Genomic DNA, 144,179 nt, shown 5'->3' with positions numbered 1-144,179 from the left:
GAAAGGTACTACAGGCTCTGATGACTTTTCGGGTAATGCATTTTGCAGGCACCTGGAAACACTTTCAAAGTGTACATTTTACTAGTTCAGCAGTTAAAGGGTGATACCTCACCTGGGTCACATCACCCACCTCACAGATCCATTCATCCAGACTAAAGTTCTGGACTCTGTCTTTCTCTGCAACCTGATTGTTAGAGCAGATAAGACACCATTCACTTGAGGACATCTGTTTACAACACTGAAAAGATTAAATCAAGCTAAAGGTTGTCCAGGCTCTGAGTAGGCACATTCTATGCACTCTCTGAGGACATGCATGCTGTGGACTCTAGTCTGATTTTCCCTCATTTGTATATGGAGAAATGGTTGACCACATGATTGTCTAAATAATGATCCATAAGGACTACCTCACCGGGTGTATGGCCAAGCTTTGCAGGCTTCGATAGCCTAGCCCCTGACAACCAGTGGAGCCTCAAATCTCAACCATACCTTTCCCACCTCTTCTGCTCAGCCATAGAGAGGCTAAAACAACTAGCACATATGGAGTCTTATTATGTACAGGACATTGTTCTAATTATCCCAGAAAACCTATGACATAGGTTTACTCTAATACTTTTTTCCCCATTTTACAAACAAAGAAGCTGAAGCACAGAGAAGTTAAGCGATCTCAACATTCATAGTTACCATCAGTCACGACTAATAAGCGTTATGGTACAAACCCAGGAAGTCTGGCTTCTGCTCTAAACTGTTATACCACCACCCAGATATACAGCTCGCCAAGTAAGACATTCATTTTAATAAATCCCTCCCTTAGCCCTGGGTCTTCCCTCTGTATAGAAAGCCCTTCCACTTAGTCAAATGCTGACTCTCCTTAAAAATCAAACTGGATTTATCTTCTCTGGCCTATTCTGGAAAAGATACTTGATGCCCAGCCCAGTTCTAAAGACATCAGAAGCTCTAAAGCCAAGAGCCCAGCTTCCTTCTGCAGCTGTCTAGTTTGTTCCATTCCTGCTTTTGAGGACAGTTGCGTTATGGGTAACAGCTCTGGGGGAAAAAATTCGTCGTCTCCCACCCTACCTCTGACTTTGGATGTTTAATTTCCATAGTGTTTTTGGATTTATTGTCTGATTTCCTCCCTCACATGATATCCCATATCTTTATAATGCCTATATACCCATAGCTTTATATATAAGCTTGCAACAAAGAAAATAAGAAAAATTTCTGTAAAAAGAAAAAAAAATTCTGACTCTCTTTTCAAAACACAGATGTACTATATCTCCTCTGAAAAGTCATCCTCAACTATTTTAGGCAGGCTTGAGGATTTTCCTCTATGCTGCCATAAGTACCTCAGTTATGGTGCTTAACACACTCTGTCAGGCATGTTTATTTACCTGCTTTTATCATTAATTTGTGAGTGCTTCAAAGCCAGGGTTCAAATTTCTGTTAATCTGTATACCTCCAGTGCCCCCACACAGTATCCAACATGTAAGAGGCTCTTAGTAATTGATGTACATATGAATGACTATGAGGAGTACCATATAGTTCTGCTTGCCCAAAAACATGGTCTTCACTGTCCCACTGTGACAGCCACCATGCCTCCATTAGAGTAGGTGCTGTGTAGATGAACACGTGACTAGTAGCCAGAAGACTACTGAGACGCCAGCTTTGCTCCTAATGTGCGATCTCTGCCTTGCTGGGCTCGTAAATGTTAAATGTGGACCTGTCCTTAGGGAGAGAAGGGAGAATGTTAAGAGGGCATATTAAGATATTATCAGGTATTAATTCTGACAATTTGCTAGCTATTCTGTTGGGAAAGAAGGCCCCTTTTGGGGTGGGACAGAGGATGGTTAAGTCAGAGGGCTAAGGGCTCAGCATGTGGTCAGTATGTGTAGACCTCGAAGAGGCTCTGTACTCGGCAGCGTGGAAATATCACCAGATCTGTCCATTTGGTGCAGTTCACACTTCCCTACCTCACAAGTTTCACCAGGACAGGAGGGAAGTAAGGCAGGTCTAGCTGTGTCAATGTTCTTTAATATCAAAAGATTATTCTGGTTTGTCAGACCACTAGTGGTACTGCTTGAAGCAGGGGAAGGTACTAATATTTACCCATTAAAGTTGATACATAATGAATATTTAACATAAAGGCATGTTTCTGTTGCATCTATCTTAGTATTTGCATCATCTTGCAGCTGTGCCTGAACCTTTACTAAGTAAGCTATCTCAGATCTCTTGGGGAAAAAACCTGGGAATAAATACATACATAGGATGAAAATAAACATACCTTTGATTCACTTTGAGGACCTGGTTTGAACTTTGCTTTAGGCTTTTAGGTTTATTTGGGCTTTTAGGCTATTATATTTCTCAAGCAAGGTAGGATATCCTCACAGATATCAAAACAAACACTTTGAAAAAAAGGGTTAAAATCCCAGGAGTCTCTTGTCCACTCATTTGGAGGGAAATAATACCAATTTCACCCCCGAATATATCCAACATTCTAATTACACATATTGAGGTTTGGTCATTTAGATGTTCATTTGACTATCATGAAAATTTGGTTCATGTTATAGTACTGTTGCATTTTTAACTAAGGGTTCTTTTTTGAAGTTTTGCAAAGTTCTCGTAGCTATCTAGTGACTCCTTGTGGAGTATTCTCTCTACATGTAACAGTTCACTAAGAAGTTAAGAAATCATAGAATCTTAGACTTGAAGGAGCTGTAGAAGTATTTAATGCTCACTTCTACCCAATTAGCAATAACCATGAAAGAGGGTTGACAGTCTCAGGTGAGAAGAAGGCATCTTTTGAATTACTGCCTCCTCTCTTCTACTCTAATGGTGAAATAGATTTATAAGTCATGTTGCAGCTTTCCTGGGATTTTGCCACAGAGGTAATTATTTCAACAGGGCTCAAAATGAAAGCAAAAAAGGAAGAGAATTTCACATTGGCCAAGGTTGAGGATTTCCAACGTGATTCTATTGGGGGAACTAGATCCTCAAGATAATTGGTGGCCAGGTAATCAATGTCCCAAGTACAATGAGGTATCTCTTAAAATAATAATAATAATATTAATAATAATAAATCTCTCTTACACCATTACTTTGTCTTTGATTAATATTCAACAATCTTTATAGTAGGCATTTGTCATTTAGGTCTTAATACCTAGTCTCTTGCCCTCAGAGTACTCTACTTGTGTTTTGTGGAACTTTCTTCCACACTGTGTGTAGTCTGTGTGGGATGGTTAAACTAGTTGCCTACTTCCCACTCTTGAAGCTTCAGTACAATCAAGTGGTCATCAAAGATAACTAGATGTTTCTCCTGGACACTGTATCTTAGGTAAGTAAGCAGAAACCCAAGAAGCCCATTTAAGACTTCATTGCACAGTGGTGCCCCACCAGACTCTTCCAGCCATGAGATCATCTCCTCACACTACAGTGCTGTCTTGGATCTTGGCCAGTTCCAAGCCTGGTCTCATCATTTCTTGGCATCACTAATATGCTTCTAATATAGTCTCCTTTAAAAAAAAAAAGTATCCAGATTGTAAGACTGATTGTGGTGATGGTTGTACAACTCCGTGAATATGCTAAAAACCACTGAATCATGCATTTCAGTGGGTAAATTATTTGGCACATGAATTATATTCCAATAAAGCTCTTGCCCCCTCCCCGCCCCCTCAAAAAATGAGTCAGTCACAGTTGGTTTCCATTGCTTGAAATATAACAAGATCTAAATGATAAAATCCTCCTGTCAAAATGCAAATATCAAAGCTATAAAGGATTACACACTCTTGTCTCTTTAACATTGAGTTTACCAAGAAAAAGTAATGAGAACTACTTCTGATGGGGGTTAAACAAGTGTAGCAAATATATACTATTCAAAGAGGGCGGGCAACAAGGAGGCACCACAAAGCAGAGATTTTAAATGTTCACACTGGCACAAGGGCATTGAATAGTGGTGATGGTGGAGGCAGAAGTGTGAAAAGGTGTTGTCGTAGTCCACAAAGGGAATTAAATCATTTTGTCACTTGTTATAAATCCATATTTATCTGAAATCATAAACTGAGTGTCACATTTATTACTCCCTTCTCGTAAATTATTTATTATCCAATAAATGAATAAATCATTCAATAGTTTGGAAAACTAAAATGGTTTTTTCCTCCAAAGTCTAAGTTCAGTTTAGCGTATGATAGAATGTGCTGGTTAAACAAATGATCTGTATCATAAATGTATAAAAAAAAACAACCATCAAATTGTAAAATATATGAAAACCTCACTAAATATAACTTAATTTCTCCATGATGAAATAATTTTTGATACTATGCTAGTTGGGGACATCATAGGCCCTCATTGGTTGTCATTGGCAGGCATGCTTCAACATCATTTAATAAAGAGATCTAGTGAGCAGGGTGTCAAATGCCAGGGAACTTATTATATAGTGATGCCACTGTTGTTATTCCAAATATTGATCCGACAGTATTTCTAAATCTAGAGAGAGAAAAAAGCTTATTTTGCAAGAAACTGTAGAAATCATGTTCAGTAATTTTTCTGGATATCTTAATCTTCTGATACTGTCACCCTGATTCACTGACCTTGACAAGTGTGTCACCAATATTAATGTTGTCCTAGGCAAAAGCTCATCCCATGCTTGGCAGCTAAGCCAAAGGCCTCCTGCCTATGCATTCCCAATTTACTAGTTCTATTTTTATCACCTATGTCCTAATTCTTAGTTTGATATCTTGACTTGATATTATATTTTGCCCCCTCACATTTTACCACCTTTCAGATTCTGTCCCTGGCATTTAGGAGTTCAATAATCAGAAAGGGTTTTGTCTGTAGTACTCCTTAACTTTTAACATTCCCTATTGACCATGGTGGGGACTCTACTTCAGCTCCCAGTGGACTTTCCTTTTCCTGGGCCACTCACTAGCTTCCTCCAGGGAAAGGTAGAGGTATTAAACAGGCAAAGGTTGGACAAGATTGTTATTCCTCTTTAATAGAAACCCAGTTGATTCTTGGTTAAATTTCAATGACAGGCAATTAACAGTGAGTTTTGCATGGGGAAAAAGTGTATCCTCAGCATTTCTTGAATTTGAATCCTTACTTTGAATATTTCTGTGTGTTTTCAGACAAGACAGTTATCTTTCGTGTCTTGATGTCACTGTCTCTAAAACTGATCATAAGAACAGTTATCTCCTAAAAATGTAGATACCTAGATTAACTCTTGTTTGTGACAAGTTATGCTAGAACTAAAAAGGCCTCTGTATTCTAAAATGATGGTTCTCTCCTGTTCCATTCAGGGGAACACCAGGAGATCTTGATGGGATTTTAATGTATAGTGTGCATATGTATGTAATGCACATATGTGTGTAACACTATGAAATATTTACATGGCACATTATGTCATATGAACTAGACATAATTTTTAGCAGATAATATGGCTCTATTATATGTCTGCCATGAAGTCATAATCATGGGTGTCCTAAGGTTGGGAGTGGGGAAAATCAAGCAGTCAAAACAAGCATGATTTTCCATTTCTCAGTTTTCCACATGCTTGTTCCTCAATTATTCCTTTTTTCTTTTTTAAGACAAGCTATAGAAAGTATCAAATATCAAGAAATATATATGGAAGAAGTTTTAAAATTTGAGCCAATGCTTGTCTCAAAAAATCATTGCTCACTTTTGGGAGCAGAATGTTCCAGCTTAATTCAAGGAGCTCTTAATTTCCATACCAGAATAGTTTTAAAACCATTGTACTCACAGCCCAAGATCAGCCTCTAAAAGCAACTATTCCCTCTACATTTTTTCCTAAAATGAACTGCAAGTTACAATAAGATGGTTTTACTCAGATGGATATTAAGATGCTAACATTTCCAAAGAGAATGGATCTACAGTTTAGTATAAACACATAACATGTACATTTCTCATTTTTAATAGCCTTTTAAGTGTTGACATAGAACATTCACACTGCACTCATTCATGGTAATGATGCCTAATTTAAAACATATTTTCCATTAGAGAGATGATTGTATATGGAAAAGGAAATAACTCCCTGAGTCCCTCTGTGTATATCGAAAGAGAAACCTGGAACCATTATATAGTTTATGCTTAAGTTTTGATTAAAAGATATCATAAAAATCCTATGAGAGCTGGGCCCAAGGTAGATTTGCTTTGAGCATATTGAAAAAAGATTGGTGCCCAAATACCAACTTTAAGTGTCTTTTCTTACTGAAGTATATAATAAACAATCCACATGAATGTAAAAACCAGCAACTTCCTGAGTAATGGTCACATCTGTTTTCCAGTCAAATTTAAATCCCCTATCTCTAAATTTAGTGAATAATTCATTTTAGAGCTGGAAGAGATTTTGGTCCAATTCCCTCATATTATACTCGAGGAAACTGAGGCACAGAAAGACTTCTCCCTAATAACTCTACTAATCCTTCCAGCCTCAGCCCAAGATTAACTCCTTGGGAAAGTTTTCACTGATTCCTGCCACCACCAAAAAATGAGTCCCCCCGCCTTTTCTATACTCACAAATTTTTCTGTAGTTTTCCTTCATAGTACATAACATTACTTCTAATTATACAATTGTTATGACTTAGAGTTGGCTTAGAGTCTGTTGTCACAAGTGAAAGCTCCAGAGGCTCTGTGAGCTGGATACTCACTGGTTAACACATGCCAAGCACACAGAGCGTGCCCAGTAAATATTTAACAAATCAGTGTTTAAGCAACATGTAATGACACAAATATATGTATTACTTCATTTATAAAGTGAGAGATTAGACTAGATGATCTGTAAAATTTATACCAACTCAAAAAAATTTACAAATGCTTACTTAAATCTAATGTTCTTTCCACTATGCCACAAACGTCAGGCACAACATGTTTTGTAGTTATTCATAGTTTCTCCATACACTTTTTGGACAAATTTATTCTCTATTGAAGCTCAATTTCTTTGACGGAAATATAATAATAAAAATCTCTCTTCTGACCCATTTATTTTTAATTAATTTTTATAACTGTGGTAAAATATATGTAATTTACCATCTTAACCATTTTCAAGTGTTCAGCTCAGTGTCATTAAGTACATTCTCATTGTTGTGTAACCATCACCACCATCTAACGCCAGAAATTTTTTCAAGTTCCCAGGGTTTTATATTTATATTTCCACTCAACCGTCCTTCCTTCTCCCTCAAATTTCCATTTACTCTTCCTCGCCATCTATCACTGACCCTGTATCAATTATCAATTGCTAGATAACAGGCCATTTAATAAGCTCTCAGTTCTTCTGGGGGTTCTTCTGGTTTAGCCTGGGCTCAGATGACCTTTACTAGGCTTGCTCATGAGTTTGCAGTCAATTTGTCAGTTCATTGGGGCCTGGCTGGTCTTGGACAGACTCACTCACATATCGACCCATAGCTTTGCTGTTGGCAGGTGTGACAAGAGTGACTGCGTCATGTTCTCCCAGTAGGCTTATCAAAGCTTACTCATATAGTGGTGATAGAAGAATCTCAGGAGCACCAAGAGGTTCAGTGCTCAAATCCTTTCCAAGCCTCTGTTTGTACCACACTTGCTCATGTTCGATTAATCAAAGCAAGTCAAATGGTCATAATCTGTGTGGCAGAAACTACTACAGGACATATATCAGGGAGGCGAAGACAAATTGTGTGACATGGCTGCAAAAATGTATCACACCCTCATTAAACAAACTATACTTCATACTCTTATCATTATAATCCTTATTTCTAAACATTATCAGCTCTTTTTTCTAATTTCCCATCCAAAGCACTCAACTAGAAAAACATCCAAACTCTGCTCAAACCCAACAATCTGCCTATTTTGCCCTATATTGGAGCAAATGTAAGTCACTGAAGAAAACCACGCAAATGTCCTGGCTGCTCTCGTTTGTAATTTATGACTACAGGCCTCATCTGGGCACTGACTATTCCTTATCACTCCCGCTTGTTTTTCTGATTAACTCACTTTGCTATTGTCCTAGGTGATAATCTTACTTTGTGATACAAATCACACACACACACGTTGGGAGAGAGAATGGATCAAAGAATCATCTTCCCAACAACTCTACCACCCTGCATCTGTGGGCGTGTTCACTGCCCCCTTCCGGGCGTGCTTAACTTGACCTCCCAGGCTTACCCTCCTTCAGGCTCCCCTCTCACTTAGATGTCCTCTAGGCCGATCAGACACAACGCCCAGGAAGAACGCTTGCTTCTGTTGGCTCCTTCACCACCCCTTCCAACGCATCAACCTTCTCTCTCTCCCAGTTTTTCTTTATTTTTAATGGCCCTTACTGTTGCTCAAATCAGTAATTGGAATTCATTCTTGTTTCTCACTACCCTTCACAAATCCAATACCAAGTACTGTTTGATACAGAAATATATATCAAATCCACATGGCTTTTTTATATCTCTGCTTCCACTATTCCTCCCAGGCTCTCGTCATCCCACATCACCTGTAATGTCTTAACTGCTTTCCCTGCTTCTGCTCCTGAACGCTTCAGTCTAGTCTCTGTACAGCTGCTAGAATCTCTTAAGAACATAAATGATCCTATTAGTTCTCTGCTTAAAACCCTCTAATGGCTTGCCGTGACACACAGAATAAATCCAAAATTTTTATGGGTGTCTGCAAGGCTCTGATATGGCCCCTGCCTACCTCCCGCCAACCTCGCCTCCCATTGCTCTGCTCCTTTTGCCTCAGCATCTCTGACCTGAATCCTACTGCTTGATCACACCAGGCCAGTTTCTGCCTCGCTGCTTCAGCCCTCACCCCAGATGTCATCTGGCTGTCCTCTCTGATGTTGCTTCTCCTCCTACACCCACACGTAGTCTAGATGTACCTCTGCTCACTCTCTACCACACAATCCTGTTTTTTCTTCATAGCATTTGTATTACTTGATTTTTTTTATGTGTCTGTTCCACTGGAATATAAAATCCTCAAATGTTAAGAACTCATCTTGTCCACTATTTTATTCCCAGCTAATATGACAAAGCTTTAAAAATAGTAAGTATTTGATAAATACTTGCCTAATGAAGATAATAACTAAGTCTTTTATAGTGCATGGTTTCTGTGAGAAATTTTTTTAAATGCATCTGAAACTCTGGTATATAATAGTCACTTTATAAATGTTGTTCATAAAAATGCAAATGTGTTTTTCCATCTTGTATTCCTGGTACCTAGCAGTTTCTAGAAATAGTATGCACATGATAATTATTTTTTTGAATCAGATCAATGATTCCATCATAAATAGCACTAACTTTGGTTAGTACAGATTCCATAGAATGCTTTAATCAAGGCTCTTTTTGGTGACAAGTAACAGAAGTCTATTTACACTGACATATCCAAAGAACAATCCTTCAAAGGACGAAAATGTCATCTTACAGATGCACAGGAAGTACAGCCATGACCTGTCCGGTGCTTAGAACCAGGAACTAAAAAACCAAACCCTTCTGTGGCTACTTCCCCTCAGGTAACATGACAACTGTGCCTGCATCACTTTCTATCTGCAGATCGGCTCTCTCTAGTTTTCCAAGTAACAGCAGTCCCAGCTCTGGCTTTATCTCAGTTCATAGTCCTCATGACCAAAAGAGAGTAAACTAGTGCCTGAGAATTGAACTTCCAAATCCCTGTGGAGAAAATCTGATTGACCCACACTGGGTCAAGTACTTACCTCTACTCAAACATGTGTAACCAGGAGCTGCGGTCACATATTATCAGATGACTTTGAAGGTCCACACCTTTGTGTGCACATGTGTGTGGAGGGGGAGGGAGAACAGAGTTCTAAGAAAAAGCAGAGAAATAAAGCAATGAACAGATACCTTACAATGCATCTAAACCTCAAGTCCCATAAGTTCAGCCTACAGAGAAGCAGAAAATCTCTCTCCAATGGCAGCTTTAGTCTTTCGGTCTACATTGAGAGGGACAATATGTAGAGACTTCACCTTAGTTTCAATCACTAGTGGGAATTCACACTCCAAAGGCCTTGGGGTGAGCCAGTGTCTGATCTGTGTAACTTGTAAGTCAGATACACAAAGCACTCACAAGCCGGGGGCAAGAAGTCTTGTCTGATAATGCTGAAGTGACAAATGTAATTGGAATTTCGATACGGATACACATGTTCCCAGGAAGAACCATTCTGGAGCAAGCTACTGAGTAGAGATTGAGACTGAGATGCAAATAAACACCACTTTCACCTCTGACCTCCAGAGACACTTGATTTATCAAGAGCACAGGAAAGCAGAATGATTTGACTCCTGGTGTTAGCACAGGCACAGCAGTAGTCATGCAAGGAAAGGAGAGTGGATTTGTTTCAGTCCATTTTGCATTAGCCCTCTACAGGCAAGCCTACAGGTTTCTCACAAGAGAGACGTGTTCATTGAATTTTAGGATATAATTCTTCTGCCTACCAGCTTCCACTCTGAGGCTCTCTCACGAGGAATGAACACCATTTGAATTAAGAGATAGACAAGAGAGAAAGGTGATCACTGAACTGACTTCTTTGACCATGGGAAAAAGTCAGAAAGGAAGAGATAATGAGGTATGACTGAATGCTGCCTTGCATTGTGTGGACAGTCCGGATTAAAAGGAAAGTATTTGTTGTGGCCCTTAAGCTAAGCCCAGCTTCATTTTAACAACAATCAGAGAAAAGTACAGTAGTCCCCCCCCCTTTATCTTCTGGGATACATTTCAAGACCCCCAGTGGATGCCTGAAACCACGGATAGTACCAAACCCTATATATATATATACACTATGTTTTTTCCTATACATGCACACCTATGATAGTTAAATTTATAAATCAGCACAGTAAGACATTTAACAATAATAACTAATAATAAAATAAAACAATTACAGCAATATCCCGGAATAAAAGTTACGGGAATGCTCGCTCTCTTTCTCTCTAAAAATATCTTATTGTCCTGTACCCACCTTTTTTCTGTTGGGAGGATGCGGCCGGTAGAGCGCCCCCTTCCGGCTGACGGCGGGCCGCCCCTCCCGCGCGGGGGGCTTCCTGGGCGGTCCCCGCTGGTCCAGCAGGCCGGGCGCTCGGGCGCTCAGGACACATTCCCCTAGTCTCCCCCCACGTTTCATGCCCGCCCTAGCTCGAGGCGCTCACCGCGTACTTTGGCCAGAACTTTCGCGGTTTGAAGCGAGCCGGCGGCGTGAAGGCAGCTGCGTTCCCTCCTCCGCAATTCCAAGGCGAGGTTTGCTCCGCCGGGTCTCGGCACCCGCGGCCCGCTGGTTTCCGTGGGGGGGGGGGGGTCTTTCCTTCATTAAGTCAAGGACGTCCCCCTTTCCCCTTGACGGGCCGCCTCCGGGCTCTGCTCTGGTATATTCCCATCGCCAGCACCCGCTCCTGAACTCGGGGGCCATTATTAAGTAAAACAATGGCGACTCGCACCCACGCACGGCGCCTCAGCCGCCCGCGGGACTGAGTGACTGACCGGCCGAGATTCGCGTCCCAGAGGAGACCACGCGAGATTTCCTCGCGCGACTCCCGGCGCCCCTCCGTTTAAAACTGACGAGTCGTTTCTTTCCGGAACTTTCCGTGAGCCGTATTCAGGCCGGGGGTGAGCGCGGGCGGCCGAAGCTGTGGAGGCCGGTCCCGGAGAGGGGCCCGGCTGCCGTGGAGAAGGAGTAAATGGTGGGAGCGCTCAGGCCTTTCCTGCGCTGGGCAAGTAACATCGTTATTCAGAGACTGTAGAAGTTACCACTTATTCCTCGGGTCTCAAACACTCCTTCATGACCACGAGCCTGTAGACCGGGACAGAAACACCAGATACACACCCGGCTCTACTTGTCGTCATCTGTTGTGCATTTTTTTACATACTCATTTTATTAAAAGATGTTTTTTAGGACCTTTCGAATTCTAGGTTCTATTCTAGAAGTTTAGGCTATACTAAAGCAAAAAGTAAATTAAGAAGGATAATAATAATAATAATAATAATTAATTAGGAACTTGCAGAATGCTTTGCTTCATGGAGCACCTACTCTGTGTGGCACTTGCTTTCATGGTTCACCATGGCGAGGCTATGACATCCAGTTGTTTGCTCAAACACTGGCCTGGATGTTGCTGGGAAGGTATTCTGTGGCTATGATTTCGTATTTACAATGAGTTGACTTCAAGTAAAGGAGATTACCCGTGATAATGTGGGTGGGACTCATCCAATCAGTTGAAGACCTTAGAGCAAAAACTGAGGTTCTCTGCCCAAAAAGAAATCCTGCCTGAAGCCTGTAACATGGAAGTCCTTCCGGAACGTCCAGTCCTCGGCCTGACCCACGGTCTTCAGACTGAAGATTGCAGCCTCAACTAACCCTCCTTGAGTTTCCAGTCTGCCCCGCAGAGGGTGAATTTGCCCGGCTTCAAAATCATGTAAGCCAATTCCTTAAAATTTCTCTGCCCGCTGCCTTCCATGTAAGTCACTTTCTTACAGCTTTATCTTTACTTACCATCTCACTTAATCTTTGTTACCATAGACAGATCCAGATATTATGAGGCCTGATGGTAGTCAGTAGTCAATTATAGTCCATTATGAGGCCCTTCTTAAGAAAAACAATACAAAATTACAAATACAAAATTAGATACTAAATCTGGAGACAATCTGTACAAATGATGCCTTGACTCTTACCCTTTATTAGTGGTATAGTAAATGCAACTCTTTCTATAACAACCTATGAGTTAAGTACTATTATTTTACATTTTTCCGACTGATATATCAGGGAAACAAGACTTAGAAGAGTGACTTGTCTGATGTGTTTGAGCTCAAAATAGAGCAATGTAAAATTCTAGGATAAATTATAAATCATGCTTGAGGTTTAAATTTCTTTATGGTAAGTATATGAGGTAACATTTCAAACAGGAAGTTTCTATTTTTTTGTTGTTGTTGAAAAGATGAAAATCTGAGAGGTCTGTGCCTTCCAATATGATATGCCTTTTTAATTTCTAACTCCAAAATGTACCACCGCAATCCCTGACCAGACACAGAGCATGGAGAAAGAATGCCCATGTTCTCTTGAAACCCACATGGCGTTGGCGCATTAGGATTATGGGCACAAAATGATAGTAGTGCATTAAAAAGTTAGGATTTATGGGCACAAAGTGATAATAGTGCATTAAAAAGACTTAAGCAAAATGGAGTGGTTTCAGTACTTATGGGAATGAAAATACATTTCCTTTTCCCTTGTTCTTCATCCCCAATGAAATGTTATATGTTATGTTCAAGATACTTTGCTTTAAAGCAACTGCTATTGTACCTACAATAAGCTTTAAACAAATCTTAATATTTTGCCATCTTTGCTTTGAAATTTTAAATAATACATTTCAGATAGAAGTTAAGCTACTATTGTATCCCCTCCTAATCACATCTTTCTTCTTCTCAATAACTATTTGTTGGATAAATGAATAAGTGAACTAATGAACAAATACACTTGCAATATATCTCCCCCCTCTCCTTCTCAACAAAGCCGTAAGTGCTCTCACCCTCCGCTCTACTAAAACACCAGCAGATGAACACACCCTGCAGGTCAGCATGAAGAAACTTGAGGCAGATGTTCTGATTCACGCAGTACGTCAAAGAACATTATTGGGAAATCCATTCATTTATTATAGAGCCCTATTGAAAACCCTCGAATCAACGCAGACTTTGCTCCATTCCTTAATCAATCTACGATCAATTTGCAGGCACTGAATGCATCTGTCTTTTAAAAATTGCTATCAGATTCTCCCCACATCCATTTTTAGAATCATAGAATCACTTCTCTTTAACTTCTAGTTTGATCTATAGGTTGACATGAGGACTGACACCACTAAAGTTTATGAAAAGCCAGCATCCATATGTGGAAGTCACTTTTAGCATGAAAGGTATGATATTTAAGCTCTGTTGGAAAGAGGAAGATGACATAGACATAGGTAACAGAATCACATCAAAGTTTTGTGACCTACAACATCTGAAGAGCTCCTGTCTTTGAGTTATGCTCTGGCTTTAATGTTCATGGAAGAATTGCTTGCAATCACTGTCTGGCCCTGAACACTGGAGAGAGAGAGGAAATAGCTGTTCCCCACCTCTCCAGGGTTCAGAATTCTCCTGTTTAGTGAAGAGAAGTAGAAGTCTGATTTATAGCTGAAATGAGACATTTGTTAAATTAAATGTCAATAATAGCCGACAGCTCAAACTCCAAGCCAGGCAAGCTTGGTTTAATATCCTGGCTTTTCACCTGACTGGCCTTATGAAGTCTGAGCAAGTGGCCCCTTCTCGATGACTTAGTGTCCTCATCTGTGACATGGAGATAATGATAGTGACTACCTCATTAAGCTGACATTTAACAATACATTGCATCTAAAGTTCTTTGCATTGCTCTTGACATGTAGTAGATGTGCACCAAAGGTACATAACTTTAATTAGTATTTTTAAGAACCAGAAACTGAGCTGTTTCCCCAATTCCCTTCCCCTCCTAGCAACTCTACCTTCACAGTCAAATTCACTTTAGAAGCCGCCAGGTGAATACATTATGACCTCACCTGCTGGCTACAGTTGATGGTATAGGGGTGGGCATCTGATCAGTCCTTTCCTGAGAATTTTGGAACGAGGACTGGGAGAAGCCAAAGATAGAAAACTTGGGAACTGACTTCTTGGGAGGCCATGATGATCATGATGAACAAAATGCTGGTGTTCAGTGGGAGGGAAGTAAAACTTCCACATGCAAATGAAAATAGATATGAGAAGCAATAGTGTCCTAATACCTTTTGAATTTCAGTTGGTTTTGAGATACAGCCACATCCCTGCATTCTGTAAGGTCTTCATGTTTTAGCATATCTCAATAACCCTCCAATACTTTGCCCTTTATGGTTAAGCTGGTTGAAGTTGAGTTTTTATCTTTTCCTAGTGATGGCAGCACTTTACATATATTATCTCAATTTTCAATAATGCTGAGATAAATATTATTATCATACTTTGCAGATAAGGAAACTGAGGTTCAAAAAAGATAAGTGGTGGTCCAAGGCCTAACCACTAATAAACTGTAGAACTAGGACAGGACAGGAGCCTTCTGCCTTCAAGCATTTATTCCTGACTCTCCCTTCCATCCATCATGTTCTTTCCTTTTCTTGCTGTTCTCTTTCCTTTCACCTAACTTTTGTTGGTCCTTCAGGTGCCAGCCTATCATTCCTTCAGGAAGCTTCCCCTTGACTCCAAGGACAGGGTGAATGTTTCCATTCCATGCTCCATGGCTTCTAGGCTTCCCCTTATCATAACATGTATTACTTTGTACCCAAAATGTCTTCTCTTCCTTTCTGTGTGCTCCACTACACTATAAACTAAAGACAGGAGGGGTCTCTTTACCATCTTCTACCTCAGATCAGGCTCAGCCCCAGGCATAAAGTAGGCCCTTTATACTTGTGTTTTGAATTGAATGAGTAAGGGATACGTTTAGAGGAGGAAGAAGGGGAGTTCTCTGGGTCTCCAAATTCACACTAAAGGAGTCACTCATTTTCTTATACAGAAGATCAGCCCATCAGTCAGATTGTCTTTTTCTGGGCTTGGTGCTCCTCTTATAAAATAATATAAATCATCGTTTAGCATAGCTGTCCCCTCTTCTGCTCCCCTGCACCACCACCCCAATTCCTTGCAGCTTTGCAGCTCTGCTCTAATTGGAAGGTGAGAGTGAAATAACAAATAAAGACAATTAAAACAATCTGAGCCATCTCATGACAGTTCTACAGCATGGAAAAAATATGTCTTGGGCTAATAATGTTCATAAAACTTCTGGATGAAATTCAGTCGTGCTGTCCTTGTAATCTCCAAGAATAGAAGCTATTGTTTTTCATTAAGCTTTACTTCAGAATATAAAAAATCATCTGGTTTTTATTTTTTTTTTCTTGACAGGCAAGGAAATATATGTATAAACATAGTGAGCACACATTGAGAGAATGTATACTTTGAATAAAATAAATAAAATCTAAAATTTCATCCATCATGTTCTTTCCTTTTCTTGCTGTTCTCTTTCCCTTCACCTAACTTGTGTTCTGAAAGATTCTTCAAAATTAAATCAATCATAATAAAGAATGTTGAAAGAATAATATTTAAGAAGATAAATTTTTAATGAGCATAGTCTGCACCTAATTAAAGTTTCCTCCCCAGAGATGTTCTCATGCAAAGGAAGAGCTATTGGAATGGATGCTAAAATGAGCTGTGTGTGTGTGTGTGTGTGTTTGACTTGATGAGCCTCACTTCTCAGCTCGAAGGAGAAGACAGAGTGTCCTTTTTGTAGAGACCTTACCGAAATGTTTTTGAATTACTAAGACTTCTGGTAAAGTGTGTCTATTTTGGACAGGTGAACTGTTCTGAAGCTGTGAGTCTGTCACCATCCTCATTAAATAAAATAGTGGAAGATCAAATCCTCATGCAGGTTGGGACCAGAAGACTTCCAACAGCTGCTAAGCAGTGAGGGGCCTACTTTGTGGCCAACAGTCATCCAAGTTGTCCTTTGAAATCATTGTCTCCTCAACAAATGGAAGGAAAGGAACAAGAGTTCCTCAGCTCTAAAGAGGAGGGAGCAAACAAAAAGGTACATCGTGTGAGTGCTCTCAGAACAGTGCAGCTTAGCTTGGAATGCATGAGATGTTGCCCTCCTTCCTGCAAGCTGGGGGACGGCAGCATGGGAGTCACAGAAGCACGGAGGTTAACATGTAAACCAAAGCTCTCCTAGCATAAGAAATGGAGTTTAGGGAAGGGGCATATTCCTCAATCACTGTCAAAACTGTTTCCCACAGAAAGCTTTTTGGTTCTCATGCCTGGAAGACTTACTGTATTTAAAACCTTCCAGGCCTGGCCGGGTGGGCATGTAGGAGGCTGCCAGTCATTGACTCTCACATCATTGATGCTTCTCTCTCTCTTTCTTTCTCTCTCTTTCTCTCTCTCTCTGTCTCTGTCTCTCTCTCCCTCCTCTCTCTGAAATCGATAAAGATATATATTTTTAAAAATAAAAATAAGTAAAACCTTCCAGAAGCTGTGTTCCCCTTCCATGAATCTTTTTTTACTGAAAGCTGCTATTTCTAAATTTTGGTGAGATGAAAGAATCTGTTCAGCTATAACTCTTCATTTGCTGATTATAACAAGGAGAGGGTTAGTTGTCTCACAAATACAATTTATCACAAAAGGTGCTAACTCAAGGAGATAAATGAGATTGATGTTTGTATTTATTACCATGAAGATGAAAAGAGTTACTTGGAAATAAGCTGCAAACCTGCTCCAATCAGAATGCAAGTGAAAATCAATAATTCATTCTCATACATCTTCCTGCACGTTGCTTGCAATTTCAGACAAAATTAACAACAACCCTGACAGCCAAAAAGAATGACTCTGCCATGTTTCCCAGGAGGCTTACACCATTTCAGGCCCAGTGACATAGTCTCTACAACTTTCACACCTTTGCTCTGGGTACTTATGAGTCAGCTATTTCCTGTGATTTAGCTTTCTCTATAGTCTGGGCAATGATAATTTTCACATAGCCAAAAATAATAAGTTTTTGTTTGCAAGGAAGAGCCATTTCTTGAGTATACTGAAGCAAGGCTCAAGAAAATGAAATCAGTTAATAACATTTGAGCTGTAGGAAGAGCATCAGTATTTTTACAAAGTCTGTGGGCTACAGTAAATGAGGGGCCATCAGGGGTCATAAGCAGAGATCACTTGATTTCCAAGAACAGAGAGCCATTAAAGTTAATCTAGATAAAGTAGAGTTGAGCATAAGGTTAAAGGAAGCAATTTCACAAGCACCTAAGGATAAAAAATGGAGCAAATACGTGCCCTACGGTGACTAACACGTCAGGAACTACTGTCTCCTTTTCTGTTGTGGTCGTCTCACAGAAAGAGAATAGACAAAAGTTAGTTCAGATGTTGAAAATGATAATATCACACACACCAAGAGACTATGAAAAGATGTATTATTGACATAATAAGGCTTTCCTGGGAGAGTAGGACAGGGTCTCAAGCAGTTCCAAAAATGGCTTGAGAGAGCAGGGACAGGCAAATGGCTTTGAGGCTTATCGCAGTTAGGGGCTGGGGCTAGAGTGAGGGGGTCTCAGATTAGGTCTTGCATATTTTAGGCTTTCCACTGGTTCAAAGAGAGGGGCACCTGGGCTCTCTTACCAGCTTGCCTAGATATGGGGCAGAAGAGAAAAGAAGGGGATACTTGGAAACTGTCAGCAGTCCAACATTAAAAATGAGGTCAGACTCTTTATTACACTCTCCCTCTCCCATTGGGCCCAAATGTTCTGTGATCTCAGATTCTCTCTGCACAGCTGTTTCTTTATCTTCTTTGAGAAACTGCTCCCTCTGTAAGTCCCTTGTTTTCTGGGCGTCTCTCAGGGCTCTGTTAGGGATGGCAAAAGCTATAGCCATAACTCTCAGGGACCTGTAGATATTAGTGCTTATCACCCTGTAAATGACTGAACCTCTATATCTCAATTCAGGAGAGACAGAAAGAAAGGGAGACAGGGAAATAACATGACAAAGGTAGAGAAAATGAATCCTATGCTTGATTTTCCCCCTGGGCGAGGTATCTGCTCTGGCCCATTCTGTTCTGTCCGGTGAGGTAAAGTCATGTGCTCCAAGTGTGGCCACTTAAGTGCCCTCTCTCCGAAGGTCCTGTGGTTGGGGCGAATTTTAATTAAAAGAATGCTAACTCAGGAGTGCTTCAAAATACCCTGGTGGTTTCCTTTAACCAAGTCCATACTTTGTAAATAGACCCTGTAATAAACCCTTTTCATTTATTTTGTTTGTGCTGCTTGCTGATGCAAACCTGGCTCTGTATATACACATATAAATATACATTTTAAATATACTCGTATATTTAAAGCAATGACTAGAAACATCTGGAAATTACTGCTTAAATAAAAGCAAATGTTAATTTGCTTTTCCACATTATGTGGGATAAGCTCAAAGATTTAAACTGGCTATTTGATGATCAGGAAATACTTTCCATCTATAATAAAGCCAAATAGTAAACCTCTCCATGGTTATCCCTGACATCGTAAGAGATTAAAACCTAGTATATAATGTAGGCATCATTGTGTTCATCAGGAATAGTTTTCTGAACATCAAAAATGCTCAGGTGCTTAAATGTTTATTTTACCGCACTATATCACTGTGTGCAGGATATCTGATTTATAGAATTCCTATTTTTTATTAAATACTTTCTCTGTAAATTCAAAGAATAGACATATTGTTGAATTTTATTATCACTGACACTGTCAGCAGACCTGAAGTCTTACAGAAAGGAAAAGACATGAAATCAAAGAAAACTATTGTCATATTCAGGCTCAGGGTGGTCCTCAGGAACACTGCAAATTTGACAAGGTCTTCTGAGCTCAGACTTTGCCACCTTCCCACCGTATGCCTAACATCCTGTTTCCTTCTCTCTCTCTTTTCTCAAAACTTACTCTTAAAGCTTACATTCTCATTCAGATTGTATTAACTGAAATTCCATCGTAAGCAGTTTATTCTAATATTATCCCCTATGTTCACAGATCTTTTATATAGGCCCATCAAAGACCCCCAAGAATCTTGTCATTTATCACTAAATTTCCAAGTCATAGCACCATTTTAGACTAATAACCCTTGTTTATTGAGTACTTAACGGTATACCAGTCTCTGCCCTCAATCCTTAATGCAATCTCTCGCATGTAATCTTTACAACCACTGTCATATGGACACCCCAATTACCCCTGCTTCATGGATGCTTCTGAGGCACTGAAGAGATGTTTTGCTCAAGTTGCATAGCTTTTAAGTGGCTGAGCTCATTAAAGGAGCATGAGTCTGCTTAATACGAGAGATGGTGCACTTACTTTCTGGGTTGTCTCATGGTCCTTAGAAGGCGTTCAGTTCATGTATGTTTAATACATAGATTTTAATATCCATTACGAGTTCATCCTGATAAAAAAAAAATTGCAGAAAGTCTTAGAAAATATTCTCTGTGCCAGCGAGACCTGCATTTCTCTTCTTTAATCCAGTTGTTTTTGCAAAGAAGAGCAAAAGTGCCTTGAGAGCCAAAGGACTGATTGTGAAAGTTCTCTGGATCATGATTTCATAGACAATACCACTCACATCAAGTGAGTTTGAAAATTGGCTGAAGTTTAAACTGTCTTAATCAAGCCTTATTTTTAAATAGACACTCTTTTCTAGTATTTAAAGAGCACACATTGCTGCGGTTCTTAAGCTTACCAAAAGGTCAGACCAAGATAAATTGTAAGTGGAACAGGGAAGAAATGGCAAGGGAAAGGAGTAGGGATTTGGAACAGAGGGAAATAGCAGAGCCAGCGGGAAGACATTTGGATCAGTGGGGGATAGACAGGGTTGATGAATGTAAGGAGGAAAGCAATCTAATTTCTATAAATGACCATATTGGTAGGACTGAAAAGGGCAGGTCCAAAGCACAGTTCCTCCAAAGACGGCTTTCTTAGAGTCTAGGAAAAGACCCTGCCTGAAAAGAGACTGAGTACTCCCCATAAGCCCTCACTGTCACTTATCGGACAAAGTCTTGCCTGTGGGGACTTCATCTTAGCAGGATAAAGCCTTTGTATCAAGACCACAGGGCCTGGGAAGCAGCAGTCTTGGCATCAGAATACCCTTTGGCGGCTTCCAGATATCCCTTCTGCTCCCCATTTTCCAAAAGCACATCAGCTTTGGGAGCTAATTAGATTTCTACAGGCTCAGGCGTAGAGAACATTCCTCACCAATACTGTCGTGAGACATTTAAGCAAGATTCCTCTTTCTCCCTCACCTCATCATCCAACCCATAGGGAGATCTGTCAGCATTTCCTTCAGAATATTCTGAAGCTCTAACAGCTTCTCATCTTTATCATGGCTACTGTCCTAGTCCAAGCCCCATTATCAGTCCCCTGGACACTGCAGTAACCTAACTGGTTTCTTGCCTCCATTCATCCTTCCTCCCAATTTATCGTCCAAGAGGGAGCCTCATCTCTTATTCTAAAATTTAAGTCAGATCATATCACTCCCCACTTCAACCTTAGGACGAGTTTCCTGTAGCTCTTACCTAAATCCACATGCACGCCCTGGTCCCCACCTGCTCCTCCGGCTGCATTTCATCCCACACCCCACATTTCCACTGAGCCCCAGAAGCTCTGGCCAAGCTCATCCCCATGACGGAGAGGGACACTTGCCTTTCCTTATGCTTGAAGTATGCTTCCAGATATTTGCATGACAGGCTGTTTCATACTTTCAGGGTCAAGATCAAATATCACCCCCAGTCGCTATGCTGATGCACCCACTCCCAGCTGTTGGGTGTATTGGTTGTTAAGAGCTCACAGCTGCCACCCTTTTTACTAAGAGTTGCCCTCTAGCCTATGAGGCTGTGCTCTCCCCACCAGCGGATGGGCTGAAGCCACTGTCTGACTGACTGATGGGGGGGACAAAGGGCCAGGCCTCTTGCTATTAGATGATACCAATTGTGTGGTGTAATTAACGTTCTAGAGCTCTTGGTGGGGCCAGGCTTAAGAAACTCAGAGAGGTCGCATCCCTGTTTCACTTTCTTTCCCTGTCCTCTTTTTGCCCCTATTTCCCCTTCACATGAGAGCATACTTTCAATAAATCACTCAGGAATCCCCATCTCAGGCTCTGCTTCTAAGAAACCCTACCTAAGATTCCTCCTCAGAGAGGCTTTCTTGATAACCCGACCTAAGGGAGAACCCCACCCTCCACCGTTCTTCTCTGTCTCATTACCCTCTTTTATTTCTGCCCTAACACATATCATTCTGAAATTTTCTTTCTTTTTGTATACTTTTCTTCATTTTATTAATTTTTATTAAAAATTATATGTTGTTTTTTATTTTATTTTTTATTACATTTATTGGTGTGACATTGGTTAATAAGATTATATAGGTTTCAAGTGTACAGTTCTATAATAAATGATCTGTATATTGCATTGTGTGCCCACCATCCAAAGTCAAATCATCTCCTGTCACCATATATTTGGCCCCCTTTACCCTTTACTACCCCACCTTCCCACTGGTAACCACACTACTGTTGTCCGTATCTATGAGTTTCAGTTTTACCTTTTTTATCTATTTACTTTTTAAAATATGTCTCCTGGACATGTAATAAACTCCATGATGTGTATACATATTCTTTGGAAAGTACCCGCTTGTGTGTGGTCACACTGTCAGTATTTGTTGAATGAACAGAACACAGGCTTTAAACTTGGATGAAGAGGGAAGTGTTCTTTCTCTGAACTTCTCTGTCAGGCCGGGCCTCTGAGGTAGGTAGGTGTTTTTGAGCATAGCTGCAGGTTAAGGGGGAAAGGGGATCTCTGCAAGGCAGGAAGTTATCCCTAGATCTTGCCAGGAAATCAGACCTGTAGAGAATGTGGGACATCCTATGAGAGATGCCTGAGGAATTCTCAAGTCAAATAGTCCCTAGAACTGCCAGCCCACAGACAGATTGCCAAGTGTGAGCCTGAGGGTCAAATTGGCCTAGAGATACCTTGTTTAGCTCACATGGTTAAGTTGCCATTATATTTGCTGACAAGAAAAAAACACACACACAGTTGTGAGATGTCACAGAAATACCTGGATTCTCAACTTCCCTTGAAGAAAAGTGGCATTATTTCCACATAGCTAGTCAACTGGAGCTGAGGGGCTGCTGCCCCTTTTAGACTGGGTGTGTTTTCCTTGTCACCACATCCCCACTAGCCTTCCTCCGTCGTTTGCATAATATGCATGCTCTTAATAAGCCTTTGAGTTTCTAATCCCAATAGTGACCAGTTTAAAAACCCCATGTTGAACCCTTCTATAGTCTTGGATCCTTTCTTTGATAAACCTTTGCAGAATCTTCAGTTTGTCTTGAGCTGTGCTGTGAGTTAGTAAAGGAAAGATTAGAGTGGTAACTGGAAAAAAGGGACAAGCTGAGGGAGCCATTAGGGCTGACACCCAGGCAGAACTTTGCATGCCAAACAGTGTACCCTGACACCAGGCAACCAAATGAAAGGTGTCCCTTTCAAATCTCATCTGTCTCATTGAGATTCATTGGCCAAGAGCAGGCCATATGCAGAAGCTAAGGCCATGGGGGAGCAATACCCACTCAGGCCAACATGGTGAGAGCAGGAAGAGTTCGTGTTGGAACTTCTAGCAGCATTGGGTAGATCAGCTCTCTGGCACCAAATACAGCAGAAGCCCAGTCAGTGACTCAGATGGATATGAGAGCCCAAGGGAAGCTCCCCTAAATAAAGGTTGGGCGTCGAGTCAGGAGCAGACTTTAGAAGCAGAATGGCTTAGAGGGGTTCTGTGTTATTGACTTTCAGGTAACTTTTCAGCTTCATATACCTTGAAGATCTCACATGGAGATATACACCACTGTCCATTCTTAAATAAATACTCTAAATAATAGCTCTATTTCCTGCAGTGACTGAGTTACCATTATATTGAATTGCTTCACTGATTTTTCTGAGTGATGTTAAGCATAGACTAAGACACGAACCGCCAAGTGGAAGCAATCAGACTCGTGAATGATTTGGGATACCAGTCACACAGCCAAGTACACTTGCCTTAAGCCCTTGTCTCCAGTGCTCATTTTATTTCTTGCCCTTTGATTTAGGACTTCTGCCATCTGATTCTTGAGGAGATCAACAGTGTATCTTGTCAGACCGACTCCTTGTCAGCAGGATGGCCCCGCAGCATTTCTGTGATGTCTTCCCTGCTGTCCAGAATGTTTATTCATTCTCCCATTTATGGCTGTGTTAGTGGTGGGCTGGAAAACCAATGTCCACAGTAAGCTTAGTGTGACATTTTGCAAGAGTCTTATTACCCATAGTGAAGGGAAGAAATTGAGAGATTATGAATAGTTGCTTTCTAGTCACTAATCGCACAAGCTCTTAAATGCTGACAGCCTGGTAGGTTATCTTAAGACCTGGGGGAGGTTGTTATGGGTTGAATTTTGTGCCCCCCCCCCAAAAAAAATTTATATATTGAAGTTCTAACCCCCAGTTCTTCAGAATGTGGCCTTATTTGGAAATAGGTTCCCTGCAGATGTAATTAGTTAAGATGAGGTCATACTTGCATAGTCCCTAACCCAATATGACTGGTATCTTTATAGAAAGAACGCCATATACAGAGACAGACATGCACACAGAGAAGAATGCCATGTGGAGACTGAAGTTGTGCCTCCAGAAGCCAAGGAACTACCCAAGCCTGGGAGACAGGCCTGTAACAGATCATTCCTGAGAGCCTTCAGCAAGAACATGACCCAGTCCACACCCTGATTTCAGACTTCTGACCTCCACAGCGGTGAGACAACACACTTCTGTTCTAAGCCACCCAGTTTATAATACTTGATTACAACAGTCCTAGGAAACTAATACAGAGGTGTTCTGAATTTCCCTCCACTTGGTTTTGTATTTATTACATGAGAAGCATTGTTTGTGTTCTGTGGGAACATATGAAGATAAATAGGGCTTGGTTCCTGCCTTCAGTGAGTTTGCTGGGGAGCACAAAGAAAAATACAGTAATAAATAAGGGATGCATGGAAATAAAAGTAACTTGCTGACAGTGAGCAGAGAAAAGTGACAGCCCAGCCCTCCAGACCCACCCCCTTCCTTCTCAGTGCTCCCTTTCTCTTCACCCCAACCAGGGCTTCCATGAAGTCATGTGGCTGCTCCTGTCCACATCCACCCAAGGGGTGCCCCGCTGAACCCACCCTTCCTGAAGAGCAGCTCTTTCCATTGACTGCCCATCTTGGGATTAATTTCCCTTGGGTCTGTTCCATCCAAAAGCAGTGTATCTGAATTAGCACCAGTCCTGGGTTCTAGCCCCAAACTGTACAAATCAAAGACCATCACTACGTCTCAATTTTCTTTTTTTTATTAAAAAAAATGGGAATAAGGGCCCTTCTCCATTCTATGTCACAGAACTAGAGTGAGGATCAAATAAGGGAAGATGTATGGGGGCATGTAGCAAACCTGTCATAGATCACAGTTACTGATAGTCTAATATGTTTATAGTGAAATACTTCCCTTGCACTGGGAACCTCTTGTAGAGAGCTACTACCTTCACCCAAATGGGTGAACTGAAAATCTCTTCACTTGTTTGGCATCATATAAAGATTTACAGGGCTTGCAAATCAAGTCATCCCCTTGATGTTTGCCACAATTCGCGGAACTATGCACTGTTATGCCTGTTTTGCAGATGAGGATACTTAGCCCAAGAAATGAAGTGGTTTGCTCATAAGTGGTTAGAAGTGGGAAGTAAAGCCAAATCCAATGCTGATCTCATTGCACTTGGCAAACCCTAGTGAGGGAGATGTTTTTGATCACTCAGTCCTCACTATGTTTTTAAAAATAAACCCTTACTACAGGCAACTTTAGTGTCCACCATTTCCGACGAAGAAGTGAGATTTTCACAGCGACAGCCCTCCAGTGATAGCTCAAGTTTTTATTTATGTTTCCAGACACTTCATAAAGAATCATGTCTGTCAAGAAAGGAGAAAGAAATACAATGAAAAAAAGCACAAGACACGGTAGGGATATGGTAAAAGCTTAAGCTGAATGTACCATTAAGACGAGTCTATTGTTCCCTGGGTTGAGTGCATTGATTTCCTTGAGGAAAGAGTCTAACTTTGTTGGGGATACCTCTGGAATAAATATGTCCCTAGATAGGAGAAAGAACAAAATAAAAAACTGAGACACTTTGTCTCCTCCTTGTGTCTAACCTTGAATTTCAGACAGGATTTTGAAAAAGAAGAGAAAGTGTTATCTCATAAATATTGTGTGTGGGTCTTTCTCTATAGTTTTGGAAGCCAGAGACAAATGGATCATTCTGCCTTGGAATGATTATGCAAGGGGCAGAAAGCATGAATCATGTATCTGAGAATGTATTTTGATTATCCACATCTGCCCTTGGGTTTGAGTTGGGAGTAGGTAGATATGGAAGGAAGGAATATGCCAAGCTCCTGTCTTGACATCTAGAAAGCACCAGGGTCCCCAGGGCAACCACCTACCCCTGCCACCCAAGTCATCCATGGCACTCTTGTACAAAACCTGTTTCCAGTCTCTTCCCACCCCTTGCAACATTTTGCAAGACAGATCAGATCATCTCAGGCACCACTAAAAATTTCTTCGATTATAAGATAGCATCTGAACACTTTAGTCTGGCATTTAAGGCACTGCACAATGAGTTTAATTGTCCCATCCAGCCTCATATACACTCCTAAGCACACTTGATAGTCCACCATACCACCTGCTCATGCCTCCAAACGCACCATGATAACTACAACTCCATAATCTGCTAATGATGTAGCCTCTGCCTCTATTCCTTTCTTCTACTTATAAGGTGGACAAACATCTATTTCACTTTCAAAGTCTAGTTCAGTGTCTTCTCTATTTCTCTGACTTTTCTTCTGAAAAGAAAAATTCATTTAACAAGAATAATAATATCATTTTGCTTGCATATCAAATATGGGCATGCATTCTTCCAGTCATTATTTGTTGAGTTTTAATCTATGGTTAGCTGTGGATATAGTATGAAAAACAAAAGACATGCCCATTGTACTTATGGATTAATTGAAGGAAAAATATTTTAAAGGCAAAAACAAATAAATGCTTAATTGCAAATTGTTATAAATCACATGTAAAAGTGTTCTGAAAACTCTAACATGGTGTACTTACAAAAGGAATGAGTATGACGATATGTTGAGGTACGGAATTTGCTGCTCAAATGAGAGAATTTCTCTTTTATTTGCTCTGATGACATTCTTTACCTATTTTTATTCATAGCCATATTTCTTCAAAGCCATAAGTTTCTTAAGAGCAAAGACAGTGCCTAATTTATTTTCGTATCTCCATAGTACAGTTAACAGGCCAGCACATAGTTTAATCGGTGTTGAATGATGTAATGATGGGCTAACATTGTAGCTCTTGGAAAGATGTAATAGTATGGTAGATTTAAACTTAGCTAATTAGCATTTCCACATAATAAATAAATCCCACTTTTTCTATATGTACACCCACTAACATTTGGGTAATGTTAATGCTAAAATACTTACCAAGTTCTTTCTACCTTGGACTCTTGGCAAATACCATTTTCTCTTTCTGAAACTTTCCCTTGTCATGCTCTGCCAGGTTAGCTCACACTCACCTTTGAGGTCTCACATTATATGTCACATTCCTGAGGAATTTCCTCAACCCAGAGACTAGGTCAGGTTCTGCATTTGAAATTCTCAAAGCACCTATACTTCTCTTTCAAAGCATCTATCACAACTGTAATTGATTTTTCTGTTCATTTTTTTACTGTCACTCCCGCTGTACTCAGAGTTCTATGAAGGTAGGATCCATTTAGTCTTTTTCCCCATGGCATTCCTAGTACCTACCGCATAAAACATTCTTAATAAATACTTATGGCTTGACAAACTCTCTCGCTTAATGAAGGAGTGGTTCTTAATTATCTCAAAAGCATTGTTGTGAATCCCAAGAAGTAATTTCACACTATCCCTCTGCTACTAACTAGTTGGGTAGACTTTAACCAGCTACTTCACTTTCCTAGCTGCAGCTTCCCCATCTATAAAATGAAGGGTTTTGAGCATGTCCTTCCAGCCTTTTTAATGCCAGGACTCTATAATATATCCCATTAAACCAGTTAAAGTTGAGTGTACCCTGTTATTAAAACTTAGACTTGTGTTTTTCACACACAAGGACTTCAGCTCATTGCAGGAAGTTTAGTTAATGAAGGATTCCATGTCCTCAAATCCCAAGTTCTGTAAGAACGTGCAAGGTGTTCCCTATGAGTCAGGAGGAAAGGAGCATCACAGAAAGGAGGCCGCTAGGTTGAAAGGAGCCTCCAACTTTACCCATACTGCTGGCTATTGAGATGGGTGGCTGATTTTTTTAAAAAAAGCCAATAGGAATGTAGGCAGAAAGTAAACATTTAGTCTTATATTTAGTGGAATTCTGAGAACAATTAGAATACTTCTTCGAGTTGACTTGAAGAATTCAGCTATTTGTCAGCAAGAATGAAGTCAGAAAATTTCAGAGCTTCAGAATTGGGAGGATCTTTAGAAACGATCAAGGCTAACCAATCCCTTTATTTTCCAGCTGGGGAAGCTGAAGCCCAGAGACCTAATGTGACTTGCCTTGGATTATATAAAGAGCACTGGCTGATTTAGGGCTTGAACCTAAACAATTCTGCTTTTTCTGCTATCCCAGTGCACCTGGAGTTGAGAGAGTTAATATTCCTTTAGATGACATATTAATTCCCACCCTGCATTCACAGACAGAGACAAGTCCCCTAGTACCCCCTCTTTTAAATCTTTGAGAAACAGTCCAATAGACTCCGACAAGATCTGTCAGAAAGATGGCTTTCAGCTGTGACATTTATTCTTATGCAGACTTTTGTTGGCTTTGTGCAGAAGAACTTCATTTGGATTCATAAACCCCTTCATAAATGCGAAAATGTCTACCTTTGCCTTGACTTTATAAAATAAAAACATTCTCCCAAAGCGGTTGCAATAAATTATATAGCTTCTGAAAACTGTCAAATACGCTTGCAGATCATGACAATATCTTCATTGGCAGCCCAAATATTAAAAAAAAAAAAAAAGACTGGAGAGAAATAAGACTTGTGTTCTCTGGGGAAAATATTTTATCTGGTTTGCTTGCTTTTGCACTTTACAATAGAGAGAAGTACCATGAAAAATATAATAAAAAGCCATGTATGAATTCTTAGAATAAATCAATATTGACGTTTTCTCATATTTGCTTCATATCTTTTCAAAATTAAATAAATAATAATTTTGAAATGTCTTTAATGCTTTTCCCAAGTTCATTGTCTTTCTTCCTCTCCAGATGCGATCACTATGAACACTTGTATGTGTCCTTCCAATCCCTGCCTTTATCTTCTTACTACACAGTATATATAGTATCTTATATTTTTAGAATTACATATATTATATTTTACATACAACATCCTATGGTGTCTATTGTTCTGTGACACATAAAATTTATACAATACAATTGGGAAAATAATTGAAGTAACCAACCTGAGTAATTTTTTATAAGAATATAAATATCTCAAGAAAGTTTCCAAAATGGCCCATTGTGATGAGTTTGACATTGAAGTTATAATTGAAGGGCTAATGCCTTTATTTACTTAGCATTATGGGAAAGGGGAAGGGGAAGTCACATTGGTTAAACTCTTATTAACGGGCAGGGTGCTGAGCTAACTACTTGATACGTTACTTTCATTGCAAAACCAGCTACCAATTTGGTATTAGAGTGCCACATTGCAGATGAAAAAATCTGAGCCTCAGGGAAATTGACTTACCAAAGTCACACAGCTATTTAGAGGCAGTAATGAAAAGTACAAGGTCTGGGGACAGAGGCTTGTACAACATTCTAAATTTACTCCATTAGCTGTGTGATCTTGAATAAGGTACTTAACTTTCCAGCGGGTGAGTGCCCTCATTTATACAATGGAGTTAATAATAGTACCTAACACAAAGGGTTATTTTGAAGATTAAATAAAAATATAAATATAAAAAATAAAAAATAAATAAATAAATATATAAATATATAAATATCCCTGGGAACGGTGCCTGGTATTTCATATACCCTATATGAATAGCTCCTATTATTATTGTTGGATCCCTCATTCACTTCCTCTTTTAAAATAAAATCAAAGGTAAATAGCAACTAAACAAAGAAATAATGAAAAACAGAAACTAAATAAAACCAAGAAAGGGAAAGAAAAACAGCAATTGAGCCAAAAAGTGCATCTCTAAGCTTCTAGCAGAGACCAAGGAGACTGGTGGCCGCGGGTCCTTTCAATCCTCTTTATTGGCAGCGCTGTGACGCATCAGGGCAGAGGCTGCAAACTCACTCAGGTGCGGGGACCTTCCTCTACTGCGTAAGGAGCAAAGCAACAAAACAGGCCCTCAAACGTGACTTAACAAAACTAGACATTCTGCTTGCTCTTGCTGAAAGCCGGGGAGGGTTTCATTCGATAAGAGCTGCTGGATTTGGATAAGAGACAGGGGAATATATCCAGATTATGCAATTTTTAGGTGCCTGGTTGTATGGGGGGCGGGGGTGGAGTTGGGGAGCATAAATAAGTTTGAGCATTCTAAGGAACTGAATAGTGTAGATCAACCTACATCAGTAACTGGTTTGACAGCCCCAGAGCAACAATTCAGGTTTGAGGTTTTTCATGAGAATGGAGAGAAAAGAAAAAACCAAAAGCTCACCCTGGTAATTGTATCACTATAGTAAGGATGGCATCTCAGTAGCCACTATTTGTTGTTAAAGCTGAGGGAGGCAGCATGTACATGAAGGGGGGGAAGTGGAAAGAGAAAGTGTATAGGTCTTTAGAAACCCAGGGGGGGAACAGAAAGCAATCTGCAGATCCGGATGGAAAATGTGCTTAAAGGGTTCAGCCCATCCATCTCCCCTCCTGCAGATTCAGATCCTGGAGAAAGTTGATTCTGACCTTCCCCCAAGGCCTAGGCTCTGCAGCATGGGGATGTCTGAGGCTGAGAAAAGCTTCATCATCTAAAACTATTTTTAAAAATGACATGGGGAGCACCTTGATAGCAGCCCAGCTTTGGGAGCTTGGGGGATTAAGGAAAATCCTTTCTCAGGAGGGTTAGCAAGGGTGTCATGTCCAAGAGCCTCTTCTCTTGGTCACATGTGTGGCCTGACTTGGGCAGCTGGGTGTGCTGCAAACACCTCAGGGCAGAGAATGGACTTCAAGGTCCAGGACTGTGGAGACTAGATTTATCTTCTTACCAGTGTATGCCCAGGGACTGCCACAGTAAACCCTTATTGAGTAAATAAGTGAGTTTAGTAAATGAACCCCAGGCAAGCCAATAGCCAGTAGTACTTTCTATAGACAAACACAGGAAAAGTAAACTACAGATAGTAACTTAAATATCCGTCATGATTATAAATGTTAAATGTATATATGTGTGACTTTATATTTTCCCATATGATCCACCCATGCAGAGAGAAAGAGAGAAAAGGGTGCCAAGAAGAAATGTCATAAGTAAGGCATAGGATAAGTAAATACCTTAAATACAGCTCATGGTACGCAATAGAGTATTAGACTACAGGACACTATTACTCAAATAGGAGTATACACATGCTAAAATGTCAAATGGAAAAAGTAGTTTGCAATAATAGACCAAGTATGATTTCAAATTTGCAAATTACAAAGTATATGTGAGCTTTCCGTATATGTGGTTTTTATAGAAAACATTCTAGAAATCTTTTAACAGTGGTTATGTCTGGATATCAAGATTATTGATTACCTTTATTTTTTGTTGTTTTTAATACTCTTCTTTACCTAATAAAGGGCTCCTCTTACCTTATACTACATTTATAATCAGAAGAGTAACCAAGTGATTTAATAGTGAAATTACTCTCTTGCTGTGACCAGATAGCTTGTATTATTGTTCCAGCCCTGCATGGGCAATCTTTAAGAAGTTAATCACACCCTTAGTCCCTTATTTGTAAAATAGAAATACTAATATTAATATGTGTGTGGCCTTTCAATTTTACAAGGCAGATGTGTGAACAAAATGGGGTAATGCATGGAAAAAAGCATTTTGCAAACTGCAAAATACCAGATACATATAATGAGCAGATGGGGATGGGCATCAGGTCCAGGAGGAAAATGTCGAAAAGGGCAGAAAGGAGAAGGGGATGGTGACTTTCCATGATGGAGAAAAGAGAAAATGAGCATGGCTAGTGGAAATATTAGGAGACATCATTAGAGCAGTTTTCTTACAGGAGCTGTAAATGTTTGTCTTATGGAACTAGGGAAATTATATAGTGTTAGATTCAAGACAGTCTTATTCCTGCCATCAAGTTATGCAAAGATGGCATATGAGCCTCCTCAAGAATTAGGCTTGGTCTCTGGCCACTGTTTCTTTCATCAGTTTTTTAAAATTATGTTTTTATTGATTTTTTTAGAGAGAGAGGAAGGAAGAGAGAGAGAGAGAGAGAGAGAGAGAGAGAGAGAGAGAGAGAGAGAGAGAGAGAACATTGATTGGTTGCCACTGCAGGCACTCTGACCAGCAACCTGGGCATGTGCCCTGACCATGAATCAAACCGGTGGGCTTTCGGTGCTCAGGACAGTGCTCAACCAACTGAGCCACACTGGCCAGGGCTGGCCATTGTTTCTTTAAGCAGAGAAATGCAGGAAGAAGACATATACTCCCTCACCTCACCCCATACCTGCCTACCCACACACACCAGGTTATGTGAGTGCTGGATATGGCATAGTGATTAGAGCAATAAATAGTTTTAAACTAATTCCTTAAGTAAAAACCTGGCTTAAAAAGAAAATAAAAACAAAAATATATCTAATCATAACAACTTCTTTCTAAATCCATAACATCTTCTATGTCCTCTTGGTCAAGTCAGTTTCTCTTATTGACTGTCAGTGTCCTCACTTGTTTAATAAGGGGTGTCAACTGAGTCATCCATAAATCCCTTTGAGTAGTAAAGTTCTCATAGATCTCTCCTTTCTGCACATCCTTAAAGTAGGGCATCTGAGCCAAACGATTGCCTCTTCAGCTTCAGTTTCTTCATTTGTAATCTGGAATAAAATGAGTTCCTACTTTGGAGGGTCCCTGTGGGGTTACATAAGATACTCTACATGAATTGTTTAGGGCAGTGCCCAGCACAAAGTATGTGTGTGATCGAAATTAGGCAGTATCATTGACCGACAAGCTTTGAGTTCTTTCCCTAAATTTTTCTTTAAGCTTAGCAGAAGTTGTGGAAGACTGCCATAGGGAGATAGAGTTTGACTCCCAGACCTATTTCTTGATGTGAAACTCTCTCTATGGACCCACATCCCACACAATCTAAAGAATGCCATGTTTTTCCATTAAATCTCAAGTGACTAAAAAGAAGTTCTTCTTGAGCCTAGATTTGGATTATTTGAATCATACACAAGCTAACTTCACATCAAAGCTATAATCTAAATAAAATAAACCCAAAATAATGCATTGTTGTTGTTTTTTTACAAAAGGATAAATAGAGCATTTTATTAACACTTTTTTTTGCAGCAACAAAATGATAGTCTGCATCTTTTCATTCAACACAACAAAAGCTATGATCACATTGCATCACTTTGAGACACAAAGCAAAAGATATTTTTATTTTCTTAAGGTCAAGGATGGTTTGCATTTTTAAAACAAACTTTATGTTTTATATTTGCAGTAGCAGGGCCTCCAGTCACTAGCACAATACAATGGACAGATCAAATACCCAGAATAGACAGTTAAATACGCCAAGAATGGTTTGAGTTGAATTGGGAAATGCATTATTATCATTTTTGAACATGAAAAAGAGGTCTGATGGTAACTTTTTTAAAAGAAAAAAATCATTCCAACCACCCAAAAAGCTACCACAAGCAAAATAAAGATAATATACAGACAGGAAATTCTATGCATTACACTTATTGCTTGGTACACAAATGTTGCAATTACTGTTGAGTTATATTAAGAAGTGACAAGCAAAATGCCTCTGCCCCATCTAAAATTCTATGACTCTAGGAAAGTAGAAATTGCAGTCCCCTAACCCAACATTAGGTGTATGCTATTTTTGTGTGTGTGAAGATTGTTTATTATGTTTTTGTGTATGGATATGTATAAGATATACAGATATATATATAGATGTAATTTTAATATAATTTGTTGTCCTATATAAGACAAATATATTTTAAATGGGACTTTAAATAATAAAATTATCTACTTACAGTCTCTCTATTAAATTTATCTCTTTATATTATATATAGCTCTGTGGCACAAGTTTTATATAGTATTTGATTATTAAGGAAAAAGAATATCTAAACCGTTTTCTATTTCTTTTGTTGTTAATATTGCATGTTCAGGGCTCTATTTCCATAGCAAATTTCTTATTAGATTCTTTACAGTGTGTGCATCTGTTTTTTTCCTAATGCAAGTTACAACCTGTACAAAGTTGTAATAAAAAATACATTGAAGTCTTTTTTTAATTTTTTTTTTGCAAAAAAGTTATGTGATATGCTACATGAGAAAAGTCAGATTTATTAAAATGTGAAGTGTTTTATACTGTCAGGTAAATGAATGGAAGAACATGAAGCATACCCCACACTTTACAAATTCTCTTTCACAGATATGTGTTTGTGCCCAAGCATTTCATATAAACCACTGCAAGACATTTCTTTTGATAACCAACAAAATAGCCCACATTATGTAATAATTATAATTATTTTATATGCCTTGCTAGTTGCTAGCCCACAATATTCTTCTCTAATTGATACCCCAACTTCATGATTTATAGCCAATAAACATTGTCAACATCCAATGTAGCCAACAATGACATTACTTTTTTTTTTTTAAACAGGACTTCTGCATGAGATTTTGCAATGCCGTGTAACAAATATATAAGTGCATTTGACATGATCAAGTAGCTTTGGCTTCCTAACCTTTGTAGGATGAAATGTGCCAACTGTTTTAGTTGTGCTTTACTAAATGGTGATGATGAGTTTTAGCTCACATGAATCCAATGAGTAACTACTGGCTTCTACAGTTTTTGGTCAGTCAACTTTTAAAGCACAAACGCAAGAATAGATGACCTGAATGGAAATGATGGGATTTCACAACTTCTACAGATTGCACTTGATGGTAATTCATGAGAGTTTGTTTTCATTTCATTTTTACAGCAAGACTTGCCTGGTTGATATGTTTACATGTTCACAGCACAGATTTTTAAAATTTGTGTGCAATCACAATTAAGTTAATCACAAACACTAAGAATAAATCCAGCGATTAGCTGTGTTGTGAGTACTCATCCCGGTCCTCATAGGTGCGCGAGTCTTGCCCTTCCTCTTGTACAAATTCTTCTTTCTTTTCCCACCCACTGGGCCACCCGCCGTTGGCCTGCGTCGTGGCACCATAAGACTTGGTGGTACCATAATTTATATAATTTTGAGTAATGTCCCCCGTTTCTTCATCAAGTTCATCTTCGTGGATAAATCCACATTTCTCTTCACTTGTTTCCTCAGGATCTGCCCAGGGTTGCTTCTCTCCTGAGGCAAATATTGCGTAAAATATAACTCCGCCGTAGTGGACAAGGGCAGCGATCAGGAAGACGTACTGCCACTCCTCGCGTGACTGCGGGGACAAACGCGTCAGTGTGAGAGCCAGCTCCCTATGTCTGAGACATCTTCTTAAATGCTCCGCCGTCAGACTTTTCACAAAAAGCTGGCTTCAGGGGCAACCTCTTTCTGATTATTTGAAGCAGATCCCGTGACCGAAACCTTCTATAACACTGTAACGTTCATCATTTTTAAAAAAATTAAACCTAATGCCCTGAAAGAATTCCAAATATATCTATGGTCTGCTCATTTTAAACATATATATCATTGGTTTACTTAATATTTTTCTCTTCTTTTGTTTATTTCCTTCTAGGAAACCATAATTTGGAAGCTCTACATATAAGGACAAGTAGCTGATAATTATATTCTTCAGCTGCTCAGTGCAGAGGGGCCTGAGTTAAGGTTTGTAAATAAAGCTCAGAAGGTTCCTGCTTGCCCATCCTCATGAGCTAGGAGTAAGGTTTCGTGTGTGTGTGTTTTAACTACATCAGGGATATCAGGAATATTAAAAGGCGTTGAGAAGCAGTTGCTTATTGGTTTGGATAGAGGGCTCACTCAGAGCTTTTAGGTATTTTCTTCTGAGTCTCAGTCATCTCCCCTACTCAGGAGTGTGGTGAGTGGGCCGGGAAAGAAATGCCAAAGAGACTCTCTGAGCCCTTTCCCCAACCACGAGGGAGACTCTTCTCCAACTGAACATTCTGCTTTGGTCCAGCTTACCTTATTTTTTGTCATCGCACCCACGATGATAGGGCAGACCATTCCCGACAAGGTGCCAACTCCATTCGAAATGCCCATTAAGATACTGGCGTATCTTGGAGCAATATCCAGGTGGTTAACATTGAAACCTGGAATACACACAGAACCTGTGATTCAGAGAACCCAAGCCTCTTAGAAGTGCCTGTAGAACATTCTCCACCACATTCACCACCCTCCTTAAAAGATACTAGGTACAGAGCAGGTGCTTAATGACTGCTTTCTTATAATTTAGCTCAGGGATATCATGAGAATAAAATGTGGTATAATTTCTTATATAATGTTTAATATGTGATGCTCACTCCACAGAGGGAAGGAGATGTGTTCTCTTAACCAAAAAAGAAATGAATTAAATAAAAAGAGTAAGAAGGGAGAAAGAAAGTAGAAGCAAATCTAAAGAATGATTTCTAAATGTTTTATTATTTTTAATTTAATTTTTAGTGGAAATAGGTTGAATAAACTTATTTGAGTCAAAATATTTAAAGAGGAAGGTAGAATATATGGAGATAGATTGATAGGTAGATAGATCATCTTATTATTGTCAGCCAATATCAGATGTCACAAGTACAAATTTTAAAAATGTATATTACCTGATATAGCGAATCCACTAAATCCCACGGCAAGTACCAAGAAGGAGATGGCTACCCCCCTAGTGTGAGAGTAGCCGACGACCAGAAGCAGAGTCGCTTCCATGCCAAAACCTTCAGAAACAAACACATGAAAACACTTCAGAAATTTGTGTAAATTTTTCCAATGAGCCCAAACTGCCAAAAATGCCCTAGCAAACCCCTTCTGGCAGTCTATCTTAAAAATAATAATGACAGTAATGATTTATACACAAAGATTCCTGAAACCTTCCTTGTGTTTGAATAAAAACAACCTCAAGTTTCAATGGTGAGTGGGAAAGGTCAAGTTAGTTACACAGTTACTTCAAACTAAGAGTTATGAAAATCTAAAGTAAGATGAAAAAATGATTATACATGAACAATGAAGATGTAAATGTAACTGCACATTTGATATGCATAGGAGAAGTTACTTATGCAAACCAGAACTCCTCGAACTAAAAACATGTTCTTAATCCTCACATCACTTACATACTTACCACCACAGTTCATGATCTTTCTTACTGTAGTGGTTGAGAGGATTTGCCTGCTTCTTAGAAAGTCTGCGATCTGCCCTCCAATAGGCACAATAATTGTCATTACTAAGTGCGGCACCGCAGACAGCATGCCAACCTGGTGAAGAAGCAGAGGGAGAGACATACGTGACCCTAAGTAATGTGGGCAGTTGAATGGTCTTGGTTTTCTGAACCCATCATAAGCTCTCCATGGACAAAGGCAGGAAGAATCCTGTCTCCAAATGACCACTTACCTGTTTCTAGAATGAGTAATTACGCAGAATAAACGAGCAAAGCTTTTTATGTTCTAGAAGTATGCCATGAGTCAGTACATTGTGAGTGTATGAATACGCTACCTTGAATCTTATCAGAGTGATTCATATTTATGTGCCCATTTTATATTCTTAAGTATAATTTATCGTTTTTGCAAAAATGTATCATTAGCCAGACGGAGGAGTAGAAGAGAGACAGAGACAGAGTCAGAGGGAAGAGAAACACATTCGACAAAACCTTGAAGGGGCTGGATTATAAATCCATTTTTTAATTCATAATAAGGTTAACAACCTTTATTGCATTTTAAATGTATAGCTCTTATGGGTTTTATATTCCATTTCTGTAAATGAAGAGCCTCGAAAATGTAAATAAATTCTTCAATTTTAGGCATTTTTTTAATGTCAAATATCAGTATTTGGTCACATTGCCACAAAATGAAATATAGTTTCTATGCAATCTAAAACCTGACCCACCAGCATCAGTTCAACTCATATTTTTTAATCAATAATTATGTGCAAGGCACTATTCTCTAGAAATTATGGAGGCAGGAAGTATAAATAAAATGCATTTTAATAATGGATTACCACATACAGGGACTTAGTAAATTTCAACTATAAAAATATAAGGAAGTTTTTTTACTAAGTATAATTTAAAGCACAGTTCCTGGCACATTATAAGTGCTGGGTAAGTTTATTAGTTGATGTAAATATGTATTTCAAATTAGATTATTGAAGTCTTGAGACAAAGATTATGTTTTATTTTACAGTGGTGTATAATGTGGTATCACAACTGTGGACTTGGGTTTCCTTAATGATTAATTGAGATAGTGAGTGACGCTAAAATAAGTTAAACGTCCAAGCTATTTAATTCTCGCTTTCACTTTAGATAGAAGTGTTTTATATTATTATTATTATTATTATTACTATAGTTTACTGTAGAGTTTAGTTTCTGAACCATGTCAGCCGAGATCCAAGGCCCATGATCTATTTCCTCCATCTCCTCCTTTACATGTTTTTCAGGTAAGTCAAGAGACTTTTTTTTTTAACCAGTATAATCAAAATTTTCAAGCCAATCTCTGTGTGTAGAACTTATTCACAATTTTAGTTAAAAATATAATAAATTAATCAAATTAGCCCATCTGGTTATTATAGTTAGTTTTTGTAAAATATCATTGCTTTTACTCAAGCATTTTCAATTAGTTGGAGCTACAGGGCCAGAATGACCACACAGTTTCATTAACATCAGTCGGTCCCTTCACTCTCCCCCATGAGACCTGACTTTATTAATAGGCTCTCAGTGTCGTATTTGTCCTAGATTGTGAAAATGGACTCACACCTCCAGCAGCCTTTGTTGAGAAGTATAACACCTCTCAGAGCTCCCAAAGGCTACCCTGCAACGTTTGATCAGCTCCAGAGAGAAGAGCCCCATCTGAAGCAGCCATTCTTCTCAGTAATGGAGGAAACAGTTTCCTTAGAAACAGGGATTACAAAAGAGCTCTTAAAATAGCTACTCCTAAGCTCAGGTCTCCTTCAGTCGCAGGCCTCAGAGTCTTTCAAGTAGAGACATAATACGAAGAGTGAGCCCAGCTGGACTTACGTAATGAATGACATGAAGAGAAATGGCGAGTCCATCGCCAGCAGACAAGCACATTCAGGACTCAGCAAAGGGCTTGGCCCAGAGATGACATCCAACAAATACTTGCTAAATGCTTAAATTAATAAACGGTTTGCCTGAATTTAAATGGCATAGTAGAGGGAACTGAAATAAATCAAAGGACCTGGGTTTAAACTTGATTCTGTCCTTTATTACCAGCTTGGCTCCAGACAATTTAAACACCATCCCTAGTTTCTCTTTCGACATCAGTTCAAGGGAAATGGTGAGAGTTACCCGCTGTTCAGCCACACAAGGTTGTGCATGAATGTGAAAGGACCTTGGAAGTTTCAAACCCTTATTTTGATATAAAGTAGTATTGTGTTCATTTTATCCCTATAGAAAAATCTCAAAATGGTTATATTCTCATGGCCATGAATACCTGTCTGTAGCATTTAGCATCTTGTCATTGGTAACTTTTTTTTTTTGGTCTACACCACCGAGCTTTGAACTCTTAGGGCAGAAACCACGTTCTTATTTCTGAATCTAACACAAACTTTGCATATCATGTTCAACAAGTACTTGTCAAATGAATAAACTAGATAAACAACATACAAGCATGTCTTCAGATGTTTTTTGTTATCCTCAAATCTTTCAGCCAGACAGATTTCTGAGAGTGTTGAAGAAGTAGATTGGTACTTGCAATTCAACCTTAATAAAACACTTTTTCAATCACTGTTACAGTATATCTGACCTGACATGTAAAAGATGTTATGTTTGCCCTGACCAGTGTGGCTCAGTTGGTTGGGTGTCGTCCTGTGCACTGAAAGGTTGGGGTTCAATTCCAAGTCAGGGCACATGCCCTGGTTTCGGGCTTGATCCCCTGTGGGGAGCATGCAGGAGGCAGCCGATCAATGCTTTGCTCTCATCTCTCTCCCTCCCTCCCTCTCCCTCCCTCCCTCCCTCCCTCTCTCTCTCTAAGCATGTCCCAGGGTGAAGATTAAAATAAAATAAAGTTATGTTTAATTGCAGAGAGAAGGTAACAGTGCTGCCCACCCCAACTGAGATGTAAGCTCCATGGGGGCAGAGACTAGGTCTGTTTTGCCTGTATTCACCAAAAAACCAGCAGTTTCTAGCAGACATTTGAAGGCAGTAGACAAACACCTTACTCAGGCTTTGTTTCTCCGAAGTTATTTGTTGACTGAATGAATAAATTACTTATGAAATTTAGAAGATAAAATCTTGGCAAAGCAACTTAATACCCACTTAAATACAAAAAAAATTATGCACTAGTTAAATAAAGATAATTTTTACATACCTTGCTGATTTCAAATCCAAAGACTTCCTCAAAATATGCTGGCTGACTAATAAGCAATAAATAAAAAGTCCAGCTTCTGCAGAAGTTTGCAACAATGATTGCATAGACTGGCATAGATGTAAAAAATTTCCTCCATGGAGTCTTGAATTTCTGAAATCGCAAAAAGAGAGCCATCCCGACCATTTAAAACATATTCTAACTTACAGAGGAATGAGAGGTGCTTTGCATTTTCAGGATGTATATGTTGGGGCGTGAGTAGGAGGTAAGCGAGAAGTAGTGAATCATTAATTGCAATAGTCCGGCTAACCTTAGCTGTGTGAATAATCATTGGAGGAGAAAAGAAATATATCCGCCCCTTATTTGGATTAAGTTGACTAAGTGTTGGGAATATATAAGATTCCATATTTATATAAAACAAATTAGATCTCAGTTTTCAAGATTTCTTTTGGCAGTGATAGATCATGCCTCAGCTAAAACTCACTGCCAAACCAGTGACCGTGTTGGTATCCAAAATATTTTATCGAAAATACTGAAAATTCAATGTACTTAGAAAAATAAAAATTAAAAAAAATTAACAGTGCAATAATCTAGACCCTATCTAAGGATAATGGTATCATTATAAATGCTCTTGATAGCCAATGGATATCAATATTAATATTATGACACTGGAGTGCAAGGATCTATACAACTCACATGGTGTACATCTGGTTAAAGCATTTGGCCACCCAGCACACCATGGGCACATCATAGCTACAGTCACGCACTGTATAACATTTAGGTCAATGATGTACCGCATACAGTGTGGTGGTCTTAGAAGATTATAATGGAGCTAAAAAATTCCTATTGCCTAGCGACACCGTAGCTCAACGCATGCCTCGCCTGTTTGACCCTAGTACACTGCCAGTCACACAGAGGCACAGCACACACAATCCCAGGGGCAGGCGACACCGTCTAGGTCCGTGCTGTTCACGCAGCGACTAAATGGCCTAATGCTGCATTTCTCAAAACATCCAGTCGTCCCCTGGCACGTGACGGCAGTTATTTATGATAGTCAAGACATTCAAAATCAACAACCTAAATATAATTGCCTTTGCTTATAACACCCATTAAAAAATTATATCCAGTATACTTAAAGATCCTGTATTTGCCAAATATAAAATAAGTATCCTCCTCTGAGACTACTTTTTACACCTTAAAATGGCTCTCATGTTTCCAGACACTTTTCAATTACTTTATTTTAAACACCAAGAGACTGTTTGGTGAAGAATCAATAGACTAAAATGACTTTGTTTAAGGACAGCTTGGGATCCCTGACCTGAGCAAATGAGTAAAAGGGGGGGCACTCATAAGGGGCATCTAAAACTGAAAGCAGCAAATGAACAAACAGGGCCAACCAACCAACACACACTCACAGACAGATCGTGCCGGTGGTTACCGGGGGGGGGGGGGGGGGGGGGGGCAGTGAAGGGTGGAGGGAGCAGGTTTGCCCTTGGGTGGTCAACGGGGCGGTACACAGGTGATGTGTAATAGAATGTCCACTTGAAGCCTATCTAATTTTATTAGCCAATGTCACCCCAATAAATTTAAGAAAAAATTTAAGAAGAGGGGGCAAACATTTTTTGCACAGATTTAGTGATTATCTCTAATAATAAAACCCCATCATTGATTGTGATTCTAATAAATCCTTTTAAAGATCACTTTAAAAGCAATAGAGTAGAAAGGTACTGTGGTGATCACAAATATATATAATATAAAAAAGAATCAAAACAATGCAAAAGCCTGTCCTAAGAGTATATAATGAGTTCAAAGGCTTTGGATAAAAATTTCGAGTGACAGCATCATAGATGGGTTCAAAAAGCGCAGGGCTTTTTGTTTGTTTGTTTGTTTTTGTTTTCTTAAATTCAATATGCTCTGGGACCATGGTGCCAGATGAATATACTTATTTGCTGATCATAAAAATGGATAAATAAGGAATATCTGCATTATAGATATTTGTATAAGAAACAAGTTTAGAATATTATAAGTAAATAACTCTTTCTTGCTTGGCTGGTATTTCTTTTATTTACACCAGGATCCTCTCCACTAAGGACTTTATTCTTCAGGTTGCAAAACACTTCATCAAATGTAACAGAAAAGTATCTAATTTTATACCCTAAAAAATTGTTGGGGCCTGAAGGAGGGTTTAGGGTATTTTGATAGCATTTTACTTCTTCACAGGTGTATTTAGTTTATAAAACTTCAGCAAGCTATTTGCTTATGATTTTGTGCATTTTTCTGTATGCATGTTATATTTAATTCAATTTTTTAAGAGAGAGACTTAGAGACATTATAGTCAGGTGCAATGTGTGGGATCTTTAATTGGATCCAGACTCAAAACAAATAGCTACAAAATATATATGAATATAGACTAGGTAATAGGATTTGGACTGGCTATTAGAAATCTAGGTATTCAATAGTGTTAGGTAATTCTTTTTCATTGTGTTAGGTATGATAATAGCACTTAGATTGTAAAGGAGAATATTCTAATCTAATTTTTCTAGAAATACACACGAGGTATTCGTGAATAAAGTTTTACGATATCTCATTTACTTTGAAATTATACAGAAGAAAAAAAGTGAAATACGTAAGGCAAGATGTGAACACTGTTGCATCTATGCAGTGGGTATGTAGCTGTTCCTGTTACTGTTCTTGCATATTAAATTTGTTCACAATAAAATGTTGAAAAATATATAAGATCTATTCCCACCTGATCTCATTTTGAAAAATTTACTTTGAAGCTAAAGTATAAAATATCAATAAGACATAAAATATTATGTTTAGAAAAACAGTAAGATATAGAAAATGGGGATTTTGAGATTATTTATGCTGTTTTATCACCCTACTGGCTGTTCTTTTTGGGTTCATTTCAGAAAACTTATGCATGACCTAGACACGCAGTAACTCAAGAAGGGTAAATTAAAAAAGCACAATTAACTAATGAAGATACAGGCAGATCAGGTTGTTTTTGGCTACAAATTGAAGCTAAATTCTGAACTCATCTCGGGTGAGCCTATTTTTAGCTTCTGCTCCCAGCAACTAGGACTGGTGGGCACCAGAGCCCACTGCCAACACCCTCCCGCCCCCACATCACCACCTGTCTCTTGAGTAGCCACCATTAGAAAGAAATTATCAAACCATTTACAGAAGGAAACAGGAAGGGGAAAGGTCTGGTGCCAGTCTATTCTGCTCATGGAACAACCATCGTGTGAGGATTATTTTTTAAGTACTGAAGTTTAACTTCTGAATAATATTCAACGTGGAATTTTTCTTACTCATTAAAGGTCAAGATACATGTCCTCAGCAACAAGGGGTGACAGACCTTTTACCTAGAGTGAGATGTCGAAGACGGGCTTTCTCTAACAAATGAGGCAGAGCTGGGATAAAATGCAATTAGGATGTGGGGGGAACCTTTAAAACAAGGAGGATAGCACAATGGATGAGGGACACTGGTTCCTCAGCCAGTGCGTGCTGCCTTCTGAGTCTATCTACTGCTTACTACTCAGGATATATTAATGTCACCTGGGCTAAAATACTTGCATTATTGACACAGAACTGCATCTCACTCTCTATGGGCAGATCCTGGCCAAGAAGCCAAACCATAATCAGAAAAAAGGTTTTACAACATTATCTGTATAATACTCGATCTTAATAATAATCCTTAAAATGGTAACATTTGATCAATAAAAGGATTCTATTATATTAAGAATATTTTTCACGTCAGCTAGCTTTAGTGTTTATTAAACCACACATAAGTACACATGTATAAAACCTACATTTACACTACTCAGTGAACAAAAAAATAGCTTTTTCCGTGATTGTGTTAGGTGATTTGGCATTTCCTACAACCTAAAATTCACTATTGGTCGAATTTGTTTAAATTATGGACCATATTGAACCGTTTTGAAAAACTCACTTAGGTTTACAGTCATGGCTATAACGCAGGGCAAATCTGAAGATGCTTAAGAAGGGTAAAGGCAAAAATTACAGATGGAAGAAGTAGCAATAATTCTTAAGTCAGTCAGGGGATGCGAATGGAGTAAAGAAAAACAATCATGACTGATATCAAATTCATTTTGTTGAAAGGGGTCTCATAAAACAATTTGGGTGGTTGAAGGGAGATGAGATGGAGACTAAGAATAGAAATATACACCATAATAAAATTCTTACTTCCATTGCACCTAAAAGATTTGCACTCTCTCCAATGCTTTCTTCTATGTACCTACGTTCTTCATCTGTAATGGTAGGATGCTTTGCAGGACTCTCATAAGACACCAAAAGCCAAAACATGTACCAGACCATCCCAAAGCTTCCTGCAAGCAAGAGTTGAACAGGAGGAAGTCAAAGAAAATGTTATAAATACTTCTAGTTAACAGTCATTTGCTGGAATCAGAATACAGAAATCTCATGACAAACACGTTCTATAGAATGTAAATTCAAGTGTATGTTTCTACGACTGGCTTGAGCCACCTCTTGTCTTTTGCCAACAGGCGTCAGTCTTCCTGAAGGCTGGTCCTATATTTATCCTGTTGTCTTTTTAAATGGTGCTGATACCCAAGGAACTCACAATAAATAACTATCGAGTGGCGTGGTTTGGACACATCCGTGCATCCAACAGGTATTTACTGAGGGTTCCTTTCCCAGGGATTCCGCTGAGAGCAAGCTGATGAGCGAGACAAAGTTCCTGTCCTCGCAGAATTGCACGAGGTCAATCCTTTTGTGATTGGCCTGTCCCGAATATTTGGGAGTGGTCAGCGTCCCAGAGAAAAGAGATGCTTGATTACCTCTCCTGACGGCATGTCCAGATCTAGCAAACAGACTGCTAAATAAAATCTAGAAAACTATTTTAGCCTGAGTGCCTACTGAACATTAAAAAACGGGCTTCTGTAATTAGTGTAGCCACATTTCCCACTTTTTGTGACCGTTACCATATTCTTTTCAGTACATGCCATTGCCTATTGATCATTTGGGGGGCAGATGAAAGTTGTAAAATTCAGTACAATAAACTGTTTATAAGCTCTTTTCATTCCCTTCTTTGTTTAGTACTCTCACCATTAGAACATGCCCTTATTGTGCGCTATAAATCTGGAAGCATTAATAATACAAAGAATTTCAAGTGATTTAGTTTTGTTTCCCAGCAGCTGGCCATTTCCCTTTTGCCTCACACTGTTCTTTCTCCCTTGGGTAACAATCTGAATGTCCCTGATCTCCACAATACTTTCTCTTTTCTGCTTGCTGAGGTGCTCCTTCATGCCATAGCTGCAGATGTGCCATGTTGTTTTTTTAATTACTCAACATGACAGCACACACGATTCTGTGTCAGACAGTGAAAATTCGGCCTAGGGTAGTGGTTACGGAACAGGGCTCTTCCCAGATTCAAATCCTGGCTGTGTCGTTCATTAGCCACATAATTTGATCAGGAACTGAATCTCTCTAAACCTCCACTATAAAATGAGGTAATGATTCATTTTTTATGAGATTGTGGCAAAGAAGAGTTAAGGGAGATAATGCACAAAGCAACTAGCACAGTGGAGGGCTCAAAATAAGAACTCAGTAAATGGGAGCCCTTGTGATTTAGAAACAATTACCATTACCACACCCTGAATGCATCTAAAGTGGCAGATAACCAGCAAATTGCTTTTTACAGGGTGGAGGTTTACAGTTGTGAGTACACGAAATACATAGTTTATTCTCGTATTATTATTTATTAATTATTGCATTTTTTTCCACATGAACAACTGTAAACCTACCATTGCCCCACCCTGTATGCATCATTTTTTTTAAACTTTAGTCACTGTGCAGGTCTTATCTTACTACACTTTAAAATACCAATATTAAATGTGTGGCTCAAACACCCAATTTTTGCTACACACAGCAAGTAAGCAAGTCCTATGATGTGATATCTTCATATTATCTCATATTTAAACTTTGTGCCATTCGGTGATAGACATAAAATACATTACAACTCGAAATAATGAGACTAGTTTTCATAAATGCTTTGTGGAAATTAGTCTCGGTACTTTAAAGCCACATCATGTCTTCAATTAAGTAATGGACTAAGGCACAAGTCAGAGGAGTTAATGGATGGCCATCCCAACTTGTGCTACATGCCCTATAAATAAATGCATGATACCTCCTTGAATTATGAACTCTTGAAAATCTAAGGAAAGATATGGATTAAAATCTGATAAAAAGATCGCCCCAGAAAAAAAATATGTACAAATGCATGTATGGCTTACAATTTAGAGCACTCACAAATCTGAAAGCCATAAAGGGCTTTAGAGCCAGGATAAGAGCCTCTCCTATAAACTATATTGAATAAAATTTTACAAACATAAGGATTTGCTCTGATGAGGACATTTCAAAATGGAAATGGATCACGGCAAATTTGGAAGCAGCCAGATAACTGTTCTGCTCGACCGCATGACTTCATTAATCTTTCAGGTTCTCATGCCCATGTTCAAGATGGTATTAATCAGTGACAGCATCAGTTGGAACCCAGCTCTCTTATAGGTTTCCTCTCCTCGTTATTAAAAAAGTGTCTCTAAGAGAGAGACTTTGGGGGTACTTTCCAGGGGTAAGCTTTCAGCTTCTAATTAGAAAGTAAGCAGAAAGGGAGTTTGAACTTTGGGTTTCTTGTCATTTTTTGTTTCCATTTGGGGGCTTCATGTCCTTTAATTCAGAGGAAATGAAGACTAAAATGCGCTGCTGCTGCTGCAAGTGACAGTGGATAATTCATTACAAAATTGAATTGTTTCATTAGCATGACTATCGCCACCCAGCTCTCTAACCCTACTCAGTCCTGAGGAGGCACGATCAGGGAAATGACCAAGAAAACAGTAGCAAAGAAGAGAAGTGGGGGCTGCCTAGCTCCTTCCTCTTAATCAGCTTTGAATCAAGATCTAAATTAATTTTTTTTAATTCATAGTCAAGGGCGATATATGTCATACATGACAAAGTTTCCATCAGCAACATGGGTGTTTTTTAAACGATAAATAACAATGTAGGAAAAATCATAGAGATAGAGCATTTCCTTGGTTTTCTCAGATATAAGAAAAGAATTCTTAAAAGGAAAAAAAAGTAAATAAACACAGAAGCATATGTAGTGATCTGTTTGTTCTTCCAGCTTCTGCACGTTTCTTTAAACTCTACTGTACAGAAACGCAGCCTACCGTAGACGTAGAACACGGAAGACCAGCCCGTGTACTGCACCAGGATGCCCGCCAGCGGCATCGCGATCACAGCTCCGGCGTAGGACCCTAGGAGGCAGAGGGGCAAGGTAAGTGGAACTGGTGGCAGTTCTTGACTTTACCTCATGCTCCTTGGTTTGCTCGCACAAGCACACGCACCCTTGGGAGCATGCACGCTCGCACCCATACACCTCCAAACGCACACACAGGCCTACATTTTTAGGCGGGAATACAGGAATACACAAGTAGATATAACTTGCCCAAGACACAGCAAAGATTCAAAAATAATAAGACTATAATAAAAATGAAATTTAAAAGACTAGGATAAAAAATCATTCATAAACAGATTTGAAAACCTCGATAATACGGATGAACTAAAACAATACAAAGCTCAAGAAGAAACGGGATCTAAGGAAGCCAATAAGAATTAAAGAAATTGAAACGGGGGCCCCAAACCTTTCCTCATGCACACACACACACACACACACACACACACACACGCACGCACGCTCCCCACCCAAATGGTTTTACAGGTGAGCTTTACCAATTTTCAATTCTCATTCAGATCATTCCTACACTTTCACGCACTGTAACTACATCAGCACACAGTACTCACCACAAAAGGAGGTGGTGGCCAATCTACTCCTCTCGAGAGGGGGGGCCCATTTGCTCCATATGCCATGACAGGCTGGGTAGGTGACACCCTGGCATGGGGGAAGATATGTAGATATCGCCATTTAGCATCCAGGGGCACTAGAAAATTAGCTCATTCCCTTCTCCGATGCTCATTCCTTAGAATGGGCACACGGGAAGGTTGCTACTCTTGGGGCTTTGCTGACTCCCTGAAATTCCATTTTAAAACTCAGCCCAGACCGGGTAAGACATGGCCTATTTTTAGTGACCTGTTCAAATTGTCCCCTTCCTTCATGTCTTATTTCTACCTCAATTTTCTTCTGATCAATTCAAAATAAAGATCCTATATTTCTCAGTTCATCTGCAATTCTGAAAAGTTTGAAAAATTTGAAGACTTTTTTGTGAGGCACTAAACTCAGTGATTCCCCAATGTAAGGAATCCATACAAAGGAAGGTCAAGCTTAGATTCTTGAAGCTCACACTTCCTGAAGGTAGTGTCAAGAACTTAAGACAGTTAATACACAGTCTGCCCTCTGTAGCCACAAGCTCTGCATCTGAGATACAAGGAACATCAGATGGAAAATATTACGGGGGGGGGGGGGGATGTTACATATGTTGCTGGCATGTACTGTGAAGTGGGGCCTACCATAGTTGTGTCTGTACTGAAAATGTACAGACTTGCTCTCTTGTTATTATTCCTAAACAATAGAGTGTACCAACCATATGAACAGCATTTACATTGTAACAGGTATTACAATTAATCTAGAGACTGTACAAAGTACACAGGAGGTGCGTATTGGTTATATGCAAACACTACACCATTTTAGGTAAGGGACTTGAGCATCCATGGATTTTTGTATCCAAGGAGTGACTATAATTATTTCTTTCCTGTTATTTTGATCCTATCGATTTTTCCTTCTTTTTGGAGAGAGGAGATTGTTTTCAGTGCCTTAATACTTCATCTAATTTATCTATTTCCACCATACTCCTTGGAAAGAGAGGAGGCAACGGGTAGGCCCATCTCAAGTTTTTAAATACTATTCTTTCAAAGGCAACGGGCTGATGGAGTAAAAGTCAGTCACTAGAGTAAGATGCTCAAAGAATATGTTCAATGAAACACATTAGTGAAAACTCGAATCATGACTTAAAGCTAACAGGGACTTGGTATAAAACCCCCAAAAGATATTAATTCAGCGTCCTTGCCAGCAAAGAACAAACTCAAAATCTTTTATCACATTAACAAAAGTGCCTGTTCTTTCTTCTTCTTCTCTTTTAAGTCGAATAGTCACTAAATATTTCCTTAATACCACTCAGGTCTAGAGAAGGGGAGGTAAGCCGTCACAATTGTAATTTAGCATCATTTAAACACAAAATATCTGATCGCCTAACTTTTCCAATTTTTTCCACGATGTAGACACAACCAAATAAGACATATTTATTTGTAGATCGAGACAAAGATCGTCAGCCGGTTCTCAATACCATGGCAACGTTAAGATGCCGTCGTCCTGCAGTTCCGTACCTCAACGAGCCCCTGCAGTATCCTAACAAAGATGACACACCCATAGTGCACTCTGGCTGCTGACGGGATTAGCATATTCAGGGTAGAGGTAAGAAGTATGGCAGCTCCAAAAACCCTGAAAAACAAAAGGAATTCGTAGATCTAAATTTCTCAGGTCAAGTTCATCACAAGCCATTTTAAAGTAGAATGTTTTTCCTAAACGAGTAAAGTATGTTCTGGACTTGACTGGCTAGAGCCATCGCAAACAGATGCGCGGACTGTCTAAAAATGCTAGAAATACAAGAAATAAAAGAAGAATCCAAAAAATCTGGTTATACTTACTTGTATTTATGTTCTTCATAGATGTACTTACAAATCGCAAATATTTAATGAATCACTGCATATGTTTTTGATCTGTATCTCAGTCTACAACGTAAGCTGCTTAAGGGGTAGAGCCTGTTTTCAGATACACTGTTATATCCCCAAAGCTATGTGTTGGGCACATAGCAGATACTCGCTGAAGAGCTGTTGGAAAAATAATAAATGCCTGAATGGAGTTGTGCCTCACATTATACAACTATTTTTAAGGTCCTTAAATGAGTACATCCATGAAAATTTTATGAATGATATCATATTTGAAATGCCCCAAGAAATCTCATAATCAAATCCCATAGCACATGTTTTTGCAATCAAAATAACTATTACTTAATATATATGTCTCAGTTTCTTTTTTCATGTGGATAGATGGGACAATGGTGTTTGAGGCACACCTCTGTGCATACACATACATAACAATTTAAGAAAAAAAATGCTGGCATTTTTATCCATCTGCAAGTAAAAAGTCCATTTCATCATTTAAAAAATATTTTATAATATTCATACTAAGCAAGTAAAACATCCTCATAACTGGGTAAGTAGAGATTATCTTGCATGGAAGTTTTGGGACATACCATCTCTGATGAGCTTAGCTAGGTGTCCTGTGCAAGTTTTCTCAAGCCAAACATTGAGCCTTTTACTCAGTCAAAATTGGTTGCCTCCTAGAAGCTCTAATTCTTCCAGGGGGCACATTTCAATGTAACTGTGAAAGACCTGGGTTTCTGAAAGGAGCCTTTGTCATTATTCATCTGCCACTGAAATTTGAGAAATGACTTCGGGAGGGTTGAAGAGGATCAGCTCTTTTTCTATGAACCACAGACCAGGTCACATACTTTTATTTGCTTGATGCCGTCCGATATCCCATCCTCGGAGGGTTCCCTCCACTGAGGGAAACAGTGACTCGGAAGGTGCATGTTCTGTTCCATTTTCTTCCGTGCTGTTTGCTGAATCGGTATCTTTATGTTTGCGTCAAAACATAATTTATTTCCTCACTGACACAAAATAGAAACTTTCTATTTCTAGAAATAACCATTCCCATAAAATGCCACACACCCAGTGACATTAAACTTCTGCCGAGTATGGATTTATTTTTCAGAAAACAAATGCAGAAATCCCATAACCCGTCTTTGTGAAATAAGAGCCCAACATTATTATAAAAATTGTTTTTAAATGTATTCTAATTATTGATTATGCCTTCTAAATTGGAAGGATTTCCGCCTCTCTTAGGTCTACAATCTAAATGCTCTGGTGTGCAATCCCCAGAACACTTTGGAGGCGTCCTTCAGGGCCGAGAGGAAATAGGAGGAGTGTATGGGGCATGTCTCCTGGGCCTGGTGTTAAGTGGCGCGTGTGCCCAAGGCCAGCGAGGCAAATGTCTCCCACTGTGCCGGGAGCTCGAATGCAGTACCTGCGCGACAGAAGGGAGGGTGGAAAGGGGCAAAGGGCACTGGCGTTCTGGGCCTGTGAGTGGGCTGTCTGGGCACCGGCAAACTTGGGCTGTCTTTCTGCAGATCCATTTGCCTCTGTCTATTATCGCTGATAATAGTGAGACGGATTGCTTAAGGCTTTAAGGATAAAGAGAACCAGAGCTGCATAATGCTACAGGATTTTTGAAAGTGTTTGTATGAGTTATGCATCCACTCTATCCAGCCCTTTGGAAGACTCTTTCAAGTTGTCATCTATAAACCAGCTGCATCAGAATTTGCCGAGTGCTTATTAAAAATGCAGATTTCTCACTCCAGACTTTTCAAATCAGAATGTGCTGGGAGTGAAGCCTGGAAATCAGTGTTTTAATAAGCAGCCAGGTTATCATTTCATGTGCAAAAAAAAAACAAACCACCGCAAGGTTTTTACCCAGGTTTATCTAGCTGGTGTGTTTTCTTTTCTAATAATTATTTTGAAGGTATGAAGCATGAAGTTTATCTTCTATGACTGTACCTTCCAGTCATCACTTTATCCCTCTTTGAAGGGCTTTAAAATACTGCTATCTCCAGATAAGCTGCAGAGAGATTAACTACCCATTCTTTCCCCAGCTTCCACACCACTCTTTCGGGATGGGTAATTCTTTCCTGTGTGGTTCCGCCCTGTGCATTGTGGGGTGATCAGCAACACCCCTGGCCTGTATGCACCAGATGCCAGTAGCATGACCTCCCCAAGTTGTGACAACCAAAAATGTCTCCAGCAACTTAAAAATGTTCTCTGGGGAACAAAATCACCCACCAGCAAGGCTAAATCAATTATGAACTGTTTGTTGAGTGCACACTATAGTCAGACCTAATTTTTGTATTGATTTTTAGAGAGAGGAAGGGAAAGGGAGAGAAACATCGATGTGAGAGTGAGACATCAATCAGCTGCCTCCTGCATGCCCCCTACTGGGGATGGAGCCCACCACCCGGGCACGCACCCCAACCTGGAGGCAAGCCAGCAGCCCCTTGGCACATAGGGCGACACCCGACCAACTGAGCCACACCGTCCAGGGCTGGTCAGATGTCAATTTAATGAGCGCTATGCAGGTTGCTGCACACCATTCTGACACTTCACCTGCCATAAAATCCACAGCCACCTAACAACCCAGTGACACTGGTGTTATTAATATACCCATTTTATAGGTGAAGACCCTAGGCCTGAGATCATGAAATCGCTTACACGAGTTGTTGGCCAGTTCTACTAGAGGATCCCTGTTGTAAATCTGGTCTGGTTCCAAAGCCAGTGGGTTTTGCCACCAGGATTTACATCTGATGATGCATATACTATGCCACTGGTAATGTGCCTCAGGATTCTAATTGTAAATTTAAACAATAATTTTCACAAAGCCACTTGAAAAAATCCTGCTCTTCCTGAAACAAAATGTTTAGTAGATCAAATGTTTAGTAGATCACTTTAGATGTTGACTTTCCACGCTTGCCCTGAACAGGGTTTCAAATTATAAAATCTTGTAACATTTCTAAGTGCTTCCCACTTTCAAGTTCCTTAATTCTTTTAACCTTTTTTTTTTTTTTTTAATTAGTAGTAGTGGCTATAGCATCATACAAATGCAGTGACTTTTGAAAACTCTCTAAGAATAAAATCCACCAAACTTTTCAGACCCTCCTCTTCTTTTTAAATTTTGCGTGCCTTGTATACAAATCCATATCTGAGTCATTAAAATGTCATCAAGACTCTTGCCCGATACGGGAGCCCTTACCCTTTTCCTCGCTGTGCCGCACAGCGGAGTGAAGCAGCCCCTTGGCTCATTGAACGCTGACCTGTGCGTTCACACTCCAAGCCCCGGGGAGGGCATTTAGGGCAGGTGTGGTGCTGAGAGGGGAGCTAACGCTTACAGAGCACTTACTATGCTTTCTCTGTGCCGAGCATTAATTAATGTAATCCGCGCCACAGCTCTGAGTGACGCTCCTCTCTCATTTTATGAATATGAAAATGCTGGCAAGAAGCTGTGCGAGAAAAAGAGCGAGCAGCCGAGCTGAGGCTGGAACCCGGGCTCTCGGCCGTGGACATCTGGGCTCCTTCGTCCACGCGATGCCACCAGGTGCTCAGGAAGAGACCAGGATGGCCCCCGGTGTGACTGGGGAGAGAGACACGCACCCAAGGGACAGCCATGCCCACGGCTGAGAGGAGCACAGACAGAGAGCAGAGGCGGAGAGACCCATTCCGGCGGGGTGACCGGGGAGCCCCCCAGAGGGAGACGTTCAGGTTGGGCCTTGGAAGGTGAAGGCAAGAAAGGAAGAGATTCCGAAACCAGGAGCCGGACAGCAAAGGTTCAGAAAATGCAAGGGATTGCTTTATATTCCAGAAAACTCCAGAAACCAGGGCCGCCTAGAAAATGGCTGGTGAACAGAAGTAAGAACATCCAGAGTGAGACGATGGGCAAGGGCAGTGCCAGGGGGCAGGGGAGGGAGGGCAGGGTAGGAAGTGAGGGGGTTCAGGTCCCAGAGGATAATAGGTTATTACGCCCCTACAATGAAGGGGGGAACTTACTGGGATTGAGGGGAGAGGGATCTGTGAGGCCAGAGAGAGAGCAGGCGATCAGGGTTCATGTAAGGTCAGGCAAGGTGAGGTCTCGCAGAAGAACAGGGGGCCAAAGTCATTAATGGTGGCAGAGAAAAATAAAAGAAAAACTAGTGACATAAAAACGGTATGGAAATTGTTTAAGACCCTAGCTTTGTTACTTAGTAATGATGTGACTGGAAGGTTGCTAACCTTTCTAGGCTTCTGATACTTCCCTTTTAAAGGGGCAGGGCCCTGTGAGAGTCAAGAGCCTGGTCTGCAGGGCCAGGCTGCCTGGGTTCAAAGTTCATTCCCGTCACTTCTTACTTGAGCAGTTTATTTCACTATTTATGCTTCATTCCTCATCAACAAAAGAGGGATATTAAAAGAACCTATGATATTTTACAAGTAAAGCACCCAGGAGAATGTCTGGCATGTCCTAAGCATTTAAGGGGTGTTAGGACTCATACAGTGATAATATTACTATATTATATTTTGTAGGATTTCTCTGAAGCTAAGTGAAATAATGCACCTGAAAGGTTTGACTTGTGCCTGACAAATATGAAAATGAATCCATAAAGGAGTCAGTCAAGTAGAAATTATTACGGCCAATCATTATTGAATTGTTAATGTGTGCCAGTCACTGTTCTGGATTCTCATTTTCAACTAACAACCACAATATCAAGAAGCTCCAACACTATCCTTATTTCATAGATAAAATAACCATGTGCCACTGAGTTAAATAACTTGGAAGGTCACATGAGTGCTAGGCGGAGCACTATGTTTCTATCTACTTGGTCTGGTTGTAGATTCTAGATACTTAACCACTAAGCTCTGCTGTACCTTAATGGCAGGGGAACTGGTATTAGGCCTCACAGCACCTGCAGCAGCAGATCAAATAACAAGAACTTTGCAAGACAAAAACAGTAAACATTATCGATAGACGGATGGTTGCAGACATGGAGAGCAGAACTCCACCCCGCCCCTCCTGTTTTGAAGGAAGTACTTAAACAGAGGCTCATTTAGGGAGGGTTTTGTCTTCTTACGAACAAAGTCTAGGATGCAAAAAAGAAATGGAAGAAATAGAATTGAGTGTGGAAAAGAAGTTCCAGATTATAAAATGGTTTAGTGCAGTGATCTCCAGGTTTTATACCGTGTGAGAATCACTTAGGGGGCTTGTTCCAGCACAGAGTGCGGGCCACCAGAACCTCTGAGTCAATAGCTTTGTGAGGGGACCGAGACTTTGCGGTTCTAACAAGTCCCCAGGTGATATGATTCACTTTTTCTGACCTGAGAATCCCTGGTTTAGCAACGCCATGCTCTATATTCCCCCTCAACGTTGCAAAGGGGACAGATGTGGGGCAGAGGCAGGCCTAGATTGAACAGAGCTAGACAGAGCTGAAATTAGGGACTTACCTTTTATTACAGATGGGAGTGGCAAGAGTGGAACGGAATCACCTGCTAAGGGGAGATGGGGGACATCTGCAATGGTGGCAACCATAAAAAAATTAAATTAAAAAAAGGGGGGGAGGATGATATCCTTGACAAAACACAAATCCTAATTAGGTCATCTGATCAAGACCCAAAGTGAAGTTCGCTGGCCTGGTTTTAAACTGTTCTCACTGACCAAACTGCCTCAGCAGCTGCCATATTTTTTTTAAGGAAGTATAAACAGCATGACATAATATTAGTTAAGAACAGTGTATGAATTCAAATTCCAACTCTGATTTCTTGCTAGGTATGACACCGGGCAAGTTATTACTTAAGTTCTCTAAGCCTCACTTTCTACGTCTGTAAAATGAAGACAATAAGTTTTCATACTTCAAAGGATTGTCACAAAGATTAAATGAATCCGTTGTGAAAGGGGACCGTGTCTGGTTCATAGTAAATGGTTTATAAATATCAGCTATCATTACGTAGAAATTTCCTAACATTCAAGAGAGTTTTTAGAGAACGGTTATTCTCTGTCCCTTTCTTCGGGAATGTTTTTGACCTGGTTAACTAATGCTATTTCTGTGACAACGGATTGGACTTATTCCATGTCATCCTGAAATTCTAGCAACTCAAAGGTCATGAAGGCTTGTAGCGGAAATTCTATCTCCCATTTCGGAGGCAAACAGAATTAGTCAGCACGCATTAGCCTCTCAATCAGTAGCCCAACAGTGGATCTAAAATATCAGACAGGAAACATTTTTTAAAATTGATACCCTTCTCTGAATGTCTTGGTATTCCCCTACTCTTACCCCCAGTACTTCGCACGCACACACACACACACACACACACACCCCTTTTCCAGCTAATCTCCTCTCACAGATACTCCTAATGCTCTGTGGAGCACTTTTATTAGACAGCCTAAGATATCATGGGTTTCTCTACCCCCTCAGTCCCTTGAACTTCTTGGGGAACACAGTCCAGATCTCTGTTTCACTTCTTCAAACCCCATGATGCTAGCAGAAGGCTTTGTATATGGCATGTTCTTAAACTTTTGAGGGCAGACTTCAAATAGAGGGCAATGATAATGGCCCTTCCTGGGGCATAGGTATATGATGACATATCTCTTCTTTGAACCTGCTTTGTCCTGGTATCTTTTTCAATCCATTGGCCATTTATTTGTTCTTGAGCCTTTAATAGGGACACACTGCTGTTCTGGGTATCCTAACAATCCTAGGAGGCTGAGTGACTCTCACAGAATAACTGTAGGATGGCCGCGGTGGACTAGAATTTAGAGTTCCCCTGTGGAAAGATCCTCACTTGAGAGAGTGGCTGGGTTCAAGTACATGGCCCAGTCTGGCCTCATCCTTCAGTCTTTCAAACAACACTGTGGAAATCTCCTGAAGCCAACTGCCATTACACTTCCCGTTCATCACAGCATCCTGGTCACCCTCTGAAACCACTGCCTCTGAAATGTTAACATAACACTGCTTTCCAAGTTGAATTAGGTCATCATGCTTGAGGGGCGATACATTCTCCTCTTAAAGAACCTCACCATGTGTCAATACTTAATGTAGCCGTGCATATTGTATTATGTGTGATGGTCATCATTTTTGTTTGGCCTGACGTTACAAAAACAAGCGAGCAGACATGAGCATTGACTATATTTCTGATATCTCAACAGACAGAGGAAAACAAATGAGACACCAAGAAACATCTAATATTCACGTGACTTTCATGATTCCTAGCATTGGCCTCAACTTGGACACATAGTTGGGTTTCCTCGAACTGCCCTGAAAACAATGCCCACCGTAATAGGTTTTTCAAGTTTATCCTCTTATCAAAAGACTGGTCTAAAAAGTAAAATCATGCAAATAAATATTTTCATTATTCCACAGCCATGTTCTTTCCTATGGACCTAGCCAAGCACTAAGCAATACAGATTTTTTTTTTTTAAAAAAAGAGACTGTAAAATAAATTGTTTTAAAAGAACATGCACAGTAAAGCTATTCAATAGGAGAAACCTGTTCAATAAAGAAGCACATCCTTTGAAATCGAACACACGGGTTCATACCCCACTTCTTCCTCTTACCAGCTAGTGATATTTGGGAAATTAACTCTGCTACTGTGTTCAGTTCTGTCATCAATAAAATGGGTATAAGAGTGCCTGCCTTTTAGAGCGGCTAAGAGGAAGAAAGGTAAAAAATAAAATAAGGGCCATTTGCTTATTAAGCTTACTTTTCATAATAATACACCACTTGAAAGCTACTTAAAATTGTTTCCTCATGACTTCCTCTGCAGCAAATGACATACTAAAATGGTTTCAATTTGCTTGGTTTTGAGTGAAAACCTAATTTCTTCGTTTTTTTTCTCTGTTTGTTACACACACGCATACATACACCAGTGTTTTTAAAGTGATTATATGTCAGAAAATGTAATCAGGTGAGGGGGGTCAATGGTAGGGGAAGAAGGACATTTGTAATACTTTCAACAGTAAAGATAAATTTTTTTAAAAAGAAAGTATAACCATTTCACACTGAAAGACAAAGGAAAGAAATGTGTGCATGAGTGTGTGTGTGTTTAAGTGTGGTGTAAGAGGCTCTATATTACTAAACAGATTGCCAAAATTGAGAGGCATATAGTATCGCTGATATAGAAATGTTTGGAAAAGCAAATGCTGTTGTTGGAAACCTGCACCACGCCCTGCCTGCTGAACCTTCAGTGTGTTCCAAAGTGGGTTAGCTGGGAGATTCCCAGGCATATTCTTTTTCTAGGAGCCACAGCCACGAACACCCTCACAGATCAAGCCCACTCCACAAGGATTTGCCCAGAAGGGGTGACAGAAACACCGGTGACTTGTCACTTCTACAGATTATATCCATTTTCCCAGGATCAATCAATCTCCATTTGGGCAGTGGCTTGTCACTTAACAGGGAACTAGTGTAGCACACCCCAGGTGTGGCACTAATCCTCTCCTGGAGCGTGTGCAGGAATAGTGATTCAGGCTGTTTAATCTACTTAATCTAATCAAATCAGTGCTCAGGCACCTCCCTTTGTCACATCTGATGCCCCCACTCCCATATTAAATAAGGACTACGCGAGCACGAGCCAGCCCTCGGGGTCCCTTGGTGCATCATTAAGTTGTAAAAATGACTTCATCACTCATGGCAGAGAAATTAGACAGCCCCAACAGTGGCATATGGCAGAGAGGGATCATTCTACCAGCTGCCCACCTGACTCTCCTCCCTCAAAATCATGGCCCTCCCCTCCAGAGGCCGCCCCTTCACCGCAGTGGTAGGATGTGGCAGCCCAGGGAAAGCCAGCGCTAGTAAGGGGTGAGGGGAGGGGAGCACAGAAGGCCAGAGAAGCTGAGAGAAGCTTGTGTCAGCAAACCACGTGCAAGCCCTTAGGGACACCCCCCCCATCCATCTATTCATCTTGCGGAAGGCGTATTTGCTTTGCCGAGGAAAGGAAGGCCTCTTCTGCATTGCCCTAGATACCTAACCTATAGGGCCCACAATGGGAAGGCAGCTGGATTCTGACAGGCAGCCAGATGAGGGAGACAGAAATAGTCACCTCTGGCCCGAAAAGACTGAAGACCTATGAGTGCTTTTCCACCAGAGCAGGACAGGGGGCCCTTGCAGCAGGCTTTACGGGTATGGTCTGAGTTATTTTCTCACACAAAAGGGATTTGCAGATGTTTCTCACTGGAAAGGGTAAGGAACCCTGGACTGCAATGAATGTGGCAGTAAACAGTTAAGAACAGAGACGAAAGATGATAGGTAGGTAGGTAGGTAGGTAGATAAGCAGATAGTGTATGAGTATGTTTTGTGATTAGACTTTAGATTTCCAATAAATGCTTATTCTGATAAATAAAGCACACTTTCATTGTTTTATTTCTAAGAAGAAAAAAGACAGAATAGCTCCAGCAAAAGTTTTCTTTCTGGGCTTAAAATATAAAGTCGTTATGTTTAAAATATCTTTATTCCTCTTGCTCTGAAAATCATTCTCACCAGGGGATTTTCATAATTAAGTTAACCAGAATATTTATCTAAAGCATATCAGATTTTATTTTTGTAAATGAAAATGCACATTAATAAACTGTTTTAAAATCCACCCATTTGGGCCTGTTCATGCTTAAGTATGAGTTACTCTTTTACGTTAGTAGAATGGATTGAACTGGATCCTTCCAAATCCCAAGGAAGAACACTTCTTCTTTAACAAAAGGTCTAAACTCCCCCCTCCCCCCCAATCTTCTAGGAGCCCAAACTGCTAAAGGGGCTGGATAGGTAGGAAAAGTTCTAAAAAAACAGATAATCACACTCCTTGTTTAAGTCATTATCAAGTTTGGATGTTGCCTTTTGCAGAGAGAACAGAATCATTCTTGTTGTGGCCAAATAGTTTGGGAGCCAGTGTACACACACACACACACACACACACACACACACAAATACAGTATGTTTCTCCTGCCACAAAAATCTAAGGATCCCTTGGGCCTACTAAAGTCTTCTCTCTCTAATTCATGGATTTCTGTCCAGGATTTGGGGCATGATAGATTGTAGGCACTGATTCAGAGAGCAGATGGCTCAGCCTGCTGCTGAAAGTGAACTTTGCAACGAAGCACAAAATATCAGGCAGAGATGTTAAATTTCAAAGTAGATGTGGCCTGTGCTCATGTACTATGAGACACCTGAATTTTAGTCTCAATCTCTTTGTGACCTTGGGCAAGTCACCACCTCCCTGATTCTCTATTTCCTTTCCTGGTCTGTAAAATGAGAGGATTGGGTTAAATGAGCCCTGTCCAGCTCTACTACGGGTTCTTTCTGTTACAGGGAGTTCATTCTATATGACAAACACATGCAACCCTTTTCTGAATTTAAGATTTTATTAATAATGAATGACAACAGCAAACAATTATTGAGTGAGGCATTTGTAGGAATTTTACACATACTCTTATTTAGCTGTCAGGATAACCGTATTAGGTAGGTATTTTTGTTAGTCCCCTCTTACAGAAATATAAACTGAGGCTCAGAGGGGTTAAATAATGTTTCGTGTCATTCAGTTATTAAATAGCACATTCAGGAGCCTGAACCCATACAGTTTGTTTTAGAACCTATATCTTAAGCACTATACCATGCTGGGTTTTTTTTTTTAAAGCTGCAAACATTTTGTTGTGATGTTTATTTTATTTATTTAACAAGGCTCTATCATGGGCCAAGCACTATCTGAGAGGCTAGGTATAGAGCAGTAAAAATTTCTCATGAAATTTACATTTTATTGGAGAAAGGCAGACATTAAACAGAGAGAAAAGTAAGTAAAATAGTGGCAATAAGTGCTATGTAAAACACTAAAGTGGGGTTGGCAAATCAGGGGGACAGGAACAGATTAGGGAAAAATTTTAAATAGGGTTTAAGTAATATTGCCCCCTAGACTAAAGAGGCAAGAATAATCTTTATGTATAATATCATCCAATAAAACCATGATGTTGGTCAAATTTCTTTTGATAATTCTGCCTTCTTTGATTATGCTCACTGCAAAATTCTGAGTGTGTTTTTTTCACATTAAATACTCACCCAGCAAGGGTCCCCCTCACTCTCTCAATACAAGGCAGAAATAGTCTTTAGCCATTTCACGTTTGTAAATATCTGCATTACTGGAAGCTCCATGCCCCCCTGTATTGTTTAAAGGCAAAATTAATCGTCCCTAACACCTTTTAATCACTATATTAAATGTGTTCTCATCTGAAAACACGACAGATCTTATGAGAAGTCTTTCTTGATTCCCCGCCCTGAGGCCCTCCACGGAGGTGACTAAATTCTCATGCCCAGGACCTGCAGTAGCCTTTTAAGGGAAGACAAAGGAAGAGGCAAGAGCCGCCCTCTGGAACTGAGTTTTCTCTCCCCAGGACCTCCCCCCGCCCATTTCCTCCATTCCATGAGCAGGAAAGCAAGAATACTTAGAATTTGACCACAAAAAGAACCAAGAACTTGTATTCTGCCCCAGCGTGGGCCTGCGTTTGCTTCGTGCATAAGATGGAGGCGCCACATCACTCCTGTTTGTTTTGCATTGAGAACCTGCCTGGCAGTGTAGCCAGGAGCCCTTCTCTCCTGAGGAGCAGGCCCCACACACCCCGTTCCTCTGTTCCAGCCCCACCCGGAACAGTGATGGCAAACATTTTCCAAAGTGAGCTTCTCTTACACCTAGAGGGAAAGGAATCTGTCCCCAGTAGCCCACCCAGGGGAAATTTTGTTCTATTATTAAATGATCTATAGGGAGAAGCTCATTTGAATGGGCATCAATACTCCTAGGTGGAAACTGGTCTTGCTGTGTTGTTTTAACTGTTTTTGAAAGCGATTATAATAGAATACACACATTTTTCAAACCAATTCTAAAAATCTCTCCGATTTTGTGTTTAAAAAAAGCTTTCTAAGATTAAATTCTCTGTAGCCTGTATAGGACTAATTTGACATTCGTCAACATGTTAATAATAGGTATCTTTGGGTGATTAAATTATTTATGATCATAATTATCCTTTCTTTTTTTATATATTTTTATTTCATGTGTAATACTTTTATAATTAGAAAATGGGATGTTATATATTTTTAAAACCTGTTTTCACAAGTGGCTTCAACTGTACTTGTTTTATTATATTTTTTAAATATAGCAAAGATGTCAGAATCCTAAGATATAATAAAGAAGCTAGTCTATAATCTTCTATCTGTTCATATTTTACAATGAATTTTAACTTAGTTTTCTCAGTCTTGGAGAACACAGATCATTGCACATGAAAACATTAAGTTCCTCTCCCTTGAATACTTATCTAAAGGTAAGGTGTATAGCAATCCAAATAAAAATTCTAAAATTCAGAAATTTTTCCTCTGAGGAAAATGTACCAAATAAATTAGAACCTGAGTCAGCATAAGTCTTTTCTTTAATAAAAATGATGCAAATGATAACAATGAACTTGCTTTAAACACACACACACACACACACACACACACACACACACACAGGGAGAAAAGCCTGTTTACTGATCTGCCAGTTTTACAACCAGGAAAGCTGGGGCATCCCTGGTGTTTTTTTCTTGGCAGGAAAATGTTAGCATTTTAACACTTGGCAAGCTGGAGGCTTTGACTGAAAAATCTTACGGCACAGCCATTATATTTTCATTTCACATTATCTGTGTTTCCTGTATCATTGAGGGGAGGGTGTTGGTGAATTATTGGATATTTATGCCCTGAAGTGAAAATATTTCATATATGTATTTGGAATATCTTTCCGGGGACGTTTATTTTGTTTTAGAAAATATTTTATAGGAAAAATGAAATGAAGACACTATGTATTATGGATATAAAAGCCAAAAATATAACAAGTACATTACCAATAATATTTAAGGGAATATTTCCTTAGATTTTTCTGCCTAATATCATTTTTTTTATTCATAAAATTCATAAAATTGAGTTCTCTACACAGTCCATGCTTTTCATTTTAAACAGGTTCCTTTTAAAAAAGAATATTTGTGTCTTGCCAGATCTAAGTGCTAACCATCCGCAATGTCAGAGTTAAAACAATACTCACAGGGCACTATTCTAAATCTATTGCACTCTCCTCTTGACATTTTGAAAGACTGTCCCCAAATGTTCACTCTAGAATCATTAAGCCTGAAATAAATTCCCAAGAATTCCTTCCTAGGCCTTGGGAAGGACTGGGAAATCTTGGGTAAGAAGACACCTCTGGGAATGGGCCTGTGCGGGTGACAAACGCCACTGGAAACGGCCTGGGAGGTTTCACGGAGAGGTGGAGAGGGCCTGGTTTACAAGCAGACGGGAGACCCGACCAGGAGGCGCCAGGTCTGACGGAGGACGGAGGTCCCTCTGGGGCGCCGGTGCAGCCCACCTGGAGGGGCGAAGGCCTGCGCGCTGCACCAGCTGGCAATCCGGGCGCGAAGAGCGCCCAGTTTATCTGTCATAGTCCACGCCGTGAAGGGAACGACGCCGCCTCACCCTCGACGGCTGTGGGTTTTGACGCTCCCACCCCAAATGTCCGGGTGCCTCTGCGGGCGGCGCTCGGGGCGCTCCTGAGGGCGGACCCTGGGACCCCCGCGGCGGCCGCGGGAGCAGCTGAGCCCCCGCGCGCCCCGAGCGCCCCGCCCCTACCCCGCAAGCTCCCTGCAGGTGGAATCGCCCCCGGGGCGCCTGAAATCCCCGCAGCCTCAGGAGAAACCAATAGTTCAGACCTAGAGCTCCACCTGCGCGGGCTCGGCCCGGCTTTCGACGCGCCCTGCGGGGAGGCCGCCGCAGCAGGGAGCCGGGCACCGGAGGGGCGCGCCCCCGAGAGCCCAGCCCGTGACGCCCGCGCCCCGCGGGGCACCCTGCCCCGCAGCCCCAGCGCGGCCCGCTAGCCGCACAGGCCTCAGCTCCCCCCAGGCCTCACCGCACGTCGGCTATTTTTGCGAAGGGTGTTTTCAGACGGGGCGGCGAGGCAGCGACACCGCGCGCCCGGGACAGCCCTGTCCTTTCGGGGGGCTTACTCTGGAAGGAGGCACCAGCAGCTCCTGCTCCGAGAGGGGGTGCCGGGGAACTGGGAGACGCGGCCTCGCAGTCCCCCCCCCGGGGGGCTGTCGTCCCGCCCCCCCCCGTCTCCGCCCCCCTCCTGCGGGCCGAGCTCCAGGACCCCAGCCCGGCCGCGCGCGTTACCTGTTGGCCGCCAGCCGGGACGCGATGTAGCCGCCGGGAATCTGCGTGATGATGTAGCCCCAAAAGAAGGAACCGTGGATCATCCCCACGGTCTCGGGGTCCCAGTTGAATTTGGCTTTCTATGGGAGTAGGAAAAATTTTTTTTTAAAAAAATAAAAATTAATTTAAAAAACAGGCCGAGGGAGAGCGTAGAGTCAGTGCCTGGGCTGAAGATTCGCTTTCAGCCAAAGGGCCCTCAGTCCGGGGGTACTCGCTGCCTTCGGGGCGTGCGGGTGGGTTAGTGTTCGTTTCCTAACGAAACAATCAACCCCCCTTAGAGGGGACGCGCCTCCTCTAACGGAAAATCCGAGCTCACCTGAAACGTGTTGTGATTAACAGCAAAGCTGGGCCCCTGGCTGGGCCCTGGGACCCCGGGAGGCTGGTCGGATCGCCTGGGTGAAGGCGGAAGCCTCGGGGCTCCCCTTTGGGAAATGCGGGCTCCCCAGGGAGAGGTTCCGTTACCCCCCGCGCGCAGAGGCGCCGGGCTGGGGGCACCGGGCGGGCGCGGGCCGCGGCGGGGGCGCCGGGGAACCGAACCCAGCCCTGGAAACCCTGGGGAAGGACACGGGGCGCTGGGGGGAGGGGCGGAGGCCGGGGGCGCTGGGAAGGGGGTGGTCCCAGCAAAACACGGGTGGGCGCGGGCCCGAAAGACCTGGCCCCTGGCCCCGGGGAGTTGGGGGTCGGCGGGGAGCGAGCAGCGGCTCGGGCGGTGGTGGGAGCCCGGGAGGCGGGGGCCTGCGGGTCGGGGCCTCACCCCGCCTCCGCCAGCCCGGGCGGCGCGCCAGGTGGACCTTGGAGTGAACCGGGAGGAAACCCTGCTTCGGAAAGGGGGGGAGGCCAAAGGGCGTCTGTTCCGCCTGAGGAACCGGGGCCCCTTTGCCCCCCTTGGGTAACATTTTGAAACCAGCGCGCTTTGCCGCGTCTCCCGCGACCCCCGGGGCCGCCCAGCGCTCGCGGCCTCCCGTCCAAAGCGCGGGCGGAATGAACCCTCGCGACCCTCCGTCCCCGGGCTCACGGTCACCCCGGTCCCTGCACGGAAACACCGACCCGCCGGTTTCCGTGACCTTGGCACTGACCCTCCCTCTAGGGGTCCCCCGCACACGCTAAGATCGCGGGGTCGCAGGGCCGGGCGCGCAGGGGGCGCCGCGTCGGGGCCGCTCCCGTCCGCGGGGCGCACGGCTCCCGAGGCCCCGGGAGGACCCTGCCCGCCCGGCGGCGCCCCGTGGGTCTGACTTCGTTTCATTTTCATTATTAAAAGTGCGTGGCGGGAATTGGAGGGATTCGGCGGGAAATTACAACTAACGCGCTGCTCCATCCCTGGGGGGGAAGGAAACGATTTCGATTTAGCGGACATCCCTAAGCCCGGGTTTCGTGTATGACGTGACTGTTCCCCAAAACCTCGTGAGCGACACGCTCTGCTCCACTCTGCAGGCGACAAAAGGAAGGCGGGGGGGGGGGGGGCTCGGGAGCGACGCGGGCGGGGCGCGGCCGGGAGGGGCGCACCTCCTTGATGACCTTGCCCCCGCGGTGGATGGTGCTGTTGTTGACCATGTCCACGATGGCCACGCCCAGGTTGCAGCGGATGCCGAAGGAGATGCAGAAGCCCAGGCCGCTCATGATGGCGATGATGTAGCGGCGCGGGAGCCCGAAGCACGTGCAGTCGCACAGCGGCGCCTTCTTCTCGGGCACCTCCAGGGGCTTCCCATCCTCCGTCAGCTCGATGGTCTCCCCGGTGTCCTGCTTCCTTTCCAGCACCCTGCGCGGCAGAGGGGGGGGCAAGGACGCCCCGGGTTAGGCACCCCCGGCGCCGCGGGTCCCCAATTCCCCGGGCCCGGGGGGCTGAGGGGAGGGGCGCTGACCCGCCCCCGGGGGAGGGAGTCGAGGCCTCAGGGCCCCCGGGCTCTCCAGCCTCCCCAGCCCCTGCCCGCGCAGGGTCCCTGCAGTTTAACGCCTCTGGCCTCGGGCATCAGTCGGGTCCCCTGGGACCCGCCCCCGCAGCACCGTGATTCTCACGCGCAGGCGGCTTGGGCCTAACTTCCTCGCGGGGTCTGCAGCTTAGGAGGCGCACCCCCAAGGCGCCTTCTTTGCAACTGTGTAGGCGCCTCCCCGCCGCAGCGCGTTACCCCGAGACGGGCTGTTTTACCCGAGGCCCCAGCCTCCCGCCACGGGCTCGGCTGCGGGCCGGGCCGGCCGAGGCCCCGCACCCGCCCCGCGCCTTCCTTCCCGGGCGGCTTAAAGCTTCCCGGGCCGTGGACGCCACGACCCCCCCGCCCCCCAACTGAGCCCGGGCCCGCGGGACCTAGGCCTCTGGGGTGCAGCGCCCCCGCGGAAGGGTCTGTGGGCGCTCCCTCTGCGGGAGCCGCGCCCCCTCCGGCCCCTCCGGCCCCAGGGCGCCAATGCAGCGTTTGCTTTCCGCGCACACGTCCTACTTTTGCCCCTGGTTACTCGAGTTTGAAACAAAGGCCTCGGCAACCTATGGCCGACACCTAGGCTTCCTCCTGCCAGAGCATGAATAATTAATTATCCACAATCTCGCGTCACCACTCTCTCAGCTACAGACACCGAAAAACGTCCCCGGCCCACTTCCAAAGACTTAAAATGCGCCTCCCTGGGGTGCAAACGCGCCCCCCGTCCGCTCGGGTGCGACGGCCCACGCCCCGGGGGAAGGTCTCACGTTGAGTTCTCGGTTTGTGTTTTTTAATTAGGAGAGCACTTCACAAGGTTGCACCCGTCTGATTCCTTTTAGGCTTTTGTCCTTGGGGCGGGGGGGAGGGGAAAGCGAAGCGATGGGAAGGTTTTTACTAAAAGCTGGTAGTGTTGTTTCTAGTCCACAATATGCCCGTGAAATTTCTATTTCAGAAAAACAAGACAACGACTGTGAACGGTAACATCACCGTGGTCCCTTGAAATAAATGCTTTCAATATTTAAACAGAGAACCTCTCCATTTACAATTTGCAGGTATTTCCAGTCTACCATACAATTGATTTCTATGCGCGCCCTTTTAAATGATAAATCCAGGCACAATTGTTTCATACACATGGATAAAGCAAATGAAATTCTAAGATCAATTCCAGGAATGCAGAGCTTGGGCGATGGCGGTCAAGCAATTGAAGGCTACCAGGGGGGGAGAAAAAAAAAAGCCGTACTTCCAAATTCTACAGAATAACACCTGGGAATGGGGCACAGATGGATTTGGGGCTCTGTTGATGCTGAATCCTAAAATCCAATCCCAATCCCAATTGTAGAGCACAGGGCAATATATACCGGGAGAGAAAATTTGAACTAATGAGGCTTTATTTGTTTCACACTGGCTTCGCATACTCCTATTACAAAGTCGAACTCTGCACCTGAACGCCCCACCTGATGGCAGCTGGGCCGGGAAGGCGCAGCTCTTCCCAGGGCAGCTGCGGGACTGCAGGGCCCTTGCGGTAGCTACTGCGGCACAGGTGCTGGATGGAGCCTGCGTGAAGCCCACCAGGACCAAAGAGATTTGGAAAGCTGGGAGGCGCGCTGGTCATTTTCTATACATTTCCAAAGGCTTCTGTCTCCCAAATGTGAAAATTAGTGCTCTCCTGGAGTCATTTATTCTCTTGTTTCTGCACTCTCGTCTCGATTTTGCTCCTATTATTAAGAAACGGCGTGTTCATAGAATATCTGGAAAGGATTTAGTTGTGAAATTTACAGCATAATTAGGACAATGACTATCGGGAGGCTAAATTAAAAAAAAATTAATTTCCAGTACTTTCCAAGTCATGTTGCTGGTTATTATTATGGGTTTTTTTTTTTTCTTATAAGTAATGTGACCTTTCCCATACAAGAAATAGACTTCAAGGAGAGGTCAAATAATAACAAATACCCAGACGTTGTCCTGGGTTCAGGAAGAACTGCTTTCGCTATCAATTATTGATATGTTTTGATTCCTCTTTACAGAAGGATGGTGCCCTTGGGGGATTCACTACTCAGGTGGTTTTTAAAGCTCAGATCTAAATTTCTTTTTACCATTACTCTTTGGAATTTCTTGATTAATTGTTAAAGGGGTGCATTTAAAAAATATTATTATTATTCATTTGTCTGCAACCAAGGAATTTGCACCAAATGAAAGGTTCTTTGAACGGGTACTGGTCATTTTGCAATTGTAAAGAGGATACCTCCTGGGCAGGAAAGGACAAGAATCTGCAGGTACGGAAACAAAAACCACACACACAAACACAAAGCAGACAGGTTCTTTTAGCGCAACATTCCTGAATAAATAAGCAGGTTCCCAGAGCAGCCCCGCTCCAGCCATGAGCAAGGAAAAAGACTTTCCGATCATATTACAAACCTCTCTAAGCAGCCAGGGTTTGCGGAAACAGCCCTGCAGGGTTTTGTTTTTTTTTTTCATGCTGAGCCCCAGGCAAATAGGGGTTTGCTTTCTCTTACCTGTAGATCTGGCCGAGGGATTTTCCAGCAAAATTCTTTAGCCCCTCTTTTCCTGGGGTCAAAACCCTTTGTTTTACGGACTCCATTCTTGCAAAGCCTGGCGTCGGGCTCTTGCCAGATTTAAGTAGTGATCGCTATAGAAGGCGAGAATGGCGCATATTGTCTTAACCCCTTAAGGTAGTTGTGGGCTTTTTCTTCTCAGCAGAGTGGTATTGATGTGCCTCCAGCAAGCGTGCGAGTGAGAGAGGGGAGGGAGAGTGAGAACAGAATACAACAGAATAGCTGCCTGCAGCCCACGGGTTTCCTAATAGGAGAGTTGGTAGACACAATCAGAAAGTCTCATTGGAAGGGGAGGTTCCGGTGGCACAGGGCGCACGCAGTGCCACGGTATTTGGGCGGGTGCCGACGAGTCCTCGCTCTCGAAGTCAGTCCACTGGAAAAAAAAAAAGCAATTTAAATTCCCGGTGTTGAAAGCCTTATTGCTGTGAAATCTTCTGGCTTTTCAACGGAAGGGTGGCTAGATCACAGGACCCCTGTGTAAGGACAAAGGCAAAAGAATAGTACTTTTTTTAAAAAAAAATAACGTGTGTTTGCTGAAAGGAGCAGGGCGCTTCCAACACTCAAGGGAGCGCCTTGGTCTCAGGGGAGCGGCGCGGCTGCCTCGGGTCTCCTCGCGTCCCGCGGCGCAGCCCGAGTCGCGCTAAGATGGAGAGAGCTCGCCGCTCGTGGCGGCCCGGGGTGCACGGCGGGCGCGGCGGCGGTCGGCGGCGTCGGGGAAGGTGCCTCCGCCGGCCGGGCGCGGCCCCGGCGCCCGCAGCCGCTTCAGCACCACGGACAGAGCGCGCGGGGCGGCCGGCGCGCGGAGCAGGCGCCCACCTCCCGGGAGCGGGCGCGCCGCCCGACCAGCTCCCCCCGGGGATCGCCGGGCGCGGATGCTATGGAGACCGAGTGGGAAGGTGGCACCTTCGCCGGGTGCAGGGAGAACGGCGCACTTGGCGCTGCCAGGGAGGAAGGCTTGATTAAAAACGGACAGGTTCCTTCTGGTCTACATTGTGGCCAGCACGCGGGCATCGTCTGTCTGTTGCAAGGAAGGAAGGTTGCAACGTGTTTTACTTGTTTGTGGTATTCTGGGGCGCCCGGGCTCCCTCGGACGTACAACATATGTACACAAAATGCATAATTATACTGTTCATGTGTTTGGTTTTAACCCTTGATAAGAAAGAGGAAAGGAAGGAAGGAGGGAAGGAAGGAGGGAAGGAGGGAGGGAGGGAAGGAAGGAAGGAAGGAAGGAAGGAAGGAAGGAAGGAAGGAAGGAAGGAAGGAAGGAAGGAAGGAAGGAAGGAAGGAAGGAAGGAAGGAAGGAAGGAAGGAAGGAAGGAAGGAAGGAAGGAAGGAAGGAAGGAAGGAAGGAAGGGAGGGGAGGGGGTGGGGAAGAGAGAAAAGAAGAATACCTGCAACCTCAGTGCCTTTGGTTAAATAAAAGATGGGTAGTTTAATGTATATTCCTTGGAAGTTTATGATTCTTCGCTTAACTAAGTCACAGCACACTACTGAAATATCAATATACTGACAAAATTTGTGGCCACACATTGTGCTTGTCAATAAACAATTACTGATGATATTTTCAAGATTTATTTTAAATTCCTTATATTCCTTTAAAATGTGATTTTTGCCTCATTTTCTCCTCAGGCAGAATTATAGACATTTATTTAAGACTTTTGTTTATATGTATATATGGGTATAGCATCAACGAATCTAATTCATTAAGCAAAGCAAGAAAACTATACTAGCTTAGTGTTAATTATTAATGCATTTGACATGCATCACAATCCTCTGAGAGGCAATTCAGGCAAATGATTCCAAAACAGTTTGCCCTTGGACCACATTCTCAAGGTTGAAATCTCTGGATTTTATTTAAGCCAACAGGGGGAGTAGATTTTTCTTAGGGATCCTGGGACCAAATCTCAGAAGCATGAATCTAAATACAGAACCGTATAAGAATGTTCCCTAAGTCAGCCAATAATAATGCAATGGACATGTATGCACAGAATGGATAGCTGAAAAAAAATGTCAAAAGTAGCTAACAGTATCCACCATTGTTCAATTAGATAGTTATATAAATATGTAATAAATGTATACCTTCTATAAAACAAGGCACATTTCTAAAACTCTGGAATGCATCAAAATAATACCTATCCCCAAAGGTGATCGAGCATGAGGAGGAAAGAAAAAAAAAGACAATTAAACTATCTCCTTCCAAACAAAAGATTCAAGCGAGTCAGGACGTGACTCATCTACATGCTTTTGAAAATATCTGCTTTTCCAATCTTTAGTGACCAAATTCATTAAATGTAATTCATTTAGGGATACCCATGATTTTGAAATTCTGGAAAGTTATAGAAAAAATCTAAATTAAATAAATATCTGTGAAGCTTGATGGTGACATAAAAATGATTCTGCTAAGCACTTCTGCTCACGGTTGACCCCAAATGTCCAGAGATCTAAAACACCTAATTGCTAAGTCTGACTATATACAGCTGAGGGGGCACCAAGCAACAGCAACCCAACATGAAAACATTGTTTCTAGAATAATATAATGACATTCACCTTTATTGAAATAAATGTTATCTGGATCTCTCCCCCATTCTCTTAGTAATAGGGTGGGTGCTTGAATAAGAGTTACTGCTAATACTGATTTATTCATTCTGATAATATTCACTTATTGCCTAGAATTGCACTAGGATCTGGAAATGTCCCCTGAAATATCTCACGAGCTACATGGGAAACAGGCACATAAATAAAATTACAAATAATTACGGATAAAATTGGACAATTGACCCAGCCTGGGATTGAAAGTATACAGAAAAGATTTTAGGAGGCGATGGTTCTTTGTCTGTCTTAAGAGAAACGTAGCCCTATGAAGATGATGGCAGCCTCGTGGAACTAAGTGGGGATAGGTGGTGCTACTTGGAAAGCATCCCGGCCAGAGGGGACATCTTGAGCAAAGTCGTAGACACATGGAAAATGCTCTATGTGGAAAATTACAAGAATTGTTCCTAGGCCACCTGAAACCAAAGAATGCCACTTAAGCTATTCTTAATAGCAACTCCCAATATAAGAGACATATGTTGAGACACTACTTACTAATCTAACAGATTTTCTTCAAGTGCGGTTCCAAAATCTAAACACTGAACATGTACTTTTGTGATTTTAAGTTCATCAGATTTATCTTTATGCAAAGAAATATTGGTAGTTATACATACGGTATTAATTTAGTGATGTTGAAAAAGCGTTTCCTTTTCTGGACACTCTGCCTTATCCTCAATATCTTCCATCCAATTTTAACAGTGCCTATTGAATTATTAGACGCCTCTTCCTTTACAGGAATGATCCTCTCTTCCCAAGCACTCTTAAAAATAAAAGGAGAGGGTTTTATAGACTATAACCAATGTGTGTAGCCTATTACACTTTACAAATGACTTTCACTTACATGACTTCATTTATTCCTTATAATTATTCTTTGAAATAAACTAGTTTTATTCCCATTTTACTGAGGGGGAACATGAGATTTAATGAATTGCCTGGAGCCGTGCAATCAGCAGTGAAGGAGCAGCATGTGTTAAGAGTAGTTTCTCACCACTTAAGATCTTGTTAAAATATAGATTCTGATTCACCAGGTCTACAGTGGAGGCCCAGATTCAGCAATTCTAGTAAGTTTCGAGGGCCGCTTGCCCACGAAATCACACTTTGAGTATCAGCGGTGTAGGTATGAAATGTGAAATCAGCTGACCTGCATTTGCATTCTCACGTTGTTGATTGTCATCCCTATAACTTTGGATCAATCACTTCAGTTTAATAAACTTCAAGTTTCTAATTTGTACAAGGTAATGCTTGCATTTAATGCTTCCACGTAGTAAAATTCCATGGCATTTTCATGAATTTATTCACTGATGCAATGCCACGTTTTCTTTTTTTTCTTCAACCTGCAGAATTTCCTATTGTATATGAGCTAAATGGTCCATAATGAACTGAGGAAAATGCCATTCGTATAGAGAGATGTGCTCCTTGCTCAGAGCTCTACCTTCTTATGTATTTAAAGAATACATTTTTGTTTGTTTTTCTAGTAGATGTTAAATTTTTCTATGCAATTGTTTAAATAATTTCTTCACAGTAATTCTTTGAAATTCACATAAAATATTATCTAATAGCACCGTGATGGGTTTCCATTAGTTTATGGCCCTGTATGAGGGAATACTTTTGAGAGATCATTTAAATGTCTTGCAAATGTCGCCCCCTGGTGGAAGGATATGTTATTATTTTAGAAGCAACTGTAGCCCTTAATTATGTAGTTAAAACTACTGGACTGTTTTCTTTCTTTTTTCTTTCTTTCTCTCCCTCCTCCTCTTCTCCCTCCCCCCTTTCCTCGTTTTTCTACTCCCCTCCTCCTTCTCTTTGATATTTCTTAAATTAAAATCTATAGCAAAAAATACAAAGTATCTTTGTGAGCAATGCATTTGCCTGAACAAGTAAAGCACTAAATGTCCTTTAGAAATCATTTCTTTTCATGAGAACCCCTCAGTTGACCGAAGAGTTACTATGAGAAACCTCACTCCATTAAGATTTAGAAATGGCATAGTAATCACGTGGGAGAAACGGGTTAGAGTTTCTGATCATAATAGGATGAATTGTGATAATTTTATGATTATTTCAAAGTAGAAATATGCCTGATGTTTCCTTTTCTTCACTGAGTGTGTGTGTGTACATATATAAGGTGCCACATTTAATGCTATTTATAAATATTGCTCATGTGTTTTTAAGGAAAATTTATTTCAAAACATATTTCAAGGTATCTAATTCTGAGGCTATTTTGAATGCAATGTTTTCTATTTATTATTTCAACAAATATTCACTCAAGTGACACTTGCATCTATTGTGAGTTTGGCCCTTTTCTGGGGTATAGTAAGCAATTAATTCAGCAGAGTTTTATAGCTTTTTATAATAAATGTAGAGAGTGCACATTCCTAAAGAGAAAACTGCTTGGGACAGCTTTTTTACAACACGGCTTTATTTGACTTTGAATTTCTAAATCGATGTGCATGCTAATAATCCTACACTTCTTTCAGGTTGGAGCCATACAGATAAGCTCCAGGATTCATCACTTAATTTGTCTTATTAAGGGTTCCTAAGGGAATAGTTTTTAGTTCAGCTTTGTGTTTACTTTGCAGTGTTAGCTTCAGAGATAGTTTTAAGAAATCATCATTATACAATTTCTCAAGGGCCAGAGATAGAAGAAATAATTTAGTTTGTCTTACCCACACCTGTGTATGTAACACCTAATACTCCACACTGTTATATTTAGTGACCTTGTATAAAATACCTTCTGTTTTTTCTGTGATCTGTCTGATCAAACAACTGGAAACAGAAAGTTTGAAATAAATGTACATTGTAATCTTAAGAATATATATTTAACTGCCAGGAATGTATGTATATAATTACATATGTAATGTGTCATATTTGTGTGCATCTTACTCTGTATAATTTACCATCAGAAAGATTTATACATTTAATTCCAGTTCTTTGTTTCTGTACTCAAGGAAAAGAAAAACCCTATTCACAACATACCATTATGCCTTGAGAAAATCCAAGTTTTAATATGAATGGAGACCAAATACTACTTTTTTATTGTCAGAAAAAAATTTCTATTTTTGAATCCTACACTATATACATAAAGTAATGTAATAAATATGAGAAGGACTTTAAAAGCATTAGTGTCTTTAAGGTCTCAAAAATACTTTCCTAAAGTACAAGGTTTGATGGTATAAGGGACTATTGGGGGAAATTAAGACTAGAAAAGTGATGCAACTTGTAAAGAGAATAAAAGATACTATACACTTCAATATGAAGAAGACCAAGGCAGAGATGACCAGGCCTGAAGGTACTGTACAGATAAATAAATAGATTAAATGACAAATAATATATACTGTTTGGGGGGTCTGATGAAATCATCCCTGATTGAAATGTCGCTGTCTTTCTGGGTCCTATAAAATCCTAATTTGCTTTCATCAACCTGGGTTACTGACTCCCTCCCTTTGGGTACCACATGCTTGTCATTCCAGGCTGTGGAACACTGTCTGCCTTGAGGAAAAGCACCTAACAGTATTGAAATCTCCCACTTGGCTGCAAACACCTAGATATCTTCTGTTTAACTTCTTCAGACTCTTTTCTAAGTAACTTAAAGTATCTGAAGCAGAAGGTGCAGGGATTTCACTTCTAGAATATTTAGAGTGACATTTTCCAAAATAAACATCTGAATGCATAGTTGGGTGACAGGATAGAATACTGAAAATACAGAGTAGTTTGCTACTGTAAGCATATTTTAATCATAATTTTGGAAAAGTAAAAACAGTAACAAAAATATAATGCAATATAATGGTGACTATAAATATTTTCTAACTGCTGCCCTCTAGTGGCCACAAGAGGAAAAGATTACATTGAAAAGGCTGGTTTAAATTGTTTAAAAGTAAACAGGTAAGCATGTATCAAATGATATTCATATTATATGTGTGGCTTCTTTACTAGCATAAAAAAATAAAAGGGCATATAAATCAGTGTTTAAAAATTGTGCCACAACTTGCACAATTTTTTGTGCCTTCCTGTGGGATTTTGATAATGGTAAGGACACTATTATACTGTGGTGGGAACCATTGTGGGTAGGTAACTGACATTTAGGATTGGTCTCACCATGGAGCTATGCACTCCACAGGGACAAGAACTCTCTTCAGTATGATAAGGACTTAGTTTGCCTGGGATTGAATCCTCTGTGGGTGAGTTTCTTAATCTGCTCAAGTCTCAGTTTTCTCATATGAAATAGCTGTAATAACATTACTTACCTCAAACAAATGTTGTGAGGGTTAAAGGAGATCCTATTTGTAAAACACATAGCTCACAGAGCCTGAGTGCTAAGTGCTTAAAAATTGTTTATTAGTATTAATATATTTTTTAGTCTCTGGCACCTAGTTGGGTAAGTGAATGAATGAGCAAGGTTATTGGCCAAATCTAGGAACACAATCTGTGCCACAGAATAGTGTGGCAGTTCAATGGGTTCCAGTGACCCTGTTCTCATCAGATTTTCTCTAATCAAACGAGCTAGCTGCCCAACAAAAGAGCTGCCGAACACCCCCAAATAATTTCCTCTATTATAACCTTCTTTCCAAAAATATTTTCCTTTATTTTTCAATTATGGTTAACATACATTATTATATTCATTTCAAGTGTACAACATAGTGATTAGACATTTATATACCTTATGCAGTGTTCACCCCAATAATTCCAGTACCCACCTGGCAGCATTCATAGTAGTTACAATATCATTGACTATGTTCCCTATGCTGTACTTTACATCCCATGACTATTTTTTAAGTTACATTTATTGGGGTGACATTGGTTAATAGGATCATGTAGTTTTCAAGTATACATTTCTATGATCCAAAATCAGCCTTTACAATCAGAGCCAGAAATTTTTAACTAAAACGTTCAGAGAATTCAATTTGTTTCTAGCCCTAGGAGGGGTCTTTTGAGATAGAAAAAGGCTTCTGGGAGGGTAATGAAAAAATCAGGCTAAGCAAGTCTGGTTCCTTAATGGTGTGACTTCAGGCAACAGGGCCTCGGTGTGAGGAGGGCCAGAAACTCATCAGGCTGCAGCTGTTAGAGTGTGTCTCTGCAGTCTAGGGGAAAAATCAATGTTGCATGAATATAAAAAGGCGGATTTAAATTTTAAAAGGAAATTATTCACTACCCTAAGAACAAACTGGTGTCCTGGAACAAATATGCCCGTCGAAGAGCACGTAGTATTTCTCTCTGCATCGCCTTGCCTTCGGTAGTGATGATTTAGTGGCACAGCTTTGCCGTCAGACTGACCCGGTTTAAAACTCTGGTGGAAACGTCACTTCCTGTTTAAAGTGAGTCATGAATCACACAGCTTTTGGTGGGGCTGACAGATTCCCCTCAGGCCTCAACTCCCAGGGACTGTGATTTATATACCAGGGTGAGTCAAGAATTCTAAATTTAAAATATCAGGGATTTTGTGTTTTTTTAAAATCTGAGACAATTCTGATGCTGATGATCTGCAGACTCTATCTTGAAGGAAAAAAAACAAACAGCAGCAAGAAAATGACTGCTGCACATGACAGTAGGTGTCAACATAGAAAAAACTACAGATTTACCTGTCCTTGTAACAGACGAGGCTAGTGGACTCCTCCACGGACATTTGTAGCCAACTGCCAGTGCCCCCTCACCCTTTGAAGTAGACATTTGCTGTGCTCATGATGGCTCATTATCTTTTTATTTTTATTTATTTTTATTGTTGAAAGTATTACAGGTGTCCCATTTTTCCCCCCAATTGACCCCCTCCACCTCACTCCCACCCCCTCCCCAGGCCTTCACCCCATTATTGACTGTGTACCATGGGTTATGCATATAACTTCTTTGGTTAATCTCTTCCCACCCTCCATCCCCCTTCCCTCTTTCCTCTGAAATATGATCATCTGTTACATGCGTCAATGTCTCTGGATCTATTTAGTTTGCCAGATTCTTTTGTTCATTAGCTTCTTGTAAAAGAAGACCCTTCAACATTTCCTGTAGTGCTGGTCTGGTGGTGATGTACTCCTTTAGCTTTTCCTTGTCTGAGAAGCTCTATACCTGACCTTCAGTTCTAAATGATAGCTTTGCTGGGTAGAGCAGTCTTGGTTGTAGGTCCTTGTTTTTCACTTTGAATATTTCTTGCCACTCCCTTCTGGCCTGCAGGGTTTCTGTTGAGAAATCAGCTGACAGTCTTATGGGTGCTCCCTTGTAGGTAACCAACTGCTTTTCTCTTGCCGCTTTTAAGATTTTCTCTTTAACCTTTGGCATTTTAATTATGATGTGTCTTGCTGTGGACCTCTTTGGGTTCCTCTTGTTTGGGACTCTGTGCATCCTGGACTTGTAAGTCTATTTCTTTCCTCAGGTAGGGCAAGTTTTCTGTCATTATTTTTTCAAATAGGTTTTCAATTTATTGCTCTCTTTCTTGCCCTTCTGGCACCCCAATAATACAAATGTTGGGCCTCTTGAAGTTGTCCCAAAGGCTTCTTATACTATTTCATATTTCTGGATTCTTTCCTTTTACTCTTCTGGTTGGGTGTTTTTTGTTTCCTCATGTTCCAATTGCTGATTTGATTCTCAGCATCCTCTACTCTACTGTTGATTTCCTGTAAATTATTCTTCATTTCTGTTCGTGTAGCCTTCATTTCAAATTGGTACTTTATTATGTCATCGATTTTCTCAGTTATTTTTGTAATATTCTTACTAATATGGTTGAGCATCCTTATAAACAAAATTCTGAACTCTGTATCTGTTAGCTTGCTTGGATCTATTTCATTTAGTTCCTCTTCTAGAGATTCCTTCTGTTCTTTCCTTTGTGACATGTTTCTTTGCCTCCACATTTTGGCTGCTTCCAGGTGTTTGTTTCTATGTATTAGGTAGAGCTGCTATGTCTCCTGGAATTTGTAGAGTGACTTTGGGTTGTAGGTGTCCTGTAGGGCCCAGTGGCTCAGCCTCCCCAGTCACCTGAGCTGGGCCTTCTAGGTGCTCCCCTGTGTGGGCTGTGTGCTCTCTCCTGTTGTAGTTGAGCCTTGGTTGCTGTTGGCGTCACTGGGAGGAATTGACCCCCAGGCCAATCGGCTGTGAGGACCAGCTGCAACTACAGCCAAAGAGCTGCTGTGCTGGAGATACCCCTATGGAGCAGGATTTACTTCAGTGGAGCTTTGGTGTTCACCAAATGCGCCCCTTGAGTGTCACTCGTGGATGTGGTAGGGTTGTAATCCAGTGTGGTCGAGTCTGACCACCAGGTGCACTGTCTGGGGCCTCCCGGAGGTGCAAAGTCAGCCTGTGCCAGTGCCTTGCCCAGGGCCACCCAGCATGAGCTACACAGCAAACCGTAGTTGGCTGCTACTTGTGCTGGGCTTGGCGGTGCCCAGGAGAGGCCAAGCTATGAGCCAGTGCAGGCTGCCCCTAGTGCCAGGCCTGGGGCCGCTTATCAAGCCGTATGGGGCAGCTGCTGCTTGTTTGAGAGATTTTGCGGAAGCCCTGAGCATGGGGCTTGAGAAGCCACTTGCATAGAAAAGCCCCTGGAAATGGCCTGGATGAGCTGCAGGTGGGGAGGGCGGGGCCTCCGGGAATCATGGGGCGGGGCCAAAGGTGCGAGTCAGGGGCTGGCGATTCAAACATGGCGCCTGCCTGCCGGCTGTGTGCGGGGAGGACTCGCCACAGGAGCCAGGGCCTCTGTCAGCTCTCCTGCCTGGGAGGAAGCCGCCCCTCCAGCTCTCACCCGGATCTCAGGCAGGTTAGTTCCCCCCGAGTGTCCCGGGTCCTTTCCGGCTGCTGCCCGGCGCTGGGCTCAGAGGGAGCATCCGAGTGAGTCCGCGCCGGGCCCTTTAGAGGAGCTGCTGGGGCTCCCGCAGCCTCCGTGACCCTCAGGGACAGTCCCGCTGGTTTCACAGCCCGAAGCTGTGGGGACGTCTCTTCCCGGCCCTGGAGCCCTGGGCTGGGGGCTGCTGTGGGGCTGGGACCCCTCCCTCCTCCGGGAAACCCCCACCCCGAGATTCCCTCCCAGTTTACCCCGCAGCACCGGGTGTGGGCCGAGGCCGCGTCTCCACGATTCAGCCCCGACCCGCCCGCGTCTCCGCCCCTCCTACCCTCTCGGTGCTCCTTCAGCTCCCTGGTTGTGGGGCTTCTGTGCAGCCAGGTCTCAGGAGCCCCTGAGTGCTGGTGGTTCTGTGTTTTAGTTGTGATGTTGACGTGGTCGCGGGAGGCGGCGGGCGCAGCCGCTACCTGCGCCGCCATCTTGTTTCCTGTCCCGCTCAGCGCCGTTTGAGTTGCCTGATGCAGAAGCGAGGACCTGGTAATGGGCGTGCAGTCTGAGCCCACCTCCCGCCGCCCCGAGCGCCTGAAGGGAGCGCTGCTGGGGAACGGGCCGGCGCAGCTTCCATCCGTCACTGTGGGTGGTTGAGGGCTGATGGGTTTTGGTATCGTCGGTGGCCCTGGTGGCTGTTTCCTAGTGGTGGCTTGCCCAGGGCTTTCATGGTTTGCCGCTGAAGGTCTCTTGTCCTCGGGAACCTGCTCAGGACCAGGCCGACCTGGACTGCGGGTTTCCCTCTGGGCTCGGGTGACCGTCAGGGCAGGTTTAGTGGTAAACTCAGGTTTCAGTAAACCAAGCTTCTGGAATTCGGTGGCCCTGGTGGAAGTTTCTGTTGTGTTTCGCAGTTGGATTTTGACATTTTCTCTAGAAGCTAAACCAGGGGTCCTTCCCACAACCCTTCCAGTGGTTTCCTGAGCTGCTGAATACACTGCGAATTACTTTTAAGCTTAAACTAGCATGAGCGAATTTAGCATCTTCAACTAAGGTTCCTGACTAGTGTGCCCTCCTCCTGCTTCAAACACCACCGTGACGGTTAGAGAGGCAATAGCCCTCTTATAACACCAACTGATGAAAATGAGGGCAGACACCAACAGCGAAGGACAGCAGAGGGAAGGAGAGAAAGAGGGGTGCTTCTGCGGCTACAATTACAACAAGGGGCAAGTCCTGGGCCTGCCTAGCTACAAGACACCTTGTCTCTGAGATAATAAACGTCTAGTTTTAGGTCATTCCACCCAATTAAGGAGCTGTCTGAACTGACACGGGCCCATGTTGGTCATGCTGCTATGTAACCTGCTTTTTTCTCACTTAACAGTATGTGACTTCACATTTCTCTGCCAATAATGTAGCTTGACAGTGTCTATGATGACGTAACGCCTAAGTTACCTTGGATGTCCTGTCTTCTTCTCCCATGTAGCCTTGTTCACCTGTTTTGAACCTTTTTCTAATATTTCTTGTGTGATTCTATCTCATACTAGTTGCTTGTTAAATTTTTAATAAAATATGAGAGTAAGGATATTGTCATATTTTAATATGTTGATAAACTATGGGTATAAAATAGTTTTAAAGCCCAGCTGGTGTTGCTCAGTGGTTGAGCATCGACCTGGGATCCAGGAGATCATGGTTCGATTCCCGATTAGGGCACAGGCTTGGGTTGCCGGCTCGATTCCCAAGTAGGGGGCGTGCAGGAGGGAGGCGATCAATGACCCTCTCTTATCACTGTTTCTGTTTCTCTCTCTCCCTTCCTCTCTCTGAAATCAATAAAGACATATTTTTTAAAAATAGTTTTAAATGGTTAAAAATGCTACCTAAAAGCTGGTGGATAATTTCTGCTCACTTGTGCTGCAGCACAGACTTCTGTACAACTAAGGATTTATGTGATGTCTTTTTTGTTCCTTCAAGACTTTATGTCCTGACTCTGCAGAATTGGTCCTAGGAGAGAGAGGTTAGAACATCTTATATCTCTTCCAAACAAAGAATGAGACGGTTATCAGTGCTGAGAAGTTTCACTGGGTTGTTCTGATGAGATGATTAGAAGACAAAGAAAAAAACAAGAAAGGATGTTAGAAAGAAAAGATTACTCTAAATGGAAGGCCCGGTATGAAAAGCAGCTGATTAAGAACACACCTTACCGGACGTGTTTTTAAGTGAAATCTCATTTGACATATTGAGAAACTCTGCCGGCAAACCCTCGTAATTTTTCTCCTTCAGTATGCTGGTGATTCCATAAGAAGCAAGGTGCCCCCTATATTCCCAGAAAGAACATTTTGCCAAGACAAGAAACTTCCGTAAGCGCAGTGCCTCCCGCCCGCTTCCCCCTTCGCCCTGGAATCTTCCTGCTGCAAGGACACGGCCGGTGCAGACGTCTTGTTCCCACGAATCAGTCCTGCTCTCTCAGGGCCCAGGGTCCATCAGAGATGCACCAAAGCCACTTGCTGCTGACACACTGGAGTTAGGTTTCTTGGTATGGGGACGATGAAAAGAAATAGTACATAATACGTGAGGTGCTTGACTTAGCACAGTGCCCAGCATATAATCAAATGCATACGCTCCCCTCTGATCCCCACTCCCCTAGCTCTGACGTCTCTAAGAAAGGCTGTTTCGACAGTACAGGAGTGGATTTGGAAGCATCCTTAGAAAATTTTGTGACAAATAGAGTAGCGTTAAAAGACTCAAATGGTCTCAGCTTTGGGACAAAGAAAGCTTCCAGAGATAGGAGATGCCATCCATTGAAACAACTTGCTCTACCAGAAGATAATGTTGGTTTGTTATCACTAAATTTTATTTTTCAGAAATTCCTCCAATACGAATACATGAAAGTGGGCACGTAGGGGGAAATACAGCATAGTAATTACTTAGCCGGGAACCTGAATCCTCTTTCCGATCCCAGTATACGAAGTGCCGACAGTACCTTTACTGAACAAAAACACGTACGTATAAGCAGATCTGCACAGTTCAAACCTATTTTATTCAAGGGTCAACTGTAGATTTATTTCCAAGTATTTGTGTGATACTTGGAAATAACCCTGTTAAGTCAACAATGAAAACACGGCGCATTCATCGTGCATTATTAAAGATACTAAAATAATGCAGATAATGGAGTGATTGGCATGGTGATAAGTGGCATTATGTGTGTCACTGTCATTGTTAATAATTTTTATTTTTTTGGTTGAATAAAAATGTATTTTCATAAAAATTAAAAAATTCTCTTTCTGGCATTTATTCGCAATACCTAGATAGGTTAGTGTACTTCTGTGACTATTTCCTCATTAGTTCTATGGGATAAAAATATATCAAATACAGGAATAATATAAGGAGGACATGTGGTGTTCAGTGGTAAGCACACAGCAAGTGGTGATCATGGTCCATTCATCTGACAAATGCTGAAGCGTGAGTGTGTACCGGACACAGCCATGCGATTGTCTCCTGAAGCAGGTCTCGGTTTCCTCAGGGTAACGTGTGGAAGAGAGGGCCGACCTGGGCTTTGCAGCACCGATTTTGTGGCATTGTCATCACCGCATTGCTACTTCATGAGAACCACAGGTTCCACTACGGAGAAGACAGACTTAGACACTCTCGGTTCTGTAGAATTTTTCATCCATGTACAGTATCCTTAATATTGGTTATTGTTTTGGTGAGCTAGGAGAGCCCAGTTAAGCATCAGAAACACAGATTCAAATCCCAGCTTGGCCAAATACTAGCGAGGAGACCTCTGGCTATATAGTTAATGCTCTGTGATGTGGATGGTACAGTAATACCTATTTCAGGATTTTTTAAATTTAGTTAATGCCGTTGACATATAATTCATGGATGCTACCTGTTTGAAGTTGAGATGGAGTTCTGACCAATGAATGCCCGTGTAACCATAACCACGAATTTCCTTCACCCCTAAACCTTTCCTCAAGCCTTCTCCCCGACAGCCCCATCTCTACACCTAGGCCTGTGTCTTTGATCCATTTTTCTGTAACTATACTTTTGCCTGTTCTAGAATTTCATATTATTGGAACCACACAATATGTACTCTGGCATATGACTTCTTTCACTCAGAATAATATTTTTGATATTTATATTGTTACAAATCTGAGTAATTAATCCCTTTTTACTCTACCCCATTCCATGTATGTGCCACTTTGCTTACCCATTAATTGTTGTTGGAGCTTGAAGTTATCTATAGTTTTGGGCCATTATGGAAAAGGCTGCTATAAATACTTGAATAGAGCCTTTGGAGTATATATTTTTATTTTCTTGGGATTGCTAGGCCATCTGGCAAACTGCCAATCTGTTTTCCAAACAATGGTAATCGTATCATTTTATATCCCCGCCAACCACATAGGAGAGCTTGGGTAGCTCCATTCTTGCCAACCCTTGGTACAGACTTTCAAAAACATTTTTACTTTAGCCATTCTAGAGAGTAGGCAAAGGTATCTCACGGTGGTTTTCATTTGTACTTCCCTGGTTACTGACGATTATGAGTACATTCTCAAGCGCTTAACGGCTGTCTTACGCAGGCTTGTTTCTCCCTTTCCCAGATACTGGTTCTACATGGCCACAAGCCTGCCTGTACCTTATAATTTCTGATACTTTCAACCAATTCTTTAAAAACATTCTAGCCAGTCTTCCTAGTTGTTTTCACAGTTTCAAGGGTCTGAACAATGCTCAGGTATCATTACTGGAAGTGTAATTTCTTGTTTCTACTTCTAAAGGGGGTGAGTCTAACATGTTCTGTTGAGAATGTTTTCTGATGCTTTCCATGAATTTCTCCTCCTAAAATCAATTTTCCTTTTTATTTTTTTTTGTCTATCTTGCTGTTCTCTAACTTCTTTCGATGCTCAGCCTGTTTTTTTTTTTTTTTGTTTTGGTTTGGGTTTTCTGTTTTGCTTTGGTTCTATTTAATAGCTTGCTTAAAGGCTATACATTTCCCCTAAAAACCACCTACCAGAAGTATTCAGTACACACACACAATCTGAGCTATACAGTAATTAAAATTATTTTTGAAATTCCATTTTGATTACTTGGTCATGTTATTTCAAAATTTGTTATGTAATTCCCCTACTTATTGTCTTTTAATGGCCTGGTATTTGGTCAGATTTTGTAAATGTTTAGAATCTGCTTGAAAAGAAATCCTATCCTTCAGTTATTTAGTAAACCATTCTATGAAGGCAAGTTAAGTCTATTTTTTAATCACATTGTTCAAATGACCACTAGTTTTGTCTGTCTGTATGCTAGTTTGTACTGTGTCTACCTGGTTAATCTGGGGCTGCACTTACCAGTAGTTTTTCTTACATGGTGTCAGGTTAGATTTGCGAGAGAAAGAAGGAAGTAAAGCAGCAGCTGTTTCTCCTGGAAGGTCCCTGAGGCCAGAGATGGTGAATGACGCAGAAAGAGGCCCATCCAGTGGGCTCTAGCTTACTCTAACCCTCGCCCAGTCCACGGGCAGGTCTTCCTGACCAGCAGAGGCCCCAAGCCCTAAGTGAAGCGCAGCAGCAGTAGTAGCTGCATAGAAGCAACAGCTACCCACAGACTTCAATAGCTTTCCTTCCCGGACTCGTGTCAGCACTGAATATGTGTCTGCTGCAATTTGTCCACGTACGGCCGTGTTTCAGGAGAGCTGAGGGGAGTCTGACCCTCCAAGTCTCCCTTCCCACCATCACTCCCCAGTCAGTTCCTTCCACAATTTTCAAAAGACCTCTTTTCTATGACAAATCCTTCATTCTGCAATATTCACAGGAGCTTTGCTGTCCTGATTAAGTCCTAAGAAACTATTAGTTCTTTCAAATACTTACAATGTGATGTATTCACCGTAATTTCTGGCCGGTATCCACTTTTCTTGAATACATTGATAATAGCAGATACATTTTATCTTATTTGCCCCCCCCCCTTTTTTATTTAAGTAGAAACTATAGGTCTGGGCTCTTAGGGTATGATTTCAATTATTTCTACACACTGCAGAATTAGAGATTTGGAAATCCTGAGTCTACAGGACTTGGCATACTTCCCTAATGGGCTGGAATGGTAAATGAATGTTTGACTTTATTACAAAAAATACTTGCAGCTAGGGAATTTGACATTTTTATGAAATTCTCATCAGTCTCATACCCCCGAAAGTACCCTGAAGATATTTTTTAGGTTCTCAAATATATTTTCATGACAAATGGCTCACATGCTTAACTATATGTATTATAGAATATGGTTTTGTGAACCAATGTCACCCCAATAAATTCAATTAAAAAAAAGCTACTAAACTATAACACTATGTTCAGCATAATGTTTCTCAGTAAGTTCCACTCAGATATTCTGTAACCCTGGAGATTTTTTTAAGGCTCCTCTCCCAGAGGTTCTTTCTGCTCCTAGAGACCTGGGGAAGGACCAGGGGATATGCATTTCTCACGAGTTGCCCAAGAAGTCCAACAAAGGTGGCTATGGATTTCTTCTGGGGAAAGATAGGACTAGAAAAATATTCAGAAATACATCAACCTACTATTTATGTCCTTGGGCCTTTCTACTCACCTATATCACCTCAAAAAATGGAATAAAATAAAGAGGCAAAACAAAACTACCACCATCTCCAATTTTTCTGGGCCATCCAACCTGTTTCCAGAAGTCTGCACCTCTAAATGTAACAAACATGTAATTTTGTGAGTTAAACGTTACATGTAATGCATTTTAATGTTCCTAAACAAAAAGAACTTAAAACCCTCTTAGAACAAATTCAGAAAAATTATATCAACATTTTACTGTAAGAGCAAACTGAGTTCATGTAAAAATATAGTTTAAAAATAAGTATTACTTTATTCACTGAGTGATTGTGACTCAAGATTTGTTCCTTAAGAGGGACTTTTCCTGCATACCCACTTCCTCGTGCGCATTTTTACATAGTGCTGAAATAACTGACATCCGTAAATTGTTCCACGTAAAGAAGTACAATAATCTGTCTAGAAACAAAATAATATAAAACTTACTCTGAATCATGGTAGCAGACTTGTCGGCCTGGCCAATGGGAACTTCTTGCAATGCTATTTTCCTTAATAACCTTATTTGACCGGATAACAACTACTGCTAATTAAAAACCACCAGTAGAGAGGCTCTTTCAAGACAACAGATTAGCCTTTTGAATGAGTTCAAATTCCTCACCCTCAACTGGAGTCAATCAACAGAGATCCAGGGCTGTGCAGCACCTGACACCACAAAATCCCTTGGAATCAGTTTTACTTTTGGCACATAATAGTTCCCCACTTGAAATTTCTTTGGCTTTTCCCGCAGCCTCATTAGATGGCTTAGGAAAGAGACCTTCCTCGCACCCCTCCCCCAGCAGCTGTACCGTGTGGCCCGACAACACGTCTCTCCCACGGAAACGCGCAGTTTCATCAGGAGAGGACTCTTTTATCTCCCACTTCCTCTACCCTTCATCATCTTCTTTCTGTCTTCTCCTTGGCCACTTGCTGAATGGATTGCATAGAAGAAGAAAGTTAAATCCAGGAGGAGTCATGAGATGCAGCAAAAAGAAGACAGCACTCCATTTAATTAAGATGCTCCCTTCTGGATGAATTAGTCTAGCATAAATGTTTTGAAGTGGATTCCGCTTCTGATGGTCAAAGACAAACCGATGGAGGCGAGGATTAGAGATGACATTTGAAGAGTTACGTATTTTCCAGCATTTGCACTTAAAATTATTTCAAACAAAATCTCAAATGTTTCATGGGACATGTCTGAAAAAGTAACTAGGGGTTCGATTGGATAAGAACAGCTGCCGTGCTGAGAGATAGCAACTTACACTTGATAGTCACGGGCTCTTAATTCAGCCCGCCCATAATAACCAATAGGTTTAATTAGATAAGACAAATGTATCTGAATCCACTTGGCGTCTGACTTAGGCTAAGCAAGCTTTGGGGAAAGTGATGGATACTTGTGTTTCCTTTTAAAATCTGTGGAACTAGGAGAAACGCCTTGGTAGAAAACTGAAACATGAATACGAAGTATTTATCAATAACATTTTTAAAGAAAAATACCTACCAATCATAAAAACTATTTATTTTAAAAATTACTGTTTCCTCTCTTGTTTTCCATACATCCCAGAAACCCAACACTTGAGTTGGTTTAGGTCTGCAATGTACAGACAACTTTGTGAGGTAAATATTTCTTTATTTTCTTACACTCTAACTCTACAAATGCTGTTAGGCCATAAAAAAATAACAAACCTAAAAGCTATAAGAAACCAATTTCCACATCCTAATTTTTATTAGCACCTGGGAAGGAGTATGAGCTGTATTAGCAGTATGAGCTGTGCACAATGTACAACACCGTAGTCAAGCAGCTGCGTCCGAGCCAAACACACTGCATCTGTGGCTTCACAGTAACACTGGCTGGTTTTCTCAAGCAAGAAGTAGATGTCCTCCACATGTGAAATCATGCTTCAATAACGAGATCACTTCAAATTACATAAAAATGTTCCTAAGATCTACCCAGTGGAAGGCAAATCGTTACTGCCGATATTAGAGTAACTGTCTCGTGGTTTTATAAAATCCATACCCCTCAGATGTAAGAGCTTAACACTGATCACTAGTTAACACTACCTGCCATATACTTAATACTAACAATTCCACAAAAAACATATTAGCATCCAATAATGAAACACTACTTTAAAAAAATCGTTTTGTGATAAAGTTTCTTCTTTTGTGTGCAATGAAAAGACTATTCTGTTAAGTTGTATGAGTTCATTACATATTTTGGATATTAACCCCTTACCAGATGTGTCGTTGGCAAATGTGTTCTCCCATACAGTGGGCTCCCTTTTCATTTTGTGATGGTTTCTTTTGCTGTGTAGGAGCTTTTTAGTTTGATGTAGCCCCATTTGTTTAGTTTCTCTTGCCTTAGATGTATTGGCAAACATATTGCTCTGAGAGATGTCTGAGACTTTGCTGCCTATGGTTTCTTCTAGGATTTGTACGGTTTCATGCCTTACATTTAAGTCTTTTATCCATTTTGAATTTACTTTTGTGTATAGTATACGTTGGTGGTCTAGTTTCACTTTCTTGAATGTACCTGTCCAATTTTCCCAACACCATTTATTGAACAGACTGTCTTTACTAAATTATATTCTCTTACCTCCTTTGTCAAATATTAATTGAGTGTAATGACTTGGGTAGATTTCTAGGATCTCTGTTCTGTTCCATTGATCTATATGCCTGTTCTTGTGTCAGTACCAGGCTGTTTTGATTACACTGGCTTTATAGTATAACTTGATATCTAGTAGTGTGATCCCTCCAACTTTCTTTTTCTTTCTCAAGATTGCTGCAGTTATTGGTTTTTTTGGGTTTTTTTATTTCATATAAATTTTTGGAGTATTTGTTCTAGATCTGTGAAATATTCCACTGGTATTTTAATAGGTACTGCACTGGATCTAAAGATTGCTTTGGGTAGTATGGACATTTTAATGAGGTTAATTCTACCAATCCATGAACAAACAATCCAGTTAAAAAGGACCTAAATAGAGACTTCTCCAAAGAGGACATACAGAAGGCCAAGAGACATGAAAAAAAGCTCAACATTGCTAATCATCAGAGAGATGCAAATTAAAACCACAATGAGGTATCACTTCACACCTGTCATAATGGCTCCATCAACAAATCAACAAACAACTCGTGCTGGCGAGGGTGTGGACAAAGGGGAACCCTGGTACACTGCTGGTGGGAATGCAGACTGGTGCAGCCACTATGGAAACAGTATGGAAGTTCCTCAAAAAATTAAATACGGAACTGCTATTTGACCCAGTTGTTATCCCACTTCTAGCAATAGATCCCAGGGAGCCTGAAACGCCAATCGCAAAGAACGTATGCACCCCTATGTTCATAGCAACACAATTTACAATAGCTAAGATCTGGAAACAGCCCAAGTGCCCATCAGTAGCTGAGTGGATAAAAAAGCTGTGGGACATTTACACCAGGGAATACTATGCAGCTGTAAAGAAGAAGGATCTCTTACCCTTTGACACAGCATAGAGGGACCTGGAGAGTATTATGCTAAGCGAAATAAGCCAGGCAGAGACAGACAAATAGCACATGATCTCACTCATATGTGGAATCTAATGAACAAAATCAATTGATGAATAAAATAGGTCCAGAGACAAAGACTCATGGAACAGACTGAGGGATCTCAGAGGGAAGGGTGGGTAGGAAGAGATTAATCAAAGAACTTACATGCATATATGCATAACCCATGGACACAGACAATAGTGTGGGGAAGGCCTAGGGTGGGGGGCGAGGAGGAGGTAGAAGGGGGTCCATGGGGAAAAAAAGGGGGATATCTGTAATACTTTCAACAATAAAGATAAATTTAAAACAAAAAAACAGTATTCTTTTGAAACTAAAGTGTAGTTTAAAACTAGAGATTCAAGTAATTTACAGTTGAGCTGTATCTCTTTATGATGTTAAAGTATATGTATCATTTTTAAGGGAAAGAGTAAGAACTAGCGTGCATGTGCCACAGGCCTAAGTGTGTGAAAAATAATTCCACTTTTTTTTTTTTACTTAGCTATCAAATCTTCTACCTCATTCTTACTTAATTGATCCACTTTGGGTGTTAAAACTCTGTAACTGACGTTAAACTGACAATTTCTCTAAAGCAGGCTCACAACTGAGATGTCACATCACATCAAATCAACAGCCAACAAACAATACTTCTGTGCATCAAAGGCATGGGGACAAGGCTCCGAGCACCGCATAAAGGGACGAATCAATACAGAAGGTTGTAAACGCATTAAAAGATTAGAGATTGCTTTAAACAAACAAACAAAAATTTCATAAACAACTTGTACCTAACTTACACAAATAGCTAATGCTCAGATAAGTTTCATGATACAAAAAAGGCATTGCAGAAGACAAAAAATTTTTTTAAGTAATTCAACAATTTTATATTAAGGTCAATAAATTAATCAATGTACATTGTCTTGCATTCTTTAACTACTAAGAAGAGACATTTACTGTTCTAAAACATCTTTCATTTACTCAAAGACCTGAAGCAATTTAATAACTTCTTAAGCTCTTTTCCAGATACGACAATCCGGTCTTCAAATTATTTTTACCACAACGTTATCTTCAAAGAACTGAGTTGTTAGTCTTTCGTTGAAACTCAAACGTTCAGTCTCTTGAAGAATCAATTTTGCATTTTCCTGGAAGGACTATCTGGGATTCTGATGGAAGCTTAACTTATTCAGGATGACTTCAGAAACACACCCTTGCCACAATGTTTATCCAATAGGTTTAATGTGTGAGTTTTCGTATGTCATCGGATTTTGGTTTTCCATTTGCAGTCTAAAGCAGCAGGATAAATGTGACTCTTTTGGCCCCTTCACTTCTTTTCTTTTTGTCCCAGCACTTTTCTTGATGGGAAAAAGACACAAAACAACCCAGTAGAAGACCATGAAAATGTGCACAGGCACTGGAAGGTGATGGGATAGCCCAAGTCCAGTGTTGGGTTAAAAACTGCAACATTCCATGATTTTCTATATTCTGATTCCACATGCACTTTTAACAATCATTTACAGAATCCCAGAAAACAATATGTAGGGAGGGCCCAGCCAATGGAGCAGACAAGTGGTACTCTTCCGACATCATAAAGTTGGCCTCTATAAAGGTGTACAGAAACTCTGCGTTAAAAGAGAAAATGAAGGAGGAGGGGTGAAATTGGCACATGGCTTCTGGCCTCCGGCCCTAACCCAGGGAAAACGTGAAGCCAGACAGGCTACCAGCTGCTTACTCATTTTGTTGACTAGACTGTTGATTTAGCCAGCTGTACTTTGTTTTCCTGAATAAGGAATTCCTTGGCAAATTCCTGAGAATCAAATATCAAGTTCTCTTTTAATTTTTTAAGCTCAAAATCATGGAGAATCTTGACTATCATTAGCTTTTCTCGCTTGATTCTGTCCAGAACATCTTTTGGAACATCAGGGATCATCCAAGCCACCAAAAATTTAACTAAAAATACAATGTGCTAAAGAAAACACCAAAAAATAAAAGACACTGTTAGAATTGTCAAACATTCAGCAGGAAGTTCTTATAAATAATTTCATTCATTCCATAAACTGTGCTCAGTGCAGGAGGTCCAAGGAAAGTAAAAAAGATAGGGTCCCAGTCCTGAAACTTTCCTATAAAGACCAACAGTGAATAGGTAAATAAATTCTAAAATGTGTAATACAGAAATTGAAGTTGAACATGGTTATTGAACAAACTCTTTATCCACGCTGCCTCCTGAAAACCTAATAAAATATTTGAAAATTAATTTTAATAAACGATATAACTCACAAAGACAAAAAGAAAAGGAACAGTGATAATACACTCCAGAGAAAAGAAAGCTGGCACTTAAACTTGCAAAGGGTGGTATGGTGACTTAGCTCATCAGAAAAGCTCAGGAAAGAAAGTACTAAGGACTTTGAAGGTGTAAGTGTGGGTGGAGTTGAAAACAAGAGGATTGGTTAAAAATGTGCATAAGGAGCAGTTGAATTACCAGAACCTCTCTACCCTCCGCATCCAGGTATTATTTCTCTCTAACCTCACCCTGGAAGCAACTGAAATGAAAACAGAAAGCTGTGAACTCAGGGACACCAGAGACCGTGAAGGATGGAGACATGGCACCATGGGAAACAGGGACTGAGTGAACTGGGCATGCTGCGTCCTGAGATCCCTCCCCCCTCCCGCCTGGCTCAGCTGTCAGCACACAGGCGGCCATGAAAGAGCTCAACAGACAGGCTAGAGGCTTTCTCTCCGGGGAAAATAGCTGCTCTGTGAAATTAGAGCTGCAGATATCAAAATGTTTTCAGTCTCAAAGGAAAAGGTCCCCCCACTATTTCATTGCACTACAGGGGAACCTACCGAGCATCACTTCTCAAGTATGCACACAGAGCTTATAATCAGCTCTCACTGCTTCGCTCTTAAATATGAGCAGATTGCTAAGAACTACCAAATATGTAAGCAAGTATCTAACATGAAAGAAAAAGACTGAAACACAAAAATAGGAGCTAAGAGGAAAGAGAGTAATGAATGGAGACAACAAATAGCAGACTAAAAAGACAAGGATATGATTCTGTCTATTTAGAGCAAAGAAAAAAATGACAATTGAAATTTCAGAACAGGAGGTGTAACATCTGAATGACAGAAGTCCCAGAAAGCTGGAACAGGGCAAAAAGGAAATTATCAAAGAAACGAGACAAGCACATTTTCTCAACTTGAAGGGTAAATATGTTTTTAAGACCTACGGGGTTTAGCGAATGCCCAGGACAATGAATTTGGTCCAATATAAAGGAACTGTCTTGTGAAATTTCATAAAAGAAAAACTATTGAGAGAGTTCTCAGATTATTGACATATAAAAAGGTTATAAAGACTGGGGGATCAGAATGGCACCACACTTTATAACGACACTAAAAGAGAGCAGACTATGGAGTAATGGCTCAAAAAATTTCAGGAGGACCGAAATAAAGTCGGTTGAAAATTTTTCAGGGAAAACGACTTTCGATCTTGAATTATAGACCAATTAATCATCTATAAGGAAAGAAAATACATTTTTAAGATGCAAGTTTTAAAAAATTGATGGCCTATGGTTTTCCTCAGCAAATAACTGAAAGAAGTGCTTCATTAGACTAAGCTAGCAGTCCCCAAATGGGAGAAACACAGATTGCAGGAAACAGAGTATTTAATACAAGAGAAGGCGAAGAGCAGTCCCCCAAAGACTGCTCAGAGCCTGCGATGATTGAAAAAAATTAGTAAGAATAAACAAAAACAAACACAAAAAACCCCAAAAGATTCCTAGTGCAATTTACCTAGTGAAAGGTTATGAAATATGTGGAAATGAAAGAGAGATAAATTCATAAAGAACTGAGAGAGAGAAAGAGAGAGAGAAAGAGGAAAAACATGCGGAGGAATATTACATAAGACTTCTCTCTTTTTTTATCATGTAAAACTATTTGACTCTTTAAATTACTTACGTGTATAAAAAAATAAAGAAAAACTAATTAGGCTTTGTGTGCCTGCAGTAGACTTTTCCTTTAGTATTGGGATTCACTGCAGAGTGAAAAAGTACCTTATGTTGACTTGTCTCTCCCTTATTGGCTTTCACGTCTCACGATCTGTAGCACTCAATTTGTGTCTTAGTCAGTTACCACCTCTGAATTTGCTCTTTGTTACTGCATGTCTTATATCTATAATTGTACTAGAAATTCCACAAGGGAGAAACATAAGATAGTGGACAGAGCAGAGGCTTGGGAGTGAGACGTCTGTCATCAAAACCCAGGTTTAATATTAGCTGGTTATCTTTAAACCAAATACCTAATTTTGCTAAGTCTCAGATTCAGTTTTTAAGGGTGAAAAATAAAGCCTAACTTATAAGGTTATTAGTACAGCCTCTGGAAACAATATATAAAAGCATTCAGTAAAATCAGTAGGTCCTCAGGGTCATATTTTTTCTTTTCTGTCACCTTGGAATCTTCAACAATCATACGTGAATAATAGGCAATCATTATACTGAAAATATCCCTAAGTTGCTTTTTATGACAACAAATATGTCAAAACAATTTGTTGAGATAATGCCAATTTTCTTCTGAGCAAGTCCCTTTAGAAATACATGACTGAAGGGAGCAGAGACTCACTGGAATGAGTGTTAAGAAGGGCTTACCTCCATAACTATGATGAAGGTCATTTTGGCAGCAAGGACGTGCCAGAACTGCATATTATGGAAGTATTTCTGATCATGATCAGGAGGATATCTGTAATCTCTGTACCTGAAAAACAGAAATACAAAAAATTAGCTACAGCTTCAAATAGAGGGACCTAGCATAAGTTCTTCTTACTCTTCTTAAGAGACTTTTCTAGTTGGCCTCAAAAGTCAAGTCAGAGTCAGATAACTGCTACCATGAAAAATTTATCTTTCTTGTACAGGTAAAAATCATGGCCAAATGTTGCTTATGAGTAGTCTAGATAGACGTAGCAGGAGACACAAGTGAACCTTCTTTCCTGCCCTTCAAAGACAAACTTTGCTTTCTCCATCCCCTCTCTTCCTACCCCTTAACACCGTTGGTTCCATCCATCACCCCAGTGAGACCACCTGTCTCCTGTCATTAAATTGAAGGAACATTTTAATCCTCAACTTACTGGATCTTTCAAAAATAAAACTTGACATTGTTGACCATTTCTATTTTCTTGAAATTCTATTTTCTCTTGGCTTATCTGACACTAAAGTGTGTTGTTTTTTTCCTTACTATCCTTCTGGAGTGTTCTCAGCACTCAGCTCTGTGAGCTCATTGTTTTCTACAAAGTTGTTAGAGGTTGATGTGCTTCAAAGTTTTAGTCTAGGGATGACATCAAGAAATATGACAGTATCCATGCTCTTAAAGACTATGCTATGATTCCTCTAGATGCAAATATGAAACATAACATGCTTTTGTCCACCTGTGTTGCAACATTTTGCTGTTTTTTTGTTGGAACCCAAGATGAAGCAATTGATTTAAGATTTAAGTTAAGGAGCCTTGATGCTCTTATCTATCAAATATCTATCATCTATCTATCATCTATCTATCTATCTATTTATCTATCAATCATCTATCTATCATCTACCTACCTATCTAGTAAAATATAACATGATAATTATATACATATTATATACAGATTATATACGTAATCTTTAAATCCTAGAGTAAAAAGATCCTCACAGGACATGAGACACTACGTGTGGAAACCATAGGTTTACAAATCCAATTTCACACTCACTGCATGAAAGAAACCCTTTAAGTGGAATGGATGGTGAACTAATCATATTTTTACTTCTTTTTCAGTCTTTCTTTTGAAGACATATAATTAATTTCAAGTACATTAAATGCCCATTAATACAACAATGCTGTATAGTCTATAGATATTACAACTTGGGCCAAGGGGCATTTGTTGGTGAGAAATCTTTCCAATAATTTAGAAAATAAGAAACAATTCAAAATTGACACGATCTTTACCCATGATATTCTCTAACTTTGGGACATTCTACGTTTCCAAATGAGAATCATACGTGTGAATTCTAGAACTGATACACTTGATTTATCTACGATTTTTAGTGCCCCAAGTAAATCCTTTACATTGTAAAGCATGAAGGAAATACAGAACTTAAGAAATACATTTAGAAGGCAAAATTAAAGCCTAAGAAAACAAGAGAAAACCTGCAAGTGGTGTAGTCTCGTTTTTCCGAAGGCGCAGTGTGGTTTGGTAAGTCAGCTATCAGGAATATTGACAGGCTGTTATTGACGTATCCTCTCAACGGCTCACTGGCATTTGTTGAGTAGGCATAGTAGTACACTAAACGGGGAATCATGTCTGATGTAAATGCAACAATAAAAGCCTAAAGGATAAAGCAAGAGGGAGATTATGAGCTAGGAATCTAGTTTTTTAAATGTCTGATTTGTGCCCTGGCTGGTGTGCCTCAGTTGGTTGGGCGTCACCCCATGCACCAAAGGGTTGCTGGTTCAATTCATGATTAGGGTACATGCCTGGGTTGTGGCTCATTCCCCGGTGTGGGGCGTGCTGGAGGCAGCCGACTGATATTTCGCTCACATCAGTTTCTCTTTCTCTCCCTCTCCCTTCTTCTCTCTCTAGGAATCAATAAAAAAAATCTTTTAAAAAAAAATGTCTGATTTGTATCTCCCTCAGTTCCATGTGCCATACGGATGCAAAATAATTAAAATGCTATTATAAATTATGTCAATATATGAATCTTTGGCCTAAAACATGAAATTCCTCATTTACAGAATGGTCTAGTAGTCCAAGATTTCACAGCTAGAAAGTGAAAAAGTTAGAATCGAACCCAAGTGTATCTATCTAAAAAACCACGCCCTTTCCATCACGCCTTTCTATCTCCTACGTTTCTTATTGTTTCATGCTGCAGATCCACTGTCCTTAACCGAATTTACTTGCCTGGACCAACACCCAACTCCTTTTCTGGTTTGAGATTTTTAGAGTTTTGCTTATTTTATTTGTCTTTTCAATGAGCCAAATTTTTTTCTTTTGTGCCTCACCCGAGGATATTTTTCCCATTGCTTTTCAGAGAGAGTGGAGAGAGAAACGTTGATGTGAGAGAGACACACAGACTGGTTGCCTCCTATGCACACCCATCAGGCTGGGGATCGAGTCTGCAACCAAGGCACGTGCCCTTGGCTAGAATTAAACCTGAGACCTTTCAGACGGAGGGATGACATGCTCTAATCACTGAGCCAAACTGGCTTGGACTCAATGAGCCAATTCTTGATATACTTAGCAATTATATTGCTTTTTGTTTGTTTTCTAATTTGATTATTCCTGTTTATATCTTTATTAATTCTCTTACTACTTTCTACTGATTAGCTTTACATTTTTGCTTAGTTTCTTAAATTACATGCTCAGCCCATGTTTCCTAGTCTTTTTTAATAATAAAAGCATTTATTTATTTACTTTATTTTTAATCCTCACCTGAGGATATGTTATTGATTTTTAGAGACAGAAAGAGAGGATGAGAGAGAGAGAGAGAAAGACATCAATGTGAGAGAGAAACCTGACCGGGCCCTGACAGGGAACTGAACCACAACCTTTCAGTGTACCAGACGATGCTCCAACCAACTGAGCCATTCGGCCAGGGTGGGGGAATTTATTTTTATTTCTATTTTTTAATAAATGCTCCATAGACGTAACAGGTAAATGTTGCGTATTCTCTAGCTGTAGTATACAACTTTACATATAATCAAGATTTAATTGTATTATTCAAATCCTTTATACCATTACTTGTTTCCTGTCTACTTTGTCACATGCTACGAAACAGTATTGTGGTATTTTAATGAGAATGATTTTATAATTTTCCTTGTATTTCTAAGAGTTTCCATGTCACAGATTTCTCTATGTTGTTTACTGCATAAAAGTTTGGGGATGTTTGACCTTTACGGACTGTCAGCAGATGAAACCAATGCCAGTAAAGATTGAGCTAAGCATCATTCACATCTCCCTACCCCCAAGAAAACAAAATACGAAGTTACCCCACCAAAACAGGCCCACTTACATTACTAGCCACAGAAAGGACAGCCATTCCGTAAAGGATGTCTTGCCAAACACCTATGCTATGAGCTTTAGCAGCTACAGGTCTCCTGTACTGAGTCGTAAGTTTCCAGGCATCCACGCGGATCTCTATGATGTTATTCAGGAGGGCAAGGAGAGGAGCCAAAGGAAAAGAGGCCACAAATAATGTAACAAATCCAAACTGGATAACTGTAGGGAGAAAAGAAAAATTTGTGAACTCACTGTGGAGAGGAAAAGAGAGAACACTCTGCCCAACGCCTGCCGCTTCCTGCATTCTGAAGGATCTGCACCAGCAAACGCTCCAGGTCCCTTTCCAGCTGCCTACTTCCCCCTCCCCACGAGAAGCACAGGGACTCATTTACTTCCTAAAAGGGAAGGAAAAACTGGGCATGCATAGCTCAGTTCCATCCTGTCCTTGCTGTTTCTTCTGAGATCTGCTTATCTAAAGCAAGCATCTACTTTTGTTAGATAAGATATTCTTCTTAAAGCACAGTCTTTTATTATAGTCTATGTTTAGGTCTATGCTGGTCTAGCCTTTACACTGGTACTGCCACCATAGTGAGGTAATCAAGTTTTTCTGTCTTGCTAACCTGAGTACTTTCTGAGATCAGGGATAATGCCTCATTCATTTGTATGCTGCCAATAGCCAGCATGCACCGGGTATATAAAAGTACTGAACTATATGCCTTATAAATTAATGCATTATTTAAGATTAGTAGAAGCTAACAGATAAAAAAGGCAGTGTAAAAAAAAGATATTTGAGAATAAACCATAAAGTGAATTATCTAAAGCAACAGAAATATTTATGAATTATATGCAGGCAGAGGAAATATGCATTTTCTGGGGGAAAAAGTATTTGTTAAAGTCCTGATCCTCTGTGATATCTTGACATCTTTCTAAGTACATTTTACTCTCCTCATTAAGACTTAACACCTGGTAAGTTGGCTTCTCTCCCCATTTTTAGTTTTTTGTTTCCAACAATGCTTGGAATAAAAAAACCCCATGCAACTAGCAGTCTGGGCTGCCCACATGAGTAAAAAATAATAAGAGATACAGGAATGGCTTTCCATGGAAGGATGAAAGAAAGAAGCTTCCACTAGTCCTCTACTTTTAGGCAAATCTTGAGTATTTCTGGGTTTCAGCTTTTCTTTTAAAATTCTCTCATTGAAAATCAGCCTTGTCATCTACTAAACCAAGTGAACAAATCGCCTCATTTTCTGCCTTCTTGATTGACCCAAGAAATAACAAATTAAGGGGAAGTAGTATGGAAAAACAGCTTAAACTTTCCATGTTCAAATTCTAGATCTTTACCTAAAATCTTTGTGACCCATGGAAAATTAAACTATCCACGTTTCAGTATCCTCTTAAATAATAACTACTCTGTGGAATGTTTCAAGATTAGAGATAATGTATGTTAAACATCTAGAATAAATTCCTTAGTTGTGTCACAATAAACGGGAATCAATGTTACAATTCAGTGATAATCTCTGATGCATTTATATACAAATTCATTTGAAACATATACAATTAAAAATTATAGACTTAACACTCCATAAAGCAAAGACTACCTAATTTTATAGCCAGCTATATAAAATAGACTTCTCTTTGTCCTAAATTTATCTATTTCAATCCAGGTATCATAGATATGCACTACAGTGGAGAATCAGTAACAATTTCAGGCCATCTCATTCATTCCACTGTGATTTTGTGGGCCTTAGGAATAAGTTTAAAAAATTGTCCTCCTTAATTTCACCAGAGAAGCAGAGAAATATCACCAAAAGGAAACACTGAGTAGACTATACAGGCAGAATTTTATCTCAAGATTTCTTCTCTGTTCAACCCTTAGAGTATTTTATGCATTTATTTGGGTTTCCCTTGAATAACTGCTTTTAGCCTTCCTCTTTTCAGCATGAAATAAAGGAAAAACTCAATGTATGTCAGTAGCTGGAAATGTTTTTCAACTTACCCTCCCACTGAGATGTCACTGAGGCATACAAAAAAAAGAAACAGCTATTTTTAAGCTCATTTGAGACAGGTATTAAAAAGGTATTACTTTATTTTGTTCAATATTAACATTCAATTAATAGGAAAAATATATCTAAGATTGGTGTTTTACAATTAAACTTCATTCTACATTCTATTTGGTGGGCAAAGTCAATATGGAACCAATCTTTTCTATAGCCATCCATCTATCTTCTCACCCACTGTCCAATGATTTATTGAACACCTATTATGTCCAAGGCAGGAAGAAATACTAAGAGCTGAAAAAACATTTATTTTACTCAGCCTTAGTCTACATTTCAAGACATGTGGTTGAAAATTACCTGTTTCTAAGTATTCATAGAATAGCCCAAGACTTCCAAAAGTTTCAAGGTCATGATCCTGCTCCCATCGACTGTATAACTTCTCAGAGTTGGTCCGAGATTTTCGGCGTCTCCACCAATTCAGAACCCAGCTGTTGGAAGTGACAGAAGTAAATACATGAAATAGAGTTTTTATAAAGGGTTACAGAATCAGAATCTTAGATCTCGAAATTGGCAGTGAGAGAGGTTAAGTAACTTAGGATCACAGAACACGTAGAGCAAGTCCAAATCAAAATCTAGTGTTCTTTTCACAACACATGCTAAGGTCAAAAGTTACTTATTGGGGTGATTAAGAAAACAACAAACCCTGAATCTCCCAATGGAAATATATTTATCCAGAGAAAGTTCTGTTAAAAAGCATGCGGAGGTCACCATAGGGCTGCTTTTTTCTATTTAATTTACTAACCTCTATCTTGTCATGATACTAAGAAGGACACATGAGAAATTGGTTACAATAGAAAATGCATGACAGCAAAAATGCAGAGGCTTATCTAACACATGAAAATAAATGCAGTAATCCTAAACAACATATTACCTAACTAAATTCCATAGTATATAAAAAATAACACATCATGATAATGCTGGATTACTTTAAGGAACAAAAAAGTTTTTACTTTATTAGAAAATCAATTAATGTAATAAACCACATCAACAGATTTAAGGAGAAAATATAAAGTCATGTCAACGGCTGCACAAAAATATACTTGATATATTTCAAGCCCCTATTGGTGACAAAAAGGTAGAAAAAGAAGAAAATTGCCTCAATCTGATCACAAGCACCTACCAAAATTTGGGGCAATTTAGAAACATTCCCTTAAAAACCAAGAACAAAATAGTGTGCATGATCACACTTAAGACTCTACCAGAGATCTTAGCCAGCACGAAAGACAAAAAAGCCAAAAAATAAAAATAAAAACTGAAGGAGTAATCTATAATTGATAATGAACTCTGATTGTCTGCACCGAAAACCCAAATGGAGTTGGACAAAAATGATTAGAATTAACCAGTTGAGTATATGAATATACTTCATTCCTATATACCCACAAAACACAGGTGTAAAAAAAATTTTTTAAAAGATGCCATTTATAACAGCCATTAAGATGAAAAGTACTTAGAATTGGATTTGACAAAAGATGTATATAACCTACATGGAGAAGTTTAATTCTTTACATACAGTCACTGAAGTTCAAAATAAAAGTTCATGAGTAAAAAGACTTGGCATTATAAAAATGGCAGTTGTTTTTATTAAAACAATTGTGATTCAATTTTATTGAAACAAATGTAATTTTAATAAAAAGAATTAAAATGCTTTTCATGTCAAGTCTGACAAGATGCTTCTAAAATTTATACAAAGACAAAAGACCATGGATAACCAAGGTATTTCTATATATGAAGAATAAGGTGGTAAAACTCATCCCACCAGGTATCAAGATGTATCATGAAGCTGTATTAAGAGAGTGTGGTGTCGGTTCAGGGACAGGCAAACCAGGGAACAGAATAAAGACCTAGTAATAGCGCTGCCCCTGGTAAGTGGCATATGTGGTATTATAGATACCAGGAGGGTGGGGAAGAGGTACTTCTCAATGAATGGTAGCACAATTTTTTTCTCATTTTTAAGTATCAGTTTTATTTTTTCCTCATTGATGCAGAAGATAATTCACTGTAACATTAAGTCTTGAAAACAAAACAGGCAAGCATGACAAAATTTTGTCAACAATCTAGGCTCAGAAATTTAACGGGCTTGGAAGAGGAATACAATATTCTACTTTTGTTAGTTCTGTCCTTGGAATTCACTAAGGTTATCTGGTAGAAGAACTCTGTGTTGTAAGCAGGTGGTTGTGTTGAGGGTCTAGGGAGACAGGAGGAGGAGCCCAGTTCGTTGGGAGACGGGGTGTTACTGACAAGGGAGATGTCTGTGTGTGTCTGTGGGTGCGCATGCATGTGTAAGAAATTAAATTTGAGCTTCATATCAAACACAAAATCTTTTCCATACACATTAAGAGAGAAAGATGATGTTAAAATTAAGAGATAAGTATATTAGAATATATTTTTGATCTTGGGCTAAATCTCTCATGGTTACTTAAATCAAGCAAAAACGTCTAAGTCACACATACGGATAAATGGCTTCTTGAATGTTTCCGAAGACCTGTTTCCCCGTCATTATGATGGTCAGCTGGGTTGTCAGTTCTATGAGACAGCCTCCAGGATCACACTAGTCAGAGGCGGGGAGTGAAGAGAGAAGTGAATGATGAAAGATGGAACATTTGCAACAACAGAAATCCGAAACCAGAAGATCGGAATCTGAAGATTTGGGTTGAGCTGGATACTAAAGGGACATAAAGAGGTATTTAGCTCAAAAATAGTCCAAGCACGATCGCAGACCAGTGCCAGGATAGCTGCATTAGATTCAGCCGTGGGATGTGTTAGTTAAGGATTTCTGGATCTCATTCTTAGAAAACTCTACATCTTTATGTCTAGGTTAGGGCTGAAGTTATTTTTCCGATGTGATTTGGTTGCACAGCCAGGTTCGGGAACCACTGATATGGCCTAACTCTAACCCATGGCAGAGCCCCTCTGCGATACTTAGAGGAAGTCGTCCCTCTTCCTTTGCAGGAAGCCTTCGGGAACATAGAACTCGCTTCCTTCATTTGAGAGCTTGTGTCTTGCTACCAACAATAAGCACAAAATAACTTCTTGCCCAAAAGGAATGGGAACGTCTATCAGATGACAGGATTCTAAGACCAATATTCTCCGGAGGTGGCGTTAGTGTCTTACACTTCTCTTGCAATTTGAACAAAGGAGTCTGTGCTGGGCACAAAAGGGGTATCTAGTTAACACTGAGTTACTGAAACCATAAACCTCACCTCTCAAGAGAGTTCTCACCTCTTCACTTCTCCACACATGAAACATATAGGTGTACTTTCCGGGGTAGCCCACAAACTTCCCTTTAAAGAAAGCTACGTAGAAACACGACGAATAAAAATTTACAAACTGAAACAGGAACATTTTCAAGGTCAGGCTGCTTTCGTACTCCTGGTAGGTTCGAGGAATTTCTGGTAAGTGAAAAACACCAAGGTTTAATCATGCACCTTGCCGTTTCTTCTTAAAGTTTTTACTCCCTGGGACAAGTGGGATCCTAGTCATATTTTATGAGAGCCCGGTGAAATGTTTCCCACTCTGGTCATAACAGACCAATATTAGGCTAACTGCAGATTTGTGCTAGTCTTTCTACTGGAGACTTTGTACTAACTAATCACTGGAGAAGCCTAGGAAGTGGTCAGTATTACATTTAGAGGGGTGACACACTTGCCTGGAGTCACACAGTCCAGAAAATGAAATTCACACCCGTATCAGACTGCAGGGCCTAGTGCTCATCCTGACACACTAGATAGCCTGTAAACATACCAGATCTCTCCCTCTCTCCCTCTCCCTCTCCCACCCTCTCTCTCACACACACACAAACACACACACCTGTTTTCAGTAAGGTTTAAACAAAGTAAACTCCTATCAAGGGCAGGGGATACTTTGCAAACCAAATTGTGTTTTTGTCTCATGAATTAAATGGCTATATAAATGCTTATCACGATCTATCATTTAATGAATTACAAAGATAAGAAAATGTGAGATGCTCTTCACACCAGAGTAAAGCATCACGAGGCATAAAAGAGCATGTTTTTCTGAGCTGATGAGCTCCCGATCCAAACAAATTCATGACTTTTTCAGTGATACGGAAATACATGTATTAAAGACAGATAACACCTCCATTTTGATGCATTCTTACAAAATCTCAAAAGTGAATACAAGTGTTTTTTTCCATAGAAGAAAACTGCGATTTTTAAAGTACTTCCCTTTTAGGTGTTACCGGCTACGATGTTTTTGTTGTTGCTAGCAGAAAAATAGACGTAAAACTGAGGGAACAACTCCAAATTGGAGGATCGTGTTTAGTGAAAGTTGCTGCCCAGTGCTTACTCCAGTCTGGGCGAAAGAGGTGCTCTTTTGAGTCACATTGGCCATGTCAGTGGACAGGTTTAGAGGAGGAGCTGCTGGACAGAGAGCACTCAGAGAAGCAGCTGAGGCCTTGAGCTGTCTCTGATCTATTTCCAACTTGCTGGGGGCAAAACCAGAAGCAACTCCGCTCTGCGCTACTCTCCCGGGCTCAGTCTCCCACTTCACCTGCGCCCCCTTCACCTCCCCTTGTGGCTTTAGGAGAACTTTCAATATCCAAAACAGAAAACAATCTGGGTTCTAAGACATTGCAACTGAAAAGACAGGCACTACAATTTAAATTTATTAAGGAGAAGCTGATCATTCTATTTTTCTCATGATGTTTTTCAAAACCAAATACCTTCTAAAAACCATACACATGAAATAAAAATTATCTTTGCCTTGAGAAAAGTAAAGATTTTACTTAGGATTCAACTAGCCCCATCAAGGGACGATTAAGACAAGAATACGCAGAAAGATCTACAGAGTCCTAATTCTTCTTAGGTCTTCTTGCACTATAGTGGCCTGAACGTAGCTGTTAGGGGATGCTGAGGTACCAGGCTGTGGGTCTACCTACAGAGCAAAACTGCCTTAAAATGTGACTTTAAAAAATTAACTCCCTGGGGGACGACCCAAAAATGGATGTGTAGCATTGGTAGGAAGGCTTTTTCAGAGTCGTATTAATGATCTGGTCAGCTTACCCATCTTCGTAATCCAGGCAGATATCTTTTCGTAAAAGAAATTCAAGATCAAGATGACTATAAAGTTCAAGCATGACCCACTGAGTGACGTGGTTATCTGAGGGGTAAGGAAGCTTTTGACATGTTTTAAGGATGCTTCACTTTCCATGAAGCTGGCAAATGTAGCAAAGACTGACAGGCGGTACACAATCACAGCTACCATGCACGCGAGGACAAGAGACATCTGCGGAAGGGAAACAGAACTGGTCACTCTGGTCCTTGTATCCGTGCTGCATGCATATCTGAAACATACTATTCTCTTCATCTCATTGTATTACGTTTAGCAGCTCTGACCAATGGTAGGAAATGAACAAGGGGAAGGTAAAGCGTTAGAGATAAAGCATAGGGTGGCAGCTGAGGAAGTCTAAAAGAGAGAAGTATTCATGGCCCATCCTCTAGCAAGCGTTTTGAAGCATGCAATGGACTGAAGTATATCAGAGAGAAGGGGAGAAGGGGGGGTGGGAAGAGATTAACCAAAGAACTTATGTGCATATATGCATAACCCATGGACATAGACAGGAGTGCAGTAAAGGCCTGGGGAGGGGGCAGGAGTGTCATGGAGGGGGTCAAGGGGGGAAATAAATATTCCATCTGTAATATTTTCAACAATAAAGATAAATTTTTAAAAAAGAAAAAACCAGCCAGAAGGCCAAATCCTGCCTGTGGCCTTACTGGTTCTGGCATGGCCCCAGAGTTAAGAATGTATTTTGCATTTTTCAAGGTTGTAAAGAAAAATAAAGAGAATTATGTGCCAGAGACTATTTGTGGCCCACAAAGCCTAAAATACATCTGGCCTCTTTACAAAAAATGTTTGCCAACCTCTGCTCTAGATTGTAGTTAAACATGTAGCATGAAGATGACTTACTTTCCCAAGAAAACTACATTTAAAGATTGTATTTCATTTCCCCATCAGAGTGTTGCCATTAGTGGCCGGATATGCATGACAGTTTGGATAACTTGTATGGATTTGGTATAAATTTTGTGTACTTCCCACATTGCAAAAACACAAAGATCTAGGGAGGGCTTTATATCAACGACTGGAGAATTTTATTCTGAAAGTTGAGGAACTGAATCAAACTGAATAAATACTAGAAATAAAAGGTAGGATAATCTTTCTGGGACCACACTCTAGAATATTTCTCCAGGAGTGTCCCAAACTGATTGTCAGCCCCTTAATTCTACCCTCTTTCCTTAATGATTTTTATATCACTTAAGAAAATACATATTTAAAATAGAAAAACAAATAAACAAAAAATGTTAAAGATAAGAAATTATGGGACAATATGGACTGCTGAGGTTAAGCTATAGTCTACAATTGCTAATTGTTTATACCTCAACATGCTAAACTCTCAGAGGATAACATAATTATTTCCCTAAAATTAAAGTCCAACTGTAAGAGGGCACACATCTGGAAGAAGGGGGGCAGGAAACAAATCATGGTGATGGAGGAATCTATTAGCCAAAAGGCATGGAGGACACCTGACTCCCTCAAAATGGGATACGACAATTAAATTCTTCAAATAGACAAAATAACATTTTTCTTCTGTTTACCTAGGCAAGAAATGAAACTTTAATAGTGCAAGGTGTGTGTTTTTTTCCTTTGTGCAGATATTTTAAGTGGAGATAAAGATAAACTAATGATTTAAAAAAACTAACCAAATAATCTGCAATCAAATTGTTCAAGCTGGTCTGGTTTCAAGTTATCATCTAATTAATGAAGAGTTGGGAAAGAGGGAGGGACAGGCTCTAAGATAAAGCACCTTTCTCTCACCCCAAGTATTTTTCCAAGGTTCAACTATGACGTATCCATGTAAGCTACAGTTTATTTTATATAAGAGCTCTATTCAAGATATAAAGACTGGGGAGGGAAAAGGAAGGAAGGGACTCCAGAGCCATTTCAAATAAAGCTATCGAGCTAATCCCAATATGACTCTACATGTTAAAGAGGTAATGGTTTTTAAAAAATGCTCACCCATAGTGCCACTGTGGCTCCTGATAAGAAGTACCATGGAAGCCGTTTATGTAGGGGCAAGTGAGGTTCCATCTCCTGTAATTTTGAAGAAATCACAGCAAAATTCAGGATTACCCTCAATGTTGGGAATCCAAGCAGTAGTCAAAATCACAAAGCCCAGTTAAATTAGAAACCTCCCAAAGGGGTCCACCACAGCTCATGGGAAGCTACGTTCTCGCAATGGTTCCTTCCCTTTAGGGAGAATACTTCAGGGCTCTTAGCTGAGATCTTTTACAGGTGATACGAGACATAATGGTACAAGCTGCTTCCTGAGTGTTGAATTAGAGTGGTATTCAAGTAGGTAGGAAATAAAGTCAAAATCTGAGGGCGCCTGCTTAAATAGACATGCTTTAATGATGTTATAATTCCATTCGAGATCAACTGAATTGAGCTGAATTGCATTGCTCTGCTCGGCAACTGCTCTGCAGGATACTAAATAGGATGCCTTCTTTATAAAGGATTGTGTTCATTCATACAGTTCAGGGGCCCAGACTTCTCCATTTTCAAGCTTTTTAAGTCATTAATGAAAGATATTAATTGTATCAGCTGACATTCTTAGCTACATAGTTAGATTATACCCAAAAGAATGGTGCCATATGGTAAAAAATAGCTATGAGCAGAAATCTAAATCACATAATTCTCTATAAAATATAAGATTTTATATCCTGTGGATTTTTCAGGGCAGACTGAGTGGAAACAGAACTCAACAGGTAGAGGAGGCTGTCTGAGCACTCTACTGAACCCCAGGATGTGTGCATATATATGGGTGTCCACACATGGATGTGTGTGTTCCCAGTATGGACTCAAATGTGAGTTCTGGGTGTACTTAACCACTAATGATGCACTGCAAGTAATTAAAAATCTCTGATTTCAAAACCATTACCACTAAGTGGGTGATTCACAGTGAACCGACACATACTGTTTTTTCAACTGCTTTGAAAAGTCAACATTCAGTATATGTAGCTTTCATATCAGTAATTTTTGGCACAGCCAACAGGTCTGCTTTTATTTTCTCTTTTATCCCATGAAGTATGGATATACATAATGTCATTAGTATGACAATATCATCTGGAATATAATCTCGTAATTTCAAACTGTTCATGTCACCCAAGTTGTTAATGTTATTTTCTCAGGTGTTCTTCCCCCTTTACTCGCTTACTGAATTTTGTAATGTTTCTACGCAATTTAATAAATGTCAAATAAATGCCTAAATGATGTAAAGAATTTGAGTATCACACTGCAAGAGGAGTGTCCTGAACAGAGGAGGGAATGCTACTCAAGAGACTGTATTAGAAACATATTCTATTCTCCCTTTAACAGCATCTCCTAACAAAGTGGTTACAGGTTATGGCAACGCAGGGACTCTAAAAACATGCAGCCAAGAGTCTAGTCTGGTGTTTGATGGCAAAGTACCTTCTATTTTCACATGGAAAAACCTGAGGTGCCAGGCAGTCACACTACTCAGTCAACACATAGCTGGCTTGCCAGTTGAGGATCTCAAAGGATAGACTTTCACCCCAGACAGCAGTGCAACGATCTTTCCATTATAATCAGTTAAAAGAAACTAGTTGAATAAAATTTGATCTAATAAAACAATCACTCATAACCCCACTATCTTAATACAATACCAATCTAATTTTTCATATTAACTTCATTTCCATGTATACATATTTATACACATATTTAAAGCCCAGCATATACACACACAGTTTTCCTTTTTCTCTTATTTCACTTAGTATTAAAATAATGTCTTTCATGATATGAAGCCTTGGACTTACTTCAAAATAATCTATTGGCTAAAAGGAGTGGGTATATAAATAAAACAAGACTAACCATCAATTAATATTAATTGAAGCTGGGTGATAGGTCCTGGGGTTCATTAGACTTCTTTATCTACTTTTATATGTGTTTGAAACATATCATACAAGTATATAAGCTATCATTATATGATTTATATGTTGGAGAATATTTTAAAGGCAAATTAAAATACACATCGTTGAGAGACGACCTACAGCAGTGTGCCCATTGAGACATGATGCCCGTTTCAGCTTCCTAATCTACCTTAGTCACTGGGTTCATTTTCCTATGTTTACACATAGCTTCAAATTCAGGTCTCAGCTGAAGTTGCTGCTGTTCCTCCTCAAAGTCCACCAGGTCCCACTCATATTCCAGTCTGGCTTGACGCTGTTTCCAAAACTCCAAAAACAACGTGACTATAGGAAAATACGTGTATAAAAACAAATATAATCAAGAGATGGAGAAATAAAGTGAATGAAAAAACAACCGAGTTTTCCTCTATTTTGATTTATTTATTTTATTTTTTATTGCATTTATTGGGACAACACTGGTAAATAAAGTTATATAGGTTTCAGATGTACAATTCTATGATATATCATTTGTATATTGTATTGTGTGTTCTTCACCCCAAGTAACTGTCTTCTATTTTTTATACGTATTTATTGATTTCAGAGAGAGGAAGGGAGAAACAGAGAGAGAGAGAGAGAGAGAGAAACCTTATGGTTGCCTCTCTTATGTGCTCTGACCAGGGATCGAACCAGCAACCTAGGTATATGCCCTGACTGGGAATCAAATCCACAACCTTTTGGTGTATAGGATGACTCCAACCAACAAAGCCACCAGGCCAGGGCCTCTATTTTTAAATATCAATTTAGCTGCATAATGGCTCTTCTGTCACTATTATTTGATGATAAAATTGTAAAATTCTTAATATAGGTATAATTATGTAATAACATTGAAATAACTTGTATATAAAATTTCAAGTTAATTTCTTAGATAGCAATCCATGCAAGAAAAAAATCAGGTTAATTACTCTCTCTCTTTATTAAGATAATTTGAAGACATAAACTTAATGTTTTACTAACACCTAAATTTTGTTTGCAAGATCAGTCTTCTACTGAAATTATTCAGTATTTTAGCGAAATCATTCAAGCATTATACCTTAGCAAAATTTAAGAAAAATGTAAGAGCCATTTCACAGCACATTCTCTCCCTACTCTCTAAAATATATATTCCATGTTCATTGCAGCATTATTCACAATAGTGAAGTCATGAAAACAACCTAACTGTCCATCAATGGATGAATGGGTAAAGAAAAAGTAGTTAACATACACAATGGAATATTATTCGGTCATTAACAAAGAAGATCCTGCCACTTGAGACAACATGAATGGACCTCGAGGGTATTATGCTAAGTAAGGTAAGTCATACAGAGAAAGAGAAATACTGTATGGTCTCACTTAACTGTGGAATCTTAAGAGAAAAAAAGCAAACTCATAGAAATAGTAGAGTTTGGTGGTTGAGGGGGGTGGGGGAAATGGGTGAAAGTGGTCAAAAGGTTTACAAATGTCCATTTATAAGATTAGTAAGTTCTGGGGATATAATGTATATAGCATGGTGACTATAGTTAAAAATACTGTGTTGTATATTTGAAAGTTACTAGGAGTGGATCTTAAGTGTTCTCATAATAAAAATTTGTAATTATGTGAGGTGATAAATGTTAACTTATTGTAGTAATCATTTCACAATATATACATACATATATCAAATCATTATATTGTACACTTTAAACTAATAAAATATTATATGTCAATTATATCTCAATGAAACTAGGAGGGAAAAGTGAAAATAAACTAAATGTCCAACAACAGACAACTGGATAAATAAACTGCGGTAAGTTTATAAAAGACAGTTCTATTCAGTTATAAATACATAAACATACACACACACACAACACATACACATATTCATTGCTACAAAAGGAGTCCCATTCACTGTTTGTTCTATTAAAAAATAGGCTTAAAACTATGTATAATATTATACCATTTATGTAAAGTTATATGAACGCACATGCCACATAGGTAGAGTAAGATTCTGAAAAATCATGGCCAAGATAATGATTCTATTTCTGGTGATTTTAACATTATTTTCTTGCTGTGATTTTAACATTATTTTCTTGCTGTTTCAATATACTGCTTTAGTTTCCTAACATGGGTATATATTTTCCTTATAAACCAGCCAAAAATATTGTTAAAGCATTTCTACCCTTCAGTACAAAGCCTAATATGCATTATTTTTTTCATGTCTCAATCCCTTGGACAAGTGTTGTTTCTTCCCATCTCCTCTGCCAACTCATCCTTTGATTCAGCTTAACTGTTAATTAGTATCTGTACTAAAACAAATATCCCCGAAGTTCTGTTTTCCTGAAAGTTGGACCAGATCCTCAAAAACTGAAGCTTAATCAATTCACTGCTATAATAAACTTTTCTGAAAGAACTAACTGATGATAGCACCTCCTAAAAACACAGTGCTGCTGGGAGTTCCACATATGGTTGCTCCTCTATTTGTGATGAAATATAGGGTTGGTGTTGGTGCACAATCTCTCTCAATGGAAACAACTGAAAACTACTACATATGTTTAAATCTGTGCACCCATCGTTCACTTCCGATTCCAGTTAGTGACAGAGGCAGGATTTGGCAGCCACATAATGAAGAGAGTACATATCCCAACTTCCCAAACTTGGGGTTGCGGGAGAATTGTTAGTAACATTTCTCTTTCCTTTTCTCTTTGAATCTGTGCTGCTCTCTTCAGAGCTTAGCAGCCAGGCAGAAGCGACAGGAACCCTTAAATCCCTCTGCTTCACATACACGCCGACACATTTTGCTGTCTTCTTGGATCAAGCTATCCTTGCCCTTTGCCCAGTTTTTAAGTGCGTATGTTTGTTTGCTGACGATTCTTTTTTAATTGTAAAGAAAATCTATTTTTCCCCCAGAGTCCTCTGAATTTTGAGACATGTTTCAGAAGTCTGCAGGTCTCCCCTTGCTGAGTTACTCTTACAGAAAATATTTGTCCTATCTGATGGCAGGAGCAACTTCAATAACACTTCTACTTCCCGTGTGAGATGCAAAGATGAAATCCTGGAACATTTCCAAAATTAAGGGCCTTTCTACTTTATATGGAACATTTTTATCAAATAGACCTGGAAACAGGCACTAGAATTAGCCACAGAAAACTCAGACTCAAGTACCGACTTATTAGCACTCTATAACTTTTTAAAATTCTTATTCTAGTTTGCATCCATGACTCAATATCCTCTAGCCACCAAATGTGTTTATTCTCTCCTGAGTTAACTGCTTAATTGACCCTGCTTTTTACCATAGTCCTGGGAGATAATGTCAGTTGAACACATATAAGCTTTCAAAAATTATGTTGTCTCTCAGAGAAAGGAGCAGATGATTACTAGAGGCTTTTTTTTTTTTTTTGATCAAGGACCAAGGACTAAAGACCACTGATGTGTACCCCATTGGGGTACTGATTCTAGCACAAAGGCCTAAAATCACCTTCGGGATGTTATAGAGACAGACCATATAACACAGAACATGGAGACAGCTGTTTTTTATGTGACTACATACTCACCCCAAATTCCCATGAATATTGCAAAAAACACTGTTGACTCATTATCAAATAAATAAGAGACCTGTAAACACAAAAATAACATCACACAGACTACTTAGTTTCAAATGCAATGCAAAAGGAGGGAAATTCCAAATCTTTTCAATCTACCAAAATACATCCATACCTTTGAAGACAAACATGTAGAATTTAGTCTCCAATAATCACACACTACATCACAGAGTGGGCACATGATAATTTGACCTCCAATCTCAGGGTCACAGATTTCAGTGCTGCAGAGGGAACAGCAAGGTTATTTAAGTGATGTGTGTTGGGTGAGAGTCCGAAGCTATTCTTATCAACAAAACTGTTCATATAGCTTCTCACATATGGCAGAAGGGGAATGGAGCAGCAATTTCTGTCCTAGGTCAAGCCATGCTTTGAGGAACAGAATCTTTAGAACTAGTCCTTAAAAACAGATTTTTTTCATAAAGCACCCAGTGAGGGGCAGCTGCTTGGGGTATTTTTCCAGAAATATCAATTATCTGCTGCCATAAAGAAACATTCTCGACTGGCCAATGTTGCTCAGTGTTTGAGCATCAACCTATAAACCAAGAGGTCATGGTATGATTCCTGGTCAGGGCACATGCCTGGGTTGTGGGCTCGAGCCCCAGTAGGAGGCGTGCAGGAGGCAGCCAATCAATCACTCATCATTGGTGTTTCTATCTCTCTCTTCTCCCTTCCTCTCTCTGAAATCAATAAAAATATATTTAAAAAAAACAAAAACATTCTGAAACAAATGCCAGGAAACATAACAGCAGTTTCAATTAGCATAAGATCAAAACATTTTCTCTGCCTAGGCAACTCGGCTGCACTTACCTGCTTGTGCTATTATGCATTGAAAATAAGCCATAAATAAAACAAGCTAAGCCAACTATAGCTGCAAAGAACAGCATTTCTGTGTAGAATCCGAGAAAGACAAAATACATGCCAATTTTTTCTCCAAAATAATTCCTATAAAAGAGGGTAAAGACAGAATCAGAGGTTGGAAGAATGGCACAGTCCAGACAGCCTTTGTTTTACATTCACACAAGCCTGTATTCTAATTTAGGCTCCTCAGCTTTCTAGATGTATAATCTTGGTAAAGTTACTAAACTCTCTAAACTTTAGTTTCCACACCATAAAATGCAGGATGATATTTATCCAAAGAATTGGTGTAAGGATTAAAAGAGACAACACATCTAAGAAGGAAGCCAACTGAGTGAAGGTTAAGTTTTATTTTGAAATAATACAGAAATCTAGATTTAAATCTAAATTTAAAGAGTTGACATGTTAGAAATAAACTGGGGAACATTCTGCAATGTAACTTCTAGCAATTGACTTAACAAATGGAAATTCTGTGCACCATCTGCACAGACTTTTGCTTTCTCTCTCTTTCTAAAACTGAAGAAGGTACGCTGACCACGTATTAGGCAAGAGTAATTGTATGTATAAAACTCTATCTCCCTCCAAGTTTGGATCTCTGTTGGATCCTTACAGAATTGTGAGGTAGGCGGCACACCAAGGAATTAAAAGTGACCGCTGAGTACAAGTTCCATAAAATATACAGTTCAGCTCTTGTTTACAAAGAGGTGAAAAATACAGCACTACTTGGCATACATGCTCAAGTCCCAGGCCAACTTTTGATTGTGGCTGTTTTTTTGAACCCAGTACCCCTTAAGAAACCCCTCAAGAAACCAGGGAACATAGAACAGCTCACCAAATCCATAAATTCTTTCCACAGTTTCCTAATAGCATACTATATATAAATGTATTACAGCAAAGAATATTAAATTGCAATTTCAAAAGGAAGGCAACTCTGGAAATAAAGATATAAGCTTAATTTCCCAATGAGAAGATTGTAGAATATTTTTCTCATACTCAGTATTAATTTTATTTAACCTCCCACTCTTCAGTTTTTAAAATTGCTAATCATTTCTAATTAAACAGGTGTCTTACTGCTTGTACCCTCTTTCATTCTTTTCAGTGATAAATGTATTCTGCATTGCTGTTGTTCCCTGTCCAGTTCTTCAAATCACTATAAACTTGAAATTAAATTATAATTCTATCATATTCTCTTGTTATTTGTCATCCTAACTTCCTGAGGTTTCATTCACACTTAGGATGAGTGAACTTGCTTTCCTCCTTTTTTTGTTTTTGCAGGAAAAAACAGCAATTATTGTAATACCGCATACCATCAAACTTTTTTTAAAAGAGGAAAAAAATATTTGATTTTGGGCATTTACTATTCACCATGTCTATTTCCATTTGATGTTTTAAAAATGACAGAATCAATCATTTTTGAAGGTTAGGCAACAATATTACTGTAAAAATTCTTCAAGAATTCGTAAAAAAACTGCGTATTTCAACAACCTTATTTTTAAAGAATTACATTTTCCTCCCTTTCAAATAGCAAGAATCTCTTTCCTTGAGAATTAAAAAAAAGTCCTCAAAAACAAAAAGTTCATATAATGATTTACAGAAAGCATTGGTTTATATACTCCAGCTGCCTTCTATTCTTAAGTTTCCCCTTACTTGCCTTAGAGAAAACTTGCGACAGCATTTCAACTGATTTGGGTGTATGCATCTAAATCAGTCTTCTAAAAAGGGTGCTGTGATGCTGTGTAAGTATCTCGGTAGAAGCATAAGTCACCAAGTGAACAGTTCTAATCTGATTATCCCTTTACTGAAATCACAGTAGGTGTCTCCTAACATCCTGTATGTATGTAGTATTGTAATGGTTCAAAGAAGAAGCCTGCAGCCATAGTCTTCTTGCTAAGCTAATAAAACTGTCCGAGAAGTTGTCTGAGAGCATGGAACACAGACAGGCTCAGACACTACGCTGTTAATTGCCTGAGTCCAAAGATACGAGAGAAAAAAAATGAGGTTACAGAACAATTGTATTCACAATTCTCTGAGACACACACAGACACACACACACACACACACACACATCCATACACAAGCTTTCTGCGATCTTCTAAATTTCTGGACTGAGAGGAAAACAAAACATTATATATTAAGCAATAAGTGCTGGATCCTATGCTAAAAAAAGTATATCTCACTTAATAATCAAGTAACCCCATAAAGAAAGTCTGCTGTTATTCCCATTTTATAGATGAGCCTCACAGAGGTTAAGTAACTTGAACAAGTTCAGATTGCTTCTAGGAGGGAAAACCTGGATTTGAACCCAGCCTGCCTAAATACCAAGGCCCAACCTCTGAACCACTGAGCTACCTCTGCAGGGTGGTTAACAGCATTGTGGTAACAGCACTGTGTTCACAAATGAATGACTAAATGATAGTGTAGATACAAAACTGGGAAGGTGTACAGTGTAGCGGGTGAGAATAGTAAAAAGAATGGCATGTGATGCCATTGTAAATAAAAATCACATGATCAAGTTTTAAACATCATAAAAAACTTACCTAATCAAGTCTAAAGGCTGCTCCTTGTAAAAATAGGAAAACCGAGCCCAATTCTGGAAAAGTGTGTACCTTTCATTGACAGGATTAGGAGGTTCCGATGGCTTCCAATATTGACCCTACAGATAATCAAGAAGAAAGCGTGTGAAAGACAAAGCAGAGGAGGGTGACAAGTAAACCAACACTGCTTTTAGGAGGTCAGTGAAACAGGCAAATGTTCTTTCTGTTAGACTTGGATATTCCTATTCCGTTCATGTAAAATTATTTACTAAAATCTATAATAAACTATAATAATAGTGATTTTTTTAAATTAAATTCTCACACTCACGTATTTAATAACACAAGTTTAAAGTTTGAGGCATTGGCTTTACTCCAGCTTTCCTTTCACCAGGACATGCCCTTTCTTCTCTACTTAAACCCAACATAATATTCATAGCTTGGGGATTCATATGGCTATATAACTGGCTGGGACTTCAGAAATAAGCTAATACTTTTATCGTAGAGATTGAAAAATAAACCCCAAGAGCAGTTAAATGAGTGATCCAAAGTCATACTACTAAGACAGGAATCTCCTCTAGGGAACCTGTCTTGTCCTCACTGATATCCACTTCCTAAGGAATTTAAAATATATACGACAAACTTTAGCACTGAAGAGCCTCAGCACTGTTTCAGGCCGAAGTTCTTTCCCAGTTAGGAAGCACGGGGCACCTTCAGGACCCAGCAGAGCCCCGCCCGAACAGCCACTCAGGGCCTTCTCCGTGTCTGCTCCCTGGACAAGTGAACTGCTGAAGACAACATTGACTAGATACCCAATTTAAAATGAAGCACATGTGAAGATCTCCGTATTAGGTGATGACATCTTATGGCATCCAGATGCCAACAGTTTTCTTCTTCTGTAGCTAATCCTACTAAATCTTGAGAATTGAAATGGAAAACAAAAAAACAAAAACCCAGCCTATTTGCGTATCTGGAAACATGATTCTTTAAAGTACATTAAGGGACAATCCAGTACCTAAGCTTGAATTCAGAGGAAAAGAAAGAAAGAAAAAGTAAAATTAACAGTAACTTAAAGCTCTCTCCAACAACCGCTCAGTAACACTGATTTTCCAATAAGCATAAAGGATTCTGCTGAAAGGCTAGACATAAGGATTAAAATTTCTGGTGCCTGAGGATATTTGGTCTTTTTAGTTTGGCTTTATGACCTGGAAATATGAAGAAGAGAACCAATGCCCTAAAAACAAATACGCAATCCTCAAAATTTTCAAAAACTGAATGAGCCCGTTGCGAAAAGTGATTGACAAAGAATGCATTGCCAGTGTTACTAACCCACTATAGATATCTCTATTTTATGCCCATGGCACTTTTTAGAACCCATAATCTTCTAGAAGTTATTTTGCCCCAGGGAAAAACATGGGGGAGGGGTAAAGGGCGATGGCTGAAGGGGTGGGGAGGATGGCTTCACCTGAGCTGACACCCTCGTTGAAAACAGCTATTCATTTTGGAAAATTCTGCTGTACCCTCATAGGAAGCCCACCACAGATAATCAGCTAACCAGTGTTGAACTGACTAGAGTCAAGGACCATGCTGGTGAATGGATGCTGGCAGAGGAAACTGGCACAACAGTTTACGTCCTGGAAAAGACAGAGCTTGGCTTTGGGCTTTTGGAAACTACTACTGCAACATTACCTGCGAAAATACGAGCGATGATTTAGATGCCACTTGTTTAAGTGGAAATACTTGGTTCTTCTATATTCCTAAGGAATGTGTTTCTCGAAAAGAGAGCATGTCATTGAAAAGTCCTCTATTAGTATGGGAAAAATAAAACAGAAATAAAAGAAACAGAAGTTCCAAGGGATGGTGTCAAAATTGTTTATATCTGTTTAGCCATATGATGTCCACTGCCAACGGACAGTGAGATCCAGACTTGTAATATCTAAAAGGAAAAGTTCTCCTCAGAAACCCCCAGAAACTAGGCTGTCAAGCTTTCAGGTTTGGTTGAACAGGGACATCATGTAAAATGTCACTTCCTTGTTGATCACATGAAGCTCAATAATTTTGTTCAATGATCCAACAGCCTCAAGGAATCATTCTTCTGAATGTCAATTATTTGTCTGAATCTTTCTCATGGACTGGAGTTTTACCTTGTTTTGAAGTTGTACACATGCTTTATATCCCAGAAACTCCTAGTCTGTGAGCGATTCATGGATGTGTTCCAACAATACCTAACAGAATGCTTTACATATAAACAAATCATGCCTTTGACGAATGAATACGTGAATGCATTTAATGTATGCATATAATTTAAGTCCTTTACAGCTCTAAAACTTTATGAGAAAAGATCTGATGGATTCAGATAGAAATTCCAAATATTATGTTCTAAAACCTTCTTTTCCTATCACTGCTCTTTTCAGTATGTGTCCTAAAGAAAAATCACGTGCGAATGTAATTGTTTTCCCAAAATGAATTTCCGTTGAAACTTCAGTGTGAAGAGGTATAAACTCTGTGTTTCAGCATCGCTGGTAAAACTTGTAGCTTAGAACTAGGGAGCCTGTGGGGATCTTCCCAACATGTGAGAGAATTAAGCAACCTGTCCAAAAAGAGAAAGCAAATGGAAGATTCTCTCCCCCAGGCAAGACCACCTCTGAACGTGTGAGAGGGGAAACGGTTTCCAAATTTCAAAGCCAAGCTAACACTTACATCATGGAGTGGAAAGGCAGCCGAGTAAGTGTAGGAAGTTAGCAGTCGCTCAATCCCAATCTTTTTCTTCCCGTCTTCTATGCCGAAAGGACATCGCGACAGAATATAATAAACCTGAAAGGGGAGCAGAAAGAGACACCCGTTTCACAACTTCAGGCTTGCCGCATTTTTCCCCAACCACAATTTAACACTGTCTGCTTTGTCGGAACGTAGACAGGAACTCCGGTTACAGAAGGACCCTTCCCTTTGTTGTTTGGGGGAAGGTGTGGAAGGTGGGGCTATGTGGAGTTTGCAGCTATTCCAGCTCCTGGGAATGAAAGCCCCCTATTTCCTTGGGGAGAGCAGAGAACGAGTCATAACTTATTTTGCTTCTCCTGTCCCAAGCTCCTCTGGAAGGCTCCTGTGCCAGAATTCCTGCTGCAATTAGGGCTCCAAGCTGGAGTCTAGTATCACTGCTAACAGTTCCATTAGGGGAATAAAGAATAGAGTTGGCGCTTGGGCAAGCTGCTTTGAACGCCTCTTCATTTAATTACTCTGATAATTTATGGAGGGTATGGATTTAATTATCAGAGGAATTAAATGAAGAATTCAATTAATAAAATTAATGTAATTTTCCTATCATCTGAATTTATTAACTGGGTGTATCATATCTATAACTATTTTGTGATCACTTACATCTCTATATCGGGTTTCTCCTCCATATAATATGGACTTTGGTGGCCTCAGCTCTTGTATTTCTGTCAGTTCAATCTTACCTGCTTTTTGTGTTCCGGCCAACTTTTCAGAATTTCTGCTTTTCTGATTGGTGAACTGGATCGTTTTAGTACTATTTTAGATGTATTTCCCTTTCCTCTTTTTATATTTCATCATTTAAGAAACTGTTGATTGGAATGGTTGTTGTTCCTGCACCACCATTATCTGGTTGCTCACTTTACGGACAAGCTTAATATTCCCCCTTGATCAATAAATCATAATTTATGTAAGGCAATTTTAATTTTTATAAATAATGTGTTAAGTATTACATATTCTACATACTTTGAGTTATTTCTTAGGAAAGATTCACCAAAATAAGAACTCTGTCATGGGGTGTTCACAAAATGGAAAATTATACTCTACCAGGTATTAAGACTTATTATAAAACTACGGTAATAAATTCAGCATGGTATTGCCAAATAAAAACAAATCCAGACTTAGCAAAATTTGTATTGGAAAAGATTATTGTAAGAGGGTGAGGTGAACTATTGCAATGGGGAGACATGTAAACATCTGCAAAGCTAGTCAGAAAAGGGCTTTTCTTTTACAGGGAGAAAGAAGCCAGGTTCAGGGAGTAGCTTTCTTTGTGTTAAGTGAGGGCTACGCTACATGCCAACATTGGCTTAGGTTGAGGGTGAGTCAAAGTTTAGGGTCCTATGGGGAAGAAAGAAGTTTCATTAAAGTGTGATCACTGCAGCTAACATGTATTTTGTTTTTATGAATCAATGGGGATGAATAATTCAGCTAAACATTCATGAAACAAAGAATGGGAATGTGGAGGGCCTGAGTTTGTCCCTTATTACTATAAAATAATACAAAGGGGAGCAATCATAAGGACACTATAGGTGCATAAGAATGGAAATTTCCCTGGTGCCAAAAGGAACTGAGACTTCCTCCTACTCCCTTTTCTTAGAGCATTTCCTATAGAGTACTTGTAATTATAAATTCTTTCTCTATCCCTTTGATGTATATAAGTCTTTTTAAAAGCTAATTAAGCCCATTGCTAGTTTTACAACCCAGGAGTGTTTTTCTTAAAATTTCTCAGCGCTTTCTCTTTTAAATGTAAACATCAAGAAAGATAGCATCCCTGTCTTCCTGTCTCTGTGACTCCCAGTTGTAATGATGGGCTAGACATAGAGATACGTGAGAAGCTTTATTTTTTGGATAAAGACAACTAACCCAGACAAACACTTCAATTACCAGGTAAATTTAGGATGAACAATGTGGCAAATGGCTCTGTCAAGTCAGAGTAGGAAGGGGGCATGGTTATGAATAATCTTTAAGTCATATGGGAAAGGGTGGTTCTCTATAGTTAGCAGTTTCTCAGAATGAGAAGACTCGGGGGAGGGAGGGGCGTCCCTTTAACCATCCTTGGTTTCCAGGACTACAGAACTCAGGTAAAGTTCCACATGGTCAGTATTGATACAAAAATAGACAAAGAGGTCAAAGCCACACAGTCAAGTCCAGCAGTAGACCTATGACTATATAGGTACTTCAATTATGACAAAGGTAGAACTGTAAGATAGTATAAACAAACTATTGAATGTTTTCAGTAACTGGAGCAAGTTAAATGACTACACATATGGGGGGAAATGGACTACATCTCACCCCATGCACAAAAATTAATTCCAGGTAGATAGTAGTTCTCAACGTGAAAAGCAAAATAGTACAACTCCTAGAATACAGGAAATTAACTTCGTGATCTTGATGGTAAAGTTCAAGAGCATTATTCATAAAGTAAAGGCTTGAGAAAATGGACCACATTAAAATGAAAAACATCTGTTTACCAAAAGAACCCACTAAGAGAAAAAAAAGGGATGCACAATGTAGGAAAAGATCAGTACAATATATAATAAACAGTTGTTACAAATCAACAAGGGAAGGCCTAATTGTAAAACAGATAAGAGACTTTAACAGGGATTTCAGGAAAGTGCTTATCTAAGTGTCCAATAAACATACAAGGAGCTCATCTCCTTCCTATCAGAGAAATGCAAGTTAAAACCATAATAACACATACACAAATAAATTTCCATACAAAGCAACACAAATGAATGGACAGAAGCTCATACAAGCTAAGTTAACCATCCAAATAAATGCTGAGCCAAATGCTATATGATTCTTTGTCTTAAATTTAAAAACAGGCTAAACTGATCTCTGCTGTGAAGAGTTTACCTCTGCCAAAGAGAATAGGAATGGTGATTGGGAGAAGGCACCAGGGCTTCTGGGGCGCTAGAAAGATTTTCTCTTTTGATATGGGTGGTGCTTACATGTCTGTGCACTTTTCATAATTCAGTGAGGTGTACACTCATAACTTGTGGGTCTGTCTCTATGTCTGTTACTAGGACTCTAAATTAAGACATCTTTTTATAAAGCGTGAAGTGCAATAAGTACAAAATTTTAAATATGCATGCCTTTAAGTCCAGAAATTTTATATGTGGTTACCCATTTTGCAGAAAAATTTACATGTGTTGAAATATGTAAATGCTAGGTTGTAAACTGCAGAACTGTTTGTAGTATCAGAAAAGTTGGAAACAAACTCAATAGCTGTAAAAAGTGGAAATGTTTAATAAAATTACATCTATATAAGATGTTACAAAATACACATTGTGAGGGGCATATGTCGTGATGGTTCTGAAGATACTTTAAGAAGCAAAAAATTCTGCCCTGGCCAGTTTTGCTCAGTGGTTAGAGAGCATTGGCCCATGGACTGAAGGGTCCAGAGTTTGATTCCAGCCAAGGGTACGTACCTCGGTTGCAGGTTTGATCCCCAGCCCTAGTTGGGACATGTGCGGGAGGCAACCAATCAATCACTGTGTCTCTCTCACATCGAGTTCTGTCTTCCCCTCTCTCTGAAAAGCAATGGAAAAAATATCCTCGGGTGAGGTTTGAAAAACAAAAAAAGTAAAAAAATTCTATACCAATGTAAAATGCTCTTGTAATACTGTTCAATTTGTACATATATAAACTATAGTGTTTGGGATGAGACCAGGAAGGAAGGGACTTCTGCATTAACCTCCCAAACAGCTTCCTCGACAGAGCAAGAATAGTACTGCTCCACGAGGGGAAACTGCTGTGCTTTAGTGCTAAATTAACCTAAGGCACTGACACTCTTTACAAACAACTAAAGATAAATAATATTGACATTTCCACTCCTGATCATTCCTAATTTGTTCCTACAGATTCACTGGCCTTTTGTTAGCAACTTTTGAATGTAACAAGGATATCTGAAGAACTTTACAGTTCGCAAAGTGTCTCATATACATTCTTTCATTTCATTCTCCCAATAATTCCAGTATCATCATTATCTCTATTTATCTCTATTTTAAGAGACATTATGTCCTTTAGAAGGAAGCAGAGTCATGACCTGAAACCAGGTTTTCTGATTCCATGCTATGTGCACTTTATTTATTCTCTTATAGGTTGCTTCCTAGGGTTTTTGTTGTTTTTTTAATCCTGGTTAAGAAAAAATGGGGGAAGGGGCAGTTTTTAGTTTGTAGATTCACTTTTATACATGAATTCTAGACATTATATTCCTGTCAGTGAATTTTTAAAACACAGAGGTACGAATTAAAAACAATGATTATTTCAAAATCCTTCTCTGACACTTCAGAGTACTGACCCTGAAGGGAATGAAGCCTCCAACTGCTCAGGGAAACAGAGTTTAAGTCAAGTCAGGGGGAAGGGTCATGGGATTGCTAGAACCCTGGTAATTACATCAACAGGCCACAGATAAAAGGGGTAAGAGTGACAAAGAACCTGAATTTTTTCCTCTAAAATCGCATCAATAATAATAATATCTAACACTTATTGAGTACTTAGTTAGTATGTTCCAGAAACTATTCAAAGCTTTCATACCTAAACTCAGTTAATTCCCAGGGTAACTAACCTATGAGGTAGATATTATTCCCATTTTAACAAGAAGAAACTATGGCACAGACACCATGATTCTTTCAGAGAGAGGTTTTTAATGGTAAACTTAAAGGTACTAAGACTACAAATTGAGAAGAAATATTATTCAAAAGACTGAAAATGGTTTTAACGAAAAGAAAAAATTCTGTGGTGTCTCAAATATTATCTATATATAAAGAAATTTAAAAATTCAATTTCCATTTGGAATAACCAATATTCCTGCTACTATGCACTGAATTTACAAACCAAACTCTAGGATCATAAAACCATTTTGCAAAGATCGTATAAAATCTCTAAGTCCTGTATCTCAATTAAATGCTTTCCCCAGTATTGCATGATGCCTCTTTCTTTACTATGTCCACCATGTCAACCGTTCATTTTTCAACAACACATTGAGAAGTAGTGAGGTTAACACATTTAAGTGGTCCAGGTAGACTTTCAAACCCACCCAATATCACTATATAAATTATCAAAATGCACACAGAAATACCCTGCAGACATAGTATTGCACATGCACACATATAAAGGAAAACACAGGCACACATCCCTTCCTTGAAGGCATGTGCCCCAAGGTCCTCTCTACCTACAATTCTGTTTCTTGACGAGGATGGGAAGAAGGTTGACTGGTCATCGATGAGGAAGAGTTCCTGGCGATGTCTGGTGAACTGGGCAGTGAAATACTCAGGGTGAGGATACTTCACGTTCCTTGCGAGCTTCAGAGGACCAAGCATACAGTTAAAGGAGAAGGTCTCAGGTCGGGGAATATCACTCTCTTTAATAGGCATTTTGATTCCCAGCACTTCAGCGTAAGTCACTAACACCTCCCAAGGGGCATGGATCTTGACAAAGTAAGTTCTTCCATCTTCAGAGTTCTGTATAAAAAGGGGGCAAAATAACAGAAAGCTTACTAATCTGTTCATTACCGAGCAAACTGAGAAAAAGAAAGTTGTATAAAAATCATGAACAAATTAAAGATATCACAGCATTTTCAACTGATTGAAATTTTTCAGCAAAACTTTTAGAAGAACAAATGCTCAAAACAGTTATATACTGCACATTATATTTACATATACAGGTATGTATATGCTTTATATATGTGTGTGTGTATGGGGGGGGGAGAGAGAGAAAGAGAGGAGCAAAGATAGGACATACTTTAAAGTACATTTCAGGGTCAATGTACACTAGCCTGAAATCCACAGATGCATGTGTGTTCTGGGCAATCTCTTAAGTATTTATTTAGCAACTAGCCATGCACTCAAAACTGCCATTAGGGTATATGCAGGACATGCACAAAGTATAAGATGCAGTCACTCTTTTTACCTAGCTTCTATGTACAGCCTACACCTAGAGGAAGAACTTTAATAGTAAGGGTTCATTAAACAGGATAACAATTATGTTATAGTTATAGAGCGCGTGCTATCATACATACTTATTAGTTGAGTAAAAACAGGGATAAATAAGAACTAAAGAGTGTTTAGTTAGAACTGGAGAGTATTTGAGTTTCATGAACAGACTAGAAACTTAAATATGTCTTGAAGAACAATTCTGAAGGAAAGTCTAGGAAACTCGTAAATGATAGGGGGTTAAAAAAAAAAGATATTCATGAGCAGAAAAAGTTCCATGGCTTAAATATCAGTTGTGCTACAAGTTAGCCAGGTAAACTAGACTGGGTGCCAGATTACAGGCAGCCTTCAAAATGAGACAGATGTGAAACAAAAACCACATCTTCACTTTCCTTGTGTCCTGAATAGAATTATTTATGTCTATTTTAAAAGTATTCCACTCATTATCTCACAGAGAAAAGACCAACTTACCTGAACAACCACAGGTATTACCATTCCCAGTGCACGCATCTGTAGCCCCCCAAAAAACTAATGTATTGCTCCCAAGCACAAAGTTTATCTAGTCAAAGGCCAGAGCAGAAAAATAGAACACTTAAAACATCAAGATTCTGGTATAAATTAACTACTTTTACCATTTTGTCTTCAATTTCCAACTCCAGGCCTGTTTTTCGGAGATTTTGTTCAAACTCTTTTCTTCTTTCCTATGGAAAAACCAATCAATAGAATTATGTAGAACACTTTTATTCACACGGTGATAAACAGACTTGTCATACGACAACTGCACCTTACATGGTTCTCTGTCCCTCCCATGGTTTCATGTACGTACTCTGTGTATTACCCCCATCTCAGTGCCACGTGCTGCTTTTCACCTGGACTATAATTTGCAATATAACTAGAACAAGCCAATATATCTAGGAATAATCTCCAGGAAATATACAGGATCTCTACCTGAAAAAAATGTACAAAACTTTACTAAATAACGTTAAAAAAACAATAAATAAACAAACAGATCATGCTCCTAGTTGGGAAGACATAGTATTACAAAGCTATCAGTATCCTTCAAATAAATGGGATACTTAATACAATTTTAAGCCACAATATCATCATGACCTTTTAATCTTAAAAAATAGAACAGCTTCACTCAGAAAAAGTAAAATTAAATTGTAAATGTAAATAATCATTACTTGTGGGCTTCAAAGCTATGCACTGCTTGCTGAAAAAAAGTTTGGTTTTAATTATGATTTAATTGAGAAAAAATTCATAACTGAAATTTTAAAAGGCTTCATTAGGATATTAGAGAACACTCATCTTCAAATTGATATGTCTACCATGAGATATAATCAAACTTTACAAGGAATAAAAGGTAATTTTAATGTGTCTTTTTCCACCTCTTCCAATATTTACTACATGTTTACTACATCAGAGAGCAGGCCTGTGAGAGTGGTGCAAGTTCTCCTTTCTCAGCTACCCTTTCATAGTTGCTCTTCTATACTACCAAAATAAGGCAAGCAGGAAACCCAAGAAAGGGAGAGGGGCGTTAAAAATACTGTATCAGGCCCTGGCCCATGCGGCTTAGCTGGCTGAGCGACGTCCCGTGCAGCGAAAGGTCACCAACTTGATTCCTCATCAGGGCACATGACCAAGTTGCAGGGCTAGATACCCAGTCACGGAGCGTTTGGGAGGCAGCCGATCAATGATTCTTTCTCGCTTGATGTTTCCCTCTCTCCCTCCCTCTCCCTTTCTCTCTAACACCAATAAAAAAAGAAAATAGGATAAGAAACAGAGCCTAATCTAAAGACTACTTCAGACAGAGTGGATTAATGAAAACTGAAATGAAAATTGCATTCAAAAGACATATATATGTATATATTTAGCATACAACTCAAATCTTAGAGGTCTCATTTACTATTTAAGGTAAACTATATAAAAATGTATCGGTAATTGCCCTGACTGGTTTGGCTCAGTGGCTAGAGTGTCAGCCCACAGACTGAAGGGTTGCAGGCTCCATTCTGGTCAAGGGCATGTGCCTCAGCTGCAGACGCAATTCCCAGGCACAGATGAGGCAAGTGCGGAAGGCAACCAATCAATGTGTCTCTCACATCAATGTTTCTCTCTCTTCCACTCTCTCTGAAAAGCAATGGAAAAAATATCCTCAGGTGAGGATTAAAAATTATAATAATAATAATAATAATAATAAAAGAGTCAAAAACTAAAAACATATCAGTAACTTCTAAGAAGAAAGTTAGTGCCTAAAATGTCCAAAAAATAAACCTGAATTTACACATCCATTCTTAGTTGCATATGTTGTAGCCTTCTTAACCAGGTTTAGCTTTCAGTAACCCTTCAGAGGCCTCTAACTTCTCCGATATAATTCATTGGGAACATCCCTGTCCAATTACAGAATGTGCTTTTTTAAATTCCCATTTCTTTCACGAAATACTTACCGCCTTTAAGTCCGTTTCTTTCTTTACATCATCAACATAGGAAAGCACAAAATCGATTTGCCTCACCCCATCTCGGAAGAAGGTAGAGTCTTTGCTTTGCTCATCTTTTTTAAACTGCAGGAAACATGAATGACAGAACTTTAAATAACAGTTTTATTTTCAAATGGCAAAAACATGATATCCTTAATTAGCTAAAATTGGGTCACCATCTAATTATTTTCAGTCCTGAAATGACAGGTGAAGACAAATAACCAAAGTTTTCATCAACAGAAAATTATTCTTGTTTCTGAAAATGAACGTCCATAAAGGAGGTATATATTAAATAGTAAAAAATCAAGATGAAACTAAGTATACATGCACACACCACAAAAATGATGAAAATGTAAAATGAATATAGGATCCCAAAATGCACATTCAGAAAGAGACTTGTTATCTTCATTAAACAACGTGCCAATTAGTTCAACAAATAATTAATGGTCACACACTAGGGATAATTGATTATAGACCAATTAATGAATCTCACTATAAAAAGTTAATTTGTGATTGATGCCTATACTATGATTTCATAAAATTGCCACTTTCTAATTCAACTTTTGAAGGGCTAAAATAAAATCCAGGTGCAGTTAAAAATTAGGAAGCAGGTAGCTTCGAGCTGGCTCCACTACAAGTAAAGTCTCATGCAAATCTCCTTTCAACATCAATTTCTTAGGTGAGCCTAAATCAATGCTTTGTTTAAATTTGTGTTATTAATTCTCTCAGTATAAGAATCAAACTTTCAAATTCAACTTTCACATGTTGTATTGTTCATTGGTGCCTTCCTTTCAAAACTGCAAAGACACTAACTAAGAGAGCTTCAGAAAGAAGGGATTTCATAGCTGACTGATTTGGTCTTCATAGTTGGTATGTCATAGATAGTACTTAATACTTGGAAGAGCCCCCATATAATACTTAGAATGATGCAAATAGATAATGCAGTGGATGTCCGTGATCTCTCTAACCCTGTGATGCAAAGTTATAATACAGGCAAGTTTCCAATTGCTGCATCTAACCTGTGAATGAAGAACTAGATTATTTTAATTTTCATAACTGGTATTTATATCAGTTAATGAGTTTCTTTTATGGTGCTCTACGCTGTTTTTCAGCCAAGTTAGGCCAGCCAGCCCTCCCATATAAGGGAATGAATGTAGATCAGTCATGTACAAATAAGACAAAAATCTCATGTATGGCCTGTGGTCTATGAACAGAGTAACTGCATTTTATCTGTATGAACACATAGCTGATGTGTCTGAGAAAGAAATAGCTCCCAATGTATAGAAGGAAATGAGTGGAAAAATAGATTAAGAAACAAAAAATATTTAGGGAGTCTAAAGATTAAATATCAAAATATAGTAACTCAAATGTCATATCTGAGTTCTCTGTACCTCAAAGGATTACATAAACATCTCCTTTTCCTAAAAGAAAGCAAAATAAACCGAGAAAATTCAAGCTGGTATCTTATACATTGATTATAAATCACTAAAAAAGTAAAAGTAAACAAAACATATCATTTGAGCTCTCTTGTAAAACATCATAGTATTTACATATGAAATTCACTGAAACTTGTGGAAGCCAACTGGGGCAAAAAAAAAAAAAAATCTAATTAGAATAAATATAAACAAAGCAAAAAAATAGAAGGGAAAAAAAAACAACAATCCTTTTGCTCTAAGTCTGTGACAGCTATATTTTGCATGATAGTTTATAAAAAAAACAACATATATTTTCAAGCGCTCTAAGTCTGTGACATCTATATTTTACATGGTATGTTATAAAAAGAAATAACATATATTTACAAGTGTTCTAACTGGACAAACTAAATCTAGGTCCACAGAGTTCTGGTAACAGAAGAGGTGCCCATGGAAATCAACAAAAATCACACTCAGAGTATTTGACTATTAAGGAACAAACAAAGGAGCTAGTAGAAATAGTGACTCCAATGATTTTCCTGAGGGCTCAGTCAAAATGGGTGTATATACTTCCCTTCTACTGAAAGCCAAAGGCAACATGGGAAAACTCAAACTTCTGTCATTATGTTGTACCCTAAGTATAAACTGTAAAAATTTTTAAAATACGGAAAAATCACTGGTAACCTTATAAATCACCATGAGGTACATGCCAGGGCTGTTAACAAAAAACAGCTGAAGCGACTGGGGCAGAGAAACCTGGTATACATGTAACCAAATACTATTCAAACGCATCATTCTTTTGTTCTGCCCAAGGCATGACATTACGATATTCTGCAATGTGTGCATGAGTAGGAGTTTGCGTTTCTATTTGATTTGCTCTTAAAATGCCTAGATATATAATGAGCCAAATATCCGGGTGCCTTTTCTCTGAGTGAGGTAGTTATTCTGAAGTTCACAGACTTGGATTCTTGATGGGGGTTCATAAACCTCTGAAACTCTATGTAAATTTTATGTGTGTGTGTATGCATATATGTGTGTGTATGATACACATATGCATGCATTTTTAGGAAGAGGTTCCATAGCTTTAATCAGATAAAAAATAAGAATTACCATTCTAGAACCTCAATCACCTGGGGACTAGGAATCAGTAACAAAGACCCCCTCCGAAACCCATACAATACTATTCATTGGAATAAAAATGGCTTAGACTATCACTGTGGCCATCCAGAGCACAAGCAGCAACATTCACCACTGCTTTTACCAGAAGACGGCGACTCAGGAACAAATTGTATCTCTTTGCAGGCTGTGGAGCAATCAATAGAGAGTTAGCAAATGCTACCCGGGATTAAAGAAAAGGTTTCAAACATCATGGACGGACCTGGAGAGTATTGTGCTAAGTGAAATAAGCCAGACAGAGAAAAACAAATACCATAGGATTTCACATAGGGTGGAATCTAATGGACAAAATAAACAAAATTGAAACAGACTCATAGATACAGAGAACAGACTGATAGCTGTCAGAGGGGAGGGGGCTGGGGGGCTGGGCAAAAAGAGAAAGGGAATAAGAAAACAACAACAACTCATAGACCCCGACAACAATTCGGTGATTACCAGAGGGAAGGGGGTGGGGAGGTGGAAGAGAGTAAATAGGGATAAATGGTGACGGAAGGAGACTTGACTTTGGGTGAGCACACAATACCATATACAGATGATGTATTAGAGAACTGTAAAGCTGAAACCTGTACGATTTTATTAACCAATGTCACCCCAATACATTCAACAAAAGTTTTTAAAGGGAGGAAATAAAAAGTCCAATAGCATATTAACATTTTTTCGCTCATTTGCCATATTGACAATACAAGTACAAATCTGGTCTAAATGCACAGCCTTTCTTCGTCCACCATGCTAAGTGATGTAAACGTTTAAGGGTCAAAGAATTAAAAAGAAAAGATTTCCAAAAAACAGACACACTAACAAACTCCGTATGATCACTCAGGTGAATGTGTACTTGTGATATTGAAAGTTGGAGGGTCAGAGAAGTAGCAAAGAAGAAAATAACAAAAAATAGAAAGAAAACAATAAAAAATAAAGGAAAGGGGAAAAAATACTTCAAAGTAATTTTCCCTAAGCCCTTTATACAGTAATGTTAAATAATACATATTTGTGGAACTGAATTAAAGAAGAAAGGACACTGTAAGGAGAAAGAATGCTGAACTAGGCCTTAAGAAACCTGAGTTCTAGTCCAGGATCTACCCCTTAAACATATGGACAATTTTGGTCAAGATATTAAACCTCTCAGACCCTTAATTTTCTCATTTGTAAAACAAACTAAATTCCAAGCAAAGTGCCATGTTTTATGTATCATCCTCATAAATACGTCTAATGTACCTTTTCTCCATAAGAAGGTGATTTTTTTCTGAAGTGATAAATTCTCAAAAACCATGTATGAGGCCCTGCAAAACAACTGAGAACTGAGAGAGCATGAACATCGCTGATTTAAAAAAAGTATCTAATTTGTGTCCATGCAAGAAACTAAAGTGTCCTTCGATAGATGATTGGATAAAGAAGATGTACTACATATATACAATGGAATGCTACTCAGCCCTAAGATGAAATACTGCCATTTGTGACAACATGGATGGGCATTGAGAATATCATGCTAAGCGACATAAGTCAGAAAAAGCTAAGAACCATATGATTTCACTCATATGTGAAATATAAAACTGAAATTCACAGACACAGACTACAGTATGGTGGTTACCAGAGGAAGGGGGTTGTGGAGGTAGTAACGGGTAAAAGGGACCAAACAATATGGTGATGGAAGCTGATCTGCCTTTGGGTGGTGGGCACACAATGCAATATACAGATCATGGCCCAGCAGGGATGGCTCAGCAGTTGAGCATCGACCTAGGATCCAGGAGATCTCGGTCCGGGTCACATGCCTGGGTTGCGGGCTCAATCCCCAGTGGGGGGCGTGCAGGAGGCAGCCAATCAATGACTCTCTCGCCATTGATGTTTCTCTCTTTCTCTCCCTCTCCCTGAAATCAATAGATATATTTAATAAAAATAAATAACTTTCATATACACATACATATATATACACATACATATATATACACACATACACACACGTACAGATCATGTATCATAGAACTCTACACTCGAGCCCTGGCCGGTGTGGATCCGTTGGCTGGAGCATCGTCCCATTAACGGAAAGGTCGCAGGTTCAATTCCCAGTCCGGATGCACAACTAGGCTGCAGGTTCAGTCCTGGGTCAGGGTGTGTACAGCAGGCAACCGACCGATGTTTCTCTCTCTCACCCCCTTCTCTCCCTTAGTCTCTCTAAAATCAATTTTTTAAAATTCCTTTATTTAAAAAAATCAACATTTGAATCCTATATAACATTAACTAATATCATCCCAATGAATTTAATTTAAAAAAAGAAAGTGATCATAACGATTGCTGCTTACCCTTGGTTTGTCAATGATGAGCAAGCTGCTCTCTCTGCTGCCCAGCATCTGATAATAGCACCATTGGGAAGACACAATGCTATTATTAACAATGCAAGTAGACAGCCTGTAACTTTCAGTAACAAAACTCTAGCTTCTCTCTGCAGAAATACTAAACCTGCAATTCCGGGGAGCTATAAAACACCTGAAATGAAATGCAAAACTATGTGTATATTGTGTACACACATGCATGTGTATTCATGCAAGTGGGGGTGGGGTGGGGGGTGGAGAGACAGAGCTTGAGAGAGAATGAGAATTTTGGTGGTAGCTTTATCAAATCACACACACACATACACACACAAACCACCAGACACAAGAAATGGTTAAGAACTACTATGTTACAGAGAAATAGCAAGGATTTCCACTCTTTCAATGATGCTGAATCCTCAAAAGGACCAAAACAAAGGGCAAAATTAATGGACTATTTTAGGCCTAAAAATAGGTATTTGATGACATTACTTAAACACAAAGAAGCAAAGAAATGTAAACTGTGATTGAAGTTAACTTGAGAAATACATACAAAAATCTGTGAAGAGTATATTATCATTGTGCCAATATGAACAAAATGAAAATGGCAATATATTTATTTTCATTTAAATTGGTTCAATCTCATAAGATAAATCTTTCCTCAGACTGCTCTAAAGACATGGAAACTTGAATTTTTCATGTTCTTTATTTTCTAGATAATTGTCTTGATTCAGTTACTCAATAAATATGTTCTTTGTATCACATTACATCATTTTAGTTGTGGAGACTCTGTGACAGTGGTTTTCAAACTTTAATGGTGATAAGAATCACCTGAGTACTTTTTAAAACTCATGACTTCTTAACCTTAGCCTCAACAGTACTGATTAGTAATCTGATGCAGAGTCCAAGAGTTTGCATTTTTAAGGAAGTTTTTCATGTAATTCTTATTCAGGTGGTCTACAAATTATACTGTAAAAATAACTGGACTATATGATGATTTCCATAGTCCCTTCAGTTTTCATATTCGGTTCCTCTCAACATTTTGGTCATTGAGCTTGTAAGGAATCGCAGAACTTCTAGGAATCGAGTCAATCACTTTATCCAGCTAACTAGTGCACAGCCAACTTACTCTGATAGGCTTTCTTTCCCAGGGTGGGAATTTCAGTCACTCCTAAAAAACTATTTTTAAAGAATCTTTTAAAAAAAAATCTTGCTGGATACCCCTAACCCAATCCAAGGATGTGTACCTCTGTGAGTACTGCTCTGGGTCAATTAGAGCCTACAAGAAATATTACTTTCTCTGAAATACCTTCAAAGTGCTTATATTCTGTATACAAGAAATTCTAATTGTTAGTATCTTTTTGCAAGTTTATAGAAATAGAATAAGACCTTTGGTTAAGAAAATTCTGCATTTTTACAAGTAGTATTTAATTTTATTATTTATTATTTTATTTAATATGTTTCCTTAACTCAGTTGAGTTACTGGAACCTTGGCACAGTCATCAATAAGCACTAATCACATACTAATAACTGTCACATAAAAAGATGTCACATATTATACCTGCATTATACCCTAGCAAACTGTTAAGCCAAATACTATTATCTTAAATATCAAGTCTTAGCGTTCTGAGTTTATTTCACAGGGAGCCTGAAAACAAACTCAAGCTTGTGTTTGCTCCCTTATGCTATCCAGAAAGACCCAATATTAAATCTGCATGAAACATGGAATTTGGTTTACTTACTAAAAAATGAATAGGTTAGAGGACAAAAATAGGAAGAATGTAGTATGAATAAGTAACTGCAGTGCCAAGGCCTAAGTATTCACATGAAGTATACTTCTAACCGAGTCTTGATTTTTCATTCTGACTTGCAGGAAGTTAATATATACTTAACTTACCTCAAAATCAAAGTCTGCATCCCTATTCGCTCTTTCTGGATTAAGTAAGAAAGAAAGAAAAAAAAACATGTTAAATGGCCAATAGATCAGAATACGTGAAGAGTCTGCATATAAAGAAAACAGTAATTCAAAATTCAAATAAAAAAGTTCACAGGAAAAAATACTTAAAGAAAATGCCCAAGATATTCAACTGGATATCAACTGGAACTAAGTTGTTCAACACAGCCTCCAGAAGAAGTCAGTACCCAAAACTTTCTATAATCTAGGAGAAAAACATCAAATAATGATATGCAGGATATAATAGCACCAACTAAGAAATAAACTTAACTCTGATAAATGCAGTTATTAAATACATGGCCACAAAACTGTTGAGAGGAAAACATCCAATAGGGATGTCCATCAGTATCTCTTAGTTCTTACCATATCTCTTAGAATATTAAATGTGAGATTTAATATTCTATCAGCATGTTCTCCTAGAGTTGACCCAAATTGGTTGCAAGTAAAGCAACTTAAGAATATAATGTAAATTCAAAGTTATCAAATATCACTTACATGGCATTGGTATATATCTCATTAACTCTGTGCAAGCATTAAATGAGATAATGCATGTAAAGTGCTTTATGCAGTCATGGGCACAGAGGAGGTCAATGAAAGTTATTCTTGTTGCTACTATTATTATCAGGATATGTTCTATTCTTTTGTTAATTTTCAAAACTTTCAAATTCTTTGAGATAAGTCTTAGAGTATCAGAATAAAGACAATAATTTCTTTTGTATTCAGATCTTTTTGTTATAGGGTCTATTATTTTAAAAGTTATTGGTTATAAGCAAAGCAGAAAAACAAACTGTGCCTACAGCTATATCACTTAACTCTTTTGAGTGCAGACTTTCTCATCTAAAAGATTAAAAACACAAGTAAGAAATATTTGAAAAATATAGAACATTAAACAGTACCATTGTGAGTATGGTTTACATGTACAGTTCAAAACTCCATAATGTCTTAACTATCTCTCATTGGATTTTTTAAAGAAAAGGACACCAATCTCCCAAACTCTTATAATGAGGAAAGCACTGAATTCTGTGAAATACACGCTTTGTCTCTCACTGTGTGGTTCTTGAGAACTGACCTAGGGAGGCTGTCACTATTCTCCAGGACAAAACTGTCACCATTATGGAGAAATAAGCAAACAGAGTTCCAAGTACAGAGCAAACAAGTTCAAGCTTTAAGCTAGGTTTATAGATGTGGACCCTGAGAAAGAAGACACAGTACTTGCAAAAGACAAAAAGGCTCCTGGCAGATTAAACAAACAAACGAACAAAAACAAAAGCAAAAAGGCATTTCTATACAGGGCCTCCCATGCAAATCACACTTCAGGAGAAGCCTGCACTGCCTCCTGCACTAGGTTCCTGCCCTGAGAGCCAGACCTGGTAAAGAAGTTTCTAGACCCCTATTTCAACCAAAAGGACTGCGACTCTCCCCGGCCAAATGGAGCTGTGCAACATCCTCACCAACCAATCAGAGCGCCTCCATTCTGATCAACCGGACAGCGCCTTTTGCAAGAAACTGTTAAGATTTGGAGTCCTCATTCCCATGAGGATGGACCAGTCAGGGGCCACGGGCAGGAGCTTTGGTCAATATAAGCCAGCTCCCCTCTGGCTCAGAGAGTGCGCTTTTCTTTTCCACCAAAGACGAGGACTGCATCCAGTGGCTGGAGCTGAAACACCAAAGATGAAACACCAAAGATGTTTCTCTGGAGCAGAGAACACTGGACGAGCCAGGAGCAGAGTGGGGCAGACCAGAGAAGAGCAGAACAGGGCTGTCCAGTGGGAAAGGGGCCTGGCCCCAGGGCCACCTTGCAGCCATGCTGTTGCCCAGCGGTGCTGCATCACAATTGAGCTGTTTGCACGGAACAGTTTCCTTCTTCACTGCACCCCAAAATGGGGATTCCTGTTGGCACTGAATTGGCGCCAAGGACCATCACTTGACAAAGAGTATTTTATAATTCTGTTTTTTAGAAGAGCAAGTTTTTCAAGCACCTCCTTCATCTAGTTATTTTGGCTGCATTTAATACATAGTTTAAAATTTTTTTTCTAACTGCTATTGGAAATTAAAGTAATGCATTTATTTGAGAATGTGGAAAAGGGGTAACATTTTTCCTCCAGGTTATCTCCTCTCCCTACTAGTTCTCTCGTATGCTTTGCTTCCACTTTTCAACCTGCTGCTTCCTTTCCCTAGAACGAACAATTTTCTTCCTAGGCTAACTCTTGCGAATTTTTCACATTGTATCCGTTTTGATATCCTTTCAGGCCTTGCCTGAAGCCTCCTCGTGTGAGCCCCGGATTAGCCTCCTTCCCACCTGCTCCCACACCACCCTCAATGTAGCCCTCTCTGGGCATCAAGCCCAATTCCTCTTCCCTCCATAAGACTGAAAGCTCCCTGGAGCCAGGTGGAGCACACTGCATAAACCATATCCTTTCTTAAGAGCTCGATTAAAGAGCACAGACGTATTACCTCAGCCCACGTGCTCCCTCTTGTACACAGTGCTGACTAGCTCTCTTTCTCAGACACTCACACGTGCCATAGACCCAGACACACTTTCACACTCACAGAGCACCAAACCCTTGTCAAAACACAGGCTACCTGAAGAGGCAGGATCTGAACCCAACAACTCTCAATCAGCTTTTTGTTGTTCTTCCAAGTGCCTCTAAAGTGAAAGGAAATGACTATGTTCTTCCTAATGGGCTAGCAACCAGACATATGAAGGGCTTAATCCCAATCATTGTGGAGAACCATAAAATCTGTGCTAAAAGTAGCCCAAAGACTGAGCTCTAAGTTTTCACTGCAAGCACATCACTAAGGGTACACTCTCAGGCAAACCCAGGGTCCAAAAATAGCCCCTGAGTTTACCAAATGGTCTTCTCAGTTTACACTCCTTCCAGAAGCATAAAATGAAAATACACTTGACCCTTGAACAAGGCAGGGTTTAGAGACACTGACACCGACCCTCCACAGTCAAAAGTTTTCATCTAACATTTAACTCTCCAAAAACTTAACTACTAATAGCCTACTGTTGACAGGAAGCCTTATGGATAACATACAGAGTTGATTAACACATATTTTGTATGTTATGCATAGTATATACTGCATTCTTATAATAAATTAAGACAGCAAAAAAAATGTTATTAGGAAAATACATTGGCAATATTTATTGAAAAAGTATTCTCGTATAATCGGACCTATGCAATTCAAACCCATGTCATTCAAGGGTCAACTGTATATGTAATCAAATATTCACATTACCAAAGGATAGATGGTTTGGTTAAATATAATGTTTAACATGGTTGTAAAGATGCAAGCAACTCTACATTCAACTTTAACACTTCCTTTCCTATTGTTAAACTCTTACACTGTCTTTTCCAATGCTGAATGTATAATAAATCAGCTAAAGAATGCATATTTCACATCAGAACATCCACCAGTCAATAGCTCAATTTCAGCAACGTTGACATTTTACTAGCAGTATTTGTTTACGTAACTATTTAAGTCTTTTATTACATTTTGCCTTGGAATTTCATTTTTAAAACTGTTAGATGGTGGGAAAACAGCTAATTGGAGATCACTGATTGCTTATATCAAGAATATAAACTGAGCAAATGTAACATATCCAAGAAATATTAACTATTATGTCTAAAGACAAAATGCTACCAGTCTCTCTGAGATGAAATCTTATCACATGTAAATCAATTGTTTACTTTTCTCATATTTTCTCTTTTAAGGTGATTTAGCAAATACATAATATTACAAGATCTAGGCTTACCTGTTTCAATAAATCTACTCTTAAAGTCGGTTTATATTTTAAGACATAAATAAAAGTAGCTTCTAAAATTTGATATTGTGTAACCCGGTATTTTTCAGCCTTCTTCAACTAACACTTTTGCTTTCATAACTGTGTCATTAAACTCCAGGAAGAAACATATTTTTAGAACCAGGCTTCCAAAAATCCACTGAACTGACATTAAAAAATATATCCTCCTTGGTTAAATTTATTCCTAGGTTGTTTTTTTGTTCTGCATGTTGTTTGTTTTGATGCAATTGTAAGTGGGATTGCTTTCTTAGTTTCCTTTTCTGGTAGTTCATTATTGGTAGATAAAAATGCAACTGATTCTGGATATTTATTTCCCACAGTGGCTGCATTAATCTACAGTTCTACCAACAGAGCACAAGGGCTCCATTTCCTCCACATCCTCGCCAACACTTGTTGGTTCATTGATGATAGTCATTCTGACAGGTGTGAGGTGATATCTCATTGTGGTTTTAATATGCCTTATGACCCAGCGATTCCAATTCTGGGTATATATATGAAGAAACCCAAAACACTGATTCAAAAGAGTTTGTGCACCTCTGTGTTCACTGCAGCATAATTTACAATAGCCATGATACAGAAGCAACCCCAGTGCCCATCAAGATACGAGTGAATAAAAAAGTGGTAGTACATTGAATATTACTTGGCCATAAAAAGGAATGAAATCTTGCCATTTGCAACAACATGGATGGACCTAGAGGGTAGTATGCTAAGTAAAACAAGTCAGACAGAGAAAGACAAATACCATATGATTTCACTTATATGTGGAATCTAAAGATCAAACTAAATGAACAAAACAGAAACAGACTCATAGATACAGAGAACAAACTTATGGTTGCCAGAGGCGAGGAACGTTTGGGGATTGAGTGAAAATGGTAAAGGGATTGAGAAGTATAGACTGGTAGTTACAAAATAGTCATGGGGATGTAAAGTATAGCACAGAAAATATAGTCAATAATATTATAGTAACTGTGTATAGTGCCAGATGGATACTGGAAAAATTAGGGGGAACATTTTGCAAAGTATATGATTGTCTAACCACCATTCTGTAAATCTGAAACTAATACAAAATAATATTGAATGTAAAGTGTAATTTTAAAAAAATTTAAAAAAATATATCCTCACTGCAATGCACTTTTCATATAACCCTAGTAATAACAGAGGTCTTAATAAATGGGAAGTAAAACCAACCCAGCAAAATAACTGACATTGAAAAACATTTGGAAAAATAAGAGTCATCTGAGTGGCCTGGACCACCCTGCTCCTTAGGCCCCAGTCTCACCAATCCACACTACTCTGCTGTGCTTGGATTCTGGATCTATAAACAAAACAGGCAACAGGAGTTTGGGCAGGTGCAGTCATCAGAACCAACCATCAAATATCCATGGTATTCCGTATCAATATCCTTTTCTCCTACCGCCACCCAAACTGGAGGCAAAACTTCAATCACAATGAGAGGAAATATAAATAAATTACAAAGGCCTTTGCTCCCCCCCAAAAAAGGAAAACTGAAATTCTTTTGGGTAAAGTTCTAAAATCCTCCTGGGAGGGACTCAAGTTCCAATACGACATAAGCTAAAGTAATATTAATTTAAGTGTACATTACAGTAAGCAAAATTATCCTGATGCTAAATTAGATCACACTTCTAAGGTCTGAAGGAATAATGGTCAATCTCTGCAATGCCATATTGATATTTTTTTCATTATATATAGTTACATCCTTCACATTTTTCTCATCCACTCCTTCAGTGAAGGATAATTTGCTGTATCTTCTCATAGCTTTACTTCAGAAGGAATTACTGAATGCTTTAAATCAAAAAGTATTTATTAAGACCTTCGAATTACTGAAATTACAACAAAAAGTAATTCTCATCAAAGGAGGAAACCATTAAATAGTGTAGAAAGCACCTTCCAATTTTATACATTAGAAAGTCATCTGATTTCTTTTGCATCACTGAACACCCATTATTTTCCCTAACGAATAAAGTTATTGCTTCACTTAGCAAAGCCATTAGTCTAAGCTAAAAGTTTTCAATTGTTTTATTTCCCTCCATCCTTAAGTGACTTTTTGACTTAAGAGGGCAGCTGCTTCGCACAGAATTGGAGAAAATATTTGCAAATCACTTATACAGAATATATAAAGAACTTTTACAATGCGATAACAAAACGACAACTCAATTTTTTGTATGTCGCAAAGGATTTGAATAGACATTTCTCCAAAGAAGATATATGAATGGCTAATGAGCACTGGAAAATATATTTGACACATCAGTCACCGGGAAAATGCAAATCAAAACCACGTTGAGATTCACAACCACTAGGTTGTGATAACTAAGACAGATAATAAGAAATGTTAGTGAGGATGTGGAAAAACTGGAACTCTTATACATTGCTAGTGGGCCTAGACCATGATGCAGACACTCGAAAAACAGTTCGGCAGTTTCTCAAAAATTTTCACTACAAAGCTACCACCTGATCCAGCAATTCCACTCCCAGGTATACACCCGAGAAAAATTAAAATATGATTTCATACAAAAATTTGTACACGAGCATTCATAGCAAAAATTATTATTCATGATAGCAATAAAACGTGGGAAAAAACTAAATGCCCACCAGTTGATGGATGGATAAAGTGTGGTGTGTGGTGTGTGTGTGTGTGTGTGTGTGTGTGTGTATTATTTGGCAATAAGAAGGAATAATGCATACGTTACAAAATGGGTGAACCTCAAAATCATTATGCAAAAAGAAAGAAGCCAGTTACGAAAGACCACATATTAGATGTGTCTATTTACATGAAGTGTCCAAAATAGGTAAATTCATATAGTAAATAAACGAGTGAATGCCCACAGCTGGGAGTACAGAATAGGAGGAAGGGGGATGGGGAATGGCTACTAGGAGGTTTCTATTTGGGGTGATGAAAATGTTCTAAAATTAGATTATGGCGATGACTGCAAAGCTCTGTAAATACACCAAAAACCACTGAGGTGTATACACTTTAAACGGATGACTTTTGTAGTATGTAAATGACATCAATAAAACTGTTACGTGGAAGAGAGGGATGCAATAAAGCATTCCACTTCTTGGCGCCTGTGAAGACTGACTAGTAAGACTGCTTAGAACGCTGACCACTTAAAAGAATAGTTTGCATGTTTAGATCTAATACTAAACAAGACAAGAAAACAGAGCGTCATCAAGGGAACTTGGCGTCACGGAGGGTCCTGGACATAGCCCCAGAAAAAAGAGGCAAATTTTTAGGAAAAGGCGTGTACTAAAGTAAAATAGATGCGCGGAGCATAGGTCTGCGCCACGGCCTCAGCAACCAATGAGCAAACAGTTCCCACTTCAGCTCCATGAAAGCCGACGGCGCAGGGGCGCTCCGAGCGCCGCAGAATCTCAGCGCTCCGGGCCCGCGCCTCCCGGCGTCAACCGGGACCCCGGAGCTGGAGCAGCGACGGGCGAACGGAGGGACAAGAGCACAGGGGCCCGCCGCCCTGCACCCTAAACCGCGGCTCTCGGCGGGAGCCTCGAGGCTCGCCGGGCCTGGCGCGCTCACCTCGCCTCCCAGCGTTTTTCTAGGGCTGGTCTCGGAACCGCAGGCGATCCCAGGACTGAGGTCCGGGGCTGGCCGGAGCAGCGGCGGGCATCTCGGGGCGCCGACACCCGCCCACCCGGGGCCGGGGCGGTTCGCCTGGCAGCCCGCGCCCAGCGCGCGGCGCGCCGCTCGCCGAACGTCCCCGGGCTCCGGGCCGCGGGGCCGCCAACGTCCCCCGGGCTCCCTGCGCGCGGCGCCCGCCCCTCCTCGCGCGCCACCCCGCCGGCTCCTACCTCCCTCCTGCAACATCTCCAGGACGTCCGGGTCGCCCATCTTCGCCAGCTCGTTAATGACACTGACCGAGGTGACAGAACACAGCGACTGGCGGCCGGCCCTCGGACAGATGCTTAATCTGACCGTGGGCCGCCGGGCTTGCAGCGCCGAGGAGCAGGCCGGCAAGGTCTCCCTCCGGCTCTCCGGCAGGAACTCGTTCTCCACCTTCCTCGGCGTCCCCGAGACGTCCAGCCAGTCGCTCTTCTTCTCCAGGCTCCTCCACAGGACACCGGCGCCCTTGGCCGCGGGCTTCTCCGCCCTCTCCCGGAAGCGCTCCTGCGACCCCTCCCAGTACCTTTCCAGCAGCGCGCCGGGACGCGGCTCGCCCGGGAGCTCGCCCGGGAGCTCGCCCGCGGCCTCCCCGCTCGGCTGCTCCCGCGGCTCTTCTACCTCCAGCGGCTCCGCGTGGTCTCTCTTTCCCCGCCTCTCGCTCCTCCCCGCGTCCTGGACGTCTGCCACCGCCCCTCCCTCCGGGGCCTCGGCCTCCTCGACCCCCGGCCGGGCAGGCTGGCTGCGGGCTCCCCCCTCCGGGCCCGGGCCGTCCGAGACCCCGGCGCCCGGCCCCGCCGCCTCCGCAGGCCCGGCCTCCGCCCCCCGCTCCTCGGGACCCGCCGGCCGTCGGCTCTCCCGGCCCGTCCGCTCCATTCTCCGCAGGGCGGGCCCGGGCCCAGGGCTCCTGCCTCGCCGGGGCCGCCCCCGCCCCGCCCCGCGGACGCCGCGCCGCCTGCGGCTCCCTGCGCCCGTTGTCGCCGCCCTCGTCCACCCGCCCAGCCCTCCCGCCTCCAGCGAGGGCGCTCCGAGGGGACCCCTCCCAGTTGCGGAGTTACTTTCCGTCGGGTGAGAAAAGCCCCCCTTTCTTAAGGGGACCCTTCCCCTTAAGGCCAGTACTCTCCAAAATTCCAGCAGCCCCCGCCCCCTCCGGCGCCCGCGCGTGGGTATTAACTTTGCTTCCGAGCAGAGCCGGCTTCCTCGACGGGGAACCAGACCTCTTGTCTAACAAGGTTGGGAGGAAAGTCATACGGTTTTTTTGGTCCTGAGTTCGAATTCAGCCTCTGCCCCTAAAAGTTGGGTGGCCTTGGCCACGTTTCTAGAAGCGTCAGGTTCCCTAGCTTTAACAGGAGAACGATGCGCGCGAGGGCGCGTGAGGAGGCCCGCGCAGGGGGCGCTGGCCCGACGCGGGACGCGGGGAGCCGCCGTGAGAACCAGCCGCGTCCCCCCGCGCCCCGAGGGCTTCAGCCTCCAGCGGGGCGGACGGCCCTGCTCTCCACGGGCCCCCGGGTCCCTTCTCAGCTGTGGACACCGCGCCAGCTGCCGGCTGCCGCCCCGGGAGTTGGGAGACACGGGCGGTTACCGTCTAACGGGTGAACATACAGGAGCGAGGACGGACTCGGGGTGAAGAGACTGGGCTGGGGCGCCTGGAGCGCACTGAGGGTTGCTTGACTGAGTTTGGGGTGCAGATGAGATGATTTAAGAATCAGCAGGAGCCTGGCCGGGCGTGGCGCAGCGGTTGCGCATGGACCTAGGATCCAGGAGATCGCCAATCGATTCCTGGTCTCCACCGGGCCTGATCCCCAGAGGCGGGCGTGCAGCGGAGCATCGTTGATGTTTCTCTCTCTCTCTCTCTCTCTCTCTTTCTCTCTTTCTCTCTCTCTCTCTCTCTCTCTCTCTCTCTCTCTCTCTCTCTCTCTCTCTCTCTCTCTCTCTCCCCCTTTGAAGTTGATAAAGATATGTGTATATATACGTATATTTTTTTTTATAAAGGTATTTTTTAAAAAGAATGAGATGAAGAATGAGATGACCAAGGAAGCCTCGTCCTTTCTTTTATTTTTATGCTATTCTATTTTTTTCCCTTTCTATTAACTTTTAGAACTGAGAATTACCATTTACAGATGGGGAAAAAGGCCTGGAGAAAAGTGTTTTGGTGAAGGGCATGGTTAACTGTGCAACTGGAAATCACCTTTTTGGTGTTTTTTCCTACATCTTGCTGGCTGTACTCTTAAACCTCTAGGAATCCATCAGTTCTGGTCACATGATTTGAGACAAGCAATTCCTTACTTTATGTATTTTGGAATTGTGTTTGAAATGTGTGTCAAGCAATGGGCGTACATGTGATTACAATAAATCCCTAGTTACCGTGCAAGTGTTTGGTTTTTACCTCTTGATTACCAATCATTGTTGGATTCTAATAACATTTACCACATGACTTGTTTCATGTTCTCCCTGTATGTGTTTCATGATCTTCTGTGCCTGTTTCATGTTCTCGCTGTGTTTGCTTGGTGCTCTTCTGCTAGGCGCTGTGCATATTGTGATTCAACAGATGACTGCAATTTTTGCTTTATGTAGGTTAAATAAAAAAACAATAAAATTATTTTTCTATGATTTTATATAATTATCAGTTTTATATTTCTTGATTCTGCACCATATTTGAAGTGACATATATTGACATATATGAAAAGATATTTAATGCTCTTGATTTTGCACAAAATTTAATGGAATATTTTTATGCTGAATTGGCTGATATTCTATTCAACTTTCTGTAAATTTTGTTAACAAAAAGTTGAAGGCTCCCTGTGTTCTTTGGATAGAACTCTGTATCTTAGATCTTGAGAAATTTTCTCGGTAGGCTTATCACTGTAATATTTTATGTTGCTTATACATTTAAATTTTAAGATCTTGTTATGTTTTCCATCACCACACCCTGCCTCTTTAGACACACTTATCAACCATACATTTTGAGAATTATATTCTAAATAATGAATACATGTTCTCTTAATATAAGTGAACACACGGTTAAGTACAGCAGTTCCCTATTATCTGCTAGTTTTGCTTTCCCCAGTTTCAGTTACCCTACATCAACCAAGGTCCAAAAATATTAAATGGAAGTTTCTAGAAATAAACAATTGCAAGGTTTAAATTGCAGGCTTTTCTGAGCAATGTGATGAAAACTCACACCCTCTCTCGAGCATGGCGAATTGCCCCACGCCTGCTTGTTAGTCACTTAGCAACAATCTTAGTTATCAAGTCAACTCTCATGGTGTGGCAGTGCTTATGTTCAAATTACCCTTATTTTACTTAATAATGTCCCCAAAGCTCAAGATTAGTGATATTGGCAATCGAATGTGCTAAAGAGAAGCCAGAAGGTGGTTCCTTTGAGAGAAAAGGTGTAAGTTCTGGACATAACAATGAAAGAAAAAAACCGTATGCTGAGGTTACTAAGATCTGTGGTAAGAACAAATCTACCTGTGAAATTGTGAAGAAAAAGAAATTAATGCTCCCTTTACTGTCACACCTCAGTTTGCAAAAGTACGTGATATCTAAGCCATAGTGAGTGATAAGTGATTTAGCTCAAATGGAAGAGGCATTACATTTCTGTGTGGAAGTCATGACATAAAACATGTTCTGATTGATGGCAAGGTGTGGCAGAAAGCATTGAGCCTATAGAATAGCAAGGGATCCCTTGAGACAAGTGACACAAGGCATTTACTGCAAGTAAGGGATGGTTACAATAAGGTATT

The 144,179-nt window shown here is 40.2% G+C and overlaps 2 protein-coding genes across 12 annotated transcripts; both read right to left on the bottom strand.

Moving 5' to 3' along the window:
* Window positions 1–33,022: 33,022 nt before the first annotated feature.
* Window positions 33,023–69,335, bottom strand: SLC17A6 (solute carrier family 17 member 6). Its single transcript, XM_081153374.1, has 12 exons — window positions 68,495–69,335; window positions 65,578–65,830; window positions 64,036–64,154; window positions 49,571–49,685; window positions 48,035–48,122; window positions 47,401–47,487; window positions 44,399–44,541; window positions 40,193–40,342; window positions 36,997–37,129; window positions 36,485–36,595; window positions 35,859–35,986; window positions 33,023–35,157 (listed from the first exon to the last, which is right to left on the bottom strand). Exons 1-12 carry the CDS (start codon window positions 68,578–68,580, stop codon window positions 34,813–34,815), a joined length of 1,758 nt encoding a protein of 585 aa, XP_081009500.1. The 5' UTR covers window positions 68,581–69,335; the 3' UTR covers window positions 33,023–34,812.
* A 19,010-nt stretch (window positions 69,336–88,345) lies between these two features.
* On the bottom strand, window positions 88,346–141,651 carry ANO5 (anoctamin 5). Of its 11 annotated transcripts, XM_081153112.1 has the most exons (23): window positions 140,625–141,378; window positions 132,938–132,972; window positions 131,035–131,082; window positions 128,826–128,867; window positions 126,123–126,236; window positions 124,311–124,379; window positions 122,923–123,207; window positions 117,674–117,787; window positions 114,980–115,095; window positions 112,395–112,529; window positions 111,703–111,808; window positions 111,540–111,600; window positions 108,167–108,318; window positions 106,067–106,141; window positions 104,056–104,278; window positions 102,254–102,423; window positions 101,485–101,582; window positions 99,332–99,462; window positions 96,991–97,196; window positions 95,129–95,307; window positions 93,601–93,706; window positions 90,693–90,926; window positions 89,677–90,582 (listed from the first exon to the last, which is right to left on the bottom strand). In XM_081153112.1, the coding sequence occupies exons 1-22, from the start codon at window positions 141,307–141,309 to the stop codon at window positions 90,705–90,707; spliced, it is 3,372 nt and encodes a 1,123-aa protein (XP_081009238.1). In that variant the 5' UTR covers window positions 141,310–141,378; the 3' UTR covers window positions 89,677–90,582; window positions 90,693–90,704. The 11 variants fall into 11 exon arrangements, with proteins under 11 accessions (XP_081009240.1, XP_081009241.1, XP_081009242.1 ...); XM_081153114.1 differs by having other exon boundaries at window positions 88,346–90,926; window positions 140,625–141,651; XM_081153117.1 differs by lacking the exon at window positions 131,035–131,082.
* Between the last annotated feature and the right edge of the window lie 2,528 nt (window positions 141,652–144,179).

Source organism: Miniopterus schreibersii (genome assembly GCF_964146895.1).
Source record: "Miniopterus schreibersii genome assembly, chromosome: 12".
Taxonomy (NCBI): domain Eukaryota; kingdom Metazoa; phylum Chordata; class Mammalia; order Chiroptera; family Miniopteridae; genus Miniopterus; species Miniopterus schreibersii.
Note: the sequence above shows the minus strand (reverse complement) of the source record. Positions and strands in the feature narration are given on the sequence as shown.

Excerpts from the sequence above, each read along its gene's own strand:
- ANO5 (XM_081153114.1), bottom strand. The coding sequence starts at position 141,309 with ATGGAGCGGACGGGCCGGGAGAGCCGACGGCCGGCGGGTCCCGAGGAG. Across the intron at positions 111,601-111,702 it reads CTACATGTTTGTCTTCAAAG|GTCTCTTATTTATTTGATAA; the intron begins GTATGGATGTAT and ends TTGTGTTTACAG. Across the intron at positions 99,463-101,484 it reads ATTCAAGAAGCCATTTATCC|CTGGGTTCTGAATTGGTGGA; the intron begins GTATGTGTGACT and ends CACTTCCAACAG.
- SLC17A6 (XM_081153374.1), bottom strand. The coding sequence starts at position 68,580 with ATGGAGTCCGTAAAACAAAGGGTTTTGACCCCAGGAAAAGAGGGGCTA. Across the intron at positions 49,686-64,035 it reads TCCCGGCTGGCGGCCAACAG|GGTTTTTGGAGCTGCCATAC; the intron begins GTAACGCGCGCG and ends TTTGTTTTTCAG. Across the intron at positions 48,123-49,570 it reads TACTGCAGGGGCTCGTTGAG|GGTGTCACCTACCCAGCCTG; the intron begins GTACGGAACTGC and ends CCCCCATGCCAG.